Below are 144,179 nucleotides of genomic sequence, written 5' to 3'. Positions count from 1 at the left end.
GATAGCATTGCTGCTTGATTTCCTAATTTCACACAGTTAATGTCTGGAAGTGTGTCCGTAAGTGTAATGAAATTGAACACACAAAGAGAAAAAAAAGGGGACCATCACAAGCAGAAAAGCCCCCAGATATCCACTAAGAGTCCATCTTTTCTGGTTCAATAGAGCCAGAAACAAAGCAGGCTGCAGGAGATTGAGTCTGCAGATCCTGTGGGTCCAGCATATAAAACCACAGTAAACAACAATAACCATAATCAAAATGGAAAAGGCAGGAACCCTTTAATTTGTGCTTGTTATACCATTAGCTGTCATCATTAGGTAATAAAGGCCTGTGGTTGCTATAGATGCACAACAAAATAATACACAACCAGTGATATAGAGTGCAGTTCAGTCCCCTTTTGGTGATTTGCATGGATTATTACGCATTGTAAGCTCTACTTCCATTTCTGCTTCTATCTGTGTTTTTCTTTTCCCCTTCTGCTTTTTGTCAGTCAGTTTAAGTCATGTTATGCAAAACATCTGAAGCAAAGCCAAAGAAATTAGCTTGTCCTGGCCGGCAGCCATATTGACTTGGGGGCTCCCAGTCCCAGTTGTTTTTGATGCACTATTACACTAATAAGAAAAGTTGAGACACATTTCATCAAAGCATGTGCTGAACTTATGCTTTCTATCTGGATCGATATTCATAACCCTCCTTGAGGAAATGAGGGAACGGTCGGGACATTGTAATGAAATCTAAAACTGAAAGTTTTATGAGATGCAGCATGTGAGTGGTGTCTATCAAAAGCTGCTCAAACGTGGTGAATCAATAGGAATATTAACATCACACTCACACACAGATATAGACAAAATCAATGGTGATAATCCTAAGTAATAGCCCTTGAAGCCGTTCTTACATTTATTTTAAAGGATTTTTGTCCCTCCGAGGTTTCCTTGACATATTAATTGCTTGCCTAAGTGCTCTATTTTCTGAGTACTTTGATTAATCTTCTTTGTCTTGTCTGTCCATCATTATTGATCCATTAAACACGCACTTAATCTTTGCTTTTTAATACCCGAGATTTAATTACATCTGCTGATGCTGTACTTTTCGTCTAAGTGAGCACATTTCTTGCACTCTCCTTCCACTCCAACCACTTGTCACCTGTCCTCACGTGTTACAGTCGAAGGGGTTTTTAAGTGCGAGCGCAGCAGTACGTTCATGTGTGTACACGGTCCCAGTAAATTACCCTCCCGCAGCACCATGATGCCCTGTAATGCGCTGGTCTATCGCCACTGGTTTCTCAGTGTCGTTCAAGATGTTTGCAGTGTGAGGATGAGGAATCAATATCCCTGCCTGGTGCTTGTGTAGGCGTTAGCAATTAGCAGTTACAGCCTCAGACCAGTGGCAGATGGATCAAACTGCAGTGGGGGAGGGTTTCCTATTAGTCGCTAATTTGACAAATAACCATGCAAATTGTACTAGCCTCACCTTGCACTTTTAATCGACAGGAGTGGCGGATCTCAGGAAGGATTTGAAATTTAAACGGAAGAGTTATTTTTCTTATTGTGAACAGATGGCATGAAACCAAAAATGAATTGATCCATATCTGTGTAAGCACAGCCTGCTTAGTCCTCTGTGCAATAAAATAGAAAAAATGATTAAAAACATTAGTGACATGGTTCTTCATTATCATAAACATGGGCACTGTAGTTTATTTTGAGTCAGTTGACCATCCTGCTGTTCTACAGTGATTGCTTATCATGAGGGCTTTTGTTGCCAGGGGTTATGTTGGAAGATCAAACAGAAGCAGTAATTTGAAGAACAAATAGAAATTACAATTTAATTTAAAAACATATCCATATATTGAGCCAGATGAAGCGTTGTCTTGACATGCTGTGGTTAAGAGTGCATGAAAACTAGCTCGCGAGAAAGCAGAGACGTAAACATTTTAAAGTCAATAAATGGTTAAAATCGTTAACAAAAAGTCATGGATAAATAATTCTAATAGCTAACAGTAAGGGATAAATGGTTGAAATGTCTAACTTGAGCGACTCCATGTGGTAGTGAATGCAAACTTGAAGAAACCATCCAAACACTGACTTCAAGTATAAACACAATATACACTTTTTTATAATTAAGTGTAAAATAATACGTGTTGAACGTGTGCTTGAGTTTATCTGAGAGGACTGTGGGGTTGGAATCTACTATATGAAAGCACCAAACATGTATTAATTTCAACCTGAAAACAGCACAAAATGCAGCATTTTTTGCTGTTTATTTAAAACTACAGTGCCCAGCAGTTTTGAGGAGTCCTTGAATCTTTTTTAACCATTTAAAAAAATGAAAGCATATATGCATGAGCTGTTTTAAAAGACTTTTTAAGACTGTGATTATTCATCTTGGCAATAATTAGCAACACGATGGCGCATTTGAAGTCGGTTAAGGCTTTTAACTTAATTTTTTAAACCACTTCCTCCATTTTGCCTTCTCTGTTCCTGCTCTGACAAACCACACTGCATCAATGCCAAAATGAGTTTGCACATTTATGTTTCCAATAAGCCAGACGTCTTGTGAAATTCTAAGAAAAGGACGTCAAGCAGCCACTCATCCATTCAGTTCTTGTGTGGGTGGCCTGTGAGGCCACCGGCTAGACTGTGTCACCTTGTGTCATCCGTGTGTCTGAAAACAGTCAACCCCCCCCCGACTGGGGAGAGGAAACACAGCACAAGGGGGTTATTACGCACGGGGAGTGACCACGGCCCAGCAGCAGGGCGACCCCAAAGGCAAAGCAACTATGCATTTGAATAATCTATTGCACCAACTCACTCATTTGCATATCTGGGCACTTCCAAGTCACTGGGGCACTATGATTCACTCCCCTGTGCCAGACTGTGTTGTTACTAGTATGAAAAAGGATGGATATTAAGCTTGTTTGAATGCAAGTTTCCTCATGAATCTTTAAGGACGCTGTGTAATAAGAAAAAAAAAAAAAAACAGAAAGCAATGCCACCAGACTGCAGAATTACTTTTCTGTTTCATTCGCAGACATCAGTGACTTCAGGGAAGTTTTGTCCACAAGGAGATACCTGACAGGGCTCTAAATCGTGAAGACTGACACGAGTGTGAATTTAACAATTGCCAGTTAGAGTGTAAAGAGAGGTTGTGTGGTGTGCAGTGAAGCAGCCCCTCCATGCTCTCTGCCTCTTACCCACCTCTCATGGATCCTGTAATGGATACAGCCTCTGAAGGATTTAAGGATGGCCAGGCCGCTCACCTGATAAAATAGAGCTTGTATGTAAGTCCATCCTCTGGAAAACTTTGACAAAGCATGACTTTTATGTTGCAAGCAAATGACGTGGGGGTTAGTGGGGATATTTGTTGTTATTCAGTGTTGTACACATGCGTGGCACACAATAAAAAGTAATTAAATCTGTACTCTGACCTTTTGTGATGTTTTGACAGCTCTCTGCTGTGTATTCAACACATTTTTTAAATGAATGTGGAGTGTTCGAGTGCTGATATCCACCAGTGCGCTGCACTGAATCAACAGAAAGCAACGGGGAACACTGTGTAGTCATGCACTCACCACCGAGGTTATTGTGAGGATTGTCTAGGAAGAAGAAGAAGAGCACAGAGGAGCTACAGGAATGAAAGATGTTAGTCTGCCAGTTTGTCACAAAAGCAGTGTGCTCCTGTGTGATAGACTGGCAGACCGTGCTAGCTCAGTATCCTCAGGGACACACAGGCTACTGTTATAGAGTCACATTTTTTGAGATGCTCCTCTCATTTTCTGAAGCAGAGAGACAGAGAGAGAGGGAGAGAGAAGCCACTAGTTCGGTGTCTTGAAGCAGACATGCTTAAGTCTTGTTAGGCTGCTTGTGTCTGTGAAGGTTTATGGCCTGTGTCGAGCAGAAAGTCCACAATCAACCATCATGACACGGAGGATAACCAAAAAAAATGTTACACTGGATGGATCCTCTCAGCAGCGTTTGAATGGTGTTTGAAGAGCTGCCCAAAAACTTTTGTATAATGACATCGAGCAAAGCATCAGGACAGTGCTAGAGGTGAGAATAAGAGCTGGGCCTCAAAATTTTCACTCGACTCTGTGGGTTGTCAAATCAATTCCAGTCTAGTCAAGTTTATTTTTATAGGCCAGAATCAAAAGGGTGTCCCGGAGGGCTTTGCAGTCTGTATAGAACATCCTCTACCTTTGGATAAGGAAAAGCTCCCTGCATGCAGTAGGTAGTAGTGGTATAGATAAACACGATTAGAATATATACCCAAGAGCTATAAAATATCAAAACAACAAAGGTCCAGAAAAACAGAAAAATGTGTTTTTTATATACAAGTCAAGTACAACAAAAGTATGTGAAATCATATATGGGTGTAATTTCACCCATATATGTTTTCCTATAATTTGGTAAGCATCTTATTCCAAATCCATTGGTGTTAATCTGCTGCTATATCAACTATCACTACTACAAACTGGTTGCTGGGAGGTTGGTGGGCGATAATGGCCTCAGGTTGGTGGCCCGGTTCATCCCCAACGTGCAGGCCAGTCAAGTCCTTCCACACCAAACTGGGAAGCCATCTTTCGGCTAAAACCCTAAGTTGGTGAATAAGACTTCCCTAACTGTTGCCACAAACTTGAAAGTACACTTTTATAGAATAAAGAACTAAAGTGTCTAGCCCAAACAATGAACAACAGACAACGGACTAAAGTACACAAATGTAGAGTATGTGGACAGGGGTGTCCACAATCAAGATTCAAAGATTTAAAGGTTATATTTGTCACATGCTAAGGGACTGCACCGTTTCCGGCGACCCATTACTCCGAAATCCCAATAGTCTAAAAAACGTCCCATTGGGCCAAAAGCCCATTTGTCAGACAACCCTTTATTCAGGAAACAAAGCCCACTGCTCTGAAAGCCTGTTGTTCCAGAAATACACACTCTCCCCGGAGTTTTGGATGTGCAGCAAAGACGAAGTCAGGTGTCACTGACTGTCATGGTAACAATAATAAAGACATGGTTAACGCTGTGAAACGGTTGCAGTTTGATTAAGTTTAGGCATCGAAACTACTTGGTGAGGTTTAGGAAAAGATCATGATTTAAGTTAAAATAAGTATGTCAGTTAAGTCACGTCAGTAAGTTGGTGATACAAAAGTGTGTATTTCATAACAACAGGCCTTTGGAGCAAAGGCCGTTTGTTTTACGGAATAACAGGCTGTTTGACAAATGGGCTTTCGGCCCAATGAGACGTTTTTCAGACTATTGGGGTTTCGGAATAATGGGCCGCTGGAATAACGGCATGGTACCAGGTGGTGTACCCATGAGGCTGTGCTAAAATGGTTAGTGTGAAATAAAGAATAATACTTAGAATATATAAGTAAACAAATGTGTGCATTGGCCAAGTGTATAAGTGGGCTGTGCAATTTCTATATATACAAATGTATAATGGATTATGGATTCAAAGAGAACAGTGTACTTTTGTATGAAGCTTTGGTCACATACAGTAATTTGACTACATATTTTCACAATTACAACCAAGTACTACCATGCGTACAATTATTGCAAATCAATAAGGAGGGTTGTTTTATACAGCCTCTGTGTAAATAATGATCTGTGTGTTTTAAGCAGCTATAGAATAGATGTGGATCCCACATAATAGCACATAATAGTTCTTGATCTGATCTCAAGTTCAAGTAATTGCATTCAAATGTATAGTATTTTTTTATACGTGGTTCTGTATATTCTTGAACATTGATGTTTGGCTTTGAAAAAATAAACTCACTGAGAAAAACAAATAATGAAATAAAAGTGTGAAAGTATGGCTGTAGCATTACGGTTTCAGTATCTGGCAGTAAAACATGATGGGCACAGAGTAAGTGTCCAGGGCAGAGGTCAACTGGAGAGCCAACAGGAGCAGGATGGTGCCCCACTAAATAGCTAATTTCGCTTGGTGCACTGTTACTGTTGCCTGGATACTGTGTGATTCTAATTAACAGTTTTGTGATTCACATGCTCTCCTGTTAACCTCAGTTTCCCACATTTTCTATGCTATTACAGTTTATGAGCCTCATTCAGTGTTGTGATGGACACTAAACTAAAGATAAAATTCAATTTCTCAAATCATTGCCTGAATAACAAAAAAAAAACCCAAACGTGCGTTGTCTTGTGGATAGAAGCTCAGTTTGTGGGTGGATCTGCCTTTTAGGGTCACGGACTAACAACTTCTCTGTAGATACCTCTCGCTTGCTTGTTATTTTCATATTATAACACCACATGATTATAAAATCACCATGGTGCATTATTTCAACACTTTTTCTGCAAACAATAAAACTCCTTTATATTTCCTGAAAGCCTGAATGGTACCCCTGGGACTTGAGCTCTTTTAGCGATTAGGATAGCTGAACTCTCACAGAGTCTGCTCTTTGAATTAAGTCCCCCTCCCTCCTGCAGCAGGCCTCTCACTGGGCTGATCTTGCAGGCTAATTGGCCTCGGGGTTGACGTGCAGTGTTTACCACCGGTCCTCTGGGAGCCAGATGAACCGGTAGAGGGGAAGGGGTGCTGCGGCTACCCTACCATCAGTGCCGGCTCAAGGCATGGACCGCTAGTCCTTATAACTGTCCCCCACAGTGTCTGGTCAGGACCCAGGCTTTAGCCTTAAGATAAACAAAAAAAATCTTCTGAGTTCGCACTAGGTGACTCAAACAACACAGTAACAGGCAACAGGACAAAACAAGAAAAACTCCACTGATTGCAGTCTGCAGACATGAATTTTGTGAAGATTTATTTAATGTATTGCTTTTTATGTGATTGTAGTATTATAAGATGAAATATTAACATGGAAACCATTCAGCTGACATCAAAGCTTTAAGGAACCAGCTATTTCTTATCAATCAACAAAAAGTAAAAGGCAAACACATTTATTTGTAGAGCACATTTCATACAGAAAGCAACCAAAGAGCTTTACATAATCCAGTAAAAATATCTGGTAATACGGCTATAATGTTTGTTATTGGTCAACACCATCAGTTTTTGTGTCTAAAGTCACCAAAGTTGAAAAGATTATGGGGATTTATTTCACCAGCTATCCATTGAAATTGATGAGTTTTGCCATGCAATCTTTCTATTGGAAATACTAGAGTGACCAGCCTTGGACATTAAAAATGCAAAGAAAACATCTAAAACAATTTGAAAATAAATTAAAAAGGATAAAGCTAAGGTGGTTAGCTAAAGATGGTTAATAACAGAGGAACACTTAAAAGGTTTTTTACAAGAGAGCCTAAAAGCCTTATATTTTCTGGAAGTTTTTTCCATCATTGTAAATAAATGCCGCTGTATGTTTTTTTCTTACTGGAACAATGCCGTTTTCTTTCAATGCCATATTGGCAAAAGGTTCAAGGCTCAAATATTTACAACTCCTAATAGCACATTTCTTTACATACCCCCAATGGTGGAAGAAATACTCCTGCATTTAAAAAAAATGTAAATGAGTATTAGCATCAAAATTTATAAGCAAAAGTACTTATTATGCACTACCCATTTCAGAATAATAAATAAATAAATTACATTATTTGATTAAAATTATCAATGCATTAATATGTAAGCATCAATTTAATGTTGCAGCTAGTAAATGTGGACCTAGTTTTAATTACTTTATACATGACAGCGATGTATCATACTTTATTAGTTGATTTGTATTTTGTATAATCTGAATCTTCAAAGTAACTAAAGCTGCTAAAATATATCTAGTATAATATAAATAAAGTATAATATTTGCCTCCAAAATGTAGTGTAGTAATACAAAGTAGCATGGAAATAGTAAAGTAATTACCTACAAACAGTACAGTACTTAGTTAGTTACTTAGTAAATGTACTTAGTTACATTCCAGTACTGTCTACCCCCAACCACAATCATCAGACCCAAACTTTCTGCCTTTAATGTCAAACTACAGCTTGTTTCTGTGGCACCCTTTAGTAGGAAAATGTATTTTTATCCAACTTTTCGAGCACATTTTCTAGACCATGTGCTCATTTCACAAAATTTTGGTCGACCAGACTCCAATTAAAGCTAATGTATTCTGATGACTGTTTTCTGTTTATTTGTTAACTTCTCAGGAGGCTAGAAAATCTTCATCTGTTACATTATGCTCTTTCCTCGCTTCAAACTGCTCTGACTGCAGCTACATTGTTAGCGTTTATGAATGGGACACACTGATGGAGAGTTGTTGCCTCCAAAAATGCTTCAGAATCGCATTGTCTGTAAATTAAGCAGACACTCTTGGTTTCAAACGGGCATTTGTTTCAATTATCTAGATAGAGCGAGAAGCTGTGCAACTCTGTGCTTTCCTTGAATCTTTTTCTGATTGAATGGGAAGCCAGATGGGAAGCACGGCACACACACACAGAGAGAGAGAGAGCGAGAGAGAGAGAGAGAGCGGTCGACGAATGTGCTCATGTTGTATGGCATTCACAGTGGCTGAGACAAATCAATCACAGATAAATGCCATGTGCACCAAAAGAATGCAAAAGGCTTTTCAGTGGTTTCGGAGTCAATCGAAGAGGCGCAGCTTGAGTGTCACTGACCTTGTGAAGAAGAAATATGAAAAATACCAAATAACTTTTGTTTTTAAATTTCATGTTGGCAACCTAAAATCATTTTGGGGTCACAAACATGGTGTTCCTCTTCTGTGATCCACTTTTTTGTTACAGAATTAGCTTGTCTAGCTCTGAAATCCTTCCAGACCCAAACATTTCCCAAACAGAACTCCTGCGGAAGAAAGTCTGAAAATTAATGAGAACATGCGCCTCCATCCAGTGGGATTTGTAGCATTGTTCAGTAAGTCCTGGATTATTATATTTTACAGACAGCAAGAATGCCACATCCTTAACAGGAACAGCACCCTAATTTCAAATTAAAGGTATGAGAGCAAGCTTCGGATGAATAACAGTCTAAATCCAGCTGTGTCCAAATGCTGAATTTTTGCCTTCCTTTCCTTGTTTATGTGACAAGTGAGTTCACTTTCTTGTTGCTAATACCCAATTAGGGAGATGATTATTGATTGAGGTGTTGAAAGTTGACCGCTAATCTCCCTTCTGTCAGGACGAGGCGATCGATAGGTGAGTGTAATGAGCAACCTGGTTTCTCAAATCGAATTAGATTCAGACTGGATATATATTTGTAAAACAATGGATCAAGGATTTGAGGAGCACATAGCAGATATAAGTATTTATTTTAATGGAGCTGACATGCTAAGCAAGCACACCATATGTTTTTGTCAGGAACACAAGCCGTTTTTAGCTCTCAGCAATGTAAATGTGCACTCCTTTCTGCCAAAAGCCATTTCAGGACCCTCTGTACTCGTAAAAAATGTTCCATAAATCCATAAAGCCACCTTTGAAATTTCAGTCCTGTGCTTATATTTAAATTTTCAAGACCCTTGGGTGCTTATAAACAAACAGTGATTAAGAGCGAAGGTAAGCTAATGCCACCAATAGCTACAGCAACAGCATGATTATGGCTAATTACTTCCAGAAGGCAATTCCCCCCTCCTCCACTTTGTTTTACCAACTTTGTTATGAAAGTGGTTCATGAATGACTGAGTGTTTATTGCTGACCCATCAAGGGCAGCTAAACAATCAAACGGGGCCATTATTGTAAAGAGGAATTTGCTTTTCAAGGACGATACAATTGTTCTTGACATATGGGTCTTACACCGTTCTTGCCTTGATTAGAGATAATACCTCAGCGAGGCATCTCTTCAGATTTTTAGTTGCCTCTTTGAATTCATTTCTTGATACCACAGACTTCCCGGTGTCCTGTAAAATACACTTTGTATACAACCCAGGAACATCACCTGTTTCAGTGCAGAGAAAATGTCATGTTTGCCTCCTGGTTGTCACTTCCCTCTGAAAGGATGCTACACTGTGCCATGATGCAGTCTCTGTGGGCCAAGTTCTGTTTTCAGACATTGCATTAAAATGCAGAAAAACTTTAGGAAACATGACACATACCCAGCACATTAAATCTCAGACTTTTGGAATCCCAAATTTGTTGTAAAAAAACAGAGATGTGTGGCAGCTGCAAGGATGAAAATTCTCTACTCAATGTCTTAATAATAAAGCCAAAGAAGCATTAGGCTTAGCTGTAAAAAGATATAACCTCCACTGCCCTTGTATTACTTTTTTTTTCCAAATTAAGATAAAATGCAGAGCGCACTATAAATAGCAGAAACGGTAAAAATACTAAGCTACATCCAAATATGTGTTTCTTAAAGCTGCACTCATCAATATTTTACAATAGCAAAGTAAGATGTGCAAGGCAGTTCTTCTCAGTGTACTGATAGCATTCATTAAAAAGACTTCAAAAGATTTATTCACCCAATCGTTCAGTGCTTGACCGGAGCTCCAACTGTGTGGTCCCACTCACTGGACTAAAACATGGCTGAAACGTTCAGCTCAGCCCATTAAGTGAACTAAAAACGATTGTACGTGAAGGATAAGCCCGTGAGCAGTGAGAATTTATTTGGATAAAGACACAGTTTGCAAACTGAAAGCTCAAGTCCTCCTCTATTATGTATATTTTCACGCCACATAATTGAGAGGGAGAGAGGCGGGCTGGAGAGGCTCCGCGTATGTTTATCACTGTGTATCACGACTTTCTGAACATGTACTGTTCCCTCGCAGTGAAAAGATCTCAGACAGTCTCAGCCACACGTTTTTTTTTATCTTCATAAACTACAAGCAGGGACACACCCTCCGTTAAGTGAGTGTTCTTATCAAGACAGTAACGCTATGTTTTTGTGCATCAGCGTGGCAAAGTTGTTGTAATAAAGCCGCGAGTCGAGATCTTTGCATCAACACCAAGGTGGTGCAACAACACAAGACAGTGTAATTTCTGTAGCTCACCTGGTAGAGCTGACTCCTCATGTACCAAATCTGAGAGTCCTTGCTGCAGCAGCCGTGGGTTTGAGTCCAAGACTTTACGTGTCGTCCTCTCCCTCTTTCCTTTACTAAACCAATTACTGGTTTACACGTGTCCTGCCCCATTCTCTGTCTCTTTTCTTTTAACCATGACAGGGATTTTATTTTAACCTCAACCTAGAAGTTTCTGTGCCTAAGCCTAACCAACTGTCAACCAGATGGCACATCAGAAAACATTCATGAATCACTTTTTTTTACTGGCCATTTGTAACCATTTTGGAAGGCACAAAAAAAACAATGTAGGCTGCTCAAAAAAACACAAAGATAGGTCATTTTGGAAGGCATGCGTCACATTTTTGAGTCGTTGTGGGGCTCGTGTAGAAATCCAAACTGGGTGGTCCTTTTCAATTATGAGGCCCATTTCCTTCCGCTTTTATTTCAGATTATTTTTATTCACTATGTTGCGCAACAGCAATGTGCATTAATAAAATATATTAAAATCTTCATGCTGTAAACAAATACTTTCAACTGGGTTAGCTTGCACTTTGCCTCCCTTTAAAGTTTGGACTTTCATCACTCGCTTACATCAGTGGAGAGTCTTCACAGGTACACTCCTGCAAAACTTTGCCTGCTCATTTGCAAAGCTAGGTTAAGCTTATGTAAAAGAGATGCATTCTGAGTACGTTGGAGGCCCCGGAAACAAACATTTTCCCCTCCTCCCCTCCCCTTGACTGACGAGTGACAGCTATTTAAATGCAAACTGTCATTAACAAACACAACCCTGCGCGACACCTGCTTTAATCACGGCAACAAAGGCGCAGCAAGTGGCCGAGTAGGAGCCCCCTCTCCGTGTGATATTCAAATGATGGGGCGGTGCAACAAACAAAAACAACAACATCAAAGAATAGGCTGTGCAGGGAGAGGAATATGCTGCACTATGTGCCTCCTACCACCACTGTTAATCAGCTTCATTTTGAAAGTGATTAAAGTAAGAAGGGCTGAAAGTCACTACATCGCTTACCCTTTAGAATCGTATGAAATTGTTGTGCTTTGCTTCACGTCTGTTTTGTAACCGCGGCTATTTCACGCGGCCCACTTTCACATTCTTTCCATGCAACATTCATGGTGTCTTTTGGTAATTGTACGAGACCACCTTTTGGGCTGAAATCTGCCTGTGATCACTGCTAATGCTAGCTGAATCAAAGCATCCAATCTGCAGGGGTATTAGTCATGTTAACAAGAAAAGGGGCCTCTGCTGTAGTTGGGAAGAGTTAAAACAGCATATTCTGAATTTCTCTGAACTGTTTTTCCTTGGAATATGGCCTGATGTGTCTTGGTTGTGGTCCTGTCTTGTTGTTGTTCTGCCTGGCCGTAATTTAAATGAAGAAGTCATTGGGCTGTAACATCCTGCATGCCCGCCAAGGCCTGGGCACTTGTAACTAATGCATGGCATTTGTTTTGATTAGTACTTATCTTTTTTTCCTGAAGTAACTACTGCAGAACATCCAGCTGTATTTGCTTCAAACTCACTTTGTTTGTTCTACCACAAATTTGCACAGTTTGAGTTCGGCAAATTAAGATAAACATTTCTTTCAGTGTATTCCTTCGTTCATTTATTCCTCAGTGGTGTGCGTGTACTGTACACACACACACAACAAAAAATATGCCACCTCTCACAATAATGAAGGGTCACTATGTAACCATGTGTTTCTGTTTTTATCCATTTGCCCTTTTCTTCATATACAACCGCCTCTTAAAAGTTACCATTTGGATCATATAATCCATCAAACGGTATCCTGTATGGAACATATTGAGAACATCCCGTTACAATTTGTGTGCATCTGGCAAGAAATGAGCGAAATTCCTTTCATTCTTGCAGATCCCTTTCCTAATGCATCACCCAGAATAATGCAAACTGCATCTGCATAAGCCACATTTGATCCCCATCAAATGCTATTTTGACGCATTTAGTTAGTAATCCTGGGAATTTAAGCCTATATGTTGACAGACTGTGAGGAGGGTATATATCGGTAGAAATCCACATAGTTCTCACCAGCAATGTGTCACATTTGATTTGAATGCGTCACTGATTAGACTAATTCCTGAAGTGAATCATGCATCTGGACAAGCAGATCTAGTAGCCGAGAACATGTGCACGGGTGTTGGCTGTATCAGTACAACTTTGGAACTGATGTAGCAACGATTATTAGACATCTGGTGCAAATACAGGAGAGAATAAATCAGGAGCCACTCTAACTAATCAAATTTAATCACACAGCCAGCCTAGTGGATATAATTAATGGACAGAGCATATAACATATATCTACTTCAATCTACTATGAATTGTACCCTCTAACCATAATGGTCTACTACATGTTTCCTATTTAGAAGTCATGCTCCAGAAAAGAAAAAGAAAAAAAAAAAAAGTAAATGAATACTCAATTAAGTAAACATGCTGCTTTTAGAATCCTATGTAAGTGAAGGTACAGAAATAGTAGTAGCAAAATGTATTTAAAGTGTTAATACTAAACAGTAAAATTTGCCCCTGTGAGTGACTGACTTTACTATTTAATATTCTTAAATGATACTGATTCATTAATGTGTAAGCAGCATTTAACTGTTGTATAGCTGGTTGAGGGGAACTAGTTTTACTAACACACTGTGGGTGCTTTTAGTCCAGTGTCATGACATGATTAATGGTGTAAGAAAGAGGAAACAACAAACTTCTGATGCACAAATTTGCTTTATATTTTTTGGGACATTCGTCTCATCTTTGCTTTCTTTGTGAAATACTGAGATACTTTTACCTCTTTTGGCTTCAAACTGTTTTTCAAATAAAACCACCGAGGGGTCTAAATTGGGAATCGCTCTCTCTGGAATTGCCGGAAATTAAACAAAAAAAGTCAAAATATTGCAAAAACTTTGGAGATGAGATGGACAAGCAAGAAAAGGTTTTCTTTTTTTTGTAATGGCTCACAAGCCAAAAAGGTCTGGATCCGGTGGTTTAATCGTTAATAATGTGTTGTATATCCAAAGTTGAAAGTATGTTTATTAATCCAAATTTAGAAGCTGAAAAGTGGCTAGTAATTACAGCTGTAGTTATTTCCCTCTGAAATTTAGTGACGGATATTAGCATAAAAAATTTAATATTCAAGCAAAGTACCTCAAAAGTGTATAATACTTGAGTAAATATTCTTAGTTATGTGTTCCACCAGTAGTAAACAGTTCTTTAGTTTTACCCTGCAGAGTTTTGCATATTCCAACAGCTCAATCTCTGTACACTAGAGGATTAGACCTTCAGTGTGCACAAAATGCCCGAGCCATGACAGTGAATGATGGCTTTATTTAAAATCATAATACTTTTAATAAATGAAGTACAGGGTGCACTGTGAACTCCTAAGACGTGATTAAATACTCCGGTCCCTTGATAATTAGATTCCTTCAGGTGTTAACTGCAAATGCCAAGCCCCCCAAAACGCACCGGCGATGAAGTCTGAACGAAGACGGTGGATTGTAAAAGAGGCCACTCGCAATGTCGGGAGCAAAATTTCCTTTATATCAGCCCATGAAGCTTATGAAACCTTGATCAGATGAGGATTTGGAGGCTTTTCCTTCCAGCAGCAAAAAAAAAAAAAAAATCCATGTACAAGACAATCCAGGTGACATTTAGTTAGAGAACCTGTAGAAGTCACTTTCATATAAAGCCATTGATCTGTACATAGTGATTAACATTTGTGACAATGAGTGAGGAACTGTGTTTTCTTTCAGTCATTGTCTTCATCATGTTTTTTTTTTTTTTCAACCTGAGAGCAGGGCTCATAAACAGTTGACAGAATTATACAGAAAATCTCCAGGGCTTAAGTGGATCACTGCTTTCCTTTGGCAACAACTTACAATTATAAAGAAAGACATTAAGTCTGTGACATGATACAAATCTATATATCACGGATTTAGATGTCTCATTTGTCCCTTTGGGGGCTATCTTGGAATAGATTTTTTTTTTTTTCTTTAGAAAAGAGAGTTGGATTTTGTGCTTTTCCGTTTGAATCTTGTATGAATGTATACCTCACAGAAAGCACCTGGACAAGAAAATCCTGTGGTTATATTGTTCCGAGCTTGGACACAGGCATCCGTGGGTTCAATTTACCCTCCTCGGTGCATATGAAATAATAAATAGATGCATTCTTTGAGGTGGAAAGCATCAAGTAACTCTGAATATTGAGTAAAAGCACTTTGAGAAGGCAGCTATTTTTGCTTACCTTTTGCTATGTGCATGTGTTGTATTCAAACACGCTCAAATCCTCCGCGACACTCTTTGTTCTCAACACCATGAACTGTATTTAACTCCCTGAACTTGTCTCCTTCCAGCCTTCAGTAAATTCTTTGCTTGAATGTTTGCACCACATTTGAGGTGATGAATGACAGTGGCGTCTTTGTACATGATAGCGAGTGCGAGCGGAATACCAGATGAGCAGGAGGTGCTTTAATTCAACCACCACGGGGTGATATTATATCCCGGCTGATACAGTGTATTGTGGGTTTTAATATTAATGTTAAATTAATATTATATTATATTAATGGTTGAGCTGGTGAGGCCTAAAGTGACTAAGGCAGCAAGGTCTTCTGCATGAGTAACCTGACATAACGGGTGAAACAGAGCGAGGCGACGAACATCAGCTGGTCGTCCCGCCCAGTTGGGAGACTGTCTAATAACATCTCCTTCACATTCATACATTTCTTTTTTTTCTTTCTTGTCTTGCTAAGTAAGAAAAAGGACCTTGAACATTAACCATAACCATTTCCTTCCCAATTGAATTTCACTAGAACTTCTGTGATGAATTCTTGGTCACAAACAGATGTGTTTGTTTTCCATCCACACCCCTCCCACATATTGGTCCTTGGTGCTTTGGTTCTCAACCTTGGCTACTTGTCAAGTGCACAGGATTCGCTCAGTTTATTTGGATGTTTTTTTTGTTTTTTTGGTTATGAAAACCAGTCAGATGCAGCTGCTGATTGCAGGGAGGTGCAGGATGTGTTAAGCACCTCAGGGCTGAAAGGAAATAATTGATTTTTGCCAACAAGGTTAGAAAGAGTGAACTTTGAAAACCTACACAGGCCCAGCAGTAGGCCAATTAACAGTTTGATTTGGAAAAAGCGTGGAGGAACCTCTCTATTTGTTTACCGATGCCCGAAAATGGTGGGAAGTCATCAAGCATAAAAAAGAAAATCTCTCACATTCAACCTCCTGTCTCTTTGTCTGAACATTTTAAGCTCACAGGGTGTGTTTACACAACCAGAAAAAAAGTATTTTCTTAAAAACTGCACATATTTCTTTGGCATTAACATCAAATACAGATATTTTTAGCTCCCTTTCTGTCTTTTACCTAGAAAGCAAGTGTGTCTTTTAGTGAAATTAGAGAAGTTGCTCACAATGCCATCTCCAGTGACTTCTATTTATACTTTTTAGCAACATATATTATTAAGCATCAAAGGGTTTTGTCAGCATATTTATAATAATTTTGATTATTTCATTTGGTTGTGCATTTCATTATGTGAGGGTAAGAGGGAAGTGGGAGTTTTCTTGCCTACCACATAAAAGAAAATATTATTAACTGTCTCATTGTTGGTCACTTTGCATGCTGTTCTGGGCTTTAAATAAGTCCCTGTAGATATCTATGCCAAATGCAGTGGTAAGCAGATAAACTAACATGCATTCCAACAGTTTTCATTTTCTGTGATGGACCAGCTTCTAAAAAACGACGATTCACGTCCGCCCCTCCATCTTTTCACCTCTTCCTTGTTTGTACTGTAAAGCAGGTTGCATCAGGCGGCTCTAGAAAGCAATCAAGCTCAGTCTATGAAATGTTGGTTTTATCTAAGCCCTTCCATTTACCGAAGTCCTGTAAAGGCAATAGAGGGAAAATACACCAGGCAGTTTAAATGACCTAAGTACTGTTGGATCAGAACATCTTAATACTTAAAAGTACCCCCCCAAATCCACCTTAGACTGTATTGTGGGCTGTACTGTAAATGCAAAATGTAGTAAAAGGTTATCAGAGTCAAATGACAACTGAATACATAAATGATATTCTTGGTTATTGCACATAATTAAAAAATATAAAAAGGAAAGATTTACACTTCTCCTTGAACCTCCAAGTTGGTTAACATGATTAAATAAATGAAAACTTATTTTCCTCTTTTGTTTATCTTTCACCAACGCCTCCTCATAAATATTTTTATTGTGCTGCAGAACTCCCATAATAATAATTTTAATAAACTCATGTTTGTATGCCAATAAGGTAGGCTACCTAAACATTTACAAAGCAGTGAGTCATGCATCTAGGTATATGCCTTAGCTTGCTGGCTAAAATATTGTAGCTACTGCTACAAAGGTTTAATATAGTGGTGCTACAGCACTATGCAGTAGGTTATAGACAATTAACATTATGTGCACTGGATGGTGTAGTGTTATAAGGAATGTTACACCTCCAGTGAAGTAGCCAGCTGAAAAGTCTGGTGTTCACTGTATTTAGTATTTCATTCAAGCTAGCAGAGATGGTACTAGTGGTCCTTGATGAAGACAAGAGAGATGCACTTGAAGATGAAGTTAATGTGATGAAGATTCAAGTGTATTGTCTGTGAACTTCCAAGTAGCGTTAGCTTGCCGGCTAGCCACTTTACAGCTACCACACCTGTATTCTGTGTAAAGTGTTACTGTAATTCCACTTCTTTTTGTTGTTGTGGAAAAAGTTTGAGCACTTTCTTAATTTGCCATCAGTTTTCATAAAATTTAAACAATATTCGCAATCTACACAGTTGATTTCTCGATTCAGATATTCTCAAAAGTTGACGTGCAAAATGCCATGTCAGAAGAGACGCAATTAAAGCAGACATTTACCAGTAATGCAAAAGTTACTATCCCTAGGAACTACTACTTTCTCAACATTGGTGCTGAACAAACAATAAAAAATAGAAAATGAAGGAGCTGAAATGTAAAAGATGAGATGAGCTGGATAAATATAAATAGTAGAGTCAAATAACATAAGTTGATATATTGATTGGTTGTTGGTGGTTAAGGCAACAAATGTGCTTTTTTTATACCAACCTATATACAATAATACAGCTTTATTATTGCATTTGAATTATTTAACTAATCTTGTGTATTCATCCATATTTTAGACTCGTCTATAATGTTTTGAGGCTCCATATAATACACAGCATGTGAACTAGGAGAAGGAGTCCAATCTGAGAAAATAACCTGAAAGAAGCAGGAGTGAACTATGCAATCATCGTTGGGAGCTGTTGCTTGGGGGACATTGAGTCAGATTTATGTGAAATGATTTAGGAGATAAAACCAGGATGTGCTACATTTTGGCGTGTACATATCCATTTATGTAATTAACTAGGAGTGCTCCCGTTAGCGACAACGGTTAATAAGCTCCAATGGGAACATGGCGAGGCAGGTGAACTCGTGGCCCTGGAGATGTTAAACACAGATGAATAGATGCCATAGCACACACACAGCCTAGTAAATCAGATAAAATGAGCAGTGGAACAGGACGCAAATGGGCCTTGCGGTGAAAACTCAATATCACATAAATGGACAGGCCTCTCATAGATATTGGAAACTGGTAACCTTGCCACTGCGAGCTCACCTTTTCTATTGCTCACACGCCCACTGCACATTTACGGGCTTTACCTTCTTCAAGTCCATTTTAGCCTTCAAAACCTTTACATGTGGAGGCCGGCCATAATGGGCAGTTGGCTAAATTAATGTTTAATTTTAATAGCGCTGGTAACGAGACAGTGAAAACAATATATTATGTAGTCATCAGTGGTATTCCTAGCTGCTACAAAGCTGGCCGAGTTCTCAGGCGAGGGACTCTGGCATTAGTTTAGAATGGCCAGAAACTGAAAGAAAATGCAAGGTCACGTTCATCCGGGAGGAGAGGCAATGACCTCCTGAACTCTTTGCACCTAGTGAAAATAAAAGCTTTTATAGATAGATCAATAGATAGATGGATAGTTTCTGCACAGTTTTGCTGAAATTGAATAAATCTGTTTCAAGCACGCCCCATTTAAACCACGTATTTGTGGAGAAACTTGACAGTCCTTCACTGCTGACTCTAGTTTTGAATTAATATCAAATGGCTTCTCCTATACACTTCAAGTTAGGCTAATACTGTGTTTTTTTCCTTTTTCTTGCTCTGATGTATTGAGTCAAATGTCTCAAGATACTGAGACGATGATAAGCCTCTGAACAGTTATAAACTAATGCCAAATCCTCACTGGGCTTCATGCAAATGATGATTTTAATGCCATATTTTGGCACGGCAACTTGTAGTCGCCACAAGGAAAGTTCTCTTGTCACTTATTGGAAAAGACAACAAGCTACAATAGGTTGTGATCCAATCAGTAGTCAGCTATGTCTCTTGGGGCAAGTTACGGCAATAATGATGATGATCGTCTCAAAAAGACAAAAAAATATTGTGCAGTCTGATTTCAACATAACAGGTCAGTAACTTTGAGAAGCCTTAGAATGAAATATACACTGTGTTGTGTGAATGATAATGATGCACAGTGTTTTTTTTTATATGGTTGCAGGCGTATATATTTTCTCCAAACCATAACACACTGTCATATATCATTAGGAAGTTGTTCTACACACAAATGCACCAGAGAGAATAGGGAATAATTAAATTGTTTGATGCCAGAAATATCCATTTAGATTCATAATGCAAGAAAACAGAGCTGAGAGTGTAAAGAGAACTGAGGGGAAACGTACCATGACTGTGACGAGCAACATAGGTCATATTTTATATAACTACGCTGCTAATGTAAATACGAGTTTTATTTAAATTTGCTTAGTGACAAATTATAGCCGACAAGTTTAATTTCCTTTTCAGAAAAAAATGTATGCAGAACATATATTCATTTAAACAAAAAAAAAAACTGTAAACAGTGTTACAGATTCCAGAATATACTATAGGTCATTACTAATGCACTTCCAGTCTTTTAATGTGCCTCACAGTTATCTGGCTACTTTTATGACCTTTCTAATTACAAAATAATGGCTTAAACATCTCCAGCGCAACCATCCTCACTTACATTGTTATAATAATAAAATAAAAGCCTGTAATAACCCTTTAACAATGCACTTATCAGAAAAGTGTCTCCCATTTAAGTTTGCCCTAATTGCACAGAGTTATGGTCTATTAGATGGGGTCGAGAATAGCAGCACTTGGCACTTTTATGAAGTAGGAGAGGAAGTGAGAGAAAGAATGCTTTTCATGGTGTTTTTTATTTCATGAGCTTTTCAGTAAGTTAGGGCTAGACATCTCCCTCGCCCTGCCCTTTTACTTTGTCTATTCATTCCTATGATTTAAATAATGAAAACTCCTGTGTTTTGCCTTTTAGCGCTGCTCTTGTACATCATAGTTGCACAAGAAGAGTGCTTGGATCACCAGTCGCTGTCACAAAGGACTTGACTGCACAGCGGAGACGAAGATGGAAAAAAAAAATAAATTCAGGCAATGTCACCTTGATAGAATCACAAGACTGGAGTTCAGGATTTCTCAGAGAGTCAGCGCACCACGTTGTGTTTTGAGCACTTTGATGTGGTATGTCATGTAAGGTGTCAGTTAACAATAAGACTTTCAAATCAGAAAAAGAATTATATTTCCTGAGTTCAGGTGCACTGAGAGGCACTGCAGGCACTCCTTTAAGCAGCAGTCAGATGAGACACTCTCCCCAATGACCATTAATGTAGAACAAGAAATATCTGCTAAGTTATGTGCTCTTATTTTGGGAACAGTCTTGATTTGCATACTCTCCCCATGCACAAGTCCCTTTGGTGGTGTTTGGATGATTTGCACGCTGATACATATTCACAAATTCCTTGGACAGATTCAATAAAACCAGTCCAGTCCAGTTGCTCCTTCTCAGTCCCGCCACTCTCCAGCCCCTCTCACTCTCCCTCCGTCCTTCACACGGCTCATCTGCGGCTCTGCAGCGGTAATTAACAGCAGCGCTACATCTGGGGAGATACTGCGAGCTATGTCAGAAAATTAGGCTGTGGAATAATGAGGGTTGAGGGACATGTACTGCTGGTCTGTAGCGCTGCATTAAAATCAAAAGACTTCCACAGCTAATTGGAGAGGGGTTAAACTGCTTGGCGGCCTCACCGCTGTCCCTAGCCCTCCGCCCAGACCCGCCCCTAGGAGATGAACGCCTCGCTTTTTGCTATAATTTTGTGTTTCATTTCCATACCAAAGTGTTTTTTTTTTCACTCTTTACAAGGGGAATGTGTAATGCTGAGACACTGGTGAGATAGCTTTGGCTGTACCCTATACGGGGCCAATTTATACTACAAGCAATTTCTTCGTGTTGTGATTTTTTCCCTTCTCTTTCTGGGACTGGATAGGCCACCCCAGCTGGGTTGTTTTCTTTTGAATGGTCACCAATTACCTCAATGTCCTCGTAATTGACCATAAAATACACACAGCATAAATGAATGCAACGTGCCTTCGTTTGAGCCGACTAGTACATTGACTCACACAAGTGGAATTAGCGCAGCACGAAGTGGAGACACCCCATTCTCCTGCCTCTCCCTGGTTACAATGATGGCATCAGCAGCATGACACTGTATAATGAGCACAGACATGGTCCACAGCCCAGAAGAATACAGTAAATACACACCCTCTCCATTGTGTTTGGGCTTAAGCAGCTGCATGGTACCCCTGAAGACGGCTGCACAGTGGCTAATTACAAGTCATTGGTTGTATTTATGTATATATTTCAGGGAGAAATAAAACCAAATTGTGTTTTCTTTGCTCTGAAATCAAAATATACAAAATCAACAATAGAGTGATTTAGCAAGCCAGTGTTAGTTTTTTAAGGACCATGCTCTACATACTGCATTTGTGACAAATTATCTGTATGAACAAGTCATATATTTTAATTACCGGTTTTAACTTCACTAATATTAATGATGATGTTTCATAAACTAATATAAAAGAAGACTGGTAGCACAGCCTCATTGACCACTGAAATAGACCAGTAATTAAGCATAATGACATTATAGAAATATGATAAATATAATATCATAATAGTACATTAGCGGATGAAAAATCTCTGTATTGTGTACTGTGGTGATTCTATAGCAACCTTATTATCAACCATGTGCTCAAAAATTACATTTATTATAATGTAATGGTAGTGTATATTTGTACAGTAACTTGTTACAATGTTGTATTCTAGTACACTAAATAGCTACATGTAAATGATATATAAAGAAGTACATTGACACCAAAGTATTTTGATTGTACTTCTAATCCAGCCACTATAAAATAACATACAACATGGTATATGTTTGAATCAATAAGAGGTATTAGCTTAAAATGAATAAGAGGATAACTGTCTTTGAACTATCTTGTTTATAAGCTGTGGGAAAACACTTTGACAGTGAAGCCATTCATGAACGTGAGGCTGGTGAGTCATCATGACAATAAAGAAATTATTTTTGGCACACACAGCTCAGTGAATCAGAATTTTAATAAAATCACTGGCAATTATATGTAATTTTTCCTGACTAATTTGATGAGAGATATGCATTTCATTAAAACTATCTAAGAGTTCTCGGTCTAAAAGAATAAACATCTTTTCCTTTTTGCAGGAGAGCCAGTGAAACTCACATAAGGTTCATAAAAAAAAACAGAAAAAAAAAACAACTTTATGTCAGTCTGTTCTTTGTTTTTAAATAAAGAAATACCCCAAACTCACAGTAGATATATGTATTTGCACAGTAAGTGAAGACTTGGCTGGTGCTGAGGGAGCTTCCTCAGCTGCTGTTGTTGCCCTCCACCTCCAGAAACAACTTTCAAGTCAAGCACAAAATGTAATGTAGACTTTTGCTCTATAGCAACTGACTGATCCACTCATGGATTCAAGGATTCATCTTAAAGCCATTCTCAGTCTGCCCACGATCTGTGAAAAACACCTGCTGATTATCAATTTCATAAATCGAACTGAACTAATCACAGCAGGAGAAAGTTCTTAGCTTTCGTTGCTAGTTACAGAAATATGTGTGACTATAGCGCTGCTAGATGTTTTGAAAGTTGTAGTACTGTGGATTATTACTATGATTATATCTGAATACGATCACAAGGTGAGCAGTATGTGTGTAAGGCTGAGAGGATCTTTTCATCAATGTTGAGTTAATACAGTCAACGTCATCTGCTGAGTGTTAGCTGTAGACTTGTCAGGTAAATATTCATAATTAAAATACATCTTTCAAACACACTGTAATCTTAAAGATTGTCTTGTAATGTAAAGGTCCATTGTGTAGGATGTAGTGGCATCTAGCAGTGTAGGAAAGATGTGATGCAGGCTATGCGTACGTACGTTGCATGCTAAATAAGTAAAGTAAATGTAAATAATACTTTCGGTAAGATATTGTTTCTCTAAAACGTTTTCAACTGGCAAAATCTGCTACCCACAGATTAGGGTCATCACATCACACTTGGCCAATAAGGTGAATGGAAGGGTTAATAAAGGTTTTTCCATGCGGCACATGAGAGGAAGTTGAACATTTCTCTGTTCACACCTCAAGCTTGCATCTTATGGCTCCAATTCAGCGACCCATTCATTGAAGAAGCTGATTTTACGTTCTAGTGACTGCACAAACTCAGGTTTTCGCCTTGAATTCCATCTATCAGAAAGCTTGATTCAAGTTCACAGACACTGACTGAGTCGTGGGACATGGGGGCAACATACTGACTGTAAATATTTTAAATTGCTGGCATCCTCTTTAAGTACTAGCTTGCTGAAATAAAAACACTTTCATACACTGACTGTGTTGTATTATATATTGACAAGCACCTTGGAAATAGAACTTCTTCTGTTTGACTTTACCTAATAAGCTGCTGCTGCTATTGTTAGGTTTTATTTTATTATTTGTGTGGGGGAGAGCTTCTGCTGTCACTGTCAGTCATTAACAGAAGGCACAATGGGTCTTGACAGATGAAAGAAGCAAATTCATTCAAGACCGATATTAGAATTTGAAGTGTTACCATCTTGGCATGAGGGGGCCGCATTCTTGGAATCTGCTTATTGCATTGGAAATGCGGGCCAGAGCTGGAAGATGAACAAATCAACACAAGTGAACAGGAAACTTGTTTTTTTCCAATCATTCAACAGTGCATAAATAGCATCAGAATGTTTGTCAAAGCTTTGAGAAATAAAATGTTTGATGTCAAAACGGTAAATTTTTCAGATATTTTATATGTTCCCTGGCAGTGACTTATTTCCGCTGGTGTGAAGATATAGTTTTGAAATTATTTTACATATTCAGACAAATAAACATCTTGGCACATGAATGCTTTTCATGCTTTACAAAAATGCTTTAAGAAAGAATAAGCATAATTTTGTTCTGCAAAAGTGGAAGAACAAGCTAAAATGTTCTTTTAATGTACTAATTCATCAAGTCACTCTACTCAAAATGTCATGAGACTCCATTATAACTGCCTTCCAGTCTCTCTATTCTGCTTCCCGATTATGTTCCCAGTCCAGGCGATGCAGTTGATATGGGAGGGAGGCCATAGCTTTGTTCAGTCCCAAAGGGAGAATGTGAGGTCTGCACAGGCTGAAGCAGCCTTTCTCTTTTCACAAGTTTTTCTTGTTGCAGTCGATGAGGCGGCCAGTGAAGGCAGTTTTTATTAAATAGGAAAGCCTGATAGTTTTGCATTAACTCAAATAGATGAGATTTAACAGGAATATAAGTCTATATTGTGTCTTTCACAATGTCTAGGACACTGTATGATATGATGATGACACGAATAACTTTCCCAAAGATAGAATAGTAAAACCACTAATACTCAAAGCTGTGATTTCATCTAAATGTAAAGCCTTGTGCTGATTCCTACAAAATGAGTAGAAAATGAAGGGTCACAGGTTGGAATCAAACCTGCGCCACTGCAGTAAGGACTCAGCCTTTGTACATTGGGTGCACACTCTACCAGGTGAGCTATCAGGGCGCCCCTCAGCTCATTGTTTTGACTCTCAGCCTGCAACTTTACTGTTTCGAATCACTCTCACAGCTCCCATCAGCCGTTTCATCAATCTTTCGGCCGCAGCTGTTTTCAGCAAAAACGCTTTAAAAATCCACTGCAAGGTATACCTGCCCCAGCCGATACACAAAGTTAGTGACCAGCTGGTGAACATAGTGGAGCATTTAGCAGCTGAAGATCCAGATATTTCCCTGAGGAGCTGATAGAGACCAAAACAGAGCTAAAAGAGGGAGAATATTGGACTTGTCAGGGGGACACAATAGGGATGTGCATCTCTATCACTGAGGCTGGTGTGATATGCATCTTGATGCATTGTCAATAATCTGATATTTTAAAGATACATATAAAGCAACGAGCAGTATTACGATATGATTCACCCATATTGCGATGCAGGGTGATTTCCCGCGATATGATGCGTTGCACCAGCAGCTTGAGAAACAGTTTAGAGATGAGGAATCAACCTGAATAGCAAATGATTGGTCACAAATGATTGGTCAGATTTCTAAAGTTTCAAGTTTGTTTTCTGATTGACAGCGTTGTGTGCATAGCCAAGTGTGGTTGAGAGAGCAAGCTGCAGAGACGGTGAACACCAGCGGAGCAGAGGAAAAGTGAGCAGTGAAGTTGTCAGTTTAACAGTAAATGGATGGTGTAGTTTACAGTTTGTCAGTGACCGCAGCTTCAGCATGCAGGGAAAGTGCTACTTGTGTTGAAGACGAAGTCAGGTGTGCACGGATAGGAGGGACTATTCCCAAACGGGTCCCATCCTCAGCACACACACGACTTCGAATGAATGCTAATGTAGCTTCATATCTGCAGGATGTGTAAACAGGAAACAAGTTTCAACTCTATATGGTGATATTATGCCAGGTTCGTTTTTATAGCTTGTGGCGGCTGCCCCCAAGTGAACAAAAAATCAGTTATTGCAGGTTTGAAGGCAACCAATTGTTGTTGCTATTACCGGTATTCCGAGTCACAGATATGTATGGACTAAACGTTACGTAATTCTTCATGAATATAGCATCTCCCTGTCTGTGCTCTGGTAACTCATCACATACACCATAGAGTCCTTGAATCTATTCTAATACCTATGGACTAGGTATTTGTGCACCGTATTGTAAAGTGTTACCTGTTTAATCCCGACTAAAACATAAATGTAAAAACCACAAACTGTGGTTTTATGGAGCATCAGAGGCAGGAATGGGCTGTTTTCCCCTGCTTTCAAGTCTTTATGCTAAGCTAAGCTAATGGACTCCTGACTCTTGCTTCATAGTGTACAAACATGAGAGTGGTATTGATCTTTTCTTCTACGTCTCACCAGGAAAGTGAATAGGCGTGTCAAATTATTCCTTTAAGCCTCAATGTACATTACTATCCCACTGGGTCGAAATGCATTCCCTTCACCAAAAATGATGGTGGGTGACAGGCAGCCTGAGCAGACAACAATCCAGTGAAATTATCACAGATGCCATCAGAATTTGTTTGTGACTGCAGAATCGAAACCTTAGTAATTTAGTGTATGGTGGGCATTAGATTATTTTTTTTTCATAAATCCATTAAAATAGAATGAAGAATGAAAAAAATATTAAAAAAAACACTGCAGCATCTGCAGTAACTCAAATCTGCATTCAGTCTCAATAATGAAATTTGAAAGAAAGCCCTTTAGAGATTAGGGATTCCCCTTTGCCAACAGATGTTTGTGAAATGAAAGAGTTTCAAAGAGAGGAGGGCAGGGGGAGGGGTGGGGAGGCAGGGCAAGAAAACAACCAAAGTGTAATCTTGAGATGGAGGGAAAATGTTTGGATTCTCTCTGCATTTACGGGGTAAGAGGACAATGGATGAGGCTGATTTCTACATTGTAAATGTGCAATCCCCCAGCAGAGGAGTGCTGCATCAGGATCAAGACTTAAACAATGTCGCCTTGCCTTTATCTCGCCGCCACACTCTCCAACAGACCTGCTGGAATTGACTCGCAGTCTGTTATTCCCGAAAGCCTGAATCACAAACAGCTCCCTCTCATTCAAGTGCAACTTCATTACAGCTTGAAATAAGCTCGGATTCAAGTATACATTGCTATTATATTCCTTGGCTTGTGTGTCACTTGCATCATAATTTTGTTTACACAGGGCTGCCATTTGATCACAGGCATTTTCTAAACATTTCTTTCCGGAGCAATAAAATGCCTGTAAAAAGTTAACTAAATGATTCTGGACAACCAACTTTTGACCTTCAGCTATGATAAAACATCAAACACAGGAATCTGAGAGAGAAATTGCTTCAAGATGGGGAGATACAATCTTCCATTCGTCCTCTGTACAAATTCAACTAAAAGAACACTTGTTAAAGACCTCCACTTTATTGGACCGAAGCTGTCACATCTGATAAAGCTCACTGTAACCGAGTGGGTGACCCAGGGACAGCAGGAGACCGAGAGATTGGTTGGTGCCAAACTTGTGTGACACTGAAATGCACCTTTTATTCGGCTCTCACCAGACAATCGTTTCAAGCTGGAAAATAAAGAAGTCATGGCCTCAAAGGCAGCAGATCCCATACCTTAAACAATATTATAGCTGTTAAAAATCAACTGCAAATGACATAATTCACTGCAATCTGGGAGCAACATTTGCTGGAACACCTTGGACTTTAATGATGGCTATGAAACCACAAATGAGCAAGTGAAGACTTCCAGTCTGGAATCAGGAATGAACACATTAGCCTGTGCTGACAGATGAGTCTTAATTGTTACCTCTGGCAAATGGGACTTCACATAAGAGAACAAAAGCTCTCCTCCCAGCGCCCTGTTTGATGCAATGTGACGATGACCTTGCTGCAATGCACCCTCCGCAAGATCCTTAAGAGTTTATCTTGACAGACTCCCAAAGACTGTCTCTCAGGTGTCGCACTGATAGACCAATTCATTTAACTCTGTCACGATCCGGGGCTTTAGAGGCTGCTGCTTGATGAATCCCTATTGTTCCTCTGCCTGTCTGGGTGTTTGCACTCCTTGAGGCGAGCTACATTACTGTTTCAATAGCCTTTAGACTATTACCACATGAAAAAACTGCACTATTTCAAACGAGCATTGTCCTTTCTGTCCTATGTGCGATTCCATGGTAACAATAATAGTATGCACTGCTGGATAAATGAAACATGGATTGCTTGAGTGGTTCTGCGCTTATTCAATTAGTTTAGAGGGGTTTCATCTACACGTTTACCATTGGTAAATCAAAGACAAAAACCTAAAGTCTCTTTTTATCATATCTTTTCACCGTATTGCATTAAATTTAATGTACTGCCATATCTCATGTCTCAACACTAAGATAAGCTGTCTAATAAAATGAACTGTGTGGCCAATTTGCCTTCATTATTCTGGAGAAATAATTCAACGTTTTGTGAAATACACTTATTCAAAATAAATATAAAGCCAGGGGATGATTAATTTAGCTTAGCATAAACAGTGAAAAAATAAGCCAAAGGTAACAAGCTCTAAAGCTTAGAAAAACATGTCATGTCTCAAGAGTCCTTCCTGGAGTCTTGAACTGCTCCCATAAAAAAGGATATAGTTCAGGACAAAACCTTTCCAACCTTTCTGTGAGCTTTAGAGGTACAGCAGATTTTGTATTTGGAGGACTCAAGACTTTGTGCTAAGCTAGTATCCAGGAAAACGCTAACTTAGCTCTGTCCAAAAATAACAAAATCCATCTACCAGAACCTCTAAAGCTCACAAATCACATTATATCGCGTTCCTTGTCGTCACTTTTATGCTCAATTAAGGTAGCTGCTAGTTGTAGCTTCATGTTTGCGGAACAAAAACAAGAGTGGCATCAATCGTCTCATCTATCTATCTGCAAGAAACTGAATAAGACTATTTTCCCACATTTTCCAATTATTCCTTTTAAGTATTTCTTTATCTATCGTCTTCTTTACTATCTCCATAACCTTACTGTTCTGTTGCTCTTTGAGGGGAAGGTGTAGGGAATACAGAAGCATGACAGAGGAGAAGAAAAATAAGCTGCAGACGATGATTCTTGTGGCAGAAGACATTAACCGATAAGAATGATTTAATATCCATGTTGAAAGGTCAAACACAAATACAAGTTTGAATTCTGTTTGCAAAGTAATACTGCATCTTGTTTTACAGTGGCTTCTCTTGGACTAATATGCCCTTTTTTCAACTATGCAAAGGAAAGGTGTGAGACGTGGAGTTCCTGTATTTTCCGCTTTATATTTCTTATTTAACAAAAGACGTACCTTACAGCTGTCCTTGAGAGCTGTATCTTCAACTAAACAAAAGCAGCTCATTTTACCACCGGAAGATAAACTGAGCAAGTTCAGTGAGATATACAACATTTCTGCTCGCATAGTGACAGCATGATTGGCACCCTTGTATTTTGTTACTAAATTGTTATAATGAACTAGTTATATAAGCTAAAATATTGCTTTATTGCTTTTTTTGTGTGAGATTTCCTCCATACCCATTATTTCTGCATGTTAGAGGCTCCACATGGTAGCCAGAGGTGTTGGAACTTTCAAATCCAATACTCACAGTCAATATGATGGTGATAAAATGTACATAGCATTGCTTTAAATGAAAGGACCAAAAACATGAGAGAAATAAAAGATCTAAAGCTAGATGCAATATGTCTAGTTTTCTCTGGTCAAGCCACTCTCCCTCCTATTTTTTTATGTTTCCTCTTGATCTTTCGCTTTAATCTGCTGCTTTGTCTCACTAAAGATATTTTCAGACAGCTAATTTTAATCTGAGAACACATAATGGAAGTGTGGGAGAGTGCAAAGTCAACTTTCCTCATTTTGTCACCACCCTTCCTTGTAATACATCAACAAATCACCACAAGTGGTTGCATCTGACTGTGCACACTCATTTCGAGCAGCTGGACTACCTCATTGCCAGGCGGGGAGTGTGTGAGTGGTGTGAGTGGTCTTGCCTGGTTCAGGAGTGGGCATGCGGGTGTTAGATGAGCCATTGATCCTTCCCAGCAGGCTCTTCCACCAGGCGATTCCTCCACTCGCACAACCCCTCCCCCACACCATTGACTTTCTGCCACGACGTTCCGCTGTCACGGCAGGACCTGACATTTAATGATCCTCTGATGGAGTAACGTCACATTTATCACTTGCAGGCAGATGTGACAGGGCAGAATCTGAGAGACGAGCATAGGCCAAAGCAAAAAACAAACAATATAAGCCATGAAGAGGAGCTTCAGGGGTAATTCAGCATAAAGTCCCCAAAATGATTGTGCAGAAATGTCTTCTGCAGGCACCCCAAATGAGACAGATTTAACCAGGACAGTCAGAAATTGCGTTTTGAAGGGTAAAGTCGGACCCAGACGGTGCAAACTTGGCTTATACACACCTTTTCTAAATCTCCTTTTTGGTTTTTTTTTTCCTACTGATACGGGATCAATTGACCAACCGTTTAACCCCTCCTATGAGTAGCAATTGTCCAATCATAGCTTGGCAACCATAAATAGGCATGGCGGGCCTGTCAAGCTTTGTATTTCTCCACGTGTTGAGTATGAATGGGCCCACAATTGGAACTATATTTGGCATTTAAAGAGACTGGAGGGTGCTGTCATTTCTTTAGCCTGCCGCTCTCACCTAGCATGCAGTTGTTAGCACCCAGCTACATATGAGAGTAAACAAACATCACTTCCAAAGCCAAGAAGCATTTCATTAACCAGCGAGCTTACATTACGTTGTGGTGTTATGGCTTATGTTAGAAAAAGGCACAATTCATGGCTAGCACATTCACTATTAGTGGGATCTGGGGAAGTTTACACTCCAGCAAACCCAGCCAACATTTTGAGATAGCGTTATGTTTGTTTTTTCTATTTTTAATGTTTAAAGTGAAAAAAGCTTTTATAAATAAAAGTTTGAAATCAATGTAATCTTTTCTGGTCTTTATTTTTTGTGACCATATTTAATTTAAGATTAGCACACCAATGCAAAAATGCTTCTTTATTTCAACGTGGACATGTAGCTTTAGCTGCAGTCTTTTTGCATTATAGGATATATGTAGTCATAAAGGGCATATTTAGGACTTCTTCAGGATTCTCATTTTAAAATGAGTACTGGAAATATTGAAAAGTCAGCTGAGTTTTCATCAACTCTAGCTACTTACAGGTGATAAAAGTTGTCATTTCAGCCGGCAGAATCGATGGTTGAAGAAGATGAGAAGCTGCTTTTCCCTACCTCTGTCTGAAATCAAGGGCCTATTTTTCGCAGTTTACTACGAGACATCATCATAATTACAACTAATCTGCCAGTAACAGCTGTTGTTTCAGCCGGCAAAATCAGTGGTTAAAGAAGGGAAATGAGAAGCTGCTGCTTTTGTTTACCACTGTCTGAAATCAAGGACCAGATTTCACAATTTACTAAATTACACTGTAGATATGCCGCCATTATCGTAAACTGGATTATGTGTCATGCTCGAATGAAAAGGTTGATATGGGTACAACAGTACATGCAGTTTTTACCTCTGCTTTGACAGCTCAGGACCAAGCATGAAAGCAACAGGTTGGGCCTCTCACGTAACCCCCTGTCTGTGGGAAAAGTGGAGGAAAAAATTTTCAATAATATATATTATATCAAGTTCTTTTTGGGAGGATATCTATATCTCTGTACAAGAATGCTGAGAAATACACAGAAGTAGTAGAATATGGTAACCCAACTGAGACAAACAATCGAAAAGATCAAGATACTGAACTGTCCAAAATTTTGCTCAACTTCCTGGCCTGCGGTTCTCTGAATATCAGAAATGAAAGTCTTATATTCTGATTCACATACTACTTATACAAAAACCATAGTACAAAAACATCCCAAGTGCGCTTTTGCCTCAAGCAAACGGTCTGACTCGCTGTGAAGGGAAAAATCTGCACTGTAAGTTAAAATAGTGACTCTTAGGTCGGATAATTATGCGTCCCTCCGTGTGGCATATCGTTGCACAAAAAAGCTGTATAACAAATTTTGACCGGGAAAAAAAAAGAAGAAGAAGAAGAAAAAGAAAAACAATGTCGAAGGACACTGAAAGAGATGTGTTAATTTACAAAAGGCTTGAGGAAGAGTTAATTAAGCCAGCTGGAGGAATGGGAGAAAGTGCTGAGTCCTGGAGACACAAAATATTTATTCATCAGCCCATTAAAGTTTAATTCCTTTTTTCCCCCTATTTTTAAAACGGAGGGAGAATGGAGGAAAGCTTTGAACATTTGACCTTATATGTAAAAGTGTAGGGTGAGTCTGAGGAGCCTCGGGGATTGTTTTAATCATTAAGAACCAGCAGCAAGAAGAAAAAAAGAGAACTTTCTCAATGCTCTATTGGAGCGGACTTATATTATTCAAATCTGATTATTGCAGCATTTGATTATTCCTTTTTCATTTTCTGTAAAAAGTTATGATCACGCTGGGATATTCAGGTGAGTTAACATGTGTCAGTGGGAACAGGTGACCTCTTTCTGGAGGGTCAATAATTGCTCGAGACAAATGGATACGTGACACAACACTGAGAGATTGAAGTCGAGCAACACGTCTGTCTGAATTCTGCTCCAAATATCCATCATGTCATACACAACACTTCACTATACTGTAGGTAGCGCCTTCTGATGAAGGGATGGGGCCTGGCTGAGGAGGAAACAGTCGTGCGCTTGATTTGTCTGCAGCCTAATTATATGGCAACAAACGAGTTGCCAATCATGAGAATATATTGTCTGGTTTTATCTCAGGAACTCATCAAGTCAACCCAATTAAAAGCTGCAATGAGAAAGACATCGGCAGTGAACAGGGCTTTCATTCAGTTAATTCATGATTGCCAATTAAAATAGAATAGCGTGCAAAGTTGTAAAGCTGTCAGGAGGGCCAAGCTAAATTACCCTTTTCCACTTTGAATGATGGATGCGTTCATTGCTCTCCCTTATCTTATTTATTCTCTGGGTAGAGGAGGGGGGGGGACAAAAGCAGGAACAGTTTAAAGAGTGTGTCGCTAATGAAGAAGGTGCCTCCTTTCGGAAAACCGAAATCTGCAAGTGGAAGATTGTTTAGCTTTTTCTAGAAAAAAAGACTTAATCAAATCACGTACAGTATCCTAGATCCATGTAGACGGTCCAATTTTCTCTCACAATGACTTATAAAAATTCAATCCAAAGACTTGAGATTGCATTGCAAATCAGTATTGATATTGATATTCCTCTGCTATAGGTGTTTTAATATGCATATTTTACTAATAGTACCAACAGAATCAGCGCATATTGACAGCATAAATTGAGTTATTTTTCAGAAACAGCCTCAAAATTCTCTATTTGTATCAACACAGCACTCTAAATCCCTTGTAAACGTGTCCACAACAGTTAAAGTGACGGCAACTTATCCTGCTTGTGTCTTCTGCGCCATTAGCCACTGTTGCCATACTATTGATGGCCTAATTAAAATGTGTCAGGCTGAAATGTGTCACATTTTTTAAAGGCTGAAATTGATAGCTCACATTAATTTTCACTTTCTCAAAATGACCTTTAATTTCGCTTGCCAAATGCAAGCTTGTGTCTACACCGGCACACCCTCCTGTTCCCGCTCCTGAAACAATATGTCAAACGGCTTTGACAACGCACGGAAGAAGCCGACCGTTCCTCAGAGCAGAGTGTCTGAAAGCTCAAATTGAAGTCACTCTCGGATTTCAAATATCCACGAGAAAATGATATGCCACCGCCTCCCTACCGAGTAATGGTTTCTAATATTTTTTTTTCTGTTAATAAGTCATCATTGATAACCCTCCCTCCTCATCCCACTCACTTTTGCAATTTGCTCACTTTTGCTCTTTTCTGGTTAGCCCAGCTTCTATATCTCCCCCTTGGGATTCTCTCTTTATGAAAGCAAAACAACCCCCCAGATCCAGAAGTGTCGCTGTGGCGAGCTTTTCCTCAAAACAGCCAGGGAGAAAGTGATAGTTTCTATTTGGGCTCCAGTAGCCAAGAGTTTGTTCTCATCCCCAGGAGACGTGCTCCACAGGTCAAGCTCTTTGCAACAGATTAAAAGAGAGTGTCACTAATGTCACCCGGCCAGGGAATCAATGGCATAGCGTAGGAAATGAAAGCTGTGACGGACGTGGACGACCACATCAGCTCCTGTCACCGTGTGTCTACTAAGAGTATTCTCTTCATCCTGGCAGCTGCCGGGAGCTGAGGGGGGCCCTGTCAGCTGAAGCCAGCATGGCCCCGGCACACTCCTGAACCATGGAAAGCCCATTGGGGCCGTTTCTTGAAAAGGCTTACAGGGCTTCAGACACTCACACCATCAGCTCAATCAACTTGTGCCACTCTGGACTGAGCTTTGCTGCTGCACCAGTGGAGAACTTTTCTCATTTCAAATGTAGGCTTGTCCTCACATGAGAAATCAAAGTGTTGAAAGTTAGAAACAGAGACAAAATAAGCGAAAGTGGACAAAGAGCAGTTATTTTGTGAAGGGAATTATAAGAGATTTATTTCTTTTCTGGTCACATTGATAATCAACAGAGCTCATTATTGCTTAATCTTTATTTCATATACTGATTGCACCCATTTTTCAGATAATGGATTTAATCACCATTTGTCATCCTCCCCCTCTTACTTATTATTTCCACTTTCTTTGTCTCTATGTGCATGGAATGTCATAAATTTAGATGTGTACATTTGTTGTCATTTTCAGACAACAAAAGACAAATGTACAATACGGACTAATTGTATTGATTGACATACAAAATGGTACCAGCATTCTAACTTCCCTTAATTCACTGGCTTTGTGCGTTTTTCTAATTTTTTCTGTAATTTTCCAGTGACATTTGGTAGGCCATATCAAAGTTTGGCAGACCTGGGAAGCAGCCAACTACACAGGGGCAGCTCTAGTAGTGAACAGGCTTTAACATAGCATGTAACCCAAATAGTAGGAACTGTTGCTTGGCCATGAAAGTAACTAGCATAATACTGTAGAAGGTAAGCTGGCCAGACATGCAAACATTTGAAGCTTATATTATAAACAGACAAACACGCTGATTAATCCACCATACACTTTTGATCTTGCATATCGGTTTGGATGGGCTAAAACATGACACCATTCTCCAAACTATTTAAATGCAGCATATTGCTCAGGCCTATACATGCTGTTTTAACAAGTGGAGAAAACCTTGATGGCCATGTCCTGCCTAGTTACAGCTGCTAAACTATAATTGCACAATTGCTGTTCGGGTGAGGTGTTTAGAGAACAGTCACCTAGAGGTAATGGCCATAAGGGAAATCAACAATTTGCAAATGACAGTTTTGGCAGTTTCATCCTTGATTCTCAACCACCACGGGTAGTTTTATAATTATGCTGTTACTCGACAACGAAAGTTTATTCCATTATGAGGCAGTAAGACGCATCATCATTTGGACAAATTGAAGTATTACACAGATGACAGCAAATATTTGTCCTTGTTTTCCCATTCTGAACACAATCTGCTCCCGCTGTAAAGTCTATTTTTACCTTGTGCCTAAAACAATGCCTTATTTTATATTCACTTTCTGCGTTCAAGAAGAAAATAAACAAGATTGGAAAGTATTTCATTCTGCTCGCCCTCCACCCACTGACTCAGCAAGTGTTCTTGGCTCATACAATCCCATTCACATAAAAACGGAAGGGAAATTTAATGGGTAGAATAGAAACTCCTGGAGTTAATGAGAAGCATTTGAAATATGCCTGATAAGAGGAAGAAGACCTGAGTTTTTCACCAGCATTCATTACCCAGTGTATTCAGTCAACCCAGCTCCTCATGCGTGCCTGTGTATTCCCATTTGACACTTGTTGTTTGATCGAGTCCATTAGATTATCACTGTTCATTTCCTTTTCTGGAGATTGGGGACTCACTTCTGTCACCAGCAGGACGGTTCAGGCACCGCGGGAGCACCAGATTCAGCTTGACAGGACTGCATTTGATTTTCAGGATCAGGACGTTTCGCCTGACGCAAACACCACCTGGGCTGTTGGCTGTGCTGTTTGTGTTCACCTGTGTCTTGCAAAAGGAATAAAAAAGGCGCTGCTTGTTTCCCTGTTACATGGTGGCCAAGAAGGAAACACGGTGGCTTGTTGAAGCAAACAGAATGCAGATGCTTGTGGTGTGGGGAAAATGGGGATGTGGAAAGAAGAGGAGCAAGCAGATGAAGGGATGGGGGGGATAACAAGCTCTTTGCCAATCAGGCAACCATGAGTGCTATTGCTCTGCTGGAGTGAATGCAACAGGCCTGGGTTTTTCAGCCTGACTACTGGAGCATGTGAGCACACATCTTCCCCGCCATGGGAGAGGAGACTGTCATGACAAAGCCAATGCCTTTACCTCTTTTTTTTCTTTTACTGTCCCTTCCTGCTCCTCATCTATGTCTCTGTCTCATCCTGTCCTCATTTTTGTCTTGTTTGTGCTTGCTCTCTCTCTTTCTTTCTCATTGTATATAACACAAGGTGACATTATTTTCCCTCTTTCAAAATAGAAAAGCGTCTGGGTGATGTGCAGTCAATGCTTGCTGTCAAAAGCTTGGAACATTTGCCACCTTTCAGGAAAATCCTAATTGAAAACCCTGGCTCTGGAGGTACAACAAATAAACTAGAAATGTGTAAGCTATAAATGAATACAGATGCAATTTGATATGCAACCACAAGCAGTTTCCTTAAAATAATTGCGTGTCTTAATAAGAAGATTTTGAAGAGAGAATTGCATACCACAAGAATGCCTTAAAAGGCAACTTTTTGTTGTGATATTCCTTACAAAATCTATGTTTTGTGTATCAAACACTCACCCCCTGTAGACACAAAAGTTGGAATTTGAAAGTTTGTGTAAGTTGTACTTCCTTCGCAGATGGTGGTAGCTGAAGTCATCTTGGATTTACAGCAGAAATGGATAAATGGAACCAAAAAGTATTAAAACATCCATAGAAACTATAACTACTCCTGCAAAAAAGCAGAAGCTTCTCTGCCCTTCATTGTGCATGCTGAACACTATAAGATAAAGTCTTTTAATTGCTATTTATTGTTTCACAGTATATACAGCATTTACAGCATTTTACATACATGAAATGAAACTTTTCCTCTGCATTTGACCCATCCTATATACATTACTATATACATTAGGATCAGTGGGCAGCCTAGGCACCCGGGGAGCAGTTAAGGGTTAGGTGCCTTGCTCAAGGTCACCTCGGCAGTGCACAGGAGGTGAAACTGGCAGCTCTCCAGCTACCAGTCCACACTCTATACCATCCGGTTCGAAAGCCCCAAGTCCCTACACACTGAGCTACTGCCGCCCCCAATATATGGCTAGGTACACTCTCAAGCCTACATTAGTTCCTGCATTTTGCTCTTCCATTGGTCAGAACAGCTCTACCCTAGCTTACATTATTAGATACCATGCTCCATTTTGCTTATGGAGCTGTGCTCACATTCATATTAATGAGGAAAAGGTTGCGGTTAGATCGTGAATTCACCCCGCTTCTTTGTGGTCTGCTGTTTTTAGCCTGCTAGCAACCTACACTATTTCCAGTTGTGCATGCTTCTTACCACACCACAGAAGTACATTTGTCAAAATCCAGCCTGACCACGTGTGAATACTGAAACAGATGCATGGTATTTATAGCCTAGATAGCTGGAGTTGCAAGATCATGAAATCATGAGATCACACAAAAATCCATCTACAGTGTTCCTGTAGGGGCTGGGTGCTATATGTGACGCAGCGAAAATACACTATTTGTTAATCAACAATAGTGGCTAGAGGTTAGTGTGGGGTCGGATTTCCATTTTGTATCGTGCAGGCAGTGCAAGGTGGGTTTGTGGGAGCATTTTTGGTGCAAACAGCTCCGGGTTGCTAATGTAAATGAGGTCGATGAAATGAAAACTGTGCAACCAAAACAATTAGCTAAAATAGGCCAAAGGCTAAGGGACATGGGTGATTATTTTCTGTGAATTGTTGCTATGAAAACCCCGTTCATTTAGAATTTAGAATGTGGCTAAAACTTAATTAATGGAGCTGTAAACATTTCTTGCTATTTTTGGTCAGTGGAGAAAGAATGAAAACCAAATGCCTTTTTGAATTTTAACCCAGGGTTTCAAGAGCCATACTCATGCAGTGTATATTACAGTGTATTAAAGTGGTTGTGTTGACAAGGAGGATCTGCTCTGACAGACTTATTTCCCTTTTGCAGAGATTTTGTAGGTGCAGATCTGAGTGTGAATTGAGAGCACAGCCCGAGCTGCCACGGCTCTCTCGCTCTGTGACACACAGACCACTGAATGCTAGCAAGTTGGTGTGTCATTAGGATTCGGATCAGGATGCTGTCTCAGTCGACACAAACTGAGGTGAATGAACATGTCTGTCTGCAGTGAGACGTTTCTCTTTCAGAACCTGCTGTGACGCATCTGGAGGGAAATTGCTGAGTATGACCTCTGTACTTGCTTGTTATCTATCTCAAGTATTTACCAATTTTTTTTTTTTTTTCTCTTTTAAGGGCCGGACCGTCTGTCTCGCTCTTCTTGAGGAAGAATGAATGTCACTTTACCTCTAGATGTGCTTCGCAGAAGTGATACTGCCTGATGCTATATGAAAGATGCCACGAGTTCATGATAAACTTTCAGTAACATTGATTATTCACACAGATGCAGAAGATTGTCCTTGAAGAATGACTGTCTCTGCAGTGTTGGCAGCTAGTGTCACCAACCACCAAGTCATAATTTTGCTTGTGTGCAAAATTGCATCTGCAAGCATGACAACATTTTCAACTCACTGTATATCAATGAGGATTAAGACAATTTATATATCGAGGGTGCAAGCAGAGGTACTGTGCGCTGCAGAATCTCCCATGAGGAAATATGAGAAAGAAATAAAATACCTAAAAGGGAGTAGGGTTGATAAAAACCTGTTACATTAAATTATTCGAAGTAACCCTCTGCAAGACAAGTTCTAAGCTGCAACTCAGCAAGATTGCCATTCCTCCCCCGTAATCTATTTAACCCTCAGGGGAAAAGGAAAGGTATGAGCTAAATTAGTGTAATCTGAATGAGGGTTTCTTAAATATGGTGGTTTCAGCCAGTGAGGGATTGTATCCGCCTCCGGCATCAGTGGCCTGACAGACAATGAGGATATGACCATCTGAATCGATATGGCCAATCCCCCATGATTAGGTCATCCATTAGTTCACTTGATCTTTCGACCCTCTTACATTGCATCTGATGAAAATGTAATCGCTCAATACTTGCTGGATGATTAGTCCAAATCCCTGCTTCTCAAAGAGGAAGAGCAGGAATGTTTTGATGCAGCATATGCAAATAAGTCCGACTTTTGTATTTTGGTCATGGTGCCGGGGTCAGGGGGACGTCAACTCCCGGGCCTTGTCCCTTGAACATCAAGGCCCCTCTGCTCCCTCTGATCCCCGGCTCTCTGCAGCCCTATGAACACCATGTAGTGAAATGCATGCTCACATACTGTGTGCAATGCAAAACGCACACTGGCTGAGTCTCGCTGAGAGAAACTCTGATGTGTCTGAGCTCAACCGAAGGAAAAATCAATCAACAAAAAGAATTAAACTAAAATAAAATAACAATGAAGGGGCCATTTAAACTTGGGTACAAATGTCTTGGTGCAATTATGGAGCAGAGAAGGAGTCAGAGATGAATTAGAACCACCACTAAATGGAATTCAGTTTGATGATAAATCAGGATCCCACTGTCAAGATCATGGTGTGAAAAAGGTCACTTGCTTTGAATCATGGCTCCGCAGCATTAAAGAAGGCGAAGGCCGAAGCAGTGTAGTGAATTCTATTTTGATAAACTCAAAAACTTGAATCAAAATTAATTAAATTGCAGATAAGGACATTACTGTATTTCAATGTTGACTTTCTTAACTGCATCTGTATAACAAGAAGGACCAGGTCATGTGTGGTTATTTCGTCACTATTCTCCAACTCTTGTCTGCTGTGCTTGACAGTGTTTAGTGCTTCCGTCTGTGTAGTGCTGTTCTAAAAAGATAACATATGTTATGACAGCTCTTTAGCTGTGAGCAGCAGCATGTTTTCTTTAAATGTCCACTGGGGAAATCAATACCTTGTTTAGAGCTGAAATTGGCCAGTCAATGTTACAATCATCTGTTTCCAATGATAGTGAAAGGCAGTTACTGGAATTATAATGTCAACTGTCTTTTAGCAGGTCAGAGATTGGCCATCAATTAACAGATTCATCAAACTTATTTAGCTGTTATGAGTATTGATCCATATATATCCATGTATTATATGGCTGCAGTTTCCAGGGGGTAGTATGTGGCAAGATTGACAGAAAGAAAGAGTAACACAACTAATTAAAAAAAAAAGAATATAGTGTAAGTTAATGAAAACTACTTGCAATTAAGAGTGTGTGACAACTAGATAGAAAGTGAGCAGAGAAGTCTTAAGTTAAAAAGTTGTACAGTAGTTGAAATTGTTAGTTACATTTTACAAATAACCTACAGTGTTTATATACATAGTTAGAAATCATGGATAAAGTTCAAATAACTAGCAAGAATTAGTAGATAGCAACATTGTTAACGGAAAGTAGTAAAAAACTGTTGAAATTGTTAGTAGTCAAATGAATAAATGGTTGAAGCAAAAAGTAGTTAGCCAAAAAATACTGAATTTGTTAGTATGAATTAAAGGTCCAGGGTGTAAGAGTGGCATATAGCAGTCGAATTGCAGATCGCATGAAAAGCTGTCTAAAGCCAGTGTTTGGTTTGTCCCTTCTGGGCTACTTTAACATGGCGGTTTAACATGGCGGACACATGGAAGGCAATCCGCAGCATCTGCAGATACAAACAGCTCATTCTGAGGTAACAAAAACATAACGATTCCTATATTCAGTTGATTATACACTGTCAGAAACATGCCTTTGTATATGATATACCATTTCTGCCAATAGAGCCACTTAAATATTACACACTGGACCTTTGAGATGGCTAAAAGTAAAGGATAAACAGCTGCATGCAGCTACTGAGATGCTGTAGCTATATATACTGGCCGACTGTCCTTGGAGGTCATCTTTTTATTAATGTTCCATAAGCAGCTACAGTATCCCTTCACTGTTTTCCTTGTTAGTCTGTGAACAAAAAGACCCATCAAGCAGTGTGTCACAGGGGAGCAGATAACAGTAGTCCAGGTGAGCAGAGGTCAGAGCATCCTGATGAGGGGGTTGGGTGGAGGGGAGATTGGCAAGGGTGGAGAAGATGTAATGGAGGCATGGCGGTTAAATGCCGGGGCCAGCCGTGGGATCCGGAGGGAGCGGGGCGCGGGCCACATCACCTCAGGCATCTCCTGACCGCGCGTGATTGATGGGGAAGAGCTGACGAGCCGGGCTCCCAATGTCACTCTCCAATTAAATAACTCTCACCGCTGAACTGCAGCCCACCACCCCGCTGCCCCCTCCTGCGATACACCTCCCTCTTCTCCTCCCTTTCACCTCTCCCTTTATTATCACACACCCCCTCTCCCTCTGTACTGTCTCCCTTTAAGTTGAGTTCTTATTTAGTCCAGCGTACACTCTCCTATCTTTTGTCTACTCCTTTAACTTCCCCCTCTTTAGAGCTCCTTTCCCTTCGCCTCCAACGACATCAGGCTATTCTTCCTCTCACCCTACTTTAATGTACTTATCTTTTACCTGTCCATTGTCCCATCTCCCTAATTTCTCTGCTAACTGCTCTTCCAGGTATGACAGACAGAGGCTGCTCTTTCTATTAGTTTGGGTCAATGCTCTCTCCCTAAATGACAGAGCAGAGAAGACAAAAGCAGCAGCACAACTGTAATGTATTCTTGAAAATGCAAATAGCAAGGAGGAAAATACACAGAAGATCATCCTTGGGTGACTAATGATCAGGGCTGTGTTTAAAGTGAAATGCAACGTTCTCTTATGTGGGAACAGGTGTATATACTATGAAAAAAATATATGTAAACCACCTGCTCAGAAACAAAATAAAACCTCCTGAGTTCAAACTCTTTACACTGACTTGACTGGCTTTAAGAGTGTTAGGCTATATTCTGTGCAAACGCATGTGTTATTAAGTGGAGATGCTGGCGCATGGTGTATGTTTACTGTCACTAATTAGCAATGTAACTTATACTGTTTGGTTTCAAAGGTCTGTGAGTGTAGAGGTGCAGTAGTTTAGAGAAGCCAGCCCTGTGCTGCATTCTTCTGTCACAGCAGGAACTCAGTTTGCAGCTAATTGGAGGAAAAACAAATAGAAATGGGAGCCCAGATATCCATGCAGAAGTCCACTTAAAAAAACTCGGTATTTAAAAAAGTCAATTTGTGAATTATACAAGGGAAAACAAAATGAAGGAAACATGTCAAATGGAAACCTTGAATAAGAATATACATTATGCAACTTTTTGTAAAAGCATAAATAAAGTAAATTTGATTTTATTTTAACATGCAGGATTTAATTAATTCTCAAGGTGAAGGAAGGGAGGGGGGGGGTGCTAGAGTCCTCTCATTGGTTGAAGGTGTCAAGAATTTTGTATTGATTTTCCTTTTCACCAGCAAAGGCAATCATTTACCAGTACACATGCCATCTGCTGCCAAAAACTTGGCAGGTTGGAAAATTCGGTCCTTCTTTCTCTCTGCCAATACGCTGCGTGTGTTTTCTGGCTCCCTCCCCGCCAACTTATTTTGGTCAAACTATTTCGATAGGCTCTCTCCACTCCAGTCAGCGAGGATTTGGCTCAGATGAGAGCGTTTCCTGTCTCATCCGGCGTTTTGACTCTCCGCTGCTGCGCGTCCCCTGTTGCCTATGTAAGAGAGAGAGAGAAAGAGAGGAAGATATATACCCAAAACCCTGCAGCTGGGGTTCCCTGCACGGAGGCAGCACTGCGCAGGATACGGCGAAAAAGAGAGAGAGAGAGAGAGAGAGAGAGAGAGAGAGAGAGAGAGAGAGAGGGATCAGACTTGCCACATCCCTGCCAAGGGTGAGAGCATTTACGCGCGATCCAGTAGCCGATCTCCAGCAGCCCCTGCTCCGCCATCAGGAATAATTTCACCATGAAAACTTTGAAACTCTTTATTCTGACATGAGCAGGTTTCCTCTGCGTGGTGCGTGGGGAGGAAAAAAACACAACTTTTACCACCAGACACCATCTGTGCGGCGGTGAAGTTATTCCACCTTCTTTTGGTGAGTAATTCCAGGAGATTTCCAAAGCGGCAGTGGAGCTACAGTTACAATCATGTGTCGAGTTTATTTGTTCCCCCATTCCCACCATCCATCTCAGTTCATTTATGGTCTACTCGGGTATTCTGTGCATTTTTTTTTGTCCCGTCGCTTAGTCTGTAATTAGTATTCCACGGACACAGGTTTCCTGCGGCGGTCGCTCACAGAGATTTTTACTGTCGGTGTTTCTGTGCTGCCCGATTCCATCATGTGTTTATTTGGCACCGTCCTTTTCCGCTTTATTTCTCCAAACCCCCCGAAGTTGTTAAGGTGTTTAATCGATCTGTGTTAATGATGCGAGCTGTTTTTGTATTGGACAGGCGTCTGTTATTGATTCGGGAACAGGTGCGCCCCGAGAACTTTTTTCCTGCATTGTGCAGGTGTTGACAGCTAATACGCAATGATTGATACTTAACAGGAGGGTCAACGCAGTCGGGTCACATCGGTGCGCAAGGCCGAGCTTGGGGGGGGTACCTGCTGATTTACACTGGAAAGAGATATTGTCAGAGATAACATGCTGTCATTTTTTTTTTTTTTTTTTTTTTTCTGTGAGCAAGTGAAAAAAACTGCAAGCAGGGTAAAAAAAAAAAGTATTAATTTATATTCAATCAAATCAGGAATTAAGACTTTTTTGAAGTAAAAGGTCTGCCAGGTCTCAGGTTAATATACCCCCCACATGTTTTGATGAAATGCATTATATTTATATCTGCAGTGGGAATGAGTGGAAGCGTCCCGGGAATTGGCAGAATGTACCCCCTTTGTTTAATGTGGATCAATACACAATAAAATGACTTATAACGATCGATATTTCTTGCAGTGCAAGTTTATTTTGAAGCAAAATGCATCAACGTATATGAGATCTCTGACTGTGCAAAATGATGAACTGTGTTTTTGTTGCCTGTAAGCCCTATGGTCCCATAGAGAGTGGAATATGCAGTATGATATAGTATTTTGCACAACCCATCAGCAGCATTTATAAATTACAGCATGTCGCTGCAAGGACAGGAAGAGATATTTATGTGTCTGTGAATGTGTGGAACTTAAGGTCTCAGTTTGAAGATTTTGAAAATGTGAACATTGCAAGAATACTTCTGTAAAAACCTTCATTTAACACACAGCTTCGCTTTTATTGCGGAAATATTAATTTAAAATCAATGAAGGTAGCAGCCAGTGTCAGTGTCATATCTAAGTTATCCACTTACTGTTTCATTCTGCAGCTCTGGTGAGCACATTCCCGTCTTTTGCGATTAACTCTATTGGACTCTTTATTAAACTCTTTACAGATGTTGCTTTGTGTCTTTTCCATGCAGAATGTGAAATGCACGCAGTGTCAGTCAGCTTCGAACTCCCTAGCAAGGGATGTGAGATGAATTCAGATGAACTAGGCATCAGAACTCTGTGAGTGGGGAGACCTCCCTTCAGCCAGAGGACTCGGGTTCAAGCTCCTGCGTCAGCAAGACTCTCTGCTCTGTATGTACTGCGAGTGTCCTTGAAGACCCACCAGCTATGGGCTCTGTAACTGACCCTGTGCTCTGATTTCCCCCAGAAAGAGACAAACAAAGAAGGAAAGTCCAGGAAAAATCAATGAAGGGCCATGTTAGTATTACTTTTGAAAACTGCTCATTTTTTAAATTACAAACAGAGCTTCAAATTTCTCTGAAACACATCAAAAACCTGATCTACATGCTGGTTTCCCTCAGCAAATGATACAAAATGAAGGAACACAAACGACCCCATAAACAGCCTTTATGAAGCGTCTCGAACCGTAATTAACTTAAGTTCTCAGCAGTTTGTGTTGTGTATTTTGGCCCATGAGTGAAGACACTCTGAACGTACACAATGATTGAGGAGAATATGGATCAGAGGAAGCGTGTGATTGGTTACTGAGCGCTGTAGCTCTGGTAATCCTGTTGTGAGACTGGCAAATGGGATTATAACACTGTGTGTAAGAGAAACAGAGCCGGGGGATGACTGGGAGGCTTTACATTCACGGCTTTATCTCACATTTTCACTTAATTTAGCGTCATCACTTTGACACTGCCCAGCGATGAGTCTGCCTCTCTCTACAGGAAGTCAAATATGACCATTTTTGAAGGGCTGGTGCTGGACTGAGTCAGCCAGAAGAGGATATTTTGTGCTGATATTTGAATATTTTAAAATGATAAGAAAAGGCACCAGTTTGATTTTCTCTGCAGGGTGGAAAACCAAGTGGAGCATTTAGAGCGTTTGGCACCAAAACATTGCCAGTGCTTGAAGGCAGAAGGGTAAAACTGCCTTCAAATGAAGAATAATAGGCAGTTTGATATCTCATAGTTAAGGCATAAGGCCTTTGTTTCTCTCAGTTTGCCCTCCTCCTTTACATTTTATCTTTTGTTTTCTATCTTTCGGCTCCACAGTCAGTCATCATACTCGCAGACATCAGGCCTGGTTTTCACTCCTGTACAGTGTGAAAAACAACTTCCACCGAGCGAGATAATCCATCACAGTAAACATGACGCCTTCATTTGGTTTTCGCCAAAGTTTCTTTCTGTTTTGTTGTGACTTCATTGTGCCCAAGCTGAGTGTTTTCATATCAGCGCTGCTTTATGCTCTGCTTACTGTCAATCACCTGACACCAACAGGAAGAAGAAATCAAAGTCCTCATGAGAAAATACTCCCCTGTCGCAGGCATCTCTTTGTGCTTGTGTGTCTTTATTTGCACGAAGAGCAGTTAATTTCAAGCTAGATTTGGCGTTATACGCTTTAATTCTTAAAATGATTAACAAGTCAGAATCTATTGAAATAATTGATTTCCCTGCAGCATGAATTGCTTAATAATTTGGGCAAATCAAGTAGACAGTAAATCAGCAAAAACTCATTCAATAACAAGCCAATATCTGCCTTATTGAGCACACTGCAGCACCCACAACTACATTAGCGTTATCTCCGGTCTATATCTAACTCCCATCTCTTCCAGTGTTCAGGGTTTAGCGAAACGAGAAGCATTAACTCGTCCGCTCGGCTCAAACTGACCCTGCACCGATTTCCTCTCCCACAATACCATCGCTGCAACCTGCCTTCACAACTCGTGCTGCCCTGAAGCCAGATCTGCTCCACTTTCCACCTCTACCATTACATTGTCATGCAGAGGCAGTGACTTTGTGTGTTTGTCTGTTGGGTTATTGTATTCTAGTTCATGTTAAAAGCACGAGCGCATCAGGATGAACGTTTCAACAGCTTTACGGCTTCTTGGATAAAGTTTTGTCTCGTAGGTGTCCATGTGCTTTCTGCACAAGGGGGATAAAACAAAAAGGATTTATAATTGAGGTTTTTAAAATAGATTCTCATATGTTTCGGATGCTTCTCACAAACATCTAGGTGTCTGCAGAGATGACAATCACGCTGTTATGATTTATTTCCCTGTTAATTATTATCACTGGATAATGACTTTGCCGTGGCGAAGTACAAAAAATCACTTCCACAGGATGTGTGGTGTGCTGTTTTTATTTTGCTGGGGGGGGGGGGAGAAGTAAAATGAGAACTGGAGAATCTGTGTGGGAAGAAAGAGGTCACTTTATGCCAAAGCAATTACCTTCCTCATCCAGGGCCCTGCCAATACTCAGTGCAGAGGAGAGAGAAAGAGAGGTCAGCGAGGGAATAAATATACGTGCGGTCAAGCTCTCAGTTTTCTAAACGTCTGCTTTCAGAAGACCTCCCGAAGTTTAAATGGCATCTCTGAGTCAGTATCATCCCAAGATTTTTCCATAAATTTCCCTGCGAGCTCTGTTGCACATTTTCACTGGCTGTGTGGAGTGTTTTGCTCCTTCATAATATTTATTGAGGGAATTTGTTGAAGTCATTGTTACGTGACAATATAGCCAGATAATACCAGCGATATTATGAAGTTTATGTGATTGCTCAGCTACTCAGGACTGCCAGGATGTGTTGTGACACAAAGAACATTATCTGTCAGGAACTGATGCTTTTCTCTGCTTTGACAAGTCTCCATGTTCTGGCATCTTGGGGGATCTGTCACGGCATGACGACGGCAGGGAGACAGATCCCCTTGCATGTGCTCAGGCCGGCAAACAGACTGCTCGGAGTAGAGGTCAGGAGCGCTCGGGCCATCATGCTGCTGACAGCTCAGATTTATTTTTAATCTCGGCGATGAGAGCTCGCCACACAGATCATGTGGCTTGTTAGTGTTGAGTGGCGAACCCCGCCACCATTATGCCATGATCTTATACAAAGAAAATGTGACATAATAATGACCTTGGTGAGGTAAAGCGCGGATAATTGGGAGCCAGCCTGAGTGGCATTTGATTGTTATTCCGCTCAGCCATTGTTGTTTCATTCACTGTGAAATCTCTTTGCTTATGTGCATTGAAAAGTCCAGGTCATTATCCCCTCCATCTTACCCTTATTAACACTTTGACCTCGCACAATTTTCCTGTGGCATGTGTGTAGGTGAGTGTGTGTATGTGAAGGACGTTATGTTGACTGTATGTACCATATTTACTGTCTATTCATTTTTGACCAATTTCTTTATGATTGTTGGAAAATGTCATTATCATTGCATCAGCAAGCACATTACTTGCTGTCTAAAGTGACTGCGGTCACACAGGCAATTTTGCTGACGGTACTTTCTCTCTTTTCTCCTCTATGTCTTTGTCTCTCTCCTTTTTTTCTCTCTCTCTCTCTGTTCTGATAGGTGCCAATTATACAGCCTGGTGTGTTGAAGCCTGCCCAGTCGCCACTGACCCTGTTAGCCAGCTTTAATGTCAACTCCCTGGCTCCAAAGTGGAGGGAATTACCCCACTTTTAGTCTCCAATCAGGAAAAAAAGAAGAGCAACACAGCAAAATGCAGAGCTTGACTCTTTTTCAACCCATGCGCTCTTTTCAGGGTCTGACTGCTCTTGCTTTCTGGTGAAACACAGGGTCGGGAACTGTGTGGATAAAACCCTGAGGGTTTTGACATTTCAGCCTTACTGTCTTTTTTTAGTTTTTGCTCCTCTTCTGGCCTCAGTGCTTTTTGGAGGAGGCCCAGATGATGGGGTGGTGTTGCTCAGGCATATGCAGAGCCCTGGCTCTCCTGGCACTCCTGTTTCCCTTGCGGGAGAGGGGATGCTGGGGGCTGAATCCCAGCTCTGGGGATCTGGAGAAGTCCCCACACTCTGATCCAGACCCCTGGGAGGTCCTGCACAGGCACAAACGCAGCTGGGTATGGAACCAGTTCTTCGTATTGGAGGAGTACACAGGAAATGAGCCACTCTATGTTGGCAAGGTAAGCAATCTGTGATTCTTAATGGATCAGCATTAGCACGCCTCAACAATGTGTACACAAGAAACAACAATTTTTAATGGGACTGAATCTGTCTCTGGTTATAAAAAACAACTTGATAAACGGATTCACGCATCCTCACATACCCTATTTTCTGCAGATATGGCACCAGGTTTACTGCACCTGTACAGTAATACACATATCAATAACCCTTTACCATAATGACCTGCAAAATCTGGGACACAGACAGAGTTTTACATACTCCAAGTGCCCTATATAAAATGTTAAACAAATGAAAAGATAAAACACAGACAGTGTGGGAAGGTATTCTGTATTTTATTCCAGCCAGGCTGAAGTATGTGCTTGTACAAATGTACAGTTTTAGTTTAGAGGACGGTGTACGATTTGACAAGGTAATTTGCATTGTAATCATTCCCCAGAAAAGGTACATATTACTCAAATGTGTCTTTATAGAGTAGGTGTTTTGCCAAGGTACAAGCAGATAGATCAAAGTAATGCATGTTTTGGCAAATAAATAAGTATGAAACCCTCCCAATGACACAAATGGCATGGTTAATGTGTGGGTACACCGACAGAGTGACTTATCATGAATATGTGAGATACGGTAACTCTGCTTTTCTATTATGGATCACATTCCCCCAGGTAAGAAAAAAAATATGCAGACTAGTGGACGAATTATTCTACTTAAATAAAAATAGAAATACCACAGTTTAGAAATACTACTTAATTAATTAAGTAAATGTCCTGCATTAAAACAGCATTGCCAAAAAGCCAAGCCATAAAGCCCCTCTAGCATTTATAAGCAGTATTTAATCAAATTAAAAATGGTTTGTTACACACTATATGGTGACCAGGTATAAGGACATAAGGCATTATTTAACTGTGTTAGTGTTCAGGGTGCAGCTGTTTTGAACTGCTTTATATGCTGCTGGGTTGTTTAATGTATAAAAATACATTTTAAGCTTTGGAAATCAGCAAATTAACTAGTAACTCAGTCAGATCAATGTAGTGAAGTAAAAAGTACAAACAAGTACAAAGTACAAAGCAACAAAGTAAAAAAAAAAACATTTTTAAGACATTCTTGTGAAGTTTAACATTCAAAGACTCAGTTAATCTACTTCATCTGCTGTGTGGGTGTGTTTTGATCAGATTTGATTGGCAGTAACAAAACAACCCACAAACTGTCCTCACATTCTGAGTCAAATGTTCTGATTGGTTCACATAAGCATGTGACATCACCTATTTCTAACTGAGCCCCGCTCACTTCAAACCGGTGGGAAGAGCACAGTAAAAAACAAGAGATACAGAAATCTCTCATGTGAAATAACCATTAAACTTCTGTCTTTGGCAAAATAGTGTGTTGATACAAGTGGCCATCACTTATAGTAAAAAGCGGATTGAGAAAATAAGTTTTTTAGGGCCTTTAAGTACAGTACTTGAGTAAATGTATTTAATTACATTCCACTACTAGAAATAACTAGTTACTATAGCTGTCAAATAAATGTCATGTAAGAAGTAAAAAGTATAATATTTCCCTTTGCACCAGAACCCAATGGAAATACTCCATAAAATAATATAATAATAATAATAATAATAATAATAATAATAATACAGCTTAATACTGTGAAATGTACTACTCTGTAACTTTCCTGATCTAATTAACAGTAATTACCCATATTATAACAAAATCCATTTATTTCAATTGTTGTTGTAAATTTGTTGTTTTACATCACAACGCCGCTCCCCAGCTTTCAGCACCACTGTGTAAATAGACTGTTCCAGCCTAGAAAATGGCTCTGGTGTGTGCCGGGCGGGCCAGATGGGTCTTGGATTGGTCTCTAGATCCCTGTTATCTTGGAGAATTTTCTGGTCTTATTATTAAATTAGTTTTCATCTTTCCGCTCATCTGCAGGATAATCATCCTCATCTGCATGTATTTGCCAGGTCTGCTCTCACAAGCCCATTTCCTTGCTGTCTCTGAACTGGATTAGCGTCTCCAGCTGGAATTAGGATACATTTGACTGTCCTATTGTTCTTCTCTCTGTTTTTGCCAGAGGGATGCAGGAGGAGAGCATCTAAATCAGAATGAGCCTATTTGTGACACTGCAGGAGTTCAGCTAAAGGTCATTTCTTGTCCAAGCGTCCGCAGTATCTTAGAACCCTGTCTCGTCTGATCTGTTTGTCTCCAGATATCTACTATATCTGACTAGTGGGGAGAGTATTTTTTGCTTGGGAACATCTGTTTTCTGATTCACATGTGTCCCTCTCCTGTGTTGCCCATTTGAAAGTTACAGAAGAGTGGCCAGTGCAGTAGGAATTTCGAGTGCTTTTCTTTTACACATGCTTGTGTCTGATTGCTTTTCTTGTTAGTAAACCCCACAGGACGTGAACAGGCTGATTACTTATTCATAGATGTGTAGAGATCTGCTTATCCACATGGAATATACACAAACTCATTTGCAAGCCCTTTTCCTAACAGGTAGTTCTTTTTTTATTTTTTTCCATATATGTATTTATTGATCTTTGATTTTGTTAGGTATTCATGCATTTATAGTAGTTTATAGTACTGGCAGTGGAAAGCAAAAACAACATAGCAGCAGGCATGTAGAAAGTCAGACTAGCTCCATCTTTACATCTGACCTCGTGCCCAAACTCAATCTAACCATTTCAGAAATATGAAAAATCAGATTCATTTACTCCCCGCGGGCAGAGCAGGCTGCCTGGGAGCTTGAGAAGCTGTCACATTATTTGTTCCCTAAGATCATAGTTGTCACATGGTGTGTGTTTGTTTGGTATCACAAGGGCATGCTGGCGCTGTAAAAAGTCCGGACGGGACACCCTGACCTTGTGACTCAGTGTGAGCGACAAGTAAGGTCCTGCCATGTCAAGAAAATGACCTTACTAGAAATGAATTCTTTATGTAGCTTCTGCAAAAAACAAAGCAACAACAAATGCAGCAAAGCCAAAGCCAGTATTTCATACTCAGCTCTAAAATTTCTAGCAGGTGAAAGGCAAAAACAACTGAGTGACATGACCAGTAATGGCTTTTGTCAGATGTATCCGATGTATCTAATATGACAAACAATAGGAATCTGTGTCCAAACAATGGCACAGTCGCTGCACAATTTGGTCATTTGTTTGGCTGGAAGCAAAGGGAAATATGATATACTTGGTAGGAAATGGGAAGTCATCACTTTGGCCAGGCTGCTCTGTTTGTATCTGCAGTCTGCTTTGCTTTAATGCATTCTGTCAGATTCTGAATTTCACAACCAAATGTCTCATTATGCCTTGGCACTCCGCCTTAGGTAAGTGTACTGGCCTGGAATCAGCTGCAGTCACATCAAGCCAGCGGAAACATACATTAAAGAACCTTAAACTGCACATCCTCCGCTACAAATTGGTGACGCACATATTGAAACAAGCAAGAATGGTGGAGCAACTCATCCACTTAACAAACACTTACTGGTAAACATGATGTGATTAACAGTCTCTGCAGAGTTTTCATGTGACTAAATATTTGCGAGTGTTGAAATGTACCAATCTGTAGCTTCTGCTGAATAAGAAATGTTGGAAGTTGTGCAGTTTTGTACCTCGTAACAGAGACAAGTAAACTGTCAGGTTTAGATCTTTGTTTTGTTCATCCACCAACTCTCCTCGCTTTACACTTTAGAAACATTTTCAATAACTTTTGTTAAGCTACTGCTGCATTCTGTTAAGGACAAATCTTTTTTATAGATCTGTTTATGTTGAAGTGACTGGAGACATTCCAGTGCTACCTCACATCACAGGAAGTACAGTCGCACAGACTGAATCACACTATTTATTTCAGTCCATACTCACCAGCTTATTATGGCAACCTCAAGTGGCCTTAGTAAATTTTGATGGGAGAAAGGTATAAAGAGCGACAATGTCTGTGTAGTGAAGAGGTCAGGGTGGATGAATGTGACAAAAACACCCAGACTTTCACCCAGGAGACCGCTGCTCAGGTCCTGTGTAAAACCAAAAGTTTACATTTAACTTACACATGCAACTTAACTACTTATTTTAACTTAAACCATGATCTTTTCTGCAGCCTAAGCAAGTGGTTTTGGTGTCTAAATCCAACCAAAGTGCAACCGTTTTACAACATTTAGTAGACGAATGTCTGATACAACCAAGGTCTGGTATGCCCGTAGCTGGTACTCTCCAATAGTAATATACCCCGATCAGCCATAACGTTATGACCACTGACTGGTGAAGTGAATAGCACTGATTACCTGGTTATCATGGCACCTGTCAGTGGGTGGGATATATTAGGCAGCAAGTGCACATTCTGTCCTCAAGTTGATGTGTTAGAAGCAGGAAAAATGGTCAGCGTGAGGATTTTGACAAGGGCCAAATTGTGATGGCTAAACGACTGGATCAGAGCATCTCCAAAACTGCAGCTCTTGTGGGGTGTTCCTGGTCTACAGTGGTCACTACCTAACAAAAGTGGTCCAAGGAAGGAAAAGTGGTGAACCAAAGACAGAGTCATGGGTGGCCAAGGCTCATTGATGCACATGGGGAGCAAAGGCTGGCCTGTGTGGTTGTTTACAACAGACGAGCTACTGTAGCTCAGACTGGTGAAAAGGTTAATGCTAGTTCTGATAGGAAGGTGTCAGAACTCACAGTTTGTTGCATATAGAGCTGCATAACATTATGACTACCATGGTGCCCAGGTTGTCACAGTGTTATGGCTGATCTGTGTTTTCATAGTCATTGGCAGTTGACCCTTTTAGTTGTTTAGCTATGAGAACATGTTGGGATTTTTCTTATGGAGATGTTTTATGGCAGTCCGACTAACCATCAGAGTAATGGATGGACTTATTTCACCTTAAAATTCAGGCTGCATTCAAGCCGCATTAGCCAGGGCTGTCTGGCTACATTCACAAAAGAATTTCACCCAATACGAATAAAAGAACCTCAATAAGGAGCGAGAAAATGGAAAACATCTCTTGATGGAAGAATCTTTTATACATTCAAGTGAGACTGAAGAAAGGAAATGACACATTGCAACATAGGAAACACTTTCTTCTTTGCAACAAGTGTTACTGTTTGATTATATTTATTGCAACAGCCATTAGACAGATTTATGAGCATGCACCATGAGTAATTTCTGACCTGGTAGCAGGAACCTTGTGTGACAGTAATTCAGTTTAATAATCAAACAATATGCATCATGGGCATCAGGGATACTCCCACAGATAATTACAATGGAGCCAACATAACATGTTACTATGCAAACTACTTCATTAGCATTCTATTAGACGTTCACTGTCAGAAGGGTTAGAATCATAGAGCACAGGGCGCTGCTGCAAAGGTCAGTCTAAATAGCATCTACTCACACGCGCTGGTGCCGCAAACACATCGGCGCAGCTGGGGAGTGGTGAGAGCAGCATGTTGAGCCGGAGAGGAGGGTGATTCAAGCTGACAGGGTGGGACATCATACACACGGTACCCAGGGACAAGAGCTCACAGAGGGGGGAGCTCATGAGGCATCCAGGGGGCCTCTGGGATGGTGGGAAAGCCTTTATCTGAGCCAGGGAATCAAAGAGGATGAAAACAGCAGTGTAAACCAGACTAGAGGGTAGTTATCAGCGGGGAAGGGGAAAGGACAGAAGAGGAACATTGTTTACACTCGTAGTCTCTCTCACGTACAGTATAGGGCCAAGGCTAGAGTCAACATCAGCAGGGCAATATTTAGTCCAGTAAAGTCCAGAAGGAGGTCAGGACAAAGTCAAGACAGTGATTCAAGATGAAAGCATGCAATAAACTGTAATTTTCAGCCATAAAAATCCATGAGTTTCTTTAATAGGTCAACAGAGAACGTAATATACCCTTCAACATCCGACTAATAATTGCAAAGGAATTTACTGTGGTAAAAATTAAGTTAACACTATAATATATACAAACTCAAAAACCAGCCTTGCCACATGTCGAACCATAAAATCATGCAAAGAATCTAGAATTATTGTATTTTAGAGAAATATATGTCTGTGTTACACATTCATGCATTGTAACGAATTGGCTCAACATGCACCTTAGCATGTAAGCAAATATATTTTGTACCATTAACCTGACCAAACAAGACACAACAAAAGTTGCACGATACAGTTTATAAGAAGTTGTGACAGTGACACAGGATTTCCACAGAGATGTGATTGTATTATGTATGGCAGATCCAGGATCCTTTTTTTAGAAGACATAATTAAACCATAGTTAAAGTTGAAATTTCGCAATTAAGGTGAAAAATCCATTATCAATTGTGTATTGTCTTGAAGCTGCTTCAATCCATAAATTCTGAAGCCAAACGTGCTCCAGTGGATTTTGCTCTAAATTAAATTAAATAAAATTTGATAAATCTGTCAAATTGAAAAGTCATTCTGCAGTTAACAGTACAACATGTTTACTAAAAAAGACCAGAAAGTAGGCAGGTGGTTTTGATCTTGTGCTGTGATTTACTTCTCATATGTTCGCACTTATTACAGAAGCTGTTCGTCTTTGTGGCAAACTAAAGTTGCTATTTAGAGCTTGGATGTACTCTCTCTCCCCTTGTCTCACCCCTAGGCTACGTTCTTCAAATTTACGCTGGTCTGTTGATGGTAAAACAGAGGTACATCATTTTGGCTTTTGGATGTACAGTAAATACTCTTTCTTCTAGTTGATAATATTGTAACTTAATTTAATATTAAGGAATATTGAAGGCAGGGGAAGTTGTGAGATAGCTTGAAGTTGCTGTGTATTTTATTTATATTTTTTGTCTGTATCTTCTTTTATGTGTTTTTTTTGTCTGAATATGGGGTTGCTGAAGTTTCCTGAAGTGCTGATGTATTGAATTTCCGACATCCCCAACAGGTCTGATCTTGAATAATTCAAGAGAGGTCCTCGGCCTGTGCTGAGAGTGTAGATGTTCTATGAATACACACAAAAGTTAAGTTTTTAGATCTCTCTATTTTTCCTCTACAAAGTGGATAACAGGTGGCCTGGAGACTATTGTGTTTGGTATAACGGCGATATCAAGCATTCTTCTCCATTTCAATGAATAATGTAAGCATGGCAGGGCTCAACTGTAGTATTGGCAGTTCAAGTATTACAAAGAAGTTGGTTAATGTCTGCCACTTGTTCCCCCTCAAAGGTTCTGTGGTTTAAAGAAGAGACCATTTGCCTTTTGTGAAATGTGTTTAGTTAGTTGGAAAGTAGGAAAAAGATATGAGAGGCAGAAGAGAAAGATGTTGGTCCGGCATCTGTATGCAGAGGCTACTTGACTATTCCCCTCAAAATGTAATGAGGCACCATAGAACGGTGCTCGTTTTTCATGGACTGTCTAATTACATTTCACATGGATATCTGTATGAAATGAGAGCGGTCTGATCTCAGTTTTATGGAATTGTTTTTTTGTACCGCATGATACACCACCAGACAAGAGACTTGAGGCATTACCAATGTTTCCTTAAAGTACAGAGGTATTGAGTTTCCTGATCTCTATTATTTTTCATTTTACTACAGAGACCATCAGAGAGTTGCTCATTGTGTCAAGTGTGTTTTGAGATTGATTCATTATGTATTAGCCTCTGTTGCTTATGAGACCCCAGGTTTAAAGTCTATCAACCCCCCATTGATTTAACAAACACTGAAGCTCCATAATAATCAGATTATTCCCCACTTTCAGCAGTAGTCTAATTTCAGAAACATCTATCTAAGTGAGAAACTTGGTTTCCTTTTTCACTTTGAGGGAGGAAGAATAATTTGATTAACAGAGCGAGATTTGGGAAGGGGAAACGAATTATGTGGTACAGTATAACCTTATCTGGGTTTCTGGGAGTTCTTGCTCATGTTGGGGAGTACCACTGAAGGAACTTGCTACACTAATGATTCCCAACCAGGGGCAGGCTTCTACTCAAGGGGGTATCTATGTCGGAACCAGGGGGAACATGGAACGACTGCAGAGTAGCTCAGCTAATTATAAAATCTAGGCAAAAATTCTGATTTTTTTTTTTTTCAATCGTTTCTGTGACATTTTTTTCCAATATTACCTTTTTTGAGTATTATAAGACTTCAATACTTTTTCCACCAGTCTGAGACATTTAACAATTTAATTTTCAGCAGGTATGCTGTTGACATGTATATTAGCTCAAGGACTCTCTGCACTACAACTACACTAAGAGTGTGTATGCTAGCAGCTCTGGCTGCACAAAATGCTTTGAGCTAAATGCTGACATCAGCATGCTAACATGTGCTCAATGACAATGCTAACATTTTGATGTTTAGCAATTATGATGTACCATTATCACCACCATAGTTTACCACTTAAACATGCTGACATTTGCACTAAACACAAGGTAGAGCTGAGGCTTAATGTTATTAGTTTTGCAGGTATTTGGTCATAAATCATGACCAATCAAGTGTTAGACAAAAGACCTAATAATGGCGGTAGATGAAAAATCAGAGGTTCACCAAAGTTATTAATTTATCCTGTGGAGCCTATGAACGTCTGCACCACATTTCATTTCAATCCATCTAATAGTTGTTGAGACATTTCAGCCTGGACCAAAGTGGAGGACTGACATTTCCATCCCTAGAGCCATGCCGCTAGCATGGCTAAAAATACTGTAACAATATCCACTTATATAATTGATAGAGTTAAATAACATCCAGTTTAAAATCTGTTCAAGTGAGCATGACAATCACGGGGGTACTGGAAGGATAGGAAGGTAGCCTGTTGTTTGGGAACCACCACAATGATTTATGTTTGTTGATAGTCTTAATAATAATTGACATGCACTGCTGTTGTTTACAATAGAGTACTTATTTATTGGTTGATTCTGACATCAGACCATTTTTAGGAAAATGGGAGGGAGAAGTACATAAATGAGTTATCCCACTTTCTCACCTTAACCTGATTACTCTCAGTAATCTGCTTTCATGTGTGTGTCAGTGTGTGTGTGTGTGTGTGTGTGTGTGTGTGCGTGTATTTTGCAGCTTTGCTAAAGTAACCTAAAGCCTTCTACCTCCCCCCTCCTCCACTCCCTCCATCCATCCACACACACACACACACACACACACACCTAGACACACTTTCTATCCAACCCAACCCCCACACCCTCCTCTAGACATTTACTATCCAATGGATGAAGGGACCCTAATATGCTAAAACCGGGGATGCATTGGCCACCTCTCGCTGTAATTAAATTCAGTCATAATGAATCATAGCCCCTAATCCTAAAACAGGCTATATTTCCACAGGGAGGAGAAATGACCTACATGTACAGGAAAAGCTCTTAGTATAGCCTTTCTACTACAGCTTTCTTACTTGGCATTCACACAGAAAGCATGACAAACACACACAAACCTCACTTTGAGCTGTGTTGAAAGTAACTGACTAGTGTGGCGTGCTTATTTCCATATCAGTACTGTTTATTTATATATATCACACAGGGCGTAGTAAACAAAATCAGGTAGCAGCATCAAAAGATTCATAGCAAGTCATGTCACAGTTTGCGAGCGTTTCTTAATAATGTGGTCAAATCTTCTTTTTTTTTTAACTTTTTGTGTTCTGCTTTCAGCTAATGTTTTGTGACTTGAATAGCAATGTGATGTGCAACGGCTCATTGCTCCGTGGTAAAGAATCTGTGCACAGTAACACGAGGCAATTAGGGTATTGTATGAGCCAGTCATCGGACTAATGTTGGTGATTCACAATGGTGCCTCTGCACCTTTGCTCTTGGAGGTGTATTTTATCATTTGCAGACCATGTTGGTTGCAGCCCAAGATACTGTCACCGATTCATTGTGTAAAAAATACACTTGGCAGTAGGAGAACACAGAGATAATGCGTACTTTGTTTTTTCTGTTTTGAATGGCCACAGATAGAAGAAGAAAATGTGCACTTGATTGCAGTGCAGGGGAGTGCGTTAATTGAGATTTCTATCTTTGTTTTGCGTGTTTGAATCATTGTGTTGAATTCATTTCAGTCTTTTTTAAAATATATTTAATTGCACATAGTCACTAATTGCATGTAAAATCTGAGCTTTTAATTCAAGCTTTTATTCTTGCCGAATAATGGGCCTCCGCTATCAATCATGTGGTACTGGAAAACAGATTTTTCATCTGGACGGGTTGGATGGTGTTTTTTGGTAAATAATATTTTCTCGCCTCCACTGCATGTCTGTCTCTTAGATAACAAAACTAAGGCCCCACCTGTTAATGACATGTGATCTGTGTCTGGATAATGGTAGTAGAACCACCAGAATTTGTAGAGTTGTTGATATAATTCAGGAAGTACCAAAGTGGTGCGTCTACTGTCTGCCTTTTTAATGAGATCTAATCATACAATCGTGGCGGCTGTGGCTCAGAGGCAGAGCGGGTCGTTCCTTAATCGGAAGGTTGTGGGTTCGATCCCCGGCTCCTGGTGCCACATGTCGAAGTATCCTTGAGCAAGATACTGAACCCCAAATTGCTCCTGATGCCATGCATCGATGTGTGAATGTGTGTGAAAGGGTGAATGTGGCATGTAGTGTAAAAGCGCTTTGAGTGGTCGGAAGACTAGAAAGGTGCTATACAAGTACAGGTCCATTTACCATAAGAGTGAAACACGGGAAACTAGGTTGTATCAGTTGGTTCAAAGGTATTTCATTCAAAGCCTGAGCTTAACGACCAAATGATCCTGTAAATAATCAGAATGCATGAAGTGACCTTTGCCACTCTCTCTCTCTTCATCTAAGATACCGGCAAGGCTGTAAATTGCTTCATTGAACAGAAATAACCCTTCTCATTACTGACTCCACATGGCTGATTTTGGACTTTTGTAGCTCAAGGCTAATTCACACAAAACATAACCACAACAACTGTATTGGAAAGAGCTGGTGGCTGAATCAATTCTGTTTCTATTCATTCTCTTACCCGAAAGCATTCATTCAATTTCAGGGACAACAGGGATAAGTGGATCTTAGGTGGTGCAGAAAATGTAATAGTAATGTTTTTTTCTCATACTGGATACTGTTTTTATGCCCATGAACAAACGAGGACATTTTCTGAAATTAAAGCATGCCATGTGAATTGGCTTTCATGCTCAATACTAACCACAAATCCGTCTGTGTCCTTCTTGTTTTTACTTCCCTTTCTTTTTTCCTATGTGATTCCTCCATAAAAATGTAACTTTCCACAAAAACGTAGCTACTTTTATAACAGACTACCTGTATTAAGCTATATTTCAGTCGGTAGGACTTTTGCCCTACGCTGACGATTTGTTAGGGCCCATCTACAATCTAAATTAAAGGTGAAATTATTTTCCATTCAGACCAAATTTTAATCCATTTCAGCCATTTCTTTTCCTGCCAGTAGATATCATTTTGACATAGCCTGAATTCCGTTAAATTTAGGAGCTCCAGTGAAGTTTGAGGGATCACTGTGAAGATATCCCGTTCTTGGAACTCAGCCCATTCATTTTCTATGGAGGAGATGAGTTCATAGTCTGACAGTGTTAAATTATGCCGAAGGGCTAAGGCTATGCAAAGACTATGGGATGATTCAGAGATGGATTGGGCTATGATCTAAAGTTGTTATTGAATTTGGCTCCTGATATCCCTCAGAATGAAGAATGGAGTCAGGAGAGTGATTTGCTCTTTTTCTTGGTGCAAGACTAAATATATTCACTACTGGAGGGATTGTGTACACATCAAAAGTCTTCCTTCCCAAAGGCCCTCTCATGTTGGGGTTTAATAAGGTATTTTATTGTTTGAAGTAGTACTGCTTGTTTGAGTTGTTTATAATCCCTTTGGATTGTAGCAGCACTGTTGGTAGTGTAAAAGAGATGGCATTCTCCTCGTGTTTTCTTTTCTTTTTCACTCGCACCGGGCTTCGGTTACATTGTATAGCCCAGGTGAGCTTTTTCATTCTTTCCCCAGAAGAACTAAAGGAAGGCTTGAGTCACAGGGCTTTGGATTTGTATTAAATGCTACAGTGCCAGTAGTTGGTGAGGGACATGTTGGCTGGTTGTGCAATTCTTGATAATCAGGTGAAGAAGCTCATGAGGCTGCCGTTTGTATGTGTTTGTATCTACACTGGATTTAGTTTGTTGTCAGTTGCTCGTTGCACGGTGTTATTTCAGTCTGCAATATTTGTGAGAGCTTGCATTAAGGGGTAAAAATTGTCCTGAAATGCACGAAAGAACAAAAAGTCAGATCAAATTATGTAATTTTGCGTAGCGGGACTAAATAGTTTATTCTTTTCAGATTTTCTTGTGACCACTCTGAGGCATCCTGACCCAAACAGCTGGCTTATAATGTTTATCGTGAAATTGCATCATAGGTTTTTTTTTTACACACTGTAATAGAAACTGAGAGGAAAATGTGCTTAAATGATTAGCCGGTTAATCAATTTGTTGAAAATAATCAGATTATAATATGCGTAAGTGATTAATGGTTTAAAAACTGCAGCATCTCAATAGTAAGGAATAGCTTTTCTTTGTTTTGTGTGGTAGCATACTAAATATATTTAGGTTCTGGACTGTTAGTCAGACAATACAAGAAATTGATGGAATCACCTTGGGCTCGAAACATTGAAATTGGCAGTTTTCACTGTTTAATTGATCAAAAAATAACTATTAACTGCAGTTGTATTTATTTATGTATTTCAGTTTTTTTGCCTATTGAATAAACCATAGTCATTCCAATATGCAGTATTGTGGAAATAGTTCTCCTCTCAGTCTCTGAATATTCTCCTTTATATTTAAAATATAAAGAGGACAGGCTGTAGCATGTAACTAGACTGGTCAGAAGGGTGATTCCCACATGGCCATCTGACATGGGAAATTGGTATAGATACAAGCACAGTTTGATTTCAGCCAACGTCCAGCAGAGCAATGTGTCAAATATTTGAAACGGGCTCAAGACATATATTATACTTGACTGTGCTCCTCAGCTGCAAATGCTTAACAGTTGACAGCAGTAGCACATGATGAAGATAACATTGTCTCTGAAATGATTAGAGCTGAGCTGCAATGATAAGTCAACTGACAGACAAATTATCTGCAACTATTTTGACAATTTATTAACCATTACAGTAATTTTAATACAGAATTGCCAAAAAAAAAAAAAATGCAGTTTTCCGCCTCTCAAATGTGGAGATTTGAGCTTGTCTCTATTTTATATCATTGTAAACTGAGATAGCTTTGGGCTCTCAGACACTATCACATCTTTCTAGATCATTAATCGAAAAAAGAGAGAGAATTGGCAGATTAATGGACAATGAAGATGATCATTAGTTGCAGCCCTACACGCATTCGTTTAAAATGAAAATCCAGAATTGTAAAATGTGAATAAATCTATCCTGTGTATCTGTTTTTTTTACTGTCCCAAAGATGTTTTTTGTGTCTCTCACAAATCAAATCATATGCAGACAAAGGTCTACAGCAGGCAAACTAAAGGTCTTTAAAAGGAGATAAATAAAGTGGCATTATCTTTATTAACCGATGCCTGATATACTATTATATATATAGGTGTCTGCAATGCTACAATCCCCTCCTGTGGAAGCTGAGGAAAAGATGAACTTGTGGAGAAAAGAGTGGAGAAATGTAATGAATGTGCCATACATTATTTATTTAAGAGACACACTGATACAGCAGGCTATAGTGAGAATATGCATCAACTGATTGCCAGCTAAAGGCTTTTATTATAATTAGCCTTGAACTGTAACGCAGCTGTGTAAATGTTGTGTCGGGTCATTTCCGTCTGTTTTCCCATAGATGATCAGTCCTATTTTACATGGTATCTCATCAATTAAAGTACATCACGTAAAGCTGTCTGCTTGCTGGGAGATGTACAAATTGACTGTAAACATTGTTTGCACTGGCCAAAATCATATATGCACAGGAAGCTTAGAAAATGTGTGGTGTAAAAATAAAAGCTCTACATGTCTCTCTTCATGGGGATTTTATTACCCTTTCTGAAACACACTCTCAAGATATGCTGATTTTATTACACGTAAATGAAATTCCTTTTCTTCACCTCCCACACACGAGGTTAAAAGTTTGTGAATTTAATCACATCGGTCATGAGCTTGAAAATCTCTACCTGCAATTGCCATGGATATTAATGCTGACAGGATTTAATGCAAAAAAAAACAACCACCTTAACTTTTAAAGTCTACAGTAGCTTTAATTACGGATTCCTTTTTTTTTTTTTAAAGGTCTAAAACACGAATGATAAATGTCAAGAGAACTTCACACCTACCGGCAAAAATAAAAGGAAGAGATTGTATCACTATACGATCTCTCCGCCTACACATACAACAGCTTCAGGTATGTTGTTTGTGCATTTTGGGAAATGTAGGAAAACATGGGCCAGCTGGGATTAAATTGTAAAACTAAACTAACAGCACTGAACATTAATAATGCATGATAGACTTATGAACATATGCTTTTGTCTGACCACTATATTGACTAAATAACATAAATTAACACATTTATTTAACTTATAGCAGCCACACTGAATCTATCTTACTAGATAACAATATGCTGAAATTACCCACACCATATTGAGTTGTGATATATAGTTGACAATGTGATTGAGCTATCTTTAGCACTCTGTTGAAGTGTGTTAAGTCAATTCCCAGGGTGCACTGCGGTTTTCAGAATCAGACCCTTTCAGGTGGCTTCCTTCCAGGTTGTTAGTGACAGAAAAATCTCCCTCAGCAGATGACCTGTTTATGGTGGAGTTCTCAAAGGTAATCATCCTATTTTTTTACTCAGTTAGGTTTCAGAAGGCTAATTAAACAGAATCGTGTAAAATGAACTCCACAAACAATGTAATTACTTTTTAATAGTTGTTTACCAATGTCTACCAACTGTTTGAAATATATGTGAATGCTAAATATAGCATAAAGCCATACTTCATTTTTGAGGCCATTACCGATATCGATATTCAGGAGTTTTTTAAAAATAAAAATCACCATTGATACATAAACACATATCAAACAATAATACTGATGCAGGTCCCTTATATTTGTTTTATTGTGTTGTATAAGTATTGTACAAAAATACAAGCAGGATATTTTCAAGTTGAAAAAATAAATGTGACTACAGCTTTCATAAGCTTCTTTATTTTTTGGCACTGGCAGCGGTTGGTCATATTGCCCTAACCTTAACCAAAGTGCTTTTCCTGCCTAAACTTAATCACAATTGGGAGTCTGAGCGTGGACCCCGAACACCCTCCTTACGAGTCCAACTATTGATGTTTTTCATCATAGCGTTATTGGGAAAACAATTCTGGACTATATAGATGTAATTTCTAGGAGATAGGGTTGGTCATTTCTTATTATTCATTGGCCGTCATACAGTATTACTGATATATCTTAAAGATTTCTGGGCTGATTCATGTGTGTAGCTCTAATGCTAAAACTAAGTAACACTCAATATTACCATGGTTTCTAGTCATAAACTGTTGTAAATGTTATCTTTTTTTATGTAATTCCACTAGACATTTGTTGAAATTAGTATATAAATATCTATTTCATACATTTTATAATTGTATTTAATAGTAATAATAATAATAAATTATAGTGATAATGAGATAAATCCAGGTTGCGTATACTGGAAGTATTTAATAACAAAAGTCTAATTTAAGCACAATTGCAGGGTTTAGATTAAAATGAATAGAAAAAGTCTTCTTGTGTTTGAATACAAGTCAGTGATGGTTGGTAGAAAATCACAAGGAGCACCACCACAGCGATGAGGAGGTCTTGAAGTTTTACAAAGATTGCACTGACGTTGCTCTTGTCCATAAAAAGTTTTATTTCACTTTAATGGAGAAAAATCCATTCAGATAGTTACTGTAAACCATTCATTGACCTTGTGTCAGATAAATGAGGAGGTGAAAAGTAGGTACATTTTGCCAAGTTGTGCAGGTCTGGTTTGATTACGATTCAGAGACCACGAGGAGTCATGACATCCCAGTGTTGGCCAAACTTTTGCTGACTGTTCATCTCTTGGCCTCGGGGTCTTTTCAGCAGACGGTGGCACATACAGCAGAGATGTCATGCTCACTCTTGTGCTGTCTGGGGTACTTACGGAAATGGCATGGCGACAGGAACAACACATTGGCTTCCCACAAGCGGCAGGCAAAATCAAAGTTGACTTGTTCTTGACAGCGAGATTCCCAAATGTCATGTGAGCAATAGATGGAACACAGTAGTCCATAATACCACATTTACTCACAAAGAAAACATACTTAAATGTCCAGGGTGCCTCAGTGCTTCCTCCAAAAGAAGTGGCCAAATTTTCAACTTTAACTCCATTTGATTTATTCAAACTAACAGCAGGATGCATGAGGTGATGGGAGATGGCAAGAATGTTGATAACTGGTTAGCATTCATGTCATTAAGACAGTTCTAATATTACAGAGTCAGTGAAGATTAAAATACTGTGCATTGAAAATGACATTAGATTTGGGTCTTATTACATTGAACGACAGCTTTGGCTGATGTCAGGCATCCGTATTTGTTTTCTTTTCATGTTTTTTCATATTAGCAAGTTGGGTATATCAGACGTTTCATAAACTTCCCCAGTTGTAATTACGACCTAGAAGTTGACAATGCTGGGAGTCTGGTATGACATGAATGCAACAGGCATAGTGGGGCTTGCATGCCAACTTGCTCACATTGACAATGCACATTGAGATTTTTATATTTAGCAGGTATGATGTTAACCATGCTTACCGTCTCATTACAGAGTGTTAACATGCTAACATTTGCTAATTAGCATTTAACAAAAGCATGGCTGCAAGTGTTTTGTCACAAACCAAATTAGACCAACTTCAATTTTGACCTGATGGGTACGCTAGAGGACATTGTGTAGTGTTTTAAGTATTTTATTAACTAAAATCAATGTCTTCATTCATAAATGTGTCCTCATTGGCGTAAAATTACCTCTGCCAATGATCTGACTTATCCTCGTAAGCGAAGAATTTCTTATCTGTATATACATTGGACGGGCAAGTCCATGGAAGCTTCCATGTCGTTCCGCCATTTTGAAAAACTATAATCGCCGAGAGGGACATAAAGCACTAGCCTACCTGTCTAGCTAATCCACAACGCGTTTTCGTGACCGGCGAATTCAAAAAACCATCGGGGTAGCTTTTCCCAGGTGGAAAGAGCTAATGAAGGAGAAAGACTTTCAAAGGGACGCTGAAGTTGGCTGCTTTCTCCTCGACAGGTAGGCTTCGTGGTACATAACGGCTACCGTAGTTGCAATACGCATTTGAAAACGCAAGGCACTAGAGAGCACTATTCATTTGAATGCAAAATACAGTTTCACTGCTAGATGGGAGAAATTCCTACACAACGTCCCTTTAAGGGATCCAAGTTATTACAATTCAACATGAATGTCTCTACCAAATTTCAAAGCAATTTATCCAATAGTTGTCATGATTTTTTGAAAAAGGAAAAAAAAAATCAACCTCATGCTGGTGCCAGATAAAAAGTCGGGATCACCTAAGTCAGTAGGATTCATCCTCTGGGGACCATGAGTGTTGAATCAAAATTTTGTAGTAATCCATCTTATTTTAGTCTGGAACAAAGTAGTAGACCTATCACCTAACCAACACAGCCATGCCAAAGAACACACAAGGGCCTGCACAGATGCACGCAAAAACCCCAATGTATTGTTTTCATCTTCCACAAGCAAGCACTTGTGGTCTTGTGTCTTAATGCAATCCCAAGCCTTAAGTAGCTGCTTCAGTTGATTCTAAGTTTGCCAATCTGCTGATTTGCACATGTCTAAGTAAATACAGATATAAGTGTTTGAAAGTTGAGCCCCGTGATGGTACTTGTTTCTTAGCTGATGTGGCTGATATATTGCTCTATTAACACACCAGTTTCTGTCTTATTGGCCCAGAAGACGGAGAAACTTCACAGGCTCATCAGAAAACCTCTTCACGCTTTAGCTATGACTTTTACTAAAGGCCACTTTCAATAAATGTCAGGCTCCAAACATTGGTAAACAGTTTTAGCTCTGATCAAATTCCAGAGGGGTGATATACACGGTGAGGTTGCCATGTCTGTAGGATTACAAGGGTTCCACTTCGGAAATGGCACATTAAACAAATGGATCATTTCCCACTGGTGACGACAGTATTTATTCCCACCACTGAAGAGGCCTGCCCTTTCACTTCACGTCCTGCTCATCCAAACGTTGTGCCCCTCCCCATTCCATCCCATCACTGATGAGGACTTGTTACACTCCAGTGACAAAGTGCGGCTCTGGAAGGGAAAGCTGCACGTTGATATTTCTGGTGAAATATTCTGTAAAAGGCAAGATGTGTTGCATGTTGACCCATAGAATTGAGAATATAAAGATTGCATCAGAGTTATGATTGCATCAGACTTATGAGTTTTCTCCTGTTTTGATGTGTACTTGTGATCCAGCATTAGAATTATTGTGTTTTCCTTCAGTTACCACACAGCGATGAACATGAAATGAATGACTAACACAATAGTTCTTTCCTTGGAAAGTAAATGAACGATGCAATAGTTTTTACAGGTTTGTTTGGTATTGGTCTAACAGCAGAATGTGTTATTTTAATAATATATCATTAATATACTAGCAGTAGTTGTTGAGAAGTTGTCGAAAAAGTGTATGGGGACCCACAGCATTTAATATTAAATAAATAAATAAGGCAATATGAAAATAATATTAATAAATAAAGACAAAATAACTATATAAAATAATTCTTTATTGATAGACAAAAACAGTCAATGGGGAAAAATATGTTTTTTATATTGTAAAACAGGCTCAAAAATTGACATTTTGAAATGAAAACTAAAATAAAAATGACCTGCAATATTTTGAAAAGAAGGATAGAGTCACAAAATGAGCTGAGCTTTAAAAATATGGGGGTCACGAAACGCAGTTCTGATCAAATATGAATCAAGATTATCTCACTGTATTGCCTATTACTTATCAATTCTTGTATACTGTTCGGCTGTCATTTTAGGAAATGACCGCCATTTTTTCCTGCTTGAAAATCCTGCTTGGATTTATACCTTTTGAGCAAAGGGGAATACCACAACCCCTTTTTCTCTGTTTTCTTTGGTCACGTAGCACCGCTTTAAAAACATATTTGCGTCTTTATATTGCACACACAACCCGGTTTAATGAGAAGACCATCTTTCTAGTTATTAAAATGATTATAAAGGTTAAAATAAGCTCGGTATAACAGAAACCGGTAGCTAAAACAGTTTGGTTAAAATTAGGGTACCTTTTTAAAATTGTTTTGTAGAGTCATCTGACATAAAAGTAAGGTTTTGCTCTTTTCAGAAATGTTACTTCCATTAAATTTTTCCTTTTAATTATTTGTTAATGGATGTTTCAAAACTGGCAAGTTAATGCAGATTTTAGTCTAGCAGGCCAAATATCAATCTGATCTTTTTAATAGCTGTGAAGCATTTGTTTGGGCTTTTTTAATTTTTTTTTGCCTTTATGTAGAGTAGTCAGCTAAGAGCTGACATGAAATGAGGGGAGATAGAGAAGGTCGATGACATATGCTCTTTGGAACTGCATGACCAATGTCCCAAACTCCTACGCCAACATAAGGGCCCAGAAAGAGGCCCAGTTTTTGTATTTTCGAGTCCTAAATGGTTAAATAATGTCAGTCTCCAGTTCTTGAAACAATGTGATTTATGGGTTATAATAAGGTTGTTATCGTTGTCCTGATCCACATCTCCAAAATTTGGATTGTTCATTGTCCTTGTCGGTCATCTTCATCCATGTATTGTAGGTGACTTGCGCCTGAGAAGAGATTATTGATGTCACTGTCATCAGGCGGTCAGAGCGCTCGGAGCGATGAGTACTCTTCACTGAACAGGTTTTTAATCAAAATAATGTGTGTCAAACACCATGGAAACCCATTCGCTGAGCTTGAGTGCATGTGAAAAGCAAAAGTAAACAAACATGGACACAATTATGCTTCAACAAGCATTAAAAAGATGTATCAATGACATGAAAACAGCTATAATTTCTTTTTTCTTATAAATAACTTTTTGCATGTAGATTTTCTTTAAAGATTATTTGTTTGGAAACATGGACACACAAACGGAATATGTTTTGATATTTCATTTTCCACAGTTAAATTACAATGCTAAACCTGCTTTATATCTGTTAACTATGTTCCATAAAGACATAAAGCTGCTCCACAGATGGACAGCATTGCATAAAGGATAGCGAATACATCAGTGTGGTATGATGGCATATTGTGCCACATAGAGTAAATATAAGGATTAATGAATATATCTATATGTAAAGTGAGTTTTGCTCTACATCCACACCAGGAATGATAACTATAACAATAACTATAAATATAGTTTTAAAAATCTTTATAATCAAGTGGAAAACCACAGAAAATGCTCATGGGGTTTGGGAAAAGATGACAAAACTCGGTAGGATTCCTCTTCTAGGGAGCATGAATGTCTGCACACAATTGCATGGTTATTCTTCCAATGGTTGTTGGACCGCAATGATCAATTACTTGAAGTGTCCAGGGATGGATTTAGAGCCGTGGCATGGGGTGGCAGCTGCCTCCTCTAAAAATGCCTCGACACCCAAGTTGTCAAATGCTATAAAATTCAACACATTCATTTCGATTAATTTTGAAAATAACATTTGGCCACATTTGTCAAGTTTAAATTCAAAATGTCAAGTGCTTTACTAATGTGCCACAATGTAATGCTTTTGAGTTAAAATATCTTCATTTGGGGGCTTTTCCAAGCAAATATGGGTATGTGTGATTGTCTGCGATTAAATCATCATATATTTCTGCCACAGCTCATAGCTTCCATGCTACCCTCTTGACACCCCAATGAATATTTCTTTAGATCAGCCCCTGGAAGTGCTGTCCCGCAATACCTTCCCAGGCAGTTGCACATCACTTCACAGTTTAATTAACGTGACTCTGACGACTCTCATGAGTGCCATGCGACCTCACGTGTGATCTTAATGATCCCAAAGCACCTGCACGGGTTTAAATGTCTGGGAACTCCCTGTGATTATCACTCACTACGACTGATGAAGCCTCTTGGATGACCTGAAGACAGATTCAGTTACCTCTCACATTATACTTCTACATGACCAAAAAAGTTGTAACAAGGCTGTTACAACTGCAGTTGTTTTTGCTGTCATCTTTACAGATAAAATGTAGTGAATTTCGCTATGGTACAGTAGAAATACCTTCCTCATTTTAGCCTCCAGTTTTAACAAAGTGCCAGGGCCTTTTTTCTTATGACAGCCAATTGGGAGCGGCTGCAAGACAGATGGAAAGGAGCCACTTTGGAAAGGGCTGTCATTTTTGTTGGCAAAATGGAGCACTTTCCAAAGTTGTAGAGCATATTAACTTTGAAGATGCAACCATACGAAGTGGACTGCTGTTTGTGTGGGCCGACTAATCACAAGGAGGACGTGTTAGAGGTTTCACCTTACACAGCTGGCATAATCTGATAAAAAGATAATAGGCAAAACAGTGTGTAGTAGTAAGTCATAGTGGACCTGTGTTGATTCAGTAAGTGCTGAACATCTTATGTGACTCACTTTTTCCTATTATATTCACAATATGTGATTGAAAATATGTTTCTATGGGAAAATAAAGTCAAATTTACTCTGTGACAGCACACACACACACACACACACACACACACACACACACAACACACGTGTTTTATTTGTTTCTGAACGTCCGTGTTCTTTGGTATTATTTCTGCCTTTCTGGCTAGAATTTGATCTGATTATAGACACTTTTAGTAGCTTCAAATGACAAAGGTTGCACTGAAGCAATTGCAGCATTTTTTTATTTTTTTAAACAGACACTTAAGCTTAATAGGACACAGGAAGGAATGAATCCAAAGCGATTCATAATGGCAGGAATAAGAGTTAGTTGGGTCTGGTTAGAATATAATGTAAGCGGTCACAACAGGCAGGCACAAAAATAGACAAAAAATGAAATTTCATTTAAGTTAATGTCTTTTTGTAACTTCCCTCAATAGGACCTTGGCGTCTTGCCTTGTTTTCACTTAAAAGAGACACAACTTCTGTATGAATAAGGATTCTAGCCTTTTCATTTGGTTTTTCACTTTCACCTTGTCTATCAGAGTTTTTGTATAAATCTGTCATTTTTAGCGTTCAGATTAACCTTCAGATTGTCATTTACCTCTAGCAGTAAAATTATAAAGGTATTGTCTTTTTTAATTTTTTTATTAGCCTTTGAACATTCTGCTCAGAAAAACTTTTAGATTTTTGTTAATTGTATATGGAAAGGTAATTGCACATCCCACCTACACCTACCTTAAAAATCCACTTTAGTACAGTGAACACTGTGTTTTACATATATTTATTTATTTACTTATTTTTAATTTAATTAGTATTCTTTATTGCACGTGTGCCTTTTCAGCTCAGCCACCAATTTAAATGAACACGTCACAAATAAAAGATTTGAATATTGAATCTTGGCTACATATTGAATAAATGGCTAGAGCTTGACCCAGTTTTGTCTTTTTTTAGCTTTGTTTCTTCTGAAACACATCCTATAAGTGCACAAATTAAATGTTTTATTCTAGGAGATTTGAAAATGTATAAATTGAGCGAAGTGCTGTGCAAATGTTATAGACTGATACTCAACTTTACATTTCAAGAGGAAATCCTAACAATATGTAATTCACTAAATTGTAATACCTTTAGGACAAATGTCTATGGTATGGGCCCACAGTCAGTAGGAATTTTACAGAAACAGTGCTTTTAGTGTTTTCAGTGGGTTGTAACTCTAGATGAGCCAGAGTTGGAGCCTGGGACCAGAGGTTCAGGACAGTATGTCAGGTGATATTTATAGCCCACTGTATCCTTGTATACTGTACTGTATGTCCTGCACTTTGTATATAGTTTTGTCATTGTGTGACATACATGCCCGTAGCAATGTCACCTAAGCAAGTTTATAGTGTTTTAGTAGCCTACTTTGCAAATAATTCAGAATTTAAATTCTGAGATTTAATTTTAACCCCATCAGTCCCAGCAGAACGCCAGCGTCCCATCCACTATGTAGAAGGTTTGCACACAAACTAATTGGTCTGTCTCACAGTCAATCTACATATCAATAGCCTCAGTCCTCATAAGCAAAATGAGCTACGACACCTGCTTGTAACCACTCCTGTGCTGCTCATGTCATAAGAGTTCACTGGATATGTGTTATATATTGGTTATGATTGGTTATGAAATCGGACAGATATTTGTGACATGGTTTGATTTGAGTAAAACCTGAATAAAAGTAACTTTAAATATATCTTTGTTGTTTTACTTTTACTATTTATTTATTAGCTGAATGTGTTAAATATGAGGCTGTTTAATCCCATAGTTCCTCTATTTTTTACCAAAAATATGACAGATTAGTTGTATTGCTGATCAAACTTAAATTCTACATGTGCAAGTATAATCCTTCATGAATATTGAATGCAACTTCTCACTTCAAATAAATCTTAATTTCAAATAGCCCATGTTATTCTGAAAAAGAAAAGGTACAATACATCCATATTTGAAGCTTTTAAAAGCTGATAAATGGAAGTAGTATAAAAAAAGGTTTTGGCCTGAGACTGAAAGGTTAAATGCAGTTTGCTTTTTCAGCATCTTATCGTAAATAGCTGCTACATTCACACTGACAGACTTTAACCTCATGTTCAATAGTGTTTCTCTCATCAGTATTTTTGCTTTTTCTCCCGTGTGTCCAGTTTTGTGTCCTCATCTTATTTTTCTGCATGTTCACCTGCAGACAGGAGTAACAGCTGTTATTGTAGATCCAGCCTGCAAACATGATTTCTTGTATAAACCTTATATGGAAATACAGTTTCCTCCTCTCTTTTCAATTTTTTCATTTAGATTTGTCCATCAATAGGCTGTCAGTTCTAGCCTGTACTCACTTGCACATGAAAAAAAAACAGTCATCACAACGATAGGATCTAAGGAGCCTTTTTGTGACAAAAGAGCTTTGATTCCCTCACCCATAATACTTTGAAAGGGATGCCTATTCCTGTCTTCCATTTATGTGCATCTCTGTGATGAGGGCAGCTGAATGCCACACACATATACACACACACAGAAACAAAATAAAAAAATAAAGTGAAAGCTTGCCCTGATTGCTTGCTTGATTACTTTCATTGATGTGGATGACAAATCGGCATGGTGGCAAGACTGGCAAACCAGAAAAGGCAGCGGGGCACCAGATTGAAAGGCCTGGAAAGCACTCCTGTATGTCTTTAATTAACATGTGTGTGTCAAGGGCTACTCCAAACACGGCCGTATTGTGCTACAGTAAATTAAGAACATTTTTGTCATTTGAAATGTATTTAAATGCTTGTTTTGGGCAGTAGATGAGCACCTTTTGTTTGATAGATTCGGCATCTTTTGCTGTTAAGCGATTTGTGTGCATGTATCTGTCTGTATATTTTTAGAGGTGCAGAGAGACTACACTATTTGTAGCATTCATGCTGGCACTGATATAGCTGCTTAGTACTTCTACTCAATATCAGAAATTTAATTTGACCATTAGAGATACCATGGTAGGCTATCAGCTTTCTTTCACTGTTAAGCCCTTTTAACCTTCAATAGGTTTAACTTGACCATCTCTAATTACATATTGGACATCAATGAATGCAATTTGACTAGCCATAATTACAATCTGACCAGCTGGAATTATAATTACATATATCTGCAGCTGCATTCTGGGTAGTAAGGACAGCAATTCAAGATATCTTCTAATAGATTGAAACTATTGAATTAAAGATGCCTACAATGACGTCACAGGTATCATCACACTGCTTTATCACTTACTATACTGATGGGATTCACATTACAGATATACACAATGAATTCATGAGTAGTCAAAACTTTTAATTTAAGATATCTCTAATTACATTTTGAGTTGTAAGAAAGAACCATTAAGTTGTGAGGAGAATCTAATTAGAGACATTATGGCAAGTAAAAACTAGATATAATATCTACTCTAGATGTCAGTAATTATATTCTCCATCTAACTCAATGGTTAATTCTTACTAGACAGAATGAATTTAAGATATCTTGAATAAAAGTTATTAATTATTATTTTTGACTACTTATAAATGCGTTGCAAAATGATAAAAGGGCCTGCCATATAAATTCACTGCCAATAATCTTTAATCAGTATGGTATCAGTTATTTCTTCTAAAAAGTGAGATGTGGTTTGGACTTGAATGGCCTGCTTATTTGTGCCTGTACAGTAACTTTCACCAACACAACACACAGGCTGCTCCTTTGTTTCCTGTCAGATCCTCTTGTGCACCACATGCTGAGTGCATTATGTTTCAGGGTTATATTAAGCACAGCCCAATGTATGAATAAATGTACTGACACCCACATTCATGTTAGTTTTTGACTTAATGTGAAAGTACTGTCAGGAACATGAATGATTCATTTAATAAATGCTCAGATCAGAACTTGGATTTAAAAAATGTGTGTATTTTTATTTTTATTTTTTTTGCCTTTGAGATCTTGACTGAATTTGTTAAGGCCCATTCCTATTAAAATCCAAATTCATTTTACCCACATGGAAACAGAGCCATTATCTCTATCTGGTGTTATGAGTCAGCCGGCAGGTGCAGATATGAGCTGCCGCTGTCTGATGGAGACAAAGTGTATAAATGGCAGTCAGAATTCTGAAAAATCATTTCTGACTTTGATTGAAAGCCAATTCTCTTATGTGAACAGTCGGCACATCAGAGAGAGAGCAGTGAACCCTGCCTTATCCCTGTTGAAAACTGCCTCTCTGCATTTTCATATTTATCCTCTAAAAAAAGCTATCGGCACTTGCTTTGTACCGACTGTCAAGCCATCACACACGCCTTTTTGTATAGATTTAACAGTCTATTAAAGTGCCTTTCTGAATTTTGCTTGAATCAGCTCATTCTGTACAGAAAATATAATTTCTCCTTTTTTAATTTTGTTCTATAAATTACAGAAGGTGTGTTGCTTTTTTCTCTTTAAAGTGGCACTTCAACAACTAAGTTATAATTTATCTTCTGTCACTGCGAACAGTTTACGTTGTCAGTGACAGAACTGTTTGCAGTGCGCAAACTTAAACTATTTCTACCACTTTACCTTCACCAGACAGTTAAACTGCTTTTGTTCCTTACACTTTAACAGGCAGTTCAACTGCCTATAGGGCCTAAACTCAAAATTGAAAATGCCCTCAACGATTAAACTGATTTCAACTGCTTTTAGTTCTACGGTCCAAGAGAAATCTCAGCTCCAAACACCTACTAACACTGCAAATGCTTTAACATTTTCAACTTAAATTTAACCTGCAATTCTTTTAAAGGTCCACTGTGTATTAGGAGGATCTAACAGTAGAAATGTAATATAATATTCATAGATATGTTTTCATTAGTGTATAATCACCTTCCAAGCCATGTTCAACCGCCATGTTTCTACAATTGCCCAGATCAGACAAACCAAACACTGGCTGTAGCTAGGGCCTTTCATGTTTTTTGGGAGTTTCACAGCCACTGTAGTTTCTCCTACATGCTTGAAAGTGGGGTGAAGTGAGGGTGTTGCAACCACCAACTACACCGCTAGATGCCACTATATCAGACTGGACATTTAAGTTTTAAACTTAAACTGCAACTGCTGTATTTCACATGCAAAATATTCACATTTAAATTAATTTTCAGTTGTGAGTTTAATAAAGTACAATAAGGTTTGTTGATCTATTTAATAAGAATCTGACTAGTTATTACTCTTTAAAGTGACAGTTAAACTACTTTAACTTAAGTTTCAACTGATGCTATTAAAAGTCTGTGTGAGCTGGAATCTCTGAAAGGTGAATCACCATTACGGTGGAAATAAACACTATATTATCAACTTTTTAACTATCCGTTGTAAGATATCTATATACATGCCATATTTGCTTTATAGTTAACTGTAATAGCCCACTTAGCATAGCAGACTGCCACACTCCATCTCTAATGACAGGAGCCTCCAGAATGTGTCCAAAAATGACACATGAAAGTGTACTTAAGGAAGTATGGCTAAAAAGTAAAATCTCTTCTCCATCTACATTGAATATCTGTGTTTTTGAAAATGTTTCCATCTGGCAAAGTAAATAACTTACTTATTATGGGGGGACAAAAACAGACTCATTAACTGCAAATGGGTCAGAAAACAATACAGCTGCTCAAAAAGTATATGCAGCTTTCTTGGAGAGTAAGTGCACTTTGCTGGAAATATCTGTGTTTCAGCAAATGTCTTAAATTGCCTCACAAATTGTGGATAGGTTATGCTTTCTATAAACAGCATGTGTTTATGCTGGAATCTGCCTCATCTCAATGACTCTCATGGCACTAATCCAAACAAATACATTTCTTGTAATCATACTATGTTTTTGTGTTTAGATGTGTGTGCATACATGTACAGTATGATTATTCTGGAAAGATTATCATTACTGTCAAAGTAATGATATATTATCAGAATTATTTACAGACACACACACTGTCAAAAGCATTATGTAGAACATGAAGTATATAAAAGATAAGGGGGGAGGGACCAGGCTTAACAATAATAAAATAGTGTAATACAATGTAAAAAGTGACATCATTTAGTAAATTTTACGGACAATAAGGTTAAGCCTATGTGTACAGATCCCATGCATCCGTACACCACTGTGTGATAGCTAACAGTTTCTCCATGGTGATGGCTAATTCCCCACCTCCCAACTTGAAATGAAAGAGAAGCAGCTGAGCCTCTCTCAGAGCACAGTACCATGGCTACTCACCAGAACATGGCCGAGTGAATAGATGAAAAGCCAAGCATGTCGGGAGCTCATGTCAGTGACAGCTGCACTGAAGCCCCCGTCTGCATTTTTAGTTCTTTTTTTTGTAGCAGAATGACCCTTCTTGCCTGTGTCTGCTGTCCTTCTTTATTTGAGCTTCGTATAGGTTTTATTTAATGAGTCTGAACTTCTACAGATGGCACATATTAAGTGTCCTGTAATAACCTTTATCCAATAGCAATTACATTCATGATCACAGTGGTATACAGTGCATGATTTACAGTGTGGGAAGGTTTCTTTAGTGCAGGTTTCTTGTGCAACATCAAAATCTCAACAGGAAACAATTGTCAGAGTGTGCCGTCGTCAATGTTTCACATTTTATTTTTGGGTTGCTTGTGAAACATGCTGTACTACCTTGCTCGTACAGACCCCGTTAAGCCCCGCCGTTCAAGCTGCTCTGTGAAATATCTTGAGGGCGACTGTTGATTAAGGGCTCTTGAGCAGCAGCAGAGGCTGTTTTTGTGTACTGGATCCAGTATTGCTCACAGGTTGCCTGTAGGTATGGATGTTTGTATCCATTTTGGATTGTGCACAGACCATTGAATAGGAGAATTTGTACTCTCCTCAAGAGAGACACAAATACAAAGCTTGAAACATGCATCTTGGGGTTTGAGCATTTTTATTTTTACTTATTTTTAGTTTTATTTGAGGCTTCTATAGTTTCCTACTTGCAGTGTTGTAGAGAGCCAAGCCAAATGTGCGTAACGAGGAACAAAATAGAATTACACACCCCAACGTGAGTTTTCATGTAGCAAAGAATGGCAAAAATGAAAATTCAAACGCTAGAACAATTTGAACACAATGTGCAGTAGTTCTGGTGATAGGACAAACATGTATCAGTGAGTTGTTAAGGGTTCTTTTGTGCTTTCTACCCTTCTCCCTTGCTACAAGGTAAACAAGCAAACACAAAGCTAACAGGCGGGTCCCTGGGGAACTGCCTGCATACAAAGTGATGATAAGTGTCAGCACTGATTTCAGAAGGGTTCGTGTTCAGATCCCACCCCTCCTTCCCAATCCCTGGGAGTGCCTTTGAGCTACACTGCCGTGCTGCATGCTGTGTTACACTCAGCTCAAGGGAAGCAAAGAAAAGAATTATAGAGGAGTCTTTACATTTCTGCAAGTGAAGCAACTATGGTGCTCAGTAAAAGTAATAAGAGTTGAAACTTCAAATACCACCTGAAAATGTGCAGTGACGGTTTTAAAATGGGTTAGATTAATGAGAGAGAAAAGTATTTGACCAGGGTATACTTTTAATAAGCCCTGCCAAGCCATACATATTTTATGTAGTCCTCACTGTTGATGAGATTTAGAGATGGGATATGTGGAGCTGGTTGCCGCATTGTTGTGTATCCTAGTGCCAGGCAGTGATTGGGAAATGGAGCAAGCTAAACAGTTCACTGAAAAGACCACATAGTGTGCTTGACCCTTGACCCGGCTTGCATGCTTTGTGGCCTGTCAGTTTTGTCCTTCTTGTCCATGGCATTCACCGGAAACAAACTGCCACGGATGGCTTCCTCAAGATTAAATGTTGACTCTCCACGACTGACAATTTACCTCAAGTTTGCTCCTGACAGCAGGAGATGGTGAATAAACACGGCAAACTCCATAAGAGAGGCGGCATATGCATGCTGAGGCTTGAGGACACAACCAATGCAATCATCATGCCCCTAACGCAGCATCCATCAGCAGGCTGATAGATTCCATTAATAAAAGACCCTTGGTGTTGTATCCTCTGTTCAGCATGTACTCCTTCAGTGCCACCAATATAATATTGACCTAATCATTCTCTACCCCTGCAGCGCTGGCTTGGAACCTGAAATACCATTGTTATTTATCCCATAATGAGATGTTGACATTTACAGATAAATTGAAGGAAGAGTTTCAACAACAATCCTGCGTGAGTACATTGTAATATAAAAAGAAATGCTGTACAATAGGCCTTTTTCATTGCGCTACACAATAAACAACAAGAGAGGCCAGTACTTAATTGAAAAGCACTTTACACAATGTGCACATACTCAGTCATTTATTCTGTTTTGACAATAAAAAATAATAAGAACAATAAAAAATAATTAAATTGCTCAAATATAATCTTCTCTATAAACTGTGTCTGAGTAATACATTAGCTCTACATTTGTGCATTTGAGCATTGGGTCAGGTGTGATAGGGATATTAACAATCATGTAGTATCAAAGAGGTTCTGACAAACCATCAGACGACTCTAGAAGAATGAGGGAAGGCCTTTGTTCTGACGGTTTTAACCAGCGATAGTTAGCTGCTAACCTCACCTGGGTGTCATACAATGGTTGGAATAGAGCAAAGATCTCCCAAATGTCACGCCATTCAAGAGAAAGACGTGCCGGCAGACTCATTCTAACCTTATTCATCTCCCTGGCTGAGGATACTGAGGTAGTTAAAAAGCACCACAGTTGTGCGGTGCTTGGGGTTGGAGGAGATTCACCTTGAGATGCAAAAGTCTCTGGCTGTCATAGGTAACACACCTCTATGGTTTCACTCGGAGTTCAGGAACAGTGCCTCGTGTTCCTTGAGGAAACAGACCAGTCTGACAAGGGTGCTGACAAGGAGATTCCAACTGATTGACGAAATATGGTTTCCATCCGGCCCCAGGAAGAGTTGATCAGCTCTTCACCATTGCACAGAAACTGGAGTAGCCATTTTACATTTGTTTAATAGCTTGAGGAGGGTGTATATAGTGTCCCCTGAAGTGTTCCTGGGGGAGTATGGGCTGCTGGAGCCATCTGAAACAAGGCAAGAGTTGCATTTGCCTAATATTTTGGCAAAAGGTATAAAATCATTGCTTTCTAGGAAATAATTTATATTTAAAATTTTAATGAAAGAAATACAAAACTTTTAGTTAATCATCATTGTTTTATCCATACAAAGGAATAAAATATATTTAACTTCAACTGAGGTTGGGTGAGAGGAGACTAGTTATTGTCAGGTGTTTAATTGGGAAATTAGTAGTTTGCTCATTTGTAAGGAGTGACAGTGTGGCAGTTGCAGCATTTGAATTGATTTATTTATTTGTACCAAAATGTTTTTTCATAAGATCCTGTCATAAACCAATGTGTGGATTTGTATTTAAGAGAATTTTTGGATAAGATTTTGCGTTGTTGTCAATTTAGTTTTTGAACATAAATAGATACAGCAGTAGAGTAAAGTTTATCTGATAGCGTTGGGGTCGGGTTATTCTCGTTCAAACCTATTTCGTAAGACGTGTTGTCAGAAATGTCCAAAGCGTGTATAGCTGTACAACCACATACAAAGGTGGAGTGAAAAGCCTGCCTGGAGGGAAGACGAAATATTGTTTAAATTTTCTTTTAAGGGAAGCATTCATAGTGTTGCACTGTGTTCACATGAAAAGTGAAAGAAATAGTTTTGTCAAGAATGAAAAAGAGAGAAAGAGAAGACTCCTTTTTCACCTCCCACCATAAAGTGGATGTGAATGTTAGATTGTTGAGGTTCGAGGAGTTACAGAAATGGTCGGACACAGCCCCCCTCATAATCTAACATTGAAGAGGTGTGTGGGAAGGGGGTTTCTAAAGCTATTTGACAATCCAACAAGCAGTTCTGATGGAGTGTACTTTATTGATTGAATACGGATTGGGTTGATGTCTCCCAGCTGATTTGCATCCAACATTTCTTGGTTGGTCTGGATCTCAACTTTAAATAATACATAGGTCCAGTTCAGTTCTGGGTAGTACATTTACATTTTTTTGGGGTTTGTGAATTGAACATGAAATTTTGGACATGTGAAGGCCTGTAGTGTACCAGCCACTATATATGATTCCACCTCCTCTCTTTGCTGACGATGTAGTCCCAAGGCTTCATGAGACATCCAGCACACCTTGAAGTGTTTTGCAACTGAGTTTAAAATGATAAGAACCAGGGTCAGCAGTGCAATATTAAATCAATAAAGAACCCTTCTAAGTCTCCAGTATTTACTGTGATTGCGGTGTACTTCATACTTTACAGTAATCATTTGTCTCAGTTCAATAGGCTTGGAGAGAGCTTGGCTGTGAGTAAGTAGTCAAAGCAACTACTGGAAGTTTTTACTTGAGACATCTATCAGTCTACTCCACCAGGCCCTGATTTTGTTAGTTTGGAGGCAACAAGATTCAAAACACACTCAAGCAAGACTGAGAACACTGTGAAGGGTAGATATTACAGGTCCAATTGAAGCTTTATTCTGTACACTTTAACACCAAATATTGAGAATCAGGAAAAACATCCCCTGAAAAAAATCCACTAAAAGCGTGCTCTGCCTGCTTTCCTGTTAATTGGGGTGTTTTGTCATGTTGGAGGTGATGGAGTAAAGACAGAAATATGCACTCTGCTAAATGCTGACAGTTGAAAATGGTCCATGTGTCCATCTTTGAATACCAACAACGGCCTTCCCCTAAGATATATGGCAGTTTGTGTGATCGCTCTGATGTTCAGCACAATGAAGGGCTTGATGGCCATCAGACAGCTCTGACTTCAAACAGGATTGTTCAAGGTTGGTTACTAGCTTCAAGTGTTCTTTTTTTAGAGTTGTTCAAGGATTTTTTTCTTTTTTAGTCATACTTTGAGGAGGGGTCTTAAAGTCATCTTTACACTCATGACTTGTTCTTCTAAGATTAAAACTCCACCATAAGCAGGTTGTTGTAGAGACTACGGGAGTTCAATGATAGAAACGTAGCTTGTCTGACTTCTTTGTAGACCTGTTTGTCTGTTTCTGGAAAATTATAGCAACCTCCTATTAAAATTTCATAGTGATAGCCCACTTATTTTGAGATGAATTGAAGACATGAACTTGACTGTTATTTGGTGTGCTACTAATTTTAGTTAAAAATGACTGATCTACAGGATGGCTCTTGTAATATGACCTCAGCTCTTGCTATTGATTCTCGGAAGGCAAAAACCTGTAGAATCCATTTTGCAAACGATAGTGGATGAGCTCTAAGCTACATTTAGTGTTTTGGCTGCTCTTAATGGCAATGAGAGGGAACTGTTAAATATTTAAACCTTAATATGCAGGTGTTATGTAATACAGATATGTCATTTAGAACATTCAAATCTACCAAACCATCTGTGCTCCTTGTTATCCAAAGGGCAGAAAATGGATGAGAAGAAGCACAACATGGAACAATGAGTCCAGCTTTCACTCAACAGAGCATTCACTTACTGTTGTTTAAGTGGTGATCGGAATATTGGATTCTTCAATATTGGCAAAGAAGAATCTACATCTGAGGTCATTATCATTTTAGCAAAGACGGAAAACATACAGTATAGGGTCTCCACTCGGGCAGAAGTATTTTTGCAAAAGACATTTCCCAGGGCTGCTTTGTAAACCACATTTTGAAAGTTTTGCATTAAATCTTTGTAACATTTTATCTTGACTTCTTCATGACATATTTCTAGACAGAAAGTACTGATCTGCCAACAAAATCCATTTGGTGAACCATCGTTTTATTGATTCAAACACATTTTGTAATAGCTTTACTATGTTTTTTTTTATGTGAGTTGTGCTAGTTATTGCTACAGGTTTTAATGGAAAATGTGTAGTTTCATCATTTGTAATGACCATTACATTAGTTAGTCACAGTGGCATTACAGTAAGTGGCATCATTTCATTTCATTCCATTATTGGTAGCAAAATGCAAATCATGATGGGATTTTGTAACATAATTAATTCATTCATGTTTTGATCTTTTGATCTGATTCAGATGTTTGTCCAATAAACATGACATGTATTTGCTTGTGTCATGTCTGTGTGTGTGTGTGTGTGTGTGTGTGTGTGTGTGTGTTTGTGCTGTACATATCAGCAAGACATGACAGTGAAATTCAGATGGGGTAAATACTGAATATTTCATACATTTACATATTTTAGTAGTATTTAATATGAGATAATTTATACATTTTGTCAAATAAAATAAGTCACACAAAATGTAATCAAATACATCCAAATTTTAATTCCATTTTAATCAATTTGGCTTGTTATCTCTGCATAGGTAATGTGAAGTATCAACCTCATTTATATAATCATAATTTAATAATTGTTAGAGGAGCAGAAAAGACAGCCCTCAAATCATTCTTCATTAAGTCTACCACCACCACTAAAATATTAAGATGTTTTTTTTCTCCAATAGACTATTTATTTTCTTATATAATGTTATTTTTTCTTCCAATAGCTGCATTCAGATGTGGACAAAGGAGATGGAAAGGTGAAGTATGTGTTATCTGGCGAGGGTGCCACCTCTATCTTCACCATTGATGAGAACACAGGAGACATCCACGCCACGAAGCGCCTTGATCGGGAGGCCCAAGCCTACTATACCCTCCAAGCTCAAGCTGTAGACCGACTCACCAATTTACCTGTAGAGCCCAGATCTGAATTTGTGGTCAAGGTCCAGGACATCAATGATAATGAGCCAAAGTTTCTTGATGGACCGTATTTGGCAGGGGTTCCAGAGATGTCACCTTTAGGTAAGCCTCCCCATTTGTCTCAAAAATAATCCTATGACAGTTCCCCCTTTTTTTCTAAATTTGTCTCCCTATTTCCATCCTTCTATACTCTCCCTCATACTCTCACTTTCTCTTTGACTTTCCCTCGCTCTGACATCTGCATTTGATAATTTTCCACCTCACTGAATTTGTCTTCATCTCTCTCAGTCTTTAGGTCATAGGGGGAATCGGAAGGTTTGCAATATTAATTTGAATCCACCGTGTTTGCCTTGTAAGACTCAATATACGCTAATCACATTGGGTCCAATTTAAACTACATGAAGTTCTAGTACAGAAACTTCACATGAGTTGAGAACCAGGTTAAATTGCTTGGATTTGGTTGTTCTTTAGCCAGAGCATGCAAGGTTTTTTTATTTTTCTGTTCACTAATTCTGTATGCTAATACGTAAGACCATGGACTTTTCTCCTCTTCAGTTTTTTTTTAAAAACCTTCGACTTAGTTTTTTAAAGCATGATGATGTACAAAGATTGAGCTACCAAGGTGCCCTTGGAACTTTGGACAAGGCAAGCCAATTCAAAGTACTACACAAAAGACAGAGAGGATAAAAAAGCAGAATTAAAATCTAAAAGGAATAGAAATAGTCAAAAAAGAAATGAGGGAGTTGAAGCAGACACAATCTAATTAAAAGCAATGATTTCCTAGCCTTGATTTAAAAGTATTTTGAGAGTTTAGCTTTGAGATACAGCTTCACTATTTTTTTTTTTTTTTAAATCTAACCATAAGAGGACAAGTGACAGATGATCTGAAAGATCTGTAGGGTTTATATTGTGGGTGGAATTAACAAAATATATCTAAAACTAGTAAGGGTAGTTATTCATTAGTTCCATTAGAGTTACTAATTTGATATGAGACAAAAGGTACAATTCACAACACATGGAATTACTTATGTTAAGCTATCAGTCACTTATTATATACCTTCTGTCAAGTGCCATTCCAATTATTCAGGATAGTCTACAAGAGTGAGAGTTTACAACCATCCTAGCGGCTCTTTGAACCTGCACTTAAATACAGCAGCACATTGAGCAATAGGCTAACATCATATAATGTTTCCCATATTAACCATCTTATTTTACTATGTTAGCATACTACCATTTGCTAATAAGCAAAAACATAAAGTACAGCTGAGGCTGATGGGAATGTCATTAGTTTTGCAGGTATTTTGCCCTGATGGGAAAAAAATATCCTAAGGGGAGCATTAATGTCTGAAATGTATGAAAACGTCATAGCAATCCATCCAGTAGTTTTTAAAATATTTCAGTCAGGAGCAAATAAATAAAGCCACTCTACTAGAAGGGCTAAAAGCATTTTACAGCTTTCTGGTCAGAAGGACTCACAGTTCATATACTGTAGATCACATTAGGATTTATTACTGCAGATGTTTCTTTTATCTATCTGTTTTAAATATGGTCCTGGAGGAGGCCATCATATCAGACCCTGTCTTTAACTGGCTGCTTCTTGCTGCATGGTCAAGATTTCCTCCAAGGTTTTGAGCGGGTCATGCTCAAGCTCAAAATGTGAGGAAATGCAAATGAGCCACAACAACATCCTGAGGCTTTTCAACTTAGCAGGTATATGAGGGAGAAAGAATGACCTCCATATTCATGACCCATGTATGTGATCTTTATACGGAACCTAACATGGAACTTTTAATATTTCATTGGTTTACCAGACCTGGTTTAGGTAATTTATGAGGGTTTGTTTTTCCTTTCTTAGTATCAATTTTGGTCAACAAGAAATGGGAGGTGCTGAGCATAAAATTGTGTTTTAGTCTGACTCAGTTTATTGTAATGTGAAGTCTGATGTACCTTCATTTACATATTTATCACCTCACCTCACATATGCACAAACCTCTAGGCTTAGAAATGTTGATGAGTGACGTGACACAAAACTGACTCAACTTAAGGTCTGAATCAGGCCTGAAGGCCAATGGCATGTTTTCCACAAATTAGGCTCAGAATTCGTACTAGCCAATACTTAGAGGTACCTGTCTGCTGAAAATGTCTCTGAAAATGTATTTCAGTGACAAATACATTTCTATCCATCCATTTAACAGAGCTGCACAGGCATCCTTAACTTCCTCCAGCTCTAGGGGTTCTCAAGGCGCTCCTAGATACGCTGGGAGCTGTGGTCTAATCACAAGTGAGCTATGACTGATGGGATGAAGACAGAAATGAACTTGTGTCAGTTGACAGAAAAAGGTCATATGGCCTTTTTATTTTATTTAAAAATACAAAGATTCATTTTCAGACCATTTTAAACCAATACATTACTGTGTGTGAATGATAATTACTTTATTTTCTCTTGAGCCTTCCTGTTGTTGATTATTGCATACAGTCGGCAAGTGTCTGTAAGATATATGCACTTTTGTAGCCAACTCAACGGCAAAATGCATCTCTGAGACAAAAATAAATACAATTATTCTAGATATTTGATACCAAACCTGTACATAAACATAAATTAATGTATTAGGCACTTCAATCTGCATTCAATATCAGAAAGGAAAGAGCAATCAGTCCACTCATACTATTGAAAAGATTAGAAGGGAAAGTAGTAGCAAGATCCGACGCAACAGGCATCGTTACTGGCTTAAGGCTATATCCACTTTTAAAGAGTTAAGGAATTAACAGACAAGCGTATAGTATTAAGTTGCATCTAGTTGTGTAGTTGCAGATTGCACAATGATTCTTATTTTCAGGTGATACACTAATGAAAACATACCTTTGAATATTATATTCCATTTCTGCCAATAGATCCTCTTAAATGTTACACACTGGACCTTAAAATTGGTAGTCACTTTATTATACAACATATCCTGGTACCAGTCTGAAAACTATGCAACTCAAAAACCAAAAATTTGTTTACAGTCTTCTTTATAAAACTGTATCTGTCACTGTAATTTAAAAGGAAAGATTGAGTGTGTGCGGCAGATGGTAATTGGGTCAGGGCTCTGGATTTGAATGAATTTTTAAAAATGTTTAAGCTAAACATGGTGTTAAGTTGCTCTCAAAGATATCTTTGAACAACTTGGGCCAGCAAATCTGTGAACACAACAATGACCACTCACTACAATCACCTTTCAAGTCGATATGGTGAACTTACTTGTTTACACATCCAGCAGACACAGTGCAACATTAGCTTTCATTTTGAGTTGTATCTCAGCCCCAAAACACTCTGTTTTAGATCTGTTTTTGGTCTCCACCAACTCCTCAGGGAAATATCTGGCATTTTAGCTGCTAAATGCTCCACTATGTTCACCAGGCAGGGGCTAAATGTGTCTGTATGCGCTTTGGTGCTGGGCACGTAGTGTACAGTGGGTGTTTAGACCATTTTTACAGCCTGCTGCAGCTGGAAACAACCTTATACAGCTAGTGAAACAAACTTGCAGGCATGGCAACCAAAACAATGAGCTGAAAGACTCTATAAAGCTCTGTAGCACTGCAGAGTTGATTATAGCCACTTTAAATTTCAGGGTTTCACCAGCCTAGTAAATGAAAGCACATTGCACTTCCTCACACCAATAAATACTGAGAGCTGAAAAGCCCATTGCATGTATCAGCATCACCTCAATACCTCATTCATGCATGGCACCATACAGATTGAAATTAGTGAAAACAAAGGTGTTTGTGGCTTTTTTAACACCTTCAAAGTCAAAATAAAAAATGTCAGCAGGCATACATTGGTGGTGGGAGTCGTTCCAAGAGAAGCAGTGCTTTGCTTACTACACATGCAAGGAGATCTCTGAAGGATTACACAGCCGACTGTCAACGGGGGGTACAGAGCTCAGGCTTAAGGAACCAGAGGATTAGAGTACAAGGGCTTGGAGTCTTGTGTCCAACCCGAGATAAGACAGCAACTCGGTACATCAACCACAGAGGAGGAGGCGTTCACACCACAAGCGCCGGGACGCGGGGTCACCCTCGTCACTTTATTTACTCTGCCTTTTCCTGTGAAGGTTTTCATCACACAAGTTTTGAGAACAACAGGAGAATAATGCATTGCCTCTCTTTGTAAATATCTGCTCAAAGCAATTATCAATGCAGTAAAGAACAGGGAAGGGCCAAGCACCTCTTGTCCTCAATAATTCCTTTATAGATGTCTTTAAATCATTAATGGTCACAGCTCTGCACCGCTGATGAATGGGTTCAATTTAGAGGAAATCATGAATTTAATTAATTAAAGTAATTAGAGGCAGGGCTCGTCCATACACATGGAGACCTTATGGCCCGAGGATCTCTGAAGGCTTTTGTCTTAATCACGACAGGGATGTCAAATAAAAGACAAGAGAGCTTGAGGACAGTTGGAGGTGTGACAATCGCGAGTCTTGGCTCTCTCCCGCTGCACAGCGAAGGGCCAAAGGAGCAGTTTGAGGGCTCATTACAAGCATAGAGAATGTAATGTCAACCCAAGGCCACAGCTCTTGAATTTACTACTCACCAGTCCTTTATCCAGCTGTCATTGTTCCTGCCTAATTCATGAGAGCGGAGATCAAGGATGGGATAGTCATTTAATCCTGGAAATGAAAAAGGTGTTCCAGTTTAGGGAAAGTCAATCCAAATTATTTTTTTTCCTCACAGGTTGAGGTTTGGTGTCATGGTGATTTCTCCTTGCATTATGGGTTATAAATATACACTCAATGGCCGCTTAGTTATGATATTAGGTAAACTTGTACAGTCTAAAACTCAAATGCAATCCAATACAACAGCCCTGCCATGATGTCTACCTTTGTTCAGTTTTTGGTGATATTGTTTTAAATATGTGTTTATTACTGAGGTCCAGCTTGCACTGGTACTGGAATACATAATCTTGAAAGGTGTTTCATAGTTTTTATCCTCCCTGTTTACATACATGAAGGGATGCAGACTATTAGACAAAGCTCTGAATATAATGCAGTCCAGTACAACACCATCACATCATAACTACCTCAGTGACCTCAGTGCTAAAACACATACAGTAATAGATTGCACCTCGATGACGGTGTAAGAAAACATTATAGGCATCATAAAAGTCACCTTTATGGCAGAACAGTTGTATTGGATAGTATAAGATTGTACAAGTGTACCTAATAAGTGTATCTTGAATGTTAAAAAATGTGAGAACACACAGAAATCAGTAACTTTCTTTAAAAGTGCTGTAATTCATTTTCACTTGGCAATTGCAAATAAATGTGGATTGAACTCTAAGCAATAATCCCTGCTTATCTGAAACAGTGGGGAGCAGGTGTGAATGTGCATGAATATAATCAACTTAATCAACGGTGGCAGCTTTGAATACTCATGAAGGAATTGCAGAATTACTGGGCTCAAACAGAACATTTTAGTATTTTTAATATTGTTTTTTATGTCTTTGTGTTCATGTCACATATGTGGTTTCTCCTCTAGTTATGTGAACATGTATCTGTGTTTTTGCATGCAGAAGATGATCCTTGTTTTAAAAGACATGCAGTTTGTACTGATAAAGGAGTTATAAGTCACATTCTGGGTCACATTCCTCAAAACAAACATCACAACAAATTTGCATTGTAAGTGTGCACTCAGAAATGCATATTGTTCTTGACAGTTGGACGCAGCCTGTATATGCAAGTGGCTGAAGAATACCTGTCTCCCATTCAGATTAAGCATGCCACATTTATTTTCATTACTGGCAGATGACAGTTGCTCACCCAAGATGCGGAAATTGATTAGGAAACCTGTTTTGTACACAGCTGTGGGGAATAAATAATAAGAAAAAATTTTGAAGATCGGATCCATCACATCAATGAGGATGGACAAATATTGAAGGGACACAGACAGGGCAAATTGAGTAGCAGATGACAGCCTTGTGGAGCAGAAAGAATCTATTCAGGGTGTTTGTCGTTTTTTTTGACATCCAGCTCACCCTGCTGGTATCACCTTTCATTCTGACAATATTGTTAGAACAGGATGTTTGTTGGACTTACAGGGCAAACAACCTGGGGAAGAAGCTAAGAAATAAATAAAGATACCCTTTAAAAGCTGTGCTCTATCTGAGTCCATATTGAATGTTAATTTACAGCCTCGTCTGCCGAGCGGTGTGAGAAGTGATTTTAACTATCAACCTGTAATAGAGATTTAGACGTCGCCTGAGTTCTCTTTCATACAGTCATCCTTTGACCTTGGTGTTTTAAACTACCTGTAATATAACCTGTCATGACTAAGAGGTGATGATATAATCTAGGTGTCCTTCTACAACCGGCTTGGTGATAACTTCTCCAGCTTCACCACGCTTTTTTCTTTTCTATTATATTGTTCACATCCGGGGCCAGAGCCTGTTAATTCTTCTTTATGGCCAGAATGGAGGACTCTAATCTTCAATTTCCATGATCACTTCATTCTGTAAAAGCCTGTAAAATACATCTCATGTTAGAAAGTGAGATTTTTATTAGGATGTTTTCGTCAAAGTAAAATATCACCAACTTGTAAGACAGCACTTTCTGTCAGATGTTACAATATAGGCTCAAGCTCAGCCAGATATGTGCAGCTAGCAATTAAAGTGAAATATTCGAGCATAAACCAGTTATTCATCTGACCAACTGAAAGAGGCACACTCATGGAAAATGGTGCCTTTTTCAAGGTTATTTCAACAATGTCTATTGTTAATGATTTCACCGCTGCCAAGTGTGTGGTAGGCGTCAGCTTTAATGCCAACACTGACGTACAGTCTAACAGCAAAAAATAGCCTGGACCATAATGGTTGTTTGTGATAATTTATCAATTAAATGGCTTTTCCTCTCTATTGTCAAATGGATACTAATTCTTTGATGTAACATTACACTGCTCGAAAAAAAATGTGGAACTAATAAAAACAGCCCAGTTGTAGCAACAAAGCTCATTTATACGAAAATGAATGGCCTATTGAAATTGATTGGCAGTGATTGTCGCTGATTACGTTTTCTCTGGGAAATCTTCAAAAGGTTTTCTGCCTTACCTTCCGAGGCACGGCTGTCAGCTCAAGTCACATCAACCACGTTCTGTTGGTACATTTAAGGAGAAATGCATAAGGAGTCATGTCTGATGTCTTCTTTTCTGCCTCGGAGGAAGAGTGGGAGAGGACAATACAGTATTGCACGCAGAAACAGTTGTCAGTTGTCAGCAGAGTTCACAGTCGAGTTTGAAAACAAATTTCCTTCTTGTAAGCTGGGAGGAAGATTGGGGATTTGGGGGTCACTACTGGCCACTAAAACAAAATCAGGCTCTATATCTTGACTTTTATCTGCAGTAGGCTACTCTACTGCATAATGTCAGTTTTTTTCCCCATGAGACTAAGGTAATATAACTGTATGGTATAATTCCTTTAAACAGAAAATGTAATATATATTGTACACTGTAGTCAGATTCCTTCCCTTTCAATCAAACATTAAAGATAAGATAAGATAAGATAAGATAAGATAAAGAAGTTTCTTTATTTATCCCCCTTAGGAGAAATTCAGGTTGACACACCATTGCAAACTGTCTGCAGTCGCTAATAGAGGATGGCGTTGTGTTAGCATTATGGCTAACTGATTTGCGCATTAACACAAACATTTTGTACTTTGGACTTGTGTTATTAATTAATTGGTCTGTTTATTTAACTGGGACCATACAGGTGAACACTATTACATAGGGATAAGCAATGCAACAGATAATGCAGTGTACGCTACTAAATTATTTCTATAAACAATAGCCTCAGTGTAACACAGAAATACAGGACACTCCTGGGTGATGAATTATAGGTTTATCTTATGGCCACCATTTTAAATTATTTCAAACATGTCAAAATTTGTTGTTACAGTTGAGAAAAAATCAATGCACCATGGTTTCTGAATTTTACCAAAAAATTACCAAATTTAAGCTCCAGACTGTGTTTTCAGTTTACTCAACACCATTATCTTTAGCTTACTCAGGGCATGAAACAGAATTTTAAGCTTGGTGACTGGATGGTCCACAGACCTTATTTCAGACATCTAACCAAAGAACACTGACTTTGAGGCGAGGGAACTGGAAGTGGGAACTAACTAAGTTTCGGGTTTTCTGGAGAAAAACTGACTGATGAGAGAAGAGAGTCTGTGATTGGTCTGCGAATGAGCGGGCGTCATTATGCAGATTTGATGTGTAGGAGAGAGAGTTGAAATAGATATCACATTCAAAGTATTAGCAGCAGCAAATTTACATGCAAATTAGGGCAAAAATCACCCTTTTAAATCTACTTGATTTATTAAATGTGGGGGTTTTCAAATTAAGGTGTTAAGGTGTTAATCCACTGGCTGGATGGGTTTTTGCCCTCTTATATATCTTAATAACACCTTGAAATTAGAAGTGTTATATTAAATATTTCAAATTAATGTATAAGGTAAAAGCCATATAGCCCTTACATTATGCTTGTCAGTTAAGGGCTTTTTGAATTAGTGTTTTTAAGGGAATTGTTTTCACCATTTTACCATACCAAATATCTTTATTCACAATTAAGGTGTTACTTATGGTGTAGGGTGGTAATTGAAGGGATTCTCTTTCATAATGTTATACTGCATAGATTGGAAGCTCGGTGTATCCCTTTTGGATAGATAACTTGCATTATTTTGGTTAAATTCAATTTGGGGAAAAAACCTTTTCAGTGTACTAAGAGCAGTACAGTGCATCCAAACAGATGTAGAATATTTCATTTAACCAGATAATCTGCCTTTCACTGTGTACTAGCATCAGAATTTGACAGAGCATCATAAACAAACAACACTTGAGATGTTTGGGCAACGAAACCACTATCCTGCCTCTCTCAGATATCATTTTGTTTTCATAGTTACATGTTTTCCCTCTGCAAACCAACAGGAGCAGTTTGTGGACCCTAAATCAGGAACTGGATGGGTTACCATCTGTGCATGCTAACAAAGATTTTCAAATAAAATAGTAAGAGTAATAATAAAAAGGAAAAATGGAAGGAAAAAAAAAGGTTTTCCCAACTGTATCTTTTTCTAAAACTTTGTGTCATAAAATTCTTTAATCTAGAGTTTTATTGAGCCCTAATTAGTGCAACACAAAGATACAGTGTCCTCCTATGACATTGCTGGAGGACAAATTCAAACTCTTTGACTCTTTTAAAACCAAAAAACTTAGCAGTTTTGGGATCCGTGTGATATGAGATGCATAATAATTGAGCTTTGTCTTTTTTGGTGGTGGTGAAATGCCTCTTTAACACAGCACAGAGTGGTTGCAGAGCTCATTTGGCTTTTGAATTAGAATCAACAGATTGAAGCTACCGGAAAAGATGCTCCTAACTAATCTGCAGGAGGCAAATGGAAACAATGGCAATGGAATGATCTCCAAAGGCTAGGAGTTACACTTTAATCCTGCTTTAGCATCCCGGCAAATGATGGCAACAACAGAAAAAGTGTTGTTTGTTTCACAGCATTTAAGGCCGAGAGCCAGAACAGAGCACATGTCAGATCGTTTGGTGCTTCTGAAGGTTTCTGTGGAAATGTGCTTTAACTCTGGCATTTTGTATAAAAATGAAACTGTACAAAACTAAAATAAACACAAGTCCCAACAAAGGAAGACAGTGTAATGACTAATGACTAATGAGATTATTTACCGCCTGAGAAGTTACATTTTCATTGCTTTCTCCCTTTTTCCCCCCTTTCAAGTAGAATTGGTCACACGCTCTGTTGATATGATGACTATTTCCACATTTAGCTCTGTTTGACTTGGCTTCTGGATGTTGTCTTGGAAACTAATGAAGGGCTGTCTGCCCACAGGAACAATGGTAGTGCAAGTGGCAGCCACGGATGCAGATGACCCGACATACGGGAACAGTGCCAGGGTGGTCTACAGCATCATCCACGGACAGCCCTACTTCTCAGTGGAGCCCAAGACAGGTAGGAACAACATTTGTTAGACAAAAGTGATGGTGATTTATTGCAAAGATATGGCCACAGTGTGTTGTTCAAAGGCCCTGAAAACATATTCTCTCCCTTTTACTATGGCTCTTACATAAACACAATTCTTTGAGTGATTTTACATTAGAGATTTCCATATTTGTCTTACAAGTTTGAAGTAGGCGATGCTTGGGGGGGGGAGTGATATCATACAAATACAAATAAATACCTTAATAACAATGGCATGATTTTCTTTGATTGTTGATTTAGTCAATAATATTTGATGTTAAAGAAAAAACTTCCTACAACCATGTTTTGAAAACCAAGGAGACCAAGACACATGGATTTTTTGTTTGCTTTGTACTCAGTGGCCACTTTACTGGATACGCCTGTATTATCCGTTGCAATTCAATACAACAGCTCAATACAACAGTTTTTACTGAGGTAATAGTTAAAAATGGTGTTGTACTCCACTTCATTATATCAAGAGGTGTTTGTAATTTTCTGTCCACGATGGGGGCACAATACTAGAAACCCCTCTCAATACAACCCGGTGCAGTACAACACCATCACCAATTCAGTGCTAAAACACATGATTTAATAAACACCTGTATGACAGTGCCCAAAAAACAGAACATTATAGGCATCAAAAAAAATATTGTAGAACTGTTATATTGGATTGTATTGGGTTGTGCCTAATAAATTGGCCACCAAGTGTATTTCCCAAGATTCTCTTGAGTTAGTAGCTTTAAAAACATCATAATTATGCAACCTGACCATGTGACCTGACCAGAGGAAGGTCCTTAGAAAAATGTCTCCTGGTGACGGTATGCTATACTTCTGGATTTACCTTAGTGATAAAATGCTTGTCTGAGGCATGACATAACATAGTGTAGCAGTAGTTCAAGTAGAAAAGGGCCATAAAGTCAACACACACACATATCTACTGTAACACCAGTACACCATAAGCTACTGGTCATACCAGACCAAGTAATGCTGTAAAAGCAAAACCCCTGATTGCTTTGTAAAGTTACATAGTGTGGCTGTAATCATACTGCTCATCCTGAAAAATACACCAGCCATAAGTGCATTGATGCCAACAATAAAGACACCACTGACAATTTTATTTTGCAATCAACAAATTGAAGAACTGAATTTCAAAGAATGCAGCGACAATCAAATTGTACCACCACTTTGTGCAATAAAGATAACATGGATCAAATTAGAAAACAGTAAAAAAAAAAAAAAAAAAAAAAAAAAAGCCTGAGAAAAGGGGCTAAAATAAACTGCAAGATAAGATGTGAGCTAGTTTGTTGACTTGTGGGGCGTTTTATCCTGAGAAGTGCAGCGGCAGTCCTCGCTACATCTTCATAGCTGGCTCATTAGCCACTGCCCTGCCGAGGCTCGGCTACTTCATGCAAAGTACTCTTGCAAGAAAAAAAGAAAAATATGGGCCATCCCGTAATATTAGGCTTCATCCTCTGCTTCGTGAGCAACACATACACACATGCTGGGATTCTATGAATGTAGTTCTAATTCATGAACTGGTGAAAGCCACTGCAATGCAGGGATTTATGACGTTTATTTTTCACACTCAGGCAGACAGAGAAATAGGAGGGAAGCTTGACAACAAAAACTCCACGGTGACCTGTAAGGTTCACTGTAAACATTCAATAAGCCTAACCACCGGAAGAAAATGGAGCATTCAGGAAAAATGAATGTAAATCGCAAGAAACGAAATGACTTCATACTGTGTTGGCATTATGGATGTGGTGTCAGAGGAGGAAAATATGTTGTGAGCATCAACATTTCAGCACACTTAGCTGTGAAGTCTGCACAGTATCACAGAATTTCTATGTTGTTTTTCACTTTCTAGAGACCTTCGACTAATGAAGCCTCCTGCTGAAGCTTTCATTATGGAACATTTCCATGTTTCCATGTTTTGGGGCGAACATTTACATGTTTTATACACTCTAAATGAAAAGCTTCCTCATGGATACTCTTTAAGCTCCGACAGTTCCACTGGGACTTCTCAGAGGCTGTAAATCTTTGATTTTTTTCTAGAAGCTAAAACTTCTGTGGGCTAATTAATGTTTTAAAATACTGCAATCACCTTCTTTAAGATGACTAAGAGGGATTGGAACTTGGGAACTTGTGCTTCGATGTTTCTTTCTGCAGTTAATTCAAATTGTGATCACCTGACACCCCTGGATGTTTATAAATGAAGTCACCAAGAGAGACAAAAAATAGCTGCAATTTGGTTGGTTTAGCCAAAGTACAGAGCAGTCAGATCAGTCCAGGTGGCTATTTCTCTTTAAACTGCAAAAACACCCAATTATATAGATATTTTAGAGAAGTTTATATATACTTAAACAATCCTTATTTATCTTTTTAATTAACTGAGACATTTTCTGAACATTCCTATGGCTTCTTGTGAATGACCTGTTCATCTTCAATGATATGTTGCAGCAATCACCTCTTAATTTTAATAAAGCGTCTGACTCCACAGATTCATTGCCTTTACAAGAATGAACTCCTCGTGCTGGTGTCTCCTGGCAGGATAGGCTAACACTTAAAAATGAAGTACAAAACTGTTAACTAAAGCTTGCAGTTAGATCTGCTTTCTCATTCCTTAAATCTGAATAAACAGATTTTTTGCCCACACTTGAAATAAATTCACCTAAAAAGTGAAGTGCCAAAATGTCAACTGTATTTGATATTCTGCCTCTCATTCCTTCAACAGTTTACAATACAAATTGGTAAAATTGAGAGTTGCAATGATTAGTCAATCAATTGATTATTTGATCAGGAGGAGATTCATCTGCAACTTAATCGATGAATCACTGATCTTTCCAAATTCTCAAATGTGAGGATTTATTGCTTGCGTCGGTCTTACATTACAGTAAATTTTATATTTTGGGGTTTAGAAATGTTGGTTGGACAAAACAAGACATTTTATGAACTTACTTTAGGCTCTAGGATATTGTAAGAGGCTTTTTTTGTTTCGTAAACCAAACAATCACTTAATCAAAAAATCACTTAATCAAGAAAATTAACCTCTTAGCTGCAGCCCTTGTAAAAATGATTACCTTTTGCTGATATTTTCGAGCTGAATCCCAACTTGTTACGAATGTGTATTATGTAAAATTGAAAATAGGTCTCTGACAAATACTTTTCCAGGTTTAAGAATGGAAAGTTGCTTTGTATGGCTGTAAGTGTAAAACCGAAAGCTCACAGATAAATCCCACATTGGTACTCTTTCTGTAGGACAACGGTTTATTAACCTGTCAAACACACAGCACACACACACACACACACACACACACACACACCCAAATGTGTGCCCAGATACAGCCCTTGGGCCCCTGCCAGCACCTTGGGTTTCTGCTGCCCATCACTGCCTGACCACGACTGATTATACTTGGCTCTCTTTCCATCCACGTAGAAGGTGATTGGATATCATGGTTATGAGATGCAATATTGGTGTCAGAATTGAACAGCATGGATGACTGTCTGGGAGGTGTGGCTCCATGTGGGACTTGATGCAGAAAAGCATGAAGACATGTTCTCTTGTTTGACAGGAGTAACCTTCATAACAACCTAGTGTAAAACAACGGCTTATAGAACAGTAACTTGTGTGTCAAGGGGGAAATCCTGCAGGCTTTTATAGCAGCGTTGTTACTGCTGAGAAGTCTCTATTGGTTTACAGACGTTCTTTGACAGATTTCCATTTAGATTCTTTTCCCTTATATTGCTCCCTGAAAAAGCATGAGACACAGCCGTAATTGAGAGAAATATTAGGAAGTGTTCACTCGGTTACCTTAGTCTTCATCTTAATTTAGTTACCTTTCAAGAAGGACTACCTGGGGGAAATAAAAATTTATGCTACTAAAAAAACGCTCTGCTCGTTTCCTGTAAAAACCAAGATTCTGTGGTGTCATCAACATTTAACACTGCCGCACCTTTGACAAACTTTTGTATTTATTCATCTATTTGTGGTTTATTTACCTGACATTTTTGAAAAATCCCAGGAACTTTTCTTCCACGTCAGTTCTATAATTACATTTGTATCAGTATCAGTTATATTTAAGTTATCTGTAAACAACTTATCTTACTTAGAAATGTTTATTTAAAATTTGGTCATCCATTTTATATAATTCATTCAAATTTGTTGCTACTTCTTTTTTTTAAGATGAATTAAAAAAGAGGACCTCATTTATCATGTTGTGTCCAACAGAAATGTCTAAAACAGGGACGGGATGGATTTTTGACCACTTGCCTCTGGCTGCTCAGTGATCTTTAACAAAGTTTGCGTGAACCCCCAAACCCATCGATGAGTCTCAAGCGAGACTTCATGACACCAATACCAATTAGAGCAAGAGCAGACATTTACTTAAGTGATGTTCAAACAGCATGTCTGCCCAATAAAGTCCCCATTACTCTCATGTCATGTTTTCCTTAAGACGCATTCAGCTCAATGACCAGGGCTCATTCTTTCACAGCTTCAGCTGATGACATATTTTTCATTAAGCTAAGTGGGTTTTTAGAACCCAAGGTTGATATTTTGAAAGCTTTAATGGGTTTTGATTGCTCACTGTGAGTGGCCTATGTTCTCCTACAGCAGATTGTGGTGCTAACCAGAGTTAATTTCTTCCACATGCTGTAATGGACATACTGGGAAACAATAGGCATGGAGGAGGAGACATGACGCAGAAAGGACTTTTACCTGCATTCTGTTTTAATTGAGCTGTCAAAGCGTTTATATATGTAGCCATCTAGACACCATTTTACTTTTTCAGATTTATTCTTTGTTGAAGAATGTCAATCACAACAACACAAGATATGCTTGCAGAGAAACTTTTTATCTACTGAGATATGCATGTATTTCTGTCTATAGCTTACATTCATTTACGTATTTTACTTCTCAGGTGATCATACGTTAAGGTTTTAGAGTTGTTTGCAAATTATAAAAGAAAAATAATACATTTTGGTCTGGTATGGCCAAGTAAGGCTAGTTTTAGCTGAGTTAGCTAACTCTATGACTCTTCTAAACTTCTGTTACACTACATTTTTGCCAAGTGCCACATGTTTCCACAGTCTGTTGTTTAGCAAAAGCTACATAGTCTTGCTTTTATAAAACCTTGAGGAGACAGGCATCCTCTGTGGGGCAGTCAGACCCTAAATCAGTCGTATAAGTAGTGTTTGTGTTGGGGGAAAATACCTGAACCAATTCAGTGCAGCGGCTCTGCAAACACTAGTTCTAAACATGTAGCAGAGAATTATTACATGTCAAACACTGTAGAAATGAAATATGAAATATCAAACAGTGTCCACAGTGATTCACAAGTGCATACACAGAATTCATTTACCAAGATTTTCCTGAGTCAGTTTCTTGTTTTACTCTTATACCACTGAAATGTTTATCTTTGGCATTTTCAAACAGTTGTACGAGTGGAGAAGTGTCATGAAGTGAGTTAACATTAACCACCATAATCTATCAAGTAAGCATATAGCGGAAAAACACCTAAGGGTATTGACATGACCTTTTTCTAAGTATTGTGTTATTATCTTACAAAAGTTTAAATGATGTTACAGGTGTTAGATATTGTTCTCGCACTGTAATGGTTGTGAAAGGGGCTACAACTGTTAGTTTTCTACATATTGTCAATACCATGTTTCTTACTGAATGCACTCTGGGGGGAGACACTGGTTTTTAGACAGCAGCCCAGGATTGAGTGTTGTGGGATGAGCGTTGTGCTTCTGTCTTTGCAAGTTACTAATTAGTCCCATTTGCAGCACACGCCTGGGCCATAGCAGAGGGTGACTTTGACAAAGTGCCTGGGCTGAAATACACTCTAAGCTCCACGCTGCAATACTGCACTAGCGATTAAGTGGCAGAGGGCTAATGGTCAGGGGAGGGGGTAGGGGATGTGTGTGACCTGGTGTTAGGTGGGTAGCATCCTGGCTCTTTTTCGTCTAACAAGTCTCTTTACTCCGCTTCTTAATCCCAAATTGAATCTACAAGGTGCCCTTGGGAAAAGTACTTAATCCTGAATAGCTCCAATAACTTCCAAGCAATGCATAATGTCGGCAAAATACGTTGTTGCACCTAAAGGTGCTCAGTTAAGACAGCATTTTGTAATATATATTGATTGATAGCTTGTAGTTTAGTTTGAAGGTGACGCTGAAATGGTAATTCTGTTAAGGACTGCGTTCTAATTGATGGCAGGCTCAAGGAGGTTTGAACAGCTGCCTCTAGCTCCATACACCTTGGCGATATGGCAAGTCCTTTACAGACAATTATCCGCGCACATTAGCACTGCTAAGCATGCATGCATGCTCACAAACCTCAATGGCTGGAATAACAAGAGACGAATTTAGTTAGTAGAAAATGCCAGGTGCCTGAATAAGAGGATTAATTACATCCTGAAGGGGGTATTTAAGATGTGACATGGCTTGCCTCTCAAAGCAACACGACTATGACATCTGAATATGACAGGTACTCGGGTGAGAGGCGGCTGGACGGACTGAGCTTTGTCTTTTTCTCAGCCTGAGAATCTAATTAAACTGAACACGCTCAAATAAAGGAAAAGGCCAGGTTCAATCCCAGTGTAATCTATACCTGCTGTGGCTCATCGCGTGAAAGTCACGACGCTGAGGTCAGAGGGAGACGGGTCAGCCTGTGATTAAGATATTAGCATGGCCTTTTGTGTGCTTTTCTTAACCCTTTTCTTAAAAAGTGTGTGTTGTTGTAGCTCTGTGCCAGATTCTTACTGCGGTGACTGCACTAAATCGAGAACATTACAGCTGAAGGCTAGATATAAATCTGGCTGCCTTGTGTAATATCGAGAGGGAAATGCAATTTTTCAATTCTAATCACAAACAAGACACACACCTGGGTGTGTGCACAGATGAACACACTTCCTTTGAGTGTAACACCACAAATTAAGGGATGATGTGTCCTATTACATGTTCGACATAATGCTATGCTTCTATAACATTGGGTCCTTTGTGTTATAGCACCAAGGAGCCCTTTTACATTCGTGGATCCCTGGGTAGGTGTAGTGACCCATGATTAGAGCATGATGCTTGAATGTCACTCATTAATAAACTACCTGAGCTGGAGGTTTTATTCCCTGTTTGTATGGCCTGTTTTTTTGTTATGGGATCTATTCCTTGTAAGTGGACCACCTGAGGGTTCAGCAAATCACACACTGCACCCTTCATGTTTAAGTGTTCATCACCTTCATCAGCACCTCTCATAGCTGCACGCAGAGCCAGAGGGTTCCTCCAAAGTCTGCACTTTTATTTCCTCTTCCAAAGACAAATGTCAAGTATCTGGGCTTTAGCAGGGAGCACGGCCCACCCGTCTGCCGCCAGTGGTGTGGAGACAGCTAGATAAATGCGCGGCTACAATGCGTCTGGCTTGCACCGGAGGCAAGGAGTCACAGCGCAATGCGAGGCCGTGCCGTGATAGCGACAGAAGGATTTTAATCATCGCCTCTCCCCAGGAATGACACCAGCGCCGCACGGGGTAACAGAGATAGAGAGCGAGGGGGGCTGGCACCCAGCAGACAAACAACAGCCTTGCAACATCGCCGCGTGTATTAGCAGTGTTGCTCGGTGAGAAGTATGTGTGCTTCTGGCCAGGCGGGAGGAGAAACATGTCGCTGTTTTTTTTTTTTTTAGCTTGCTGGAATCAGGATTCATGGCATCATTAACCACAGCCAATATCTCTAAGGCTCCAACACACCAAGCTGATATTAAATAAGTATATCAATTGTGTGTGAAACCTATCCATGGTTTAGTGAGAGCATTCATTTGTCTCACTGCTGGCTGCACAATCTTGACATCTTTTTCTAGTTTATTTCACCTTTAAGAGCCATCAGTTGCAGCTGTTATTATAATCCAACCATTATCCAGCTTCCTCTTCAACTTTACTTCTCCCGAATGTTTAAAGGTGCCTTTTTCAAGTCTAGACATGCATGCTTTGTCCCTGTGGTGGTGTTGTATGGAGTAGAGAACAGAAAAGTTTTGTTGTTTGTGTCTAGCTAGTATTAAGGGAGACTTGCTGGATTGAAGGCTTGAAGTAACCTTTCTGATGCAACTCAGTAAACAGGGTTCACAGGTGTCACTGCAGCAGGCACCAGAGCAGTGGTGGTGCTCTTTAATTGGCTACGAGGTTACACTGTGGAAGGAGCAACAGAGAAGTGATGAATGGGTGGATGGAGGACGGATGCAAGGGATAAACGGAGCAGATGGGTGAATATCCACAGCGCGGAGATAGATGCCTAAATTCTCAGCATAAAAGCATTAGGCTTTTTTTTAAAAAAAAAGAGAGAAACAGATGACATGTTTTGACTTGGTCGCTGAGGCTTAACCGAAGGAGAAAAAGGCAGCCCTGTTTTCCCCCACTGCTGTATGACAACGTCCTACTGTTCATTATTTGATGCAGGACTGAAATGACATGTTTTGTAGAGCAACAGCAAAAGATTATTGCTTTATTGACCACTGTCATCCCAATGTAAAGCCCACTGGCAGGGACTTTGGAGAAAAGAAGTGGACAACTCACTATAATTTAGCTAACTGAGCCATTTAGTTAGAGCAGCCAATAACAGTTTTCAGCTGGAGGGACTGTAATGACATTAATAAAGGATGGCAGAGAAAGAGAGAATTAAACACTTAATGGAATTGTTTATTTTCAAGTACAGCCATGGTTGACGGTCAAACAGCATCTTCATTTTTCTCTTGAAGTCTTTTAACCCACTTTTCCTGATTTGTTTGTCCTTCGTCCTTTGTTCCTGGATTGATCTTAATTACTAATGTGTGTGTGTGTGTGTAAGAGAGCGTGTGTGCTTCTACTTGAGCTATTCTTGTGTGAATCAGACTTGCAATTTTAAGAAATCCTTGCTCAGGATTAACCAAGAGTCAGAGTCAGTTCAGACATTGCACATACGAGGCCTGTGGTTTCGCACCCAGATAAAAAACAGCACACTCAAAGCTAAAATACACAATTGGTGAAACCTGTTGGAGAAGCACATGCATAAATAAATAATGTAAAAGACCCTCATCAGCTTTTCTTTGGTATAAACCGTACACCCCTTACTTCAAGGACATGCCTCACCTGAAACGATGTTCTGCCCCCATTCCCCTCGGTAGGGAAACAAACTGGATATATAGCGAATCCCTTTGAAACACAGAAAGAGCTTTTTAAAACATTGAAAATGGATGTTATATGCTACATGGAACAGTGTATGGAACAAACTGTCATCTAATAGTTTTCACCAAGTTTTAGCAATGGAAACTCAGAGAGGAAGCGACCATTATAGAAGGTCCTTACACTTCATTTTGAGTTGTGCTTTGGTGACCTGATGAATGTAAGTCCAATTTCACTTTCATTTTTGCTTTTGTTCGTTGGACAAGTAGTGTGTGGTGGGTTTGAACAGACCTTTTTTATTAAAGAGAAGGTAAAAACAAGGTTTATGAGACTGTACCAAAACAGTGAAGCTGTTTTTGTAAAATAAACCAAACTGAAAGACGCTAAAACACACACATAAACATAGTTCTCTGTCACCGTGAGTGACACATTTCACATACATTGTTATTTGACCCACTGTAACATTAACATAGTCCAGCTTTTGAATAAAAAAATAAATCAACTTGAGAAATCTGCAAACTTTCTTAAAACGTACCTTAAAGAAAACACAATTCTCGTCATGGGCACAGCCAACTGAGAATTCTTCATTAGTAGATCTAATTAACAAATAATAATTTTTTTCCCTTCCTCGTGAGAGTGGGCCTCAATTACATGTCAAATTTCTGTGTAATTTAAAGGATTATGAGAAATTCTTCAGGTGCCAACTCTAAGGAAGAACCCCCCTTTGATCTGCTTCATCAGGCTGTGAATGTGATAAAGCAGCTAAAAATGATTCATTTATTCAGGAATGTGTGCTGTGGCTTTGTGGGGTTCGTAATGAGTAATCTTCCATGTTCTGTGGGAATCTTTAATAAGTGCCATTTAATGAATGAAACACATTGTGTGGTAAGTCATTAACTTTGAAAGCAACAGTGATTGCTTTTGAAGGATTAGGACACTTTTCTTTGCATTTAAATGCATGGCGTTAATTTTTCTGGAATTATCATCTTTGTAGTTAACAGATAAAGTTGAGATGGGAAAAATGTCATTAATGAAAAGATTTCTCTTCAAGCCTTTTAGTATTTTGAGCATGTGTACCATATCTTGGCTTAACACTAGTTGTTTCATACAGCAGCTCAGGTGCAAGCAGAAAACTACAGACAAATGCCAGTCATTTGATGGCAGTGTTGTCACATCTCTGATCCTGTTCTGATACAGATCAATCATGACAGGACAACAGACAGATAATGCCTCCCCTGGCGGCTAAAATGTCCCCTTGCATGTGCTCACTTTTCTGACAACGTCTTAACATTAACTTCATCATATGTCAGACTACTAAACTATGTGGAGTGACAGCACATTTGAGGGCATATTCATTGCTGTTGTGTAAACAAGCAACCAGCCATTATGGACATCCCCCATTTACCTCAAGTCATGTTTTCTTACTACCTGAAGAATTGGAGTGAACAGGTTTTTCCAGTCTGAATTAATGTTTTTCGACCATCCATTTTGACATGAATAGATCCTTCTAGTTCTACTTGTCAACTAAGAGTTGAAGTCATTTTAGTGCTTGAAGTGTAATTTTGTTGATGTCTTTTAGCCACTTTTTGTGTGGTAGCCTACAGTTGAAGCTTTTTCAATGCTATTATATTAAAGACCATCACTTGCAATGACCTGGAGGCATTAAAAGCTCTGTATTTTCTGATGACAATCAATCCTCTTGGTGGAAGAAGCACTAGCAAAATACAGATGAATATAACATTTGTAAAACATGTATTCTGCCTGTCACCTAAAGCAGTGATTCCCAATGTGGACTATATTGCTGAACTAATTATTATAGAAATTAGATTTTTAAAATAAATAAGCTATCATTTGTGGGAAAACCAGCAAGCAAACAGAGATTTCTAAACAGTTCAGTGACAGATAAATGTTTGAAACATACTTAAAACAATGAATAAACAGTTAAATAGTTAGCTAAATGTATGGATAAATGGTTTGATATAGCGTAAGTAGTTACCTTAAAGTAATGATAAATGGTTTAAATAGATTATTAGAATCCATGATGGTAATTGGTAAAAGGTTAGCCAGTTAGTAGTTAGATAATGGATAAAGGGTCTTTAGCTAAAACTAATGGACAAGCAGTTGAAATACTCAGCTAAAAGTGGTTAATTGGTTGAAATGTCCAGGTTCAGCCACTCCAAATGATATTGGTGTAGCATAAATGCCAACTTAACCAAATCAACCAAACATGGACAGTTATATGTTAAAACATTATTGTGCTATCCACTTATATATTTAGTGTTAAATAACATTCTGTTCAAAATCTATTCAAATAATCTGTGGGTATGGTATCTAATTGGGAACCGCTGACCTAAACCTCTCTCCCTCTTTTCCTCTCTCTTCAGGTGTCATCAGAACAGCTCTTCCCAACATGGACCGAGAAACGAGGGACCAGTATGTGCTCGTCATCCAGGCCAAAGACATGGTCGGCCAGATGGGTGGCCTGTCCGGCACCACCTCCGTCACTGTCACGCTAACTGATGTCAATGACAACCCGCCTCGGTTCACTCACAGTAAGACTCCTGACTGTTCCTACAGGGTCGATTAAGCTTGTCATGTACAGTACATGCCATGTTCTCAACAGCTATTGAGCAATCTGCATAATGCATGTTGTTTTGTTCCAGCTGAATGGGGCTAAAGATCTATTATCGCTAGAAGAATACTTGAACTTAGAGAACCAAATAAGGGCAGACTTGTGTTGTATGCAATGAATGCAGAGGTACAAAAAACAACTGGGCTGTTAATCAACCTATGAAAAGAAATCTTTGGAAAATATTAAATTTTTCTTAACTGGAACAACACTGTAGAATTATTTCTCCAGTATTTTGTGGTAGAATACAGTTCAACAGAAAGTACTCATACATATTAAATCCTCATCATTAAACTTCATCTAGCACGTTTTCTAAGGTTATGGTAACTGCCTTTCCAACCCTATTCTCTATTTATCTTTGTAACTTCCCTACATTTGTATTTTCAGCAAACATTTGGACTTTTACGATCAAATTAAAAAACAGCCTTCCTGCAAGGTGTGCACCTCCCTGCTTTACTCTTCATCAGAGCTGGGGGCTGCTTTGGCGTTGGAAACCAGGATCAATCAGGCTCCGTTTTTTTGTTGTCAGCCTATTTCACGGACTGCTAATGGGTTCCAGGCCGAGCTTTAGGATTCAAAGGCATGCAGTGCTTCTCATGATAATCCGAAGCGCCGGCAATCGGTTTACCACTGATAGCCGAACCACTGTCTGGCTGGTGCACCAACCACTGGACTGCCATGAAGCAGAGTCAATTTGCTGGCCCCTGGGGGGAAAGAAAGGTTCAAGTTTGCACAACAAGTCATCAATGCCGTTTTAACCCAGTGCTGTCACACTGGGAAGAAAGAGACTTTGGAGGAGTTTGGGGTTTTGCTTCTGTTGTCGCGTTCCCAGGGTCATGGGTCAGAATCGATAGACCATTATGGAGCATCAGAGCTGATAGAGTCAGGAGCACCTAGTCCTTGGAAGAAACGAGTGGAAAGAAGCCAAGGTTAGCTGCATGAGAGAACAGGCTGTGGGGGAAGGTGGGGGTAGAGGGGAAAAGAGGTAGGTGCAGGGGCAAAACGGAGGGAGGAAAGCAATTCTTTGGTCTTTTAAAGAGCTGCTATTCCACGGCAAATTAAAAAGCCATTACAAAGATTACATGGCGGCAAACAATGTCAGGCAGATTAGCATTTAGACAGTGGCTGAGGGAGACACTGTGAGGAACATAGAAAGGTCTGGTAATGAGCTCTGCCATGGTGATTGGAGAGATTATGATTATGAATATGATTCCCTTCTTTATTCTTATAAGAGTACTTTAAATCCGAAGGGTCAGACAAAAGCTCAAGGAACACAATGGAGAGTTTCGGAGTAATAGAATCTTCAAGTGGACTTTTCATCCCAAGAAAGGTACCAAAGCGATCGGAGTCCGACTCATGTTGTTTTTTTCTTCTTACTTTCTCAAGAGATAACCTATTACATCCAGATAGCATTTACTGAGTTTTATATTTTGCTGGATATATTACTCCAGCTTTAAAACTTTGACAACTGAAATTAGTCTTTGCTTTCTTTCACTTTTCTATTACCGTCTTGAGTGCCTGTGCTGCAGTAGGAAGTGAAAGCAAAGTGCTGTATTCCATGTGTGTCACTACTGCTGCCTGTCTGTGTTATGCAACATGAATTTATTGAGTAACCACAAAGGCGAATCAAAGCTGAAGGGGTATAACAAAAGCTGAGCCGCTTGAAGGTGAGTTGGTGGTGAAATAAGCACATCCATTACTAGCGTCCGCTCCTGTCTTTCCTTTTCCAGAGAGCTATCAGTACACGGTGCTGGAGTCGCTGCCAGTGCAATCTGTGGTGGCCAGAATCAAAGCAGCTGATGCTGATATAGGCTCAAACGCAGAGATGGACTATAGGATCATGGACGGCGACGGACCTGGCATGTTCAACATAACAACAGATGAGGACACACAAGATGGGGTCATCATCCTTCTGAAGGTACTGCATATGAAAACAGTTAACATAGCAGTGATGTTCTGTCCGTAAATGGTACTACACCTCCCCTCCTCAGTCAAGAATGTTAATGTGTTAAGTATGTTGGGAAAATCCATTTGCATTAGGGGATTTGTCTAAGCGCCAGAATTTTTCTAAGCAGACACTGTGTGGGCTGGACTTTCAAATATAAATTTATATTAATTCATGCCAAATTAGCCTATTTTTGTTAAATATTTTCACAAAAGTAATTATTATACTTCATACTTCATAATGATAAATAGATACTTTAAAGTATAAAACGCTCCCAGGCCTTCACTGAGGAGGCAGTTCACTGATGGTTAAAAACTTGTAATTCTGGACACATAATTGCAGAATGCTGTCGTTTGCAGAAAATATTAATCAGCATTTTTATGCTATTATTATTGTGCATGTGAAGTACATCAATCTGATGTGAGCAACCGTGATTTTGATCATGTTCCTACCCTGTACGACAAAATATATGGCCAACCCACAGATATGAATGAATCTTAAAGCTCAGTGTGATGACTTTTTCATAGAGAAATATTAAAGCATATAAAAAATCATAAAAAGTCCTAAACCCAAAACAAATTGATACTATTATTAAGTGGTTTCTGTGCAGCCAAAGAGTGACATAGCTTATTTCTGAGCCATACAGCTCCATTGTTGTTTCCCATGTTATATAAAATACATCAGTGAGTCACACAGTTGCACTGGGTGACGTGTTCTGTCACATGAACATGGGAACTGTAGTTTATTTTGAGTCCCATATGCACCATCTGTTGTAAATATTTACTAGAACACCAAATGTGTATTAATCTCCAGCTAAAAAAAGTCACCAATGAATGCACTATTACTCCTGTTTCGAGTAACTTAGCTAGCTACAGTCATCAACTTATTCAGGAACTTACTTAGACTTAAAAAATAAAAAAAGAATTATGCATTTAGTAGGAATGAAAAGGCATTGTACACAGACAATCGGGAAGTATTAAGAGACAGACTTTTGGTCTGTTCATTCTGTGGTTATAATAAAAAAAAAAAACATGTCTCTCAATTTACTGTGATCTTTTAGCACCAGGCTGCATATAGTTGTTTACAACAGGTTAACTGCCTCTCCCAGTTTCCCTTTCTCCTCTTTACCAGTCTTACTCTGACTCAAAATGTCTTTTCCCCTTTGGATTAAGTGATAATCACTAATGACAAATCAGCATTGACTATCTCTAACACCTTTGATCAAAGTAAACACCCATGGTTAATCAAACCACATGGGCACACAGAGATCACTGTAGGGATTGATGGAGGGAACAGAGACATTCTAACACTGAAAAAAACATTCCCCTCTTACCCTGGAAACCAAGATGCTATGAAATAATGTCATTAATATCTGTCTACATAAATTAATACAATTTCTAAAGCTAAATGTGGAACAAAGCCACTTATTTGTTGCTACAGGAAATATGTTGCACGTTCTTGCCTCACTTTTGTATGCACCAGAGATCATGGCTCATACTTTACATTTCAGGGTTTCAGACTTGAAATGGTCGGTTCAGGCTTCATGGATGTGACAGTTCATTGCTGCAGCTCTTTTGTAAGAGAGGGAGAGCCATTGTTGGACACAAGCAATTCTTGTCAGATGGGCCAATTTGATCCTTTGTTTGTTTTGCACCAAACTCAGACAATTACAACATTGGAGAGAGTCACTGACAATGAAAGTGTCAAATCAATGTTCTCCTGCAGTATATTATATGTTGCAATGGGGAGTTCCAGACAAAATGACAAAATGTTTCAAAAGCATTCATTTCAGAATGCGTTTCACCACGGTGTGTGCCTTTCTTAAAATCAATATTATTGCTTTCACAGCATGAAGTAACTCTAATCTATCAGCAAAAGACTTTGTTTAAGTCTGATTCTGTGTTAAATTGAAATGGGTCTTTAGAATAAACATCTTTAATTGGGATCAATATCTCATTGTATGAATGATTTCCAAATTACATGCATATATAAGCTGTTCCTTTATCCTTGAAATGTGCAGTAACCATTGCAGTGTAATCTTTCCAACAAAGAACTGAACATTTCTTGCCACCTCTAACCCCATGTGTCTTATTTTGACAAGAAAAGTGAACATCTCTCGCATATGTTTATGTATTCTTCCTGTCTGTCTCTTCCAGCCTCTAGACTTTGAAACAAAGAGCAGCTTTTCTCTGAGAATCGAAGCAACAAACAGGAATATTGACTCCAACTTCTTAAGTCTTGGCCCATTTAGTGACACCACATCTGTCAAGGTGACAGTGGAAGACGTGAACGAGCCACCTGTCTTCTCCACGGCACTCAGCAAGATGGTTGTTTCGGAAGACGCCAAAGTGGGCAGCTCAATTGGGAGAGTCTCTGCCCATGACCCAGACACCTCCAACAACGGCATCAGGTACTAACAATTTGCTGTTGCAAACTGTAAATCTCCTTGCCATTTCAAAAGTGAAATATCTCTCCTCATGTAACTCTTCCACTCATAATTCACTTTAAATCAGAAAAGTGTTAATGCTTCAGAGCGGAAATCCCAAGAATAAATCCCACTAAAGCTCCCAAATCAAGTAACAAAGAAATGTTTTAATATAAATGGGTTAATCTATTCAAATGCTCCACATTGTCTACAAATACAGAATCCATAGACCATCGAAAGTCCCTGTGTGGCTGTCACAAAGACGATGCCAGATGGTGGGAGGGCTAAGGAGTGCAGCATTTGCAAAACTGAAATGCCATCTTGAACGAGAGAAGGGCATTCCTGCAGGAGGGTCAAGGCTCAACACTTGTGCTGTGGCATTTATGCCTCAAAACAAGCACTCACATTGCCAATCTGTGCAGTGTCACTCTCGAGATCCCCACCTATTTTGCATTAATTGAATGAATATTGTATGGTATTCATGCTTGGTCTGTTAGGATTGTTAGTAATCTTAATCAGAAAATCTAATTACTCCACCATTGTAGCTGTAAATTGCCTCTTTTTGCTCCTGTGACTGTTATCAGCGTCTGCAATATATTTCACTACATCTGTTGAAATTAAAATTATTGTGGAACTAATGCAGCCACAAGAGTCAAATTACATTGCAATAATACCCTTTGGATGTAGGCTAATTGAAGTTGTAATTTTCTCTAGAAATACGAGTTGCTGTGTATTGAAAGGGTTTGATCAGTGTTGTGTGCTAAGGGACAAGTAGACAGCCTTCAATTTTATCAAAATTTAATAGGGTTTTGTTTCACTCATGCTGCAAAGTTTCTGCTGCATTTCTGAATTCACAGTAATCTCTGGACTTTTATTAATTCTTTTTACTTTTTAAACTCATCATCTAAATGCGATTCATTGATGATTGATGAAAGTTCTCTGTATTGACTGAAAATCTTCAGTGTGATTGTTGCAGTTTGATGGCAGAAAACGATCATAATCTTTTCCTACAAGTAGAAGAAACACTAAAATGTCAAATCAATAACACTATCCAAAAGCAATTTTTAAAAAGCATGTTGGTTGTGTATTTTTGTCCAGGTACTCCATTGACAGAAACACAGACTTGGAGCGCTTCTTTAATGTGGATGCTCTGAGTGGGGTCATCAGCACAGCCAAGCCACTGGACCGAGAGGCCAACTCCGTCCATAACCTCACAATATTTGCCATCGAGAGCCGTAAGTTTATTTACAGCACACACTCTCAAATCTGCTATACCAGTCGGAGTTGACCGTGTGCTAAACCCTTTCCACAAGCAACAACTGTCCAATTAAAGCCTAGCAACCGTAATGGCAGATCTGTAAAGCTCTGGAGTTCTCGAAATGTTGAAGCACTGCATTTCAGTAAAAGTAACAGATGAAGCAACAGTCTGATCTTATATAGGCCTAGTAGAACTAGGACTACGTAGCTCAACACTGTTTATTTTTATTTCTTTGACATCAATCACAAACCTGTGAGGATGCTACTGTATCATGCATGTACACATCAAGTACACATTTGAGGCTCCTTTTACAAGATTCTCATATTAAAACAAGTTGTTAACACGCTGAAAGAATTGAGGTCAGCAGTTTTCAACAAACTAATGGAGCTAATTAGGCTGTGAAAAGTGGTCGCTGGAAAAAAGAAACCTCTGTTTGTCTACATCTATTTGAGATTAAGGACCCATTGTTTAAAAAAATACTTTGAATATTGAGTAGTAAATCTGCCAAAAGAGCTGAGCAAATGGTCAGTTTAGGCAGCTGCTTGTTTGTATCCCTGTGGAAAAGTACATAAAACTCCTTTATGTCCTGTTATCCTCTTCATAATGTCCCATAGCCTTCTCTGTTGCGGACAATGCAGTTGTTGGGGTTGTTGTAGGGCTGTCAGGGGAATATTAATTCACACGCAGGACAGTCGTTTTGACCTCCATGTGTCCCTGAGCCGTGGGGACAAGATGCTGACTAAGGGTGGGCGATCTCACCCACGGGTGATCTATGTTAATGTGATGTGAAAAAGAAATGCCGCCTGCCATTTTGTTCACCTCTCGATGGCTCGAAGGACACAAGTGCCTTTTTTCCCCAGCGTTTCTACCATTCCACTGCTATCACGCAAACTCAATGGACAACAGTCCTCAGCGCACGATCCGCCAAGCACTCAAGACAGCTGTGTCACATCAGTATAAGTTAAAAAGTACGACCAGCCTGTCAGCCTGGCAGTTCCTCTGCTTTCACATCTTCAGGCCGAACACTGTGTGAAGAAAGATATTCATTTTTTTCAAAACCTTTTCATCACTCTTTGCTTCAAAGATGTGTTTTTATTTACATCTAACAGCGCACAGACAGTACTCTGTTGATTCCCGAGTGTGAGCACTCGCCTGATATAGCAACAAAGAGAAGGCGGCATATAATAATAGCCATATGAAATGTCACAACAGTCCTTCATGCATGAGGTACTGGCTTCTGACATATAGTGACACTCGGGCACTGTTTCCAGCTGAAAACATCTTTGAGTTCACGGACTGGCAACAAAATCCACTGCCCTGTACGCCTTATGACAGTATTTATAGTAAATGGGTTCTTTGTGACTGGAAAGAGTGCAGGGACTCTTTGGTTGAGGGATGTTGTGCATTTGAGCTGCAGTCACTCACATTTCATCCGCTTTACCCAGACCACGCCAATGACAAGAAGTCTGTGGCCCGAGGCTCCACGCGTCCTTTTTATCACCATCAAATCAGCCGGCCCTAATGTCACCGCGTCATCTCTGGCCGGCATGGCGGCAACGCCAGGCCAAATCATCATCTTGCACACAGACGCAGCCATTTAGCCATCAGTGTGTGTCAGGCAGACAGAGGCGTGAAGCCCACTGTGGAAGATGGCTCGTCCGCAAGCGCAGCCTTCCCCGACAGCGAGCCTGTACCGAGTGTAATCACTTTGGCTGATCCACAGCAGAATGGGTAACTACGCCAGCTGTTGGAAGCCCGATGCATATTTCATTACAGCAGCACTTTTTTTTGCCTCCTTTGTGATTAATTAAAACACATGAGAAAGATCAATATTCCATAATTTGGCCAAGTGCATCAATGCAAAGTTAAGGCAGAATTAAAGTGTTTAAAAGAAAGTTTGTTGAATGCTGTGACATGAACAGGGGACTCTCTTCTCTCTCTTCTCTTTCAGAGGACCCAACCCAAATTGGAAAAGGCATCACTCTCATCACAGTGCTGGACATAAATGATAACGCCCCGGTCTTTGCCATCGACTATGAAACTCTCCTCTGTGAAAACGCCATGCCAGGACAGGTAAGACCCAGCAAAATCTCTGCAGTTGGTCCAGCTTCCCCTCCTTCCCCTCTCTCTCTCTTCACACTGGCTTGAAGTTTGACTCACAAAGATAGCCTGCTGACTCTCATAGCCATTAAAACCTTTTCTTGCTCCTCAAAACAAGTCCACTGTGCACATATACGCCTCACTGCTTGAGGTCATTCCACAGAGACGGCATCATTAGTATGAGACACATCCTTAAGATTTAATAGCACGTATCTTAGGTGTTATCGTTCATTAGAGATGTTGCTCTCATTCCATACTGTCAAAGCCAACTAAATTAATGACAGTGCTTGACTCTGCCTGTGGTCTTAAACCACAATAATATCACGGTGTAATGTGATACCTCATGCCGGGATGGAGTGGCGCTCCACTGCAGTTTGTCTTTCCGTTCTGAAGACCTGTGTAATTAGACTATCACCACGCAGGGCAGCGGTGCAGAAGATGCATCACAATATCAAACAAAAAGGGGACCCTGGGAGATTTCAGGGCTTGGAGATTTGATCCAGAAAGAAGGAGGGAAAAGAAGCTGTATCCATGCATTGCATTTTCCCTGTGTTTAGCATTTGGCCCCTTTTATGCTAAATGACTTGTGTGTCTGCGGCGGCGATTCGTCTGCTCTTGGCATTTGGAAAATACAATCAGAGGGGAAGGGTAAAAGAGGCGTGTAGTCCTGAAAACGTACAATTGATCAGAATGATGCATTGTATTGGAAATGGCTATTAGGCCCTTTTAAATATGTTATTTGCATTCATATTTCGGAGTTGTTTGTCACCGTGCTCACGGAAGGGTGAACTAAAATAGCAAATGATTTCATTTGCAAAAAATGAGAGACTATATTTCATGTGTGCATTTGTTTGTTTTTTTCTGTAAGCATGATGCTTGACCACAATGTGGCTCTTTTATCAGTGAAGTTATGGAGCTATACAGGTGAAGGTTTCTGAGGTTGTTGGTTTTGAGCCACTAGAGCCACTGGAGGTTGGTGTGTTTGTCTTTGTCTCTTATTTATTCACTTAAAATTGCCCAAAAAAAGCAAAACTAAAAGGAGTTTAGTTTACAATTCAATACCTTGAGGTATTTTAAGATATTGCTGGATCTAAATTTAATTAATCAGATTTTAGCCTTAGGGTGCAGAGTATTTGCTACCTCTTTATTAGATGCCATCATTATTGAAGAATGCATTCTCCCAGCGCTGAATGCTGCTGCCACATATCCTGAGATGATTGTTGTCGCACGGTGATATCAAACTTGGAGCAAGCATAGCAACTATCTATCACCCATCAATACACCCTGACTTTCAAATTCCACACATAATTTGTACATTTCTTTCCACTAGCGCCTGATAAATTATGGCACAGAGCCTACGACAATACTGAAACAAAGTCATTCCCCAACAATCAAACTGGCCCCCAGGACATAGCAATGGCCATGGCCCATGACAGCATCATCAGCAGGAAAAGGTACAGCAAATCTGTAATTACTCAGCTGAAGCAGACAGATTGCTTACTCAATGCCAGTGATAGCTGAGCTGTGAGCCCCCCCACAGGTGTAGCTAGGAGCTACTCTGCTGTAAAGCGAGCGGGGGCCTCTGTCCTCATCTGCCCAGCGAGAAGATGTACCGCATTCAAATTCTGCCCGTGCAGTCTTACAGTGCTGCAGTCGTAAAATGAGCTGCTATAGCTACAAGCTAGTTTTAACATGCTAATAGTCAAGATGCTCTCAGAATTTTAAAGTGGTGTGTATTACTGTGGGTGTCTGTGGTTTTGTGTGGAAATGGTTTTTACCTCTTTTACATTCAGCTGAAGCAAAAGAAGAATATTTCAAAGAATATCTGACTGATGAATTTAGAGACATTGCTTTCCACTTCGCATGCATTTAGTTATCCTGGTAGTTAACTGGCTACTAAATAACCTACAATATACTTGAATTTATGACGTTTAACACACATGATATTACATGTGAAATTATTGTTTTCACATGTGATTTCTTACATTTCTGAAAATCACATGCGACGATATGATGCGTATGTTCAACATGTGAAATAACCATAAACACCCCCATGTTCACTTCACATAACAAACATGTGGATTTGTGTTTCACTTTCACTCCTTCACTTTACTGTTGCAGTGAATGAAGTGCTTGTTCTCATTTTTATATTCACTAATTCCAATTTCTATTCAATCCCATTCAAATAAAGCCTTCTGTTTAGGCAACACTGAAGTGTACCAGTGGGATTGCACCTCCAGACTGAATAATGAAGGCAGGCAAAATGGAAATTTCATGATGAAATTTACACCCAAAAACACATACAGAGCAAAGGGAAAGAGAGAGGTTGACATTTGAATGCAAAACCCTGTTTGAATTACAACTAGGTGTCGGCTGTCTGTTAGCAGACAGACTGGGTGCACTCGTAACCTGTCAGATGTGCGCTTCACCACCCTCCTGATTCCTAATTAATTAAAATGCTCCTGTTGTGTACTGTATGTCCGGCCGTAGCAGTGAACAGTTGGCTGTACTGACTGCGTCTGCTTCCCTGTTAAGCTTTGTTAAAAATCTTAGGCCGCCCACTGGCTGTCACGCCCATTGGCTTATACACAGCTGTGACAAAGATGAAATAATAACATTTGCCAGTTGGGGCCAGGGTTGACTCTGTGGCTCTGTAGCACAGATTAACAGGGAGTACAGGGAAGGAATAACCTGCCATTTTTCAGGCCTAATTAAGGCCGTCTCGTGGCACTGGCTCTCTCCAGAGATGCCACTTGTTACGGATCATCGGTGCGTCTGTCTTCTGCCATAATATTAATTGATATTATGATGGGGTGGAGGGGGCAGAGGCAGTGGGGATGGTGGGGGTAGGGGGTCACGTTGTGCAATCACTTCAGTGTAACCATTACATACATGAGTGGACTTGGCATTCTGCTGCCCCCAATCTGCTCCCCTGCCCCTCCCTGTACTCCCGCAGCATCCCAGAGGAGTCTCAGCATCCTCTAGAGATTTGTGGGTGTTTAGAAGTCAAGAACAGAGGTTTTCAAACTGGGGGGGTGTGCCTGCAAAGGGGGTCTGCAGTTAGTCACACAGCTCATGGAGGCAATTGAGGTACCAAATCTTTTCTACCAGATTTCCCCAATTTGCGTCAAACCTACTCCTTCTCTGAGTCATAACTGCCAAGTCGACAAATACTGCATCCCTCTAGTGTTATTTCCGGACTTCACCCATCATCAAAGTCAGGTGAGATAGTATAAGGAGCAAGAGCTCCTCCAAAAGTCCACATTTAGAGGAGGTTGGATGGATGGATGGATGACTCAAACAAATGCAGGACTTTAAACACAGGAGACTGTTGTTCATATCCTGTGTGAAACCAAATGTAAAAGCCCACAGCTAACTAACTGACTCCATGGTAACATTAAACTTCCTGTTTTGTTATAGTTACAAAACTTAAAACATTATTAGCTCAAAATATAACTAGCCTTAATATAGCCATTAAAAATACCCATTAATATTGATAGTAATATTCTAATATACCCGGAACACTCTCCTATACTCATTCATATTAAGATATCTGCACTGTTTTGAAAACCTGTAGACATACAGATAAAAAACTTAAAACTATTTTAGTTGTCTCCATTTTGTCAGAGAGGAGACCCACATGGTCAGACTTTGAAAACTCCTGGTCAAGAACATTTAAAATGTTCTTCTTTTTCCTCCTATGATCAAAACTACCTGACTTCTTAACTACTGCCCCAACTGTCACATTAATCACACAAACAACAAAAAAATATCTTCACACCTCCAGGCTTCATTTAAATCATCAGTTTATCATAGGTGTTGCGTCAAGGTGGGGGATGAGAACAGATATGTCAGGGCGCAAGGAACGTGGAAAAACATTAGCGTGTGGCGGCGTAACATTTGTGCTATAAAAAGACAGAACACGGAGCAAATTTAATCTCAGATCTCAACGGGAGACCACTTTAGCCTCAGCAGTTCTGACTTGTCAGGAACATGCCAACAAACATGCACGTGTCAAGGCTAGTCTCAACAAATGATTCAGATAATCGATGAGAAATGAGAGCTCAGAAAGAAATGAAAAGAGATTGAAAGATGACATTTGCTGAACGGCACATATTGATCGCCATTAGAAATGTATCTGCGTGTGCGTGATGACAGCAGGGTGCGATGTGTGATGCTGTTGATCCGGCGGTGAACTTGAGGGTGCCACATGTGGGTGATGTTTGGGGGCGGCGATGTCATGGGAGCGGCGCAGAGTGAGGGGTGTGAAAACTGCAGGACCACCACATCCGCCATCAACACAACCCTTGGTGACAGCTGTCTTGTCTCCATGGCAACGAGTGCCTATTTGATGCAATGCTTATTTATACTCTTAGTTTAACTTTCAAGTGGCTGGCTTGATCTTATCGCATGACTCATCTGACAGACCAATTAAACATTTAAGACAATATAATATAAGTAGACTTTTTTAGAGAGCTAAAGGAGTAGATTTTAAAATTCAGCACTGTGTTTACTCTGCTAGTGTCGAAGAGGGGAAAGTGTTATTCAAGCTCATTATCTCTCCGAGTTTTTTCAGTCCCTCCGTCTAGCCATGCTACATTAGCTGGCATTAGTTTCCTCATTATAGAGGCCACATTTCTAACTGTCTCTCCAGTGAGAGTCTGAGTCGGCACAGATACAATGAAGCACAGACACCTTTTGTGTCATAGGTTCAGTGAATTATGGTTATTGTAGTTCACTAACATACTTCAGGTGTTTGGGAGGAGTAAATCTTTATTTTTTTTAACTGCACAACGGTGAGAACAGACAAATTTTAGCTGGCAGAATGTTATTTGTTGAATTACTGCGAGTATTGAGTGAGCAGTGAGTGAGTATTTTGGTCTGTGAAGGTTCAGCTCAATCATCCAGGTGGTATGATGTCTGGAGAAATTTGCATCTGAATCACAAGACTGAAGTCTTCAATCAGAAACTACACACTCAGAATTTGGCGTTGGATTAAAGACAGAAGTGTTTTTTTGATTATAGTTGAAGCTCATATGGTTGGATATCGTTTGAAACATGTTTGATATCAGTAGAATACTTGAAGTTTTGTGTAAATACCATGTGGAGAATAGATGTAAACAGTTTCTTCTACTTTTTTGTTTTCATTTAACTGAACATGCTAAACTGCTCATTGAATCAGTGTTAAATAGTAAATAGATCCTAAAATCATAAAAACGTTAAAAAAATGTCTAATATTCTGTTTTAGGTTGGGAAATAATAGAAATCACACTACTTGACACAACAGTTTTTTAATACTCAGTGATACAAACAGATTTCAATTGGGACTCAAAAAGTATTGAGATTCGATACCTGACACCTTTTTTTATTTAATAAAATATTCTGAATCGCATTACTTTTAACTGAAGAACTGAATGACAAACTTAAAAGTTCAGATAATTTTTCAATACTCAATGCTGCTACGGGTACATTTCTGTACAGTGTTTTGAGGTTCAATATCCAGCCCTGCTCATCTCTGTGATGCACCTTTTCAGTGCTCTTTTTATATGCATCTCTCTGTGGTAAGACATTTTAAATTGGATTTTGACATTGTAGCTGATGCCATGTGTTGATGAGTGTTTGTCATGTGTCACCTGACAGTGCTAGCACCTTCATCACTTCATTATTAGATCCATAGTCGCTTTTTATTTTCTTTGATAATGAGGTGAAACAACTTTACATGAGACAGAAGCTCTGACACTTGACACTGACGTTAAATTCTGGGCTAATTAAGCCCTCAACCCCTGTATATACAGACTTATAGGCATTATCACTTAATATCTTAGCTGCTGTTACTCAGACATGTTTTCATTCTTAGTGGTACTATTTATAGGACAGTAGTTTCTAAACTGGACTCTGCATGGGGGTCACAAGATGAATCAATTTGGACCATTCTGTTATAAAAAGAATGGTCAGAATTGAAGCAGCAGAGGGTGACAGTGGCGGACTCAGGATGTCTAGAGGACAGGGGCACCAGCTGCATGAATTGGGGCACCAGCGTGCAGAAAGTTGTGTGCATTTATGGTGCCTGCACAGTGCTAACCCTAACCCACTTTAAGGGAATCCATTAGTGCACTTCAGAGGCTATGCTTTATGTTTTCTTGCGCATCCAGTCATCATACAGGGTACTTTATCATATTTTATGTACCATAGGGGCACTTTTGTGGTGATTTTGTTGATTCCTAAATATTGAAATCTGTATCAGCAAAAGAAAAAGAGCTCAAAAGTATTGGTCGGGCTATAGTAGACAGTTTTGCAGTTTTAACAGGTCACAGGCATAAAATGAGAATCGATGTTTTAGGGCGCTAGTTATGCCCTCAAAAGTTTTACTCCATTTGAAACTGTTTGGCTTTTTATCTGTACTGTAGTCTTAAGGTTTTCAACACACAGCTTGTATTCTCAAATATCTTCACAATTTTTCTAGTACCAATTAATGTGTATAGATATGTGTGTGCCTCTGTTGTTTGCACATTCTCCTTCTCCTCTGAAGCGACAAATACAGACCTTTGTCCTTTTATATCCCTTTTGATCTGACGTGCAGCCATGTGTAAACTTAAAAAACCTTTAATTCTGTGATTCATAGGCGTCCTCAGTCTTGCCTTGCGACAGGCACCAGTCTGCTGCTGCTGTTAATGTCTTTCAGTGAGAATTTATGCCTACATCCATGCCTCTCTCCTCCTGTCTGCTACTCAACCCATTAGAGAATTCCCCACCAAAGGTTCTCTGGAACGCCTTGCATCAGAGCCACACTAATGAAAGGCATTATACATTACAAAGTGTTTGATTTAAGGATGATTTACAGTCCTTTCCCTCAGCAGTGAGGAATGGAAACCTTCCTGGAGATAAGCTCTGAATCCATCTACAATATTCAAAGGACATCAAAGGGTTCAAATTGTGTATAGGAGGTGTCGGTGTAAGAACCACAAAGAAAGGTTTCTATCAGATGTGGAATTTCCATAACAGAGTGAGAGGCTTGTGAGTTATTATGATCCCTGAATCAATGGCAGCTTTCATGATATGCAGCTCAGCATGCACACACTGTATGTTTAGGTGCTCGGCTGTTGCGTCTACCTGTCACTGATCTGGTGCTGACACAAACATCACTTCTGTCTGTGTATACAGATATCCCAAATGTTCTTGAACTAGAGCAGATAACCTTTTTTTTGCATTCCTGCCTCCCACATAAATTTCCCTTGCGCTGCAATAGCTAACAGTCAACAAAAAAGAGCATACTTTGTGATTACTTTTACTGATGAAAGAGCTACTATTTTAATTTTGTTTAGAAACAGAGTAAAATATTCATGAATTTTCACCCCGCCTGCCAGATTTAATAATTGGCAGGATGTCGTTTACCACCTACACCAACCCCTAATACCTGACAGCTTGTAACCAGCAGCATTTAATCACAGCTGACAACTGATAATCCATGTCTCAGCACTGATGGATCATTGGCTTTTATTTTTTTCTTCTTTTTCCTCGCCCTTTTTAATTTTAATTTTTTTTAATTTTGTTTTTGTCTTACTGTTAGACGCAGTGCTGTGTGGGGCTGGGAGATGTGATAATTTAGTGTGAATTGCTTTTAAGAATCTCTTGGATACTGTCCATGGGTGTGAGTTGTCACAGGGTTGAGTTTAGATTCCCTACAAAGGATTCAGGAGGCTTGATCTAAATTTACAAGGACACTGCTGCAGTAACACCCACTTTGATGGCCGTGGTGGTGGCTATCATTTGTCGTCCATATGGCATGTCTGTCTGTGATACGCTTCTTCTGTACAGCATGTACTGAGCGAGATTCTTGTCTTTTTTTTTTCTTGCTGCAGCTAAGTGCTGCTGCACAGAAGGCGTTGAAATTAAAGCTTAGTGTCTTTTTGCTGAAAAGAGATCAGATCAGATATTGTAGATTTGTATGAATAAAAAAATCATTACAGCTCATGCTGGTGGGTGTAAATAAATTGGTTTATTTGGTAATTTGATTTCCTGCATTATGTATAGTTGTCAACACTGCTATATAATAAAGGGAGTAAGATTCTGTTTAGTCTTGGGTTCGGAGGCAAAATAAAGTGGGCCGAGACAAATAGCATTCACTTGTTTAACTCACCGATATGATTGCTTGTCTTGCATCGCCTCAAGCAAGAGCAGTTCTTATCATGAGTCATTTTCATACTTGTAATAATGAAGTAGGAATGCCTGACTGCATAACATATGCATTTAGTTTAAACAACATCAGCGTGACAACATGCACTGACCTTATTATGTGGTGGTTAATGTGGGGAGGTGCGATATTAGAATAAGAACAATGTGTGAATTATTCATTAACCCTTTAATGGTCTTCTCAACCGTTAGTAGAGAACATTTTAAGCTGTGATATTTTGTTGAAAATTAGCTGTTTGATCCGTCTTTAGCACTTGATTTCCGAATCCCGAGCCAGATCTTTTTTAAAGTGACTTATTTCCGAGAAGTTAGCTGTAGCATGTGTCATGTTTGTGGTGGAGTTTTTGTCACTAATTGTGTTTTTTTTAATTTTGTTTAGTTTTAGAGGTCTGACTGAACAGGATATAAATGCTTAACCCCCCAAAAGTCTGATGACTTGAATATATAACATGCTCTACTGGTCACAAGTAATGGTTAAGGTATTGCTAATACTTTTTCACATATATAGGAAATTGCAGTGGAATGCAACATTAAACTGTTGTCAGTATGTCTGGTCCACGAAAAGGCATGCACTACAAAATGTCTTTTATTTTACCAAAATGGAAAATAATTCATTCAGATTGTTAAAAGTCTACATTTACTGTAATCTGAAATCACTATTGTTTGCTAGAGATGTACATTTACATAAAGGGCATCTTAACTGTTTGCTCGGGGCATCATTTAAAGACTGAGTGGTCACTTGACAAAAAAAAATTAGATTTTTTTCTCTTAGTGCCCAGAGGATGTATGAAATGCGAAGGAGGAAAAAAGCCATTGTTTTTTTCCCATTGGATGTTATGGTCTAGGTGCTGGCTCTGAGACAATAGTTGCTGGACAAAGATTTGCTTCGGAGAAAACACTTCCCAAAAGAAAACTCTTCATCCCTAAGAGGGTGCCAAGCTCTTGCCAAATAAGCACTTACTGTACTTCAAGAGATAAACGACACAAAACCACAGCCAAACATTATAAAACAAATCTTTTCCATTAATCAGAATCAGGTTGATTTTCTCCGGTTCACTCACACCGTTGCTTGGCCTTTTAAGAAAGATTTATGTCTCCATGTATATCAATCTATGACAGAGTGAAAAGTGATGCATATACAAAGGCTTGATAACAGTGCTGTCCTTAAACTGATACCTTAGCTCTTACTGCATGCACACATTAAACAATTTACAGCTTGAGTTAACACCTAATCAGCCAGTGAAATCGGATAAAGATCAGCAAGGTAACTAATCTTGAATGTCTCTGTTTGTCTCTTTGGTGTTCCCCTTGTTCCCAGGTGATCCAGACCATCAGTGCGGTGGATAAGGATGAACCTTTGAGTGGCCACCGCTTTTATTTTGCCCTGGCTGCATCTGTTGCTGGCAACCTCAACTTCACTCTGCGAGATAACAAAGGTATTTGAGGATTTGTATTAATTTTTTCTAGTTGGAAGTAATCCGCAAGTTCAGGCTTTTGGCACTTTGGTTATAATATGTTTCTATATATGACTGTGGACTGTTGGTAGATGTTATACACCTAAATAAAAGCTGTTGGTTGTTTCGACAGTCAGAAGCCGCAAGAAGCTGTTTAATCCCTTTTTTGTGGAGTTTCAATCAGCACCATCAGATCTATAGCTAGGTACAGTAAGTACAGGAGCCAAGAAATTCTTTGTGTCATAATAGTGTTAATTTTAACAAAAACTCATAATTCTTCAGTAGTTATTATATGCATTCATTTTCTTCCGACTTATGTCAAAGGGATCTTTCAATGGACACTTTGATCAAGAGATGATTACAGCAGGAAAAAACCTGTTTCAATGTTTATTATTTCAGTGTTCATATGGAAACCTGATTATTGTTGAGAAACAACATATCCTTTAATAATATTCGAAATTATTGGCACAAGCTTTTGGCAAGTACTGACAAAGTGTGATATAGTAACCCTTATAGCCCCTACTGCTTTTCCATCATACTTTCATACTTTTGGACGGTAACATGAAAGGTATTAAATTGCATTCTGTGTGGTCTTAAAAGTCTTAAATTAAACTTAGTGAACTCCTGAAGTAAGTCACCAATTTGAACTTAAATGTCTACGCCCTTGTCAAAGTTCCAAGTGTCAGATCAAACCTGTTGCATGCAGCCGCTAAATCAAAAACTCCCCTGAGAAAATTGCCAGTGGCCTTCGGAGTCTGTAAAAGGTGTTGGTCAAGTTAGGTACGGTCTATTTGCTGCTTACTTCCTTTTGAATTGAGCCTTGCAGCAATGCAATTGACACTTTGGTCATTGCTCACTCCGGCTCTCTATATCTGCCCTCCATCTGGACACAATCTACTCTGCAATGTGACTCAGGAGAAGAAGTACAGAGTAACTGTTGCCTCTCGGCGTGCCCAGCCGTGCCAAATGAAACCATAATTCTGCTATGACAATGCCCTCTCTGCCCTTTCTGTAATTGTTCATAAAAACTGAATGCAAAGACAAACTTTCTGCTGCAACTGGAGCATGTCTGAGATAACTCAGTTTGTACCACAATTCACTACGTCACAGCCCCGCTTAGTGCAAGGTTTCTATGTACTAGATCATAGAAAAACTTTAACTTTAACACACAGACTGAAAACTGCCTTTGTACCATAATGATTTGCTCACCACCTACACGCAAAGCAGTGGGCGAATGAACAAAATTAGTGTTCATTTGCATATAGCTTTAAAGACTTAAGAACTGTGCCTCATCGGTTACTTACATGAATTCCCACTGCTTTGAAACTATGTGCAGAGCTGACACTCTCTGTGGTAATGCCCTGAGTGTTTTGTTCAAACATGTGGTACCTCAGCTAAGGCTGCCGTGTTATATTTCAGAGGTAGCAGCAGCAGCCAGGTTGTGCCACAGTAATCCATGTGAGTGCGGACCTGTGAGCGTTACATGATGTTTCAGGTAACCTCTCCGCAGATTACAAGCAACTTGGCTGGAAGACGGTTTTTGATAGCTTTGCTGTAGAAAGGTTCTCTGTGAGCATACAGTGTTTACCTTGGTTTTAGTATGTTGTGCATTTATATATTATATATATATTATTTATATATGCAATATATTTTGCTTTTTTTACATACATTTCTGATTGTGTACGGCTTAAAACACATGCTAATTAATGAGCTGTGGTGTGGTGCTGGTGAATTTTCTGCTGTTTTCCGATTTCCAGTCTTTATGCTAAGCTAAGCTAACCTAAACAGCAGGCTCTGGCTTTATATTTAAAGGACAGATACTGTATGGGAATGGTATCGATCTTTGTATTTAACTCTACAATAAATCTTTTTTTCTAAAAGTGGTCAAACTACTCCAAAGGAATGGTTAAAGCTGCTTAGCTATTGCTAAACTAACTATTTCTTTATAACATTATATATTTATTAGGTATTATTTATTAAAAGTTTAAAACTCAAAATGATCTGTCTTGGTTTGATCAGATTTGATTGACAGAGACCAAACCCACTAATAGCCATCAGATGCTGGATTAGTTTTTGGTAAATTCTGATTGGTGCACAGAATTTGACATCACAATTTTCTAATTGAGCCCCAGACACTTCATACCAGTGAGCAGAGCACAGAGAAAAACAAGAAACAGAAACATTTAATGTACAATAACCAGGAAAAAGTTTCAACTTTCCTCAAATATAAGATGTTCATGTAGGAACTCATCACCTAAAGCAAGACTGAAGCTGACTGAGAAAATGGGTTTAGAGCCTTTGAGGTTAGTCAAATACAACACTTAAAATAAGTTGGACACACTACACACCTATCCACCGTCTTCTCCTCCACACCATTCCTTTCTGCTTTGCTACACTACTTCATCAGCCTGGGAACCAGATGGATCTGCCGAGCTCATGATGTTTAATTTGCTCTGACAGATGCGTCTGGCCACCCTTTCATTCAAACTGAATTCCATCTGTCCTGGATCTCATTTGGCCAATCACAACCCTTTTATTTAATATGGAGCGGGTTTTTATACGATGTCAGAGGAGCGGCAGATTTGAAGAGTCATTGTAGGTCTTTCCAATTGTGTCTAGAGAAATTTTGGTCTGCGCCCTTGATATCAAAAATGAGCTGAGAGAATCCCAGGCTACTACTTCATCTGCAATTCCTTTGGATACTGAACTTGTATATGGGGGAGGCCCTTTCCTGTTTCAAAATGACAGCGGCTGAAAGCACAAACCCAGCTCCTTAAAGAAATGGTCTTCCCAGTTTTCTGTAGAAGAATTTAATGGGCCTGATCTCAACACCATCCATAAAGAACTGGAACGCGTACATTGAGCTAGACCTTATCGCCCAACATCATTGTCTGACCTCACTAATGTTATTGTTACTGAATGGGAGGAAATCCCTGCCATCAGGTCCCACTATCTTGTAGAAAGCCTGAAACCAGAAGAGTGGAGGCTGTTATAGCAGCCCATGGTTTTGGAATGAATTATTCAGCAGTCACATAAGGATAACATTCAGGTGCTTACAGATTTTTGCAATGTAGCTTAATGCCTCGGTGCCTTAGTTTTACTTGTATGTGTTGCTTGAGGACAATTACTAAGGACACAATTAAATGTTTCACATTTAGTACCAGAGCACATTTATTTAAAAATGTAAGTTAACCCATTTCAGTTGTTACTAACCAATTGTGTTGTTTTTTCCACCCATGAGAACATTTTGCTGATCACAAAGAACCTATCTCTTTATTCGTTTTTACCTTGTTTTAAGACTGAGGGAAAAGCAAAAAGAAATCTTAATATCACTCAGAAAAACAAAGGAGTTGTCCTTCAAGGCAAAATCTACATTTCAAATGTGACTGCTCAATTTGAAAGTGCATTTCAATCTATTGAAATAGTTGTCATGAAGTGGCTTTTTTTAGCTGGTGTAATAGCATATTGTTCTCCTCTGGCTGCCTCTTTCTCTCTCATAAGCTGAGATTTCATATAAGATTGTACCATCAAACCAAAGCTGTTATTAGCCAACAGGTGGTCAAGATGAGGGAGAGACGCCACAGTGTGTCATATAATGAATTGTGTTAATGACACCATCTGTTGGCATTCCTGCTTTTAATACTGTAAAATCATTTCAAACAGCACAACCAAAGCACAGCAATCATTACAGAATAAAATATTAGGCTCCTGCTAGTCATGTATATGCAGATCATTGTTCATTTGTTGCCAGTAAACTCAATATGCACATTAACCGCAGTTTTCCCAGCTTTTTTTTTTTTTTTTACCAGTCTGACCTACCTATGCTTCTACTCTGTTTTACAGACAACACAGCGTCCATATTGACGAAGCGAGGTGGTTTCAGGAGACGGGAGCAACCTGTGTATCGGCTCCCTGTGTTGATTGTGGACAGTGGAAGTCCTGCCCTCAGCAGCACAAACACACTCTCAGTGCGGGTGTGTGACTGTGACTCTGATGGCGTGGCCTTGTCTTGTGGAGCTGTGGCCTACACTGCAACCGGCCTCAGCACCGGCGCCCTCCTGGCTATTTTAGGCTGCATCATCACACTTCTGGGTAAGATCTATATAACCTCAGTGTCAGAGATGTAAGTCCAAGTAACAAGTACTGGAAGAGGTTGTTATACAGCTCAGAGTGGTGATCTTTTTCAGCTTCGGCCACTATTCCTATCAGATATGAAGACATTCTAACTGGGTTTGTTTGTAACTTAAGTACAATAACTTAATTATAATTTAGTAAAGTAGAAGTATAAAGTAACATATGAAGTGCTAAAAAAGTTTTAAAAAAAATTTACTTAAACATATAATATGTAACACTTCCTCATTGAAACTGTGTACTTAAATGATGCCAAATGTTTCCAACAATGTTCAAACTTACTAGTCGCCTGTCAATGGTGTCATAACTCCTTGCGGTCATAAATTGACTTTTTTCCCAGTTTGAAGCCATATTTTTACGGTGCCCTTTTTTTAACTGTATATGTTAACTGGATGAAGGATTTTAGTCACTGGATGTCCGGTTTGTCTGCCGAACAACGTTGGAGAAACACTGATTTTAAGGTGAAACTGCTTTATTCAGTGTTTCAACTAGAGGTGGGCGATATATATCGTTTGCGATAATATCGTCATTGTTGTTTTGACGATGTGCAAATTTCCATTATCGAGTATTTAAATTACTTTGACAAAAACAATGAAACGCCCGCGGAAACTCCTCACATCCATTAATACACGGTGCAGCAGCGCTCTCTACAGCATGGCAGGATTCAGTCACACAACTAGTGGGCCTACGTGATCACAAGACGTGATCACGTGACCTCTCGCTAGCATCCTCCTTGCAACAGTTTAGCAGCGCGTTGCGATGGTAGAGAGAAAATGCAAGCACCTCCAGTCCCTGAAGCTACCGGTACTTCAGATGATTTAGTGCCGAGACGTGGGTCCTATGGGCTTCAGCGTTCAGAGCGCTAAGCGCCTTCAGCGGTAAAAAGATGTCAGCGGAGATGGGTTTTTTTTTTAGCGCAGCGCTCAGAGCGCTTCAAGTTGAAATCTGTTCAACTTTTAACACCGCTGGGCGCTCGGAAAATGAGTTTTTGAGCTCTCTCAGCGCTGTAAACGCGTTTGGTGGACACAAGTGCAGCTCAGACAATTCTAATCACATTTTAAAGGATATCGACTGATTATCGTTATCGCCAAAATCCCAAAAAATATTGAGATATTATTTTTTGCCCATATCGCCCACCCCTAGTTTCAACCGGTTTTAATCACTGGGTCCATTTGTTTTGGAGAAGAGAAGACCTCTGTGGATAATTCAGCTCCTGGTACAAACTTCCTGAACAATGAACACTGACAGAATCCTAACTAGGAGAATCTGACTGACAGAAATGAGGGTTAAAGATAACAACTCCCATGATCCCACATTACCTCACGACATCACCAAACTTCATCTTTGGTTATTGTTTTGATGTGAGAGAACCCCTAGAGACAGAAATTACATTTTGTACGTTTAAGTACAACATTTAATTAAATTGACTTAAATACATTACACCACTGCTTGCTGGCCTGTTCTAACAAATGTGCCATGTCCCCAGATCTCAGCAATTAAGTAACAACTAAAGAAAATGAACTCAGCTCACTATAAGACTATAATTTGCAGTTAATGTCAGCACAGTTAAAGCATGCAAGTAGCACCAAGCCAAAGCTAACATATCGTCCAAAAGCAGATTTACCACGTGAAAGAGCCGAGACATTGACTGTCAATGTAGATATGAGCACGAGCAGTGAAGTGAAAAAGTGATCACCAGGATCTCAGTGAAGAGTAAACCCTTTTTGGAAGTGCTGCAGTCCAAAACTTCTAACAACAGAGCAGGAAAACTATACTTTTGGCTTGAAATGTGTGTTTGTGGCCAAGTCGATTAGGCCTAACAGCTAATATGACAGACGACGAAGAGAAACCAAATCACAGAATGCCATAAAGCAGCAGCAGGAAGGACTGTTGTTAAGCCTGCACACAGCTGTCTTGAACTCTCGTCGTTTTATTGTTTGCACGTAACCATGTGTATGAAACTTGACTTGCTTCAGCAGTGAAGGCACGACGTTTTTGCAGCTCAGTCACAGATAGTCAGAAAATTAACAATGCAGAAGCACCACATTAGGGACTATATGAAAATTACTGGGGTGAGGAGGAGGGAGGCTTTCTTTGGACCCTCCCGTTGACTTAAAATGAAAATATATGAATAAATAAAAACCCTACCCTCCCTCCCAATATCTCAAATTTAATGACAAACATAACAAGGTGTTTAACTCTACAGACACTGAAGGTTGCCTTTCATGGACCATGTTTCTACAGGAGCCCAGTACGGTCAAACCAAACACTGGCTCTAGATGGGGCCATTTTTTGTTTTTCGCATGTTTTGTGGCCATTGTAGTTTCTTCTTTGTGCGTGGAAGAGGAACTTGTGATCTGCAACTACATCACTAGATGGTACTACATTACCTCATTACATTAACCCTGAACTTAAATCTGAACTGCAAAGGTTGTTCGCTTTACTTTTAATACTTTAAATACATTTTCCTGATTATATTTACAATAAGTAACTTTCAGTCATTTTCAGTGCAGGACTTTTACGTGTTACAGAGTATTTTCACAGTGTGGTATTAGTACTATTAAGTAAATACTTGAACTTTAGCATATCATCACTTTCGAGCCGAACTCACTCACAGGCTTCAGTTAGTTATGTGGAATATAAGCGGGAATATATTTAAGCTAACAACCTTTGCAGTTCAGATTTAAGTGGAGGTAATGTAGGTATACAGTGCTGCACTACAAAACACTGTGCACCTCAGTATTTACGACCCCAGACCTTTTCTGTTATGTATTCTTCAGGCAGTTGAATGTGTGACAAGCTTCGCTAAAACTGAGTTGCATCTTAAGGTCAAATGTCAAACCTGGAGGGAGTTATTTTTCCCTTATATTTCCTCCTTGGTAAATACATGTGACCTAGGTCAGCCAGCAGGCTGGATGTTTACAAGCAAAATACTGTTACTGAATTCCAGCCAACAGGATCAATTAGGAGTCAGTACACTGGGTTTGTGAGGAATTCTTGGAGTATTTGTATTTTGCCTGAGTGTTTAGCTGGACCCTTCATAGTAAAAGTAATTGTGTGGGTTATTTGCTATACCAAGTCAAGAACTGATGTGGTGGTCACCCAAGGCTGTTATAGAATTTATTTTAAATATTTAAGTCTATTTGTCCAACCTTTGAGAAATGTAAGAAAATGGGATTATTTGAAGAAAAGTCACTGGCTGTGATGGTATTACTGTATACTCAGCATGTACTTCTAATGTTTAAAAAGGATTTAATAAGAATATGTTCAATTCATTGAACACATAAATAAACACAAGCTTAGTCTCCAGCAGCTTTTTAAAAACCTTCTATTGGCAATTATGATTATGTGTCACTTGTGTGACAGAGCTCCTCCTGCGTTTGAGCTCACTATACTAAAAAATAAAGTGAAATGTGCATTTTCATTGAGAGAAAGCAGTGCCTGAAGGCAGCCTGAGTCAGTGATGAGATTTCAGATTTTTAGATCATTTTCCCTTCTGAAGGCGCTCTCATGATGGCTTCCCCCAGATACGTTTCAGTGTATTTTATAAGCCTAATTATAATATTTCATGAAGGTCATTGAGAGTACTGTATGGGATATTGCATTTCAAGGACAGACACTCCTCTGCTTCTGTTTTAACACCATATGTTAAGATGTTAGTAAAGATACTTGTAAATGAGAATTCATTAACATAACCTTAAAGATATTGCAGCAGTGAGCCATCACCTCCAGGCTGCATTATCACTCATAAAACCCACAGACGAAGCATTACCACATCAGGGCAGAGTCATCATTTAACGCTTAGGTGATCTTCATTGAAAGCTGAGGAGGATCTAAACAGCATATACAATAACTGAAATGAGTTCTTTGATGGGGTCAAACTTTGATTTTTATTCCGGTCCCCTTGAAGTTTGCCTTCTTTTTATTGCAAGAGAGAATACTTTTTTGTGATAAATGAAAACTTCAAAAGAGCAACAGGGGGAAATACGTGGCCACACAACCCTGAACCCAGCATTGCTAATGAAAACTGGCTCTATTCTGCGCAGCATGGCCTCAGGCCACAGGCTTAGAACTAATGGCCTCCAGTTTAATATACCTCCAAGTTGCCTTGTCTCTGTGTGAGTGTGTGTGTCCTTAGCTGTCCCCATCAGTCTGTTTTGCTCAATTGGATCAGCCTCTTTCTTTCTATTCTCTGTTTCCTCTATGCATACCCCCCCCCACACACACACACACACACAGCCCCTCCTTCTTACCTTCTATTAACAGCCCATGCGTGACCGCTCCTCTGCCCAATCCTTTATTCTGATCTTCCTTGATGGTCTTCCATCAAGACCTCTTTCAATCTCCTAGGTAGCAATTGAGGCTGTGATTGCGTGTGATTGTATTGTTTTGGATGAGACACGAACCAGAATAAGACCCGAGCCGCGTCTCGCTGCTGTCATCCTCAGGTGCTGTCAGTCTTAAATCTGCTTCTTTCTCTCTCCCCCTCCTTCCTCCATCAATCTTTCTCTTTCTCATCAGGTGATAGGAACACACACTCCTGCCAGCAACACACTGATTCTAGTTATCTGTCGTCATGACTGAGTCTAATAACTACAATGCGTGATGCATGTGGAGAGCTCTTCAGAGTGCCACTCCTCTACTTGTCTTTGCATCCATCAGTTGTGTCTGAGAACTTCAATCACAACAGCTGATACAAACAGTGCAGTTTTTCCACCTGCCAGCCTTTAAACCACACAGAGCTATACGCACATGTTTTGGCTCTACAGACTCATAAGCTAAGTGGTCATTAATCATAGGTTGATATTTTTAGATTTAATTACTGTGCTTGTCCTCTACTCCTTGCAGTAATATTCCTGAAAATGCTTGGGCACAACTATGTTTTTTGTAAATGTCATTTAAAACCTTTTTCAACAATACAGTTACTTTTGGATGATACATCCAAACTACTGAGACAATCATTATCTTGTTAAGATCCAGTGCCTTTTTTCTCCAAGTACAGGTCAGGTATTGCTCAATTCACCAGAGGGCCAATTAGGACATTACGTAGCACTCTGATTCTCCAGACAGTTATTTCTGTCTTATCAGACTCATTCTATAAATCTTCACATCCATTCATCAGTCTCTTATTTTACTGTCTGTCTCCGGTGTTAGCCGACTGTCTGTGTCTCCATTTATGTGTCTGTATTCAGACGGCAGACAATTTCTTTTTAAGATCTGATCTGTAAGCTTGACTGTGCACATTGTAACTTACGAATGGCTGCACCAGATTTGTGTGTTTAAAAATCTGATACTTATTTGTTGTCATTACACTGGTTGATATTCTTAAAATGAAAGAAGAAAAGCCCTTTTTTAACTTAGCAAGTCAATTAAGAGCAGATTTGTCTTCATAATGACAATAGCTAAAAAGACCTCTTGTGAAAACCAGAAATGTGAAGGCAGTAAGGAAGGACGGATAAATAATGTGGACAGATACACAGTAAACAGTGTGACAGATAACATCAGCAACAACAAAGAAACCATAAAAGCTATTTGAATCATGCAGCAAACATACTGCAGCGCTGATAAAGAATAAAACGTATACGTTTTAGCCAATAACAAGGAGGTTTTGTGTTTGCTGATTCTGATTGTTTCTATGCCCTTTATCAAGATGTGCTGCAGAATGAGTTTGTTGCAATGTCCTCCATGCAGGAGAGTGAAAATCTGTCATGATGATGAGGAGACATGAGACCTCTTCATGTGTCTAGACACCCTAATTCTCCCTCCCATGCTCGCTCTGTCCTCATAGTTACACATTTTAAGTTTTATTATAGCACATTCAAAATTGTGGTAATGGAGCTGAGACGTTTGCCACTAAATTTTGTATTTTCAAATCATTTATTAAGCAAAAAAAAAGCCAAATATCCCCTGGTGCCAAGTATTCAATATTTTACTCATGGTAAGTGGAGCAAGGTACTATGTCACAGGTGCTCAGTAGTTTTGCTCTAGTAAACCTTAATCATACTAATACTTTATAGCTGTAAGAAATTCAAAGGCTCTAAAATGTTTTTATGCAGTGTTACTGAAGATACTGTGTTCTATCTTTTAATATCAGAAAAAGTCAGATTTGCTGATTGAGCATTAATTGTTCGTTATTATCAATATACATATGTTTTGTTATTTTGAGCTGCTTAATAAATAATCTAATGAAAATAATACAAAGTTTAGTGGATTTGTTTAGAACTGTGTGTTACATGAAAGCTTTAATAAGTAATTATAGATAGATATAGTAGTAGTATATAGATAGTTGCATGCAAGTATACAAGTGTTTTAGATCGAGCGATGTTAAAATCTGTAAGTCTATTCAGAATGTTGAAACTAAGTTGCATTTTCTGACATTTTAAATGAACTGTATTTAGCCTATAACATGTTGCATGGGGTCAGCCCTTTAAATCCACCCACTCCACCAAGTTGACCGATTCTCTGTAAATGGAGTGTACTGCGTTAACATTTCTGTCTGGTAATATAACAAGGGCTAAATAAGCAATTGCTACAAGGACACAGCATTGGAACTCTGAACGTTTTATGGCACTGTTTGCAAAGGACTGGAGTTGCATGTGATATAATTGACATGTAGTAACCCTACTTGTTATAACCAAAGTTGGAAAATTAGCTGATAAAAAAGTAGTTTGAGTCTTTCCAAGATAAGTTCTATAATTCATACTAATACTAGCTTTGTGGACAGGTTGGCCATGAAAAATAATGCTGTTTCGTATTTGTTGAACAAATTATTGATAGTTCATTCATAATACTTTTTGTCTAAGCAAGGACATCCATCTGCTTTTGAGTTTAGCTGAGTTTTATTCACTTTCACTCATATAGGAATGTTGTGTGGGATATCCTCTTTGACCTCAGCATTGTAAAGCATCTGAAAAGTATTATAAATAGTTGTGACTAAATAAGCAACAGTTAACAATAAAGCTTGAAAGACAACATACTTAACTTTATTAAGAGTTCAACAATGGGAAACCTTAGCTAATGTGCTTCAGCAAGACTGTGAATGTCGTTTAATCAGATTTTTCAATTCAAATGTTGCTAAATCCTGATTGGTGCTTTTATCAATTGAGCCCCACCCACTCAGTTAGAAGAGCTGAGAGAAAAACACATGAAAAACTCTCATAATTAAGTAATATAACCAAAACTGGTTCAACTTTTGCAGAAAAATGTACATTCATGTTGCTTTTAGTAAGAAGCTAATTGCGAAAATGGAGTTTGGGATTTTCATGGCCTTAGAACATTTGGGAAGGATGCCTTAACTTTAGTGTTCTTTAACACAAGAATGACGCTGATACAAAAATTATTTTCCTACCTGGGTTTATGTAAATAAAAAGCATTTAATTTTATACAGTGTCACAGTTGCTGATTGATACCCCTCTTAGAAATTGCACTGCAGTACAGAAGCATGGGGAGTGTGTGGGTGACAATGTGAGTGAATAATCAGTCGCAGGTTCACCTGAATCGCACAGCACATGGAAAAAAAATACACTAATAAGAAAGTGCATGCAGTGATGCATGCTGGTAAGAAAAGGGCAGCAGAGAAAACTCACTTTGTTCAGTATCGATTGTGCGTGGTAGATCATTTAAACAATTCAATTACAGCAAAAGCCTTTGTAAGGATAAATTTATCTCTGTTTCTCATTCAGTACATCATCAGTAAATGTGTTATGAAGAGTGGGGCTTCTGTAGCGTGTGTGTTTGCTCAACTGTCTGGTCTGGAAATCATTTCTTACAGGACCCTTGGTACCTGACACAGACTGACTATTTGTATTCTTGGCCATCCACCTGCTCATCCTAGTAGGACGTGATTGGATGTTGGCCCGATTCCAGTCTGTGACGCATCGTGACTGCCTTCTAGGCATTAAACCCTAAAGAGCTTTGCTGGAAAGCACTGAGAATTTTCTATTTCAATGTGCCACTTTGTAATTCACTTTGGAGAAGCCCTACTGAATCGAATAGAATTTAGAATGACTTGAGTTTCTAAAATCTGAGGGAACAATCTTTCACAGAAAATGTTTGACGTTCTGTCTTAAAGCACTAAAAAACAGTGCTATGCATATTAGAAGTACTGAAGGGACCATTCCAAGTATTTCACAAAAACTCTACTAGGGCTGCTGTTATAGGGTACCAGTCACCAAATAGCCAACAGAGAGCTAGCCATTCATCTCCTGCAGCCTTTCCATGTGACACTTCCCTCCCTTCCATCTCTTCCATTTGCTCCCTTATTAGAGGGTGTGAAGTGGTGTTTGAATTTGGTTCCTGGGCCTCTTCCTTTGCTGCCTGCAGTAGCTCAACGGTGAGAAGGAAAAGAAATATGGGCCCACGGAACGATATTTCACTGGCACCAGCTTGACATTGATGGATAGAGGATCATTAGACATTTGCCAGTTTGCTTGGGCGTAGAGTTATTTTCAGCAATAATGTATGGGAGAGGGAACAGGGGCTGGAGGAGGGCTCCTGGTAGGATCTCAGAGGGCCACAGATTCCAGTGTGGTGGAGTTTTGTACAAGTCTTGAAGCAAATTGTAGGTGGTGGAAACCACAAAGGGGCACAATATATTACATTGCAGGTTTAGTTTTGTAAACCCTGATTGGATTCATAGTGAAGTGGTTCCCAACTTTTTTTTGCCAGATGAACTCAAAAACAGCTTTACTGACACCATCCATCATGTTTCAAATGTGATCATTTGAAAGATTTTAAAGAGAATGTTGTTTAAGACTGGTTGATTTTATAAACGTGGGTTTTGTTAGCTTGCCATTATATTTCCATCGTAAGCACTTCTAACAATTTGAATACATTTTTCATTACTCTTAGCTAACAATTTAAACTGTTTATTATATACTACATATAGATAAAATATAGACATTGATTTGGACATAGATATAGATATATATACTCTACAATATCTGCAGTCCATGTACCATTGATTGAGAATCAACATCATAGTGTATTCAGCTACTCTAAAATCCAAATATCCCTGCATCTTTTCAGCTGACTGACACAGAAAATGCACGTTGTCAGTCAATATTGACTCAGACATCTCTCCCTCTTTCTGCAGTGATGGTTCTGCTAATTGTGACGATGCGTCGGAGGAAAAAGGAGCCTCTGATTCTTGAGGAGGAGAGAGACATCAGAGAGAACATTGTTCGTTACGACGACGAGGGCGGGGGAGAGGAGGACACAGAGGCCTTCGACATGGTCACCCTCCGCAACCTAAACGTCATCAGAGACCCCAACGTGCGACGAGATGTCACGCCAGATACTCCTACCTTCTTTCATTACCCTTCAACTACACGCCCGTCGTATAAATCCCTGCCGGACAACGTGGTGTTTCGAGAGTTTATTTGGGAGCGACTTAAGGATGCTGATGTGGACCCGTCAGCTCCCCCGTACGACTCTCTGCAGACATATGCTTTTGAAGGCAGCGGCTCTGTAGCAGAGTCGCTAAGCTCTCTGGAGTCACTAAGTACAGACTCAGATCAGAACTATGACTATCTCAGCAACTGGGGGCCGCGCTTCAAAAAGCTGGCTGACCTGTACGGCAACAGCGACGGCACTAGTGTCTTCTCATAGCCCCTAAATGTCTCTCTTAACATTTGTTGGACTTAAAAAAAAAAAAAAAACAGTAATTTATTGTCAGAGAAAAATGATTTTGTCTGCCTTAGTGCATTGGAGGAAAAGATTCAAAGACAACACAAGAGAGATTGAAAGAAAAACACTTTGACTTCAAAGGTTTTCGGTTTGTTTACCTCCTTGTATGGATTTTCAAAAGCGTGCCATGGTGAGTTTTGACACAGACTTCAAAAGTGGCTTGACTGAGGAGGAAACCTTGTGTGCTAAAGACATTAAAGGTTTCAGAGTTTGGGCTCCAGTCCAACCATTGACTACAGAATGCATACATGTTGGAAGCATTTTTACGGGGGGGCACCTGTCCTTTCATTCCAGCGATGGGCACGAGCCCAGCACTCTTGCTTTGATGCATTCCTCTGCTATCTTTGTGCTAAAAAAAACATAAACGTTTCTCATGAAATGCTGTGTCCCTGGCGGCTAATCAGTAGTCACTTGACTGTTCATATGAGATTTGACAAACAATTTCTATGTTTGTTTTTTTCTTCTTCTGTTTTTCGGGTTGGGGAGCCGGGTGATGAGAAGCTGTTTTTCATAAACATTTAGGTGACAGAGCCACATTATTCATTGTCTCTGTCATAAATCTCAACACTATATGAAAAGTGCAACTGCACACATACAGTATAAACAAGTAGTTGATGTGCTAAGGAAGTGATGTGAAGACATAAGTTGTGCAAATAATAAAAAAGGATGACACTCTCATCAGTTTGATGTCTCCACTGGGTGAAACAGGAAAGCGTATAATTTCTCTTATTCTCCTAACAATACATTTTGCAGATGTTGCAATGTAGTGTTTGTCTGAGTCTGTTTTTTCTTCCACCTTTCTATTTCCAAGTCCAATGTATAATTTCTGAGCTATAAAATTCAGTTGTTCTGCTTTTGTATGAGGCGGGGGGGGCTGGGAATGTCTGCTACGAAGGATCGGTCCTTGTTGTGTTTGATAGCGAGATTCACGCCACTAGAAAAAAAAAATGTGTTTCTGAAGTGAGTCGTTAAATGGGTGAAGTTGCAGTTTGTAAGTAAATGAATTTTGCTTCTGTAGTTTGCAGAGTCCAGCATATATTGTCATTCAGAAATGATACCAATAATGTCCATGATTTGTTTATTGATGGTGAAAGGACACAAGTATGATAATAATCATGTGCCGCATTGTGCCGATTTTCTTTTTCCAGCTTAAACAAATTATGTTACAATTGGGTGTAAACATGTACAACCGATATGTATTATTATTTATTTTGAAGAGGCAGAATTGTGCAAATGATGTTTTTATCCTTTTGCTGAAAATAAAATTGACATTCGGTTCCTTAATAGACTGAAGGGATTTCTTTCAGGCCATCTGAACAATGAGACGTAAGTAAATAAATTGAGGTTGTAAAAATGACCTAAAAGCTGCATCTAACAACAATAATCAATGATTAAAAAAATATGGTGCCCTACTCTGTGTATGTGGGGAGCTCATGGAACCTGAGGAGGGGTTGGGGAGGGAGGAGGAAAGATTTTTCTTTGAGGCTTCTGTAGTTGAAAGGCCTGATCGGCACAAAGCACCGACGCTCCACAGAGGCGTCTTTTGCAAGTTAGCCAGGTTGTGCCTTATAGTCAAAGCTAAGTTGCATTAAAGATGTGTTCAAATACTTGTGTGATACCTGACAAAGTAACATGTACATAGCGTTCATGTATGGTATTTGACCCTCCAGTTTTTGAAAACTTTCACCAAGAAATGTGTAATTACCTACTAAAAGGGTCTCATTTTATATATTTATTTAACAGTTAAATTATATTTTCTGTAAATGTAATCAACCTACAGAATGCAAAATATTGCTTTATAAGTCTTATTCTGGCCTATGAACAGCAACATCTAACAATATTGTCTCTAAAAACATTTGAATGAGTCTTATATAATGCACCATGGGTAATTCATGTGTAATTGCATGTGAAGTCTTCCACATGTCATTAAAATCCCCCAGATCCCCCAGAAACCCCCAAAACATGTATTTGATGTCATCAGTGGTAGCTACAGCCCTGACTACAACAAAAGTTTTCTTAATATTCAATTTTGTCACATTTATTATATTTACTTAACAGTTCAATTGTATTTTATGCAAATGTTATCTCTATACAGGATGTTAAATGCCTTTTTTGGCCTAAAACCACAATATTGTTTCCAAACACTTTTTTGTGTGACTGAAATCCCCCAAAACCCACAGACAATAGCCCCGAAAAAATTTCTTAATATTACATTTTTCACATGTTATATTTATTTATCCATAACGTTGTATGTTTTGTGAATTTTATCTCCCAACATGATACAAAATGTTGTCTTAATGGCCTTATTTTGGCCTTAAAACATGAATATAAGAATATATCTGAATAAGCTGTAGAAAATCATGTTAAGTCACATCATTAAAGACAACACCTAGGGCGCAAGGTCTTCAACAGCAGCTAAACCCTAACTAGAAGACTTGCCTATGGAGCACCCTGGTCAATTAATTCAAGAAAATGTTCAGACACCGGGATTCCAGTGATTTAAAAACAGCTGTTTAAATTATACCTTTAATTTGTGTTGAGTCCTCCAAGGCAGTTTCAGAGCCATGTTAGTAGGAAATAAAGCCATAATTCAGATTTTGAGACCAAAATGGGGGGAGAAAAAAATCATGAACCTTGTCTATGAATTTTTGAGTTAGTTTGTTGTGTGTTTGGGAACCAACAGCATCTACAAAGACAGCTGACACACTGTCTAAATTTGACCCAAATAATTCTTCAATGAAGCAGGGCCATAGCAAGAATTTCAGAAATATTGATGGGTACAAATTCCACCAGCACATTCAACCTCTTCATTTTTAATCCTCAGTTAATTGTATACAAAAGTGATACTACACCATAGTTGACTGTAAGTGAATTGATGTACAAAATAAATGTTCCTTATGTTAAGATAACTGGTGGGAAGCCAGTGAGGGTTACTGTCCTCTGTATTCTCCTTAGTGTACTGAAGATTACAGCTTGGGAGAAAATGAGGAAAAAGTAATCAAATATTTGGCCTTTATGTCCTTCCTTTGTATGAGTTGTTGTTGGTCTTGGCATGGTAGCAACTTTGGAATCAAATTGGAATGTTAAATTAAATTTAACCAGGAAAAAATTTCAGCTGCAAAAGAATACATTGCAAAAAGTTCAAAATCAAATTTCACTTGTTCTTCTATTTTGTCAATTTTAAATCTTAACAATGACTGTTAGTCGAGTTTGAAAATCTAACTCAGACAAAAATGTAGATTTGTGTTTTAAAGTAGCCGACAAGCATATCTTAGCTGTCGCTGCATCTCGACAGCACTCAGAGGTTCATGAATACAGCTGACAGTATAATTCACAGTGATGCAAGAGATTGCAATGAACTTGTTATGAATCTTTGCTTGGTAAATATGTCGTCTCCTTACAGGTATTGACATAGTTTCCAAAGCTTTGAACCTGGCAAAAACAAAACATCTGAGATTTTTAAGTGTGAGTCAGGAGTAACCAAGGTCACCGACTGTGCTCATTATGATGCGGTTCACATAAACCTACAGGAAGAGATGTAGAGAGTGTTCTTTCTTACAAGTTACCGTACATGATAGCCTCTTGTATAGCGTATTCAAAACCACAGAGATCACTTATAAAGCTAGATATAGCAAATAGAAGAGTTCTTGAAGAAATCAGCAGTTGAAAAACTTTTGAAGTGTAGTTGGAGGACATATATAATCAGTTGAAGTTGGAACCATTTCTTGTTAACACTTTTGAAGAGAATTAAATGTACACAAACACCTTTAAATATGAAAGAAGGTAAAAGGTTCAGATCATTTTTATGTTTTTAAAATTTTATTTCAGAGTATATTTGAGCAAACAGATTAAAGTGTTGAATTCATTAGCAATATAACACACTGTTGGTCAATTCACTATACTTTTTTTGCTGCTACAACCTTACATGTTCTGGTATGAACAATAGCTTATGACCATAATAATAATTACAAAAACAGAGGTTTACAAAGTGCTTAACATTTAGAGTAAAGGGATTCTAATAAGTGGTTACATAGTACGATACATAAAATAGAAATTAAATAATAAGAATGAATCACATTTGAAAATTACAAGAGAAACAAAACGGCTAAAAGCCCAGGTACAATATTTACAGTAAAATAAATTACTGTAAAAAAGCAATTTTGTCATACAAGATTTAAAAATATTGAATGAAACAACCTCAGACATTGTGAAAAATAAGCTTGTGCAATGTATGCTTGGACTTTACCACTTACTGTCTAGGCACTGTATAGGCAATTCAATTTTGATTCTAAAACAAAATGGGAGCAAGTGTACTGAAGTTAAAATGAGAGTAAAATGAAGGGAGATTCGGACAAGCTGGAGTCAGTTAAAATAAAGATAAGCCTGAAAAAAGTACATTAGTAGTCTACCTGGGAGGTTATGAAGATATGAATGACTTCATAACTTTTGACTCAAAGCACTGTCCTGAAAATCCTAATCCCACATTCCTTGCACACTGGTATAATGTGGTTAGATAAAGAACTATTGGATTGCTAAACTGTTTTAACAATGGGAGCAGGAGAGAGAATTAATACCTCGGTTTTGTCAACATTTAACAGTATAAACATCTTGGTCCATCAATTTCTTTCTGTCATGAGGACAGTCATGGAGAATATATAGGCTGTTACTGAAGTCTGTTGTACAACTGCATATCATCTGCATAAAAATGGTATGAGATACTATTATAAGGGTGACGGGTTGAACAGTAGTTTCACATTCAGCATTAGCCCGTTACTATCACTTGAAGCTGCTGGTGTTTAGCAAAAGTTGCACAGTTTCACTTTAAAACTTCCATAAGATGTTGTGATAAAACTCCACTGTTCCAATACTTAAGCGTTTTAGCTACATTTCTAATCCCATAACTGTCACTTGCAGTCACAGTAGCTGTTCAGTTACATAGTGTCACTTTAAAACTTAAATGTGTTGAAAATGTCCTGTATCTCCTCTACAGCCTTGTGTTTTCTTATGAAAAAGGAAGACTAGTAAACCCAATACAGATTCTAGTGATATTACAGTCAGATACACTGGTAGATTAAATATAGAGTTCATGAGATGTCTTTTATCCAAGCAGATAGTGGCTCGAAGCATCTGATGTAAACTTCTGCACTGATAATGGCTGCATCCAGATGTTGATTTTGATTGACCAGCTGTCAGTCAAAATCAGCAGAAAGTGTGTTAAATGCCTGCCGCCTGGGGGTACTTATGAGCAATCAGGGACTCTCTACTATCAAGGGCTCAATCTGGACCTGGGTTGATTACTCATGTTGGCCCCGGCGCCTTGGCTATGGAGGCCCTGGGCAGCTACAGACACTTCACTCAATTCTTATCATAACCATGCATCATCAACAAATTGCCCTGACAAAGAGGTGCCCATTTTCCGAGACTCTTTGCGAGATGAGGAACAAGCTTTTTCTCAGATTGTCTGCTGGAACATCACTAATGGAGTTTGACCTCTTGGTTGCCTGTTAAAGAAATCATTCTTTGCTGTAGCCTTTTGGCTTCATGCACAACGCAGGTGTCTGAGATCATTTATCACATAATTACTCTCTTCTATTTATAGTGTTATGTGAATAACAGCAATATTTTGTGATTAACAGCATAATTTCTTTAATTATACATTTTAGTAGCTTTAAACTTTAAGAAAGACATGATTAACAGCATGTGTGATGTTTGTGTTTGTGCCAGAATGTAATGCATTAATAAAACTACTGTAAACAGAAGCATTTTTATGTTTAGGTTAATCATGAGAAGAATTAATTATGGATATTAAGGTGAAAAAATGTGCTATAGGTTTGCCAGGGTTTAAGACATTTACCTCAAGTGTAAGGTGCCCTCCTCTGTAGCACGGAGGCTGAGAAATGAGTTGAAATATAAGCTTAACTCCAAGCCAACTGGGGACTAAGTCCTCGCATATTTATGCATGCGGGTGAATATTTATTTCTGCGATTACCCAGCATGAAACAAAACTCCAAAGAAAGTCTGTCTCTGCTTTCTTTGCTCTCACACGGAACAAAAATACAAATAAATAATTTGATGGCCGCCTGTCCTGGGATGCCTGTTGGTGGCAGAGACATGGGGCCCTTGCTCAGGCATCAGCTGGACGACTCCACAGTGGTCCTTTGAAAGAGAGAAAAGGGGGGAAAGGAAGATCAAAGGCCGTTGCAGCACCATGTTTTATTCTCTGTCTCTCTCAGCAGCGCTCACAGTCTTGCCTTGCCTTCAGCAAGAGAAATGTCAGACCTGAGGTTTGTGTACTCTATAGTTCCACACAAATTAGACTGGTCCCAGACCTGGGCAATATAAATAATTCTCTTGAGAGGTATGTGTGTGAGTAGGAGCGCAACAGCTTGCTCTTTGAGCCCCTGGGGAATGCAAGGAGTGGAAAAGTAGGTCAAAGTGGTAAGATTAGGGTAATAGGGTGTAAAAGAAGGGAAATTTAGGATAATAACTGGAAAATAACTCAAGATGGATCTATCATTGATACATCAATGTCCAACAAAATTGGCAAGTTATGAAGTAGCCAGTGGAGGAAAATTTGACAGGAGAAAATATGGACTGTGATCAACAGGATGAGAAACTCACTCAGCTTTCAAAGGCTGCCATTTTGGTAATCTCAGAAAGGTCAAAAACAACAATAATTGTGAGAATTCAACTCTCAGTCAAAATTCACTCATGTTAGAGGCTTTTACACAACTTAATACCTGCACATTTAATAGCTTGACATACCATAGACATGGTATAGACATTATTTTATATTTTAGATAGTATTTGAATCAAATGCAATCTAAAATATTGTTTTTCAAGGATCAAATAATTTGATCTTTGAAAGCAATACTTAGTTTAATCTTTTTTTCCTTTTCACACTTTCTACTAACTTTGTCTCTGGCCTTTTACATTCTGAGCTTTGATATCTCACCCTAGACGAAACCTTATTACATCATCCAATTTCTTCGCCTTGGATGGTTGAAAGAAAATCTTTGGGAACTATATCTCTAAATACAATAAGAGTGACTGGACAGTCCACTGTCTACAAAAACCAACCCAGATTTCAGTTTTTCCCCTAATTCTCATTTTAACACATGACAATAGAGCCCATTCGAACACACTTAAAGCATCAGTACAATGATGAATTAAAGTAATTAGAAAATGATGCACAGGAGCCCTCTCCAGTGATGATTGGCAAAAACATGTCAGGGCAACATCAGCATTAATGAGCCATAATCGACATAGGCCTAATTAGCAGCACTTTGTACTTTTACATAGGTTTATCATCATTAGCCAAGCCTGGCTTGATATAGCACTGAATGTGTGGGTGGCATAAGTGTTTGTTTATCGTGTAGACATGGAAAATAGTTACATGCTACAACAGCCTCAGTGGCAGGGAGTGTTTCTGTAGGCCTACATCTGCCATCAGGAGGGGCTTCAGGGCTAATTAGATCTCAAAAGACTCTGGAAACTGTGGAGGGAAACATGCATATTTAAACAAACAGCAAGATTTACTGTAGGTGTTTGGGGATTTTTCTTAGAAATCTTCAGCTGAATAAAACATCCATATCCGGATGACTAATAAATCATCTATCAATGGGACTATTAAAACCCATCAACAACGGTTTAACACCACTTCTGTGCATTTTAGCACCACCATTGTGTTTAAATCTATCAGCATGACTTCCTTGAGCTGGTATTTGCAAAAGCGTGAGTAGACAGAAAAAGTTTGAATCCACTGTGGAAGATTTCTCTCTCTGCTGATCTTACGTGTTTGTCTGACATAATTAATGAAAATATTCATCCATCAACTCTTCTGCCATCCACTAATTTGCATATTTTTACATGAAGCAAATGAGCACACAGTCGACTCCCTGCTTAATAATTCACTGGCTGTTTTCCCCTTTCTATTGTCATTTCAAGGTGTGAGCATGCCGGGTTTATTTTCCTAATAAAACCGAATGGCACAATGAGAGGATGGAATTATCCTGGTTGTATTTAATTGAGTTTGACCAGGTCCCTGCTCAGTGTCGGTCTAATCTCCCCGCAGCACTGTAGTCTCTCTCCCAGGGAGACAGGGGAGGCCGATAAACTTTGAAGCTTGTGCTGAGAACCTGCTCGCTGCACCCTCTGCATTATTCATGAGGCAGGGACTAGAGCATCTTCAAATGGCCTGTCATTTCCTTTTACCCTCCATCACAATGGCCATATGCTGCACACACTAGAGGAGGGGATGGGGAAAAGCAATCTGCAGCTAAGCCTAGCCAAACAGGAACACATACATACTAACAGATACATTCACAGGTAAACCCACACAAGGGGATATGTACAAGTGGGAAAGCTTGGGAATTCAAAAATCTGTGGTGGCATATTTCAATCTTGTGCCATTCAAAAACTAACCTCCTCCCACTGCTTCCACCCC

At 39.1% G+C, this 144,179-nt stretch overlaps 1 protein-coding gene across 1 annotated transcript; it reads left to right on the top strand.

Annotated features, from left to right (window-relative positions):
- Window positions 1-42,636: 42,636 nt before the first annotated feature.
- On the top strand, window positions 42,637-137,017 carry LOC127369555 (cadherin-7-like). The gene is made up of 12 exons (XM_051411038.1): window positions 42,637-43,153; window positions 47,880-48,453; window positions 82,564-82,858; window positions 92,638-92,757; window positions 104,299-104,466; window positions 106,274-106,461; window positions 108,645-108,898; window positions 110,012-110,148; window positions 112,123-112,244; window positions 121,780-121,897; window positions 125,759-126,007; window positions 135,141-137,017. Exons 2-12 carry the CDS (start codon window positions 48,217-48,219, stop codon window positions 135,653-135,655), a joined length of 2,403 nt encoding a protein of 800 aa, XP_051266998.1. The 5' UTR covers window positions 42,637-43,153; window positions 47,880-48,216; the 3' UTR covers window positions 135,656-137,017.
- Window positions 137,018-144,179: the final 7,162 nt, after the last annotated feature.

This window comes from Dicentrarchus labrax, unplaced genomic scaffold, assembly GCF_905237075.1.
Source record: "Dicentrarchus labrax unplaced genomic scaffold, dlabrax2021, whole genome shotgun sequence".
NCBI classification, from domain to species: Eukaryota; Metazoa; Chordata; class Actinopteri; family Moronidae; genus Dicentrarchus; species Dicentrarchus labrax.
Note: the sequence above shows the minus strand (reverse complement) of the source record. Positions and strands in the feature narration are given on the sequence as shown.

Excerpts from the sequence above, each read along its gene's own strand:
- LOC127369555 (XM_051411038.1), top strand. The coding sequence starts at position 48,217 with ATGATGGGGTGGTGTTGCTCAGGCATATGCAGAGCCCTGGCTCTCCTG. Across the intron at positions 48,454-82,563 it reads AGCCACTCTATGTTGGCAAG|CTGCATTCAGATGTGGACAA; the intron begins GTAAGCAATCTG and ends TTCTTCCAATAG. Across the intron at positions 106,462-108,644 it reads GGGTCATCATCCTTCTGAAG|CCTCTAGACTTTGAAACAAA; the intron begins GTACTGCATATG and ends TGTCTCTTCCAG.